The sequence below is a fragment of the Cupressus sempervirens genome, chromosome 4 (genome assembly GCF_028749045.1).
Source record: "Cupressus sempervirens isolate cs-2001-9-10 chromosome 4, ASM2874904v1, whole genome shotgun sequence".
Lineage (NCBI taxonomy): Eukaryota > Viridiplantae > Streptophyta > Pinopsida > Cupressales > Cupressaceae > Cupressus > Cupressus sempervirens.
In genome coordinates, this window is record NC_143121.1 from 906,576,465 (window position 1) to 906,720,643 (window position 144,179).

Here is a 144,179-nt window from a genome sequence, read left to right on the forward strand (position 1 = left end):
CCCACTTTTTCTAAAGGGTTAAGGATTGCATTGAAGTCTCCTCCTATTAGGAAATGTTCAGAAGGCTTTGATTCCAAAACAGAAACTATCTCATTCCAAGTTTATTTTTTACATGAGGTGGGAATTGGACCATGTATATCAATAATTATAAAATGTATATTGTTCTTATAACTTTTGATTGAACCTTCCATCTAGTTTTTGTTGGATATAAGTGGGGAATAATTGATTTGCCTAGGATCATTTGATTCCACTAGGTCCATTTTCCAAATTCCTAATTTTAATTTAAAAAAATTCCTTCTTCCTTATTTAGTTTAGTTTCTTGTATTATTATTATTTCAAAGTTGAATAAAGTTAGATTTACTTTTAATTTTTTATTTTTTTTATTGGGAAAATTTAACCCCCTAATATTCCAAGTTGTAATCTTCAGTACTTTCCCTTTAAAGAAAAATCTATTTAATCTTTCATCTATAAAATTAAAGTCTAGACATTTGTTATTCCATATATATAAACCATTAGATAAAGGAATATATTGTAGGTTGTTTTTATTAAACCATTCATTAAAATCTGTGAGTAATTGATTTATTTTTGAAGTCCACCCACTTTTTCTAAAAGGTTAAGGATTGCATTGAAGTCTCCTCCTATTAGGAAATGTTCATAAGGCTTTGATTCCAAAAAAGAAATTATCTCATTCCAAGTTTATTTTTTTACATGAGGTGGGAATTGGACTGTGTATATTAATAATTATAAAATGTATATTATTCTAATAACTTTTGATTGAACCTTCCATCTAGTTTTTGTTGGATATAAGTGGGGAATAATTGATTTGCCTAGGATCATTTGATTCCACTAGGTCCATTTTCCAAATTCCTAATTTTAATTTAAAAAAGTTTTCTTCTTCCTTATTTAGTTTAGTTTCTTGTATTATTATTATTTCAAAGTCAAATAAAGTTAGATTTACTTTTAAAATTATTATTTTTTATTGGGAAAATTTAGCCCCCTAATATTCCAAGTTGTAATCTTCAGTAAATTATTGAGTTATTTTTCCCCTTTCCCTTTTGTAGAAGGGTACTAGTCTTTTTCTAGTTCTTTGTTAGACTTGTAGTTGCTCTACGTTCAACTAAGGATTTTCTACCTCTTTTCTTTTTAATTCTACCATAGTTAGGATTTTCTAAACTAATTATATTAGCTTTGATTCCTAGGCTATCTATGTTTTTATTCTACATTTTGGATACTATTTTAAAGGAGATATTCTACTTCTTTATTTGAATAATCTTCTTCTAACTCTTTCAAGATTTTGAAATTGATTTCTTTATCTTTGTTGTTGTTCTTTTTTTATTTTCCATTTAAGGTTTTACTAATTCTGATTCTAGAATGTCAAATTCTTCCCAATAAGTTTATGAATTTGTCTGATCTAGTGAATTTGAAGGAATTTTAGATTCTCTAAAGAAGTTTTCTACCTCTATAGGAAGTTTAAAAATTTGAGCTTGGTTGTCTTCATAATTTGTATATTTGATGTTATTAGGATCTTCTTGATTATCAATTATAGATTCTATGATAATTTTTGGTTTATTATTATTATTATATACTAACTTATTAATCTCTAAATTATTTCTTTGACTTTGGAGTAATATGTTTCATCTATTAGAATTTGTTCATTTTCTAATTCTAAATTTTTTTCTATAAACCATTTTTTTCTTTTTGAACTTAAATATTATTTTCATCTCCGATTTCTTAATCATCTTCTTTTTCTAGTATATTTATTTGTTGCATTTTTTTTCTAGAGACTTAATCTTAATTTCCTCCATAGAAGATTGATTTTTGTTAAGAGGTGTTTGCCAAAATTTAGTTAATTTTATTTTTTTTGTTAGTTATATTTAGGTTTTTGTTAAGTTTGAGTTTTTCTTGGCTAGTTGTTAATTCAAGATCTTTATTTTGGATAAAATTGTAGGTAAGATTATGGGTCTTGTCTATTTTAGGAGAATCTAAGGCTCTATCTTTAGGAAAAAAAAAAATTTTACTATGTCTTTTTTTCTTTTTATGTTTATTTTTCTTTGATAGTTTATCTTTTAACAAAGTTCTTATGGAAGTCTTATTAACCAAATTTTTGTTTACTTCTAGGTTTGGAGAATTGATATTATTCTCTTTTTCATTTATATTAGTTAATAAATTATTTAAAATTTTCAAAAATATGAGGATTACTCTTTTCTATATTGATTGTATTTGTGTCAGGATTATGTTCTTTTTCCTATATAATAAGTTGATCTCATATATCATTATGAATTGACATTATATCTTCCAAAAGTTTGCATAATTTTAGATTGTCCGTGATATCATTTAAAAAGGGGGTTTGATTCCTACAATGATTACAAAGTTTTAAATCCTCAATTTTATCTTTGTATATGGAAGTATCTAAGAAATGTATTTGTTTATCATTATTATTTAATTGTTGAACCTTCTTACTTGTTTCTATAATAGGGGATTTAAAAACTAAATTTGAATTAGGGAAATTTTCTAATTCTACTATTTATCCTTCTTCTATTTTAGAATTTCGAATTAGATGGAAGCATTCTAACTTTTGAGGTTGACTTGATTGAACATATTTGTTTGAATTGATATAAATATTTATATTGGTTTTTTGTTGAGAAATCCTAGGGAATAATTTAGTAGATTGATTTCTAATTGTGTAGAAATTATACACATTATTTATGGAATCTAAATCATAGAACCAAAAAAATTGTACTACCTTTTTATAGATGAAAGCTCTAATAAGTAAATTGATCTATTTGTAATAATTTTAGCTATTTTAATGGTTGGGTTGAAGATCTTAGATTAATTAAAATCCTAATATCACTACAGTATGTATGATTAGAATCTATGCCTAAAAATTCTCCTAAAGAATTTACATTTTTTTAAAGATTTGAGTTTGGATTAGTTCTATAGGGAAGTTTCTAAAACTGATCCAAATAGGGTTTAATAATTTTTTTATAATAGTATGGAACCCAATTAAAGAAGATAACACTATAACCATTCAGGAAATGTAATGGTTCTTGTAATAATTCTTTTTTTATTTGTTCATTATTACATAGAATAAAAAGTATAGAGTTAGAGAGAGATCTCATACTTACCTAGCCTCTACCTCCTCCTTCTATCCATTCCTTCAAAGTTGATTTTGACAAAGATGGGTTGTTCCAAGTAAAAAATAACCCATAATTTTTACATTGGCTCCATAGATTCTCTGAATATTGGTTGCTTATGATTACTGTATTTATCTCTTCTACTGAAAAGTATTCTTGCTTAATTGTTGATGATTGTCTAAATTGTTCATTATCATTCTTTCAATTGGTCTTTGCATTTCTTTTTGCTTTCCTTTGGTTGAATACTCTTCACCCTTTCTAATATTGTTTAGATTGCGGATTTTGATTTCTAACTTATTTGTTTTTTCATCTTTTGTTTTCTCTTTTGATAAGGTGTCCTTTGTTTGGGTTCTTTTATTTGTAAATGCGAGGTCTGATTTCTCTTTCAATTTTGTACCTTCTTTTTTCCTTATTATAGTTGTCTTCCTTTTTTCCCCTAATCTCTTTACGAAAAGATTGCTTGAATTATTTTTCAGATGATCCAAATTAGATGAATTTTTCCTTGATGATGTTGGATTAATTTCTTGTTTTTGCCTTAGGCAGTTGAATGAGTCCCAACATTCAGGCAAATAGGTTTCCATATGTAAATGATTCCAAAGTTGTCCATATTTTATTTCTAAAAATAAATTTTGTTGTATCTTTGTTTTTATTTTACTTGAGTCCCTTTCAGTTCGTCCTTCTAGTTTTCGTGTGATGAATCCTTCGAGAAGTGATTTGTTTGATTAATGTCTAAATCTTTGCCTGGATTTTTTGGCAGAGAGAAGTGTTCGGTAAATTCTTTCTAAATCCTTCTATTTGCTATTTTTTCTTCTTGATTTTGTACAACCAATAAACTAAATTTGTTCAAAGTCAAAATTAGAAGGGTTTTGGAAATTTACATATTTTGTGTGCTTAATTTTTTTCCCTACTTTTCTATTTCATGGAGTTGAAATGATTTGTTTGATAAAATACAAAGCAGAATGGCATTGATATTTGATATTCTATTTTATGCACTTATAGTTTGACATAATTTATACATTTAAACTTTGAATGTTATATTTGATGATCTAGACTTTATATGTCTGACATGTTGTTCAATGTTATACATAAAAGATTTGATGATTAGAAGATTTGCATATATTCAAGGTTATATATACCTACATAAATATATACATTTTTAATGATCTACTTTATATTTTTGATGTTGTATACATACATGATTTGATGATTAGATATAAATAAGGGGGAAATGTGAATCAAGAGTATGAAACCCTTAGTTCATCACATAACCTCACTTACGTAACTCAAAGAGGGAGTCAAGAAAAATGATCATCTCAATCCCAATTTTAAAGGACCAGATCTAGAAAGATTGGTGCTAACCAAAAGTGAAAAGAACACTAAGGAAAGCTAGATCTAGTAGAGGGAGAATAGGGGAGAAGATGCACAAGTCCTTGAGATCCTCTACAAGATAGTGAAAGCTAGGGCTAAATATGTAAATAAAATGAGTAGATATGTTGAAATGATAAGGAAGGTAGAGAAAAAATCTTTTAGATCTGATTTTATGCTTGTTGTACTACTAAAAATGGCTATATAACTTCAAATCTAGGCTTAAAATATAAAAATCGATGAAACCTAGAAATTGTTCAACAATTTGACAGTTCTAACTTCCATCGACACGGGTGACTTTCATTGACACTAAATTTAGGGGTAATTTTTGTCATCCTTGTAAAGTTGTGTGTGGTATTGATTCTAATTTCCTAATTTTGAAGAAATTTGAAAAGGGTATCTGAATCCACAACTTGCAATAAAAAATGGTTTTTTTGTTGATGAGGGTTTGCCTTGGTCAATCCCTCATTTAGGAATTAACCTTGAATTGAAATAATTAAAATGTAGAAATGTAAAAGAATATGTAAGAATTCACCTTACAATAGTAGGTTCTCTCAAATCACATATATATGTAACATATAACTTCTCCTAGGGACTTTTGGATAGGGGTAGGAGCCATAGTTTACCTCTTAGATACTTAGAAACATCCTTAAGTAATGGCTTACTAAATATGTCATCAATTTTCTCTTTAAACTTCACATATTCAAGCCTCACTTGTTTATCTTGTACTTGCTCCATCAAATAATGATACTTGATTGATATGAGCTTTGTGTTTCCATACATCACCACATTTTTTGAAATATTTATTGCACTGTTGTTATCACAATAAATATTAATAGGCTTGGTTATCTCTTCTTTGACCTTCCAATTGTTTCTTAATCCATACAGTATTTGAACAATTGATTGTGGCAACAACATATTTAGCCTTAAAAGTAGATTGTGGAATACAACTTTGCTTCTTGCCTACCCATGTAATCAATCTTTCTCCTAAAAAGAAAACTTCACCACTTGTGGTTTTTTTGTCATCAACATTACTAACCCAATAAACATTTGTGTAGACTTTAATATTAAAGTCACCATCTTTTTTATACTATAGGCCATAATCTTTAGTTCCTTTGAGATATGAATATCCTTTTCACAATAGTCATGTGTTTCTCCTTTGGATTCAACAAAAAATGTGCAACAATTTCAACAACAAGTGCAATATCTAGTCTACTATGCACACCATACTATAACTTACAATCATAGATCTATATTGTGCCTCATTTACCTCTCCAATAATTTCTTCTTTAGATAATTTCACTCCAGTCACCATAAGTGTACCGACTAGCTTAAACTCATCCATCCCAAATGTTTTCAGATTTCTTTCACATACTTAGATCGAGTCACATATATACCTTTCCTTGTTTGATTGAATTCTAACCCAATGAAAATTGTGATCTTTCCAAACATTGACATTTCAAATTCTATACTCATTTGATCAGCAAATGTCTTACACAACATGTCATTTCCTCCAACTATTATATCATCTACAAATATTTCAGCAATCAATACCTTATCTTCATATTCATTTTTTAGATACAGATTACTATTCTCACTTGTTCCTACAAATCCAATCTTCATCAAATAAGAGTGTAACCTTTCATACCATGCTCTCGATGCTTGTTTTGATCCATACAATGTCTTGTTCAACTTGCAACCCATGTTCCTATTCTCAAGTTTAATGAATCCTTTAGGTTTTTCAATATATACCTCCTCTTCAAGTATTCTATTTAGAAATGTAGATTTGATATCCATTTGAAAGACTTTGAACTTCTTTTTTATCTCATTTTGGTTTTGACAAGGTAGTGACAAAACACTTGGTCATTATTTACCCAAGTGATCAGAGTGAGTCAAGTAATCAGTGTGAACCAAGTGATCAAAGCATGCTAAGCATAAGTTTCCAAACAATACTTGTTGAGCAATATGACTAGTTAGTGTCGAGCACCAATATGTGCCCAACAGATAGTATGTGCCAAGTCACTCCATGTGTCAAGAAGTCTATACATGTCAAGTGATTCAAGTGTCAAGTATCAGTTTGTGTCGAGTTCTACAGAAGCTAAGTTACAACATTCAGAGCATAGTGAAGGTTGAGCATTAGAGCCTTTGTATGCCAAGTGAACAATTTTTGGCATAGTTGTTTTTTATGACACAAACTCCTATGTAAACCATTTTTGGCTGACATACTCATGAATTTATGATTATAAAAGATAAGTATGGAGTCATATTTTGAATCCCTATGTAATTCATGCAACCAATCAGATTAAGGGAGGTTTTAGGTGGCAATAAGGATCAACAATAGCCATTGATTTTGACCTAGCCCATCTCCACCAATGTTTATTTAAGGAAGGAAAAACCTAAAGAGTTTATGTATGCATGAGGAGACAAATGCTAAGTGTAGAGAGAGCATTCACGGTGGCTATGAAGGCTATGACACAGTTATGCAAAGCAAAACCAGTCTAAGAGAATTAGAGACAAGCAATGAGAGGTTTAGAAAGGATAGATCTAATTAGAAGGATCAAGAAATAAACAAAAAAGAGAAGATATGACATTAAGCAATAGAGTGCTAACTGAAGGATCAAGTATTGAATCTTCTAATAGAGTAGTGAAGGATCAAGTACTGAAGGATCATCCTAATAGGTGAAATAAAGTAAATCTTCTAATAGAGTAGTCCTAATAGGATGTTGTAAATCTCTTAACTGAGTGCTTACTTAATTATGAGTTTGAAATCCTTTAGCAAGGTTAGACCTAACAGTATTTGTAAGCTTTTAATAGGGCAAACCCCTCATAAGGTAGATCGTAGTTTATTATTAAACACTTTGTAACTATAGTTGGTCACACTTTACAACTGCAGTAGTAAATATTTGTAGTTTTCATCCCTACCTAGTTTTACCTTCTCATTGGAGGGTTTATGGGTAACCAAATTTATTGTATTGTGTGTTATTTACTTTATGCTAAGTATGTGATGCATGCTAAGTTATTTTAGTTTACATATTAAGTTATAAGATGGGAAAGAATATTGAGAACCAAAAGATTGAAATACAACTTTCCCTTCATCAACTCAAGAAGGCAAGAGATGAATTGCAACATTCATTGAATAGAAGGAAAGAGATAGCTACTCAACAAGATGACACTCAATATCAAGAAGTAGACATTATTGGATAATTTGAGGGAAAAAACTTAGAAGAGTTGGATGCAAGAATTATAGACCTAATGGAAAAGAATGGTGACTTAAGTGAAGAAGTTAGGAATCTCAAAAGGGAACAAGAAGCACAAACAATATTATTGTGTGAAACAACTAAACTAAAAAAAAAAGATGAAGAATATAAAGCCATGATTGAAGAAGACAAAAGACTTCTAGCTAACAGACTTGAAGAGAAGACATTAGATGCATAAAAGCTTGCAACAATTAGATACAATGAATCAATTGATGATTGCAAATCAAGAACTGAATAGGAAAGACATTGAGATTGCAACCTTGGAAACATAGAATACCCTACTACAGAATGAATTGAAGACTAAGAGAGAAAAGATTAACAAGACTAGTGAAGCCATCAATTATTTTGAGATGACACTATTGGCTTAGGCTATTCCATAATTGAAAAAGGAGAATCATCTAATAGTGGTGAATAAAGGAACAAAAAAGGAAAGAACATTAAGCCCACTTGTCATCACTATGGAAAATAGGGTCAAACAACAAATATTTACAAGAGCAACAATGGAAATCAGAACCCTATGTAGAAATTCAAGGGACAGTGTCACAAGTGTAAGAAGTAATGACATTAGGCACATAAATGTAGGACCAAGACCACCAAAACATAGAGATTTGAAGGCTATTATTACAATTGTTAGAAGTATGGACACAAGGCATATGAATGTAGATCAAAATCCAAGTGGATATTAAACAAACAGACAAAGGTAAACCACAATGGGAATTCTTATGGTTGGGATTATAACACAAGGTACATTTGTCGCTGTTGCCAAGAGTATGGTCACATTCCTAAAAATTGCATCAGGACACACTTCAGAGTTAACTAGAATAGATGGTTGATTGGGATTATATGCTTTAGTTGTCTCAAGACTGGTCATGTTAGCAGAAACTATCCAACTTGATCACCTGCACCGAGAAATGAATTTTGCAAAGGCAAAGGAAAGGTTGATGCTAAAAGGTTAAAATAAAAATGGAAAAGACATGGAAAAAGAAGGAAGATTGCAGCACATCAAATGTAGATGAGGTCAGTTCATCCAATGGATCAAGTGATCACATCACCCCCAACTAGGCAATCAAAGGTATGTGTGGAACTGACATTTGAAATGTAATATTATGCATCAATTCCAAATATCCAAGATCTAAAATTATTATATATGCATGAATTATGATGCAATAAAGTGATTAGAACCTAGAGAAAATCTATTGTATTTGTTCTTTTCTATGTTGTTGGTGAGCATGGAAAGTATTATAGTTGCTGTAGAGCATGAAAGAAATTGTAGTAGTTTCCAAGTTAAGGAGTATGGTAGTGAGTGCTGAGATTGTTGTGTTGGGCGAGCATGTTCAAAGTCCTATGATAGCCAAGCTTACAGTTGTGTAAGCAGTGAGCAATAAATGCTAAACTTGAAGGGTTATATAGTTGATTTTTGACTCATTTGCACTTACTAGAGTTTGAAGAGCACAAAGAGCATGAAGATGAATTGGAAAAGGAGATTCAAGTGTTTGCAAATCAGATTCAACTACTACTTGACATTGTTCATCAAATTTGAGAGGTATTTAACTTGTGTCGAGTTACACTATTTTGTTTTTCGCAAACTCTAGGAGATCAAAATGGTAGCTAGCTCTTCTGCAACAATTAAGAAAGAGGGTAAGGAAGTTTTCAATGTTCAATTAATTAGTAATGACATAAGACAACCCCCATTCAACATTATTCTTGAAATCACATATAAGGGAGATTGGTCTATTGTGTTATCTATGATACCACCAAAGGTTTTAATGGTTCATGATGTAAGATGTTGTTATACTTGTAAGGTTGGAGATGTAGGTGACATGGAGATTAGAGGCATTTATAGTAAGTTATGTGATAATAGAGTTTTAAGGGAAGAGAATAAAGTCATCGAGAAGAAAGGGTTAACTCATGCCCTAGATTTTTCACAAGTCTTTAAAATATAATGGATCAAAATTGTGTTGACCCATATACATGACAATCAAATCTGGTTAGACAATATACCAATCAGAATTACAAAAAGGACTATGAATAGAGTATCAGGGTACACTACCCAAGATAGATCAAAGAGCATGCAGAGTGATGCAAAGGACGTTATTGAGAAGAACATAGGTGCTATGTGAAACAAGAGAGGGATGTCAATAGACACAATATAAAATCCCTTAGTTACATTTGTAGTCAGAGTGATATCTCACCAGTTCTTTTAGTCAAGTTGAATGAATAGTGTTTCTTGTATGGTAGTGAATTTAGGTTATAAATCATAAAAAAGAGACTATTCCTATGACCTTTTTGAGTGCAACTAAAACAACTATCATAAAAATTGGAAGCCATCAAGAAGGCCAAAAGTACATCATGTAAGTTTGGTTCTTTGATTGTCTGTATATTTTTCTATGTGCAAAACACATTTCCTACTCTTGTTAAAGTGGTGTGGAAGACAAATAGACCTATCACCCAATAGATAACAGAGTTCATTTAGCAACTTGGAGATAATTTTGATTATGTTGTGACAAGTTATTTTGAGGATTTCAAGAAATCCATGAAGTAGAGAATGACGATTCCTGTATCATTAGTGGAACAACATCACAATGATATGTGTTTCCTAGTGGATGTAGATTACATATATGTGCAAGTAACAACACCCAGGGTCATATGTTTAAAACCCTTGCCATATGAAATTAATGTGGATGAAGCTTCAACAACTATCACAACTTTATTAGCAAAAAAAAGAGACAAGGATGTAACATCCTTTGGAAACTATGATGGGGCTAATTCTAGGATAACAATAAACTTGTAGACTACTTTAGTGATCAAGAAAAAGAAATAACTAGTGAAGAAGCTCAAAGAGAGATTTGGTTAAGGTGAAGAAGAAGAAGAAAATGATGATCAAGAAGAAGAACAAGGCCAAGCACCACTGAAACTAACACAAGACCTAGGAGAAGATAAATGTGATGATGTTGAAGGTGTCAAGGAAGAAGAAGTCAAGGAAGCACCTAAGGAAACTATTAGTTTGGGATTTTTTAGAGTCATCATTTCTTTTGATATATATTTTCCTAATTCACTCCTTCTTAAATTGTTTATTTTTTAACCATCAATTCTGTCTCTTGTCGGCCTTCTAAATTGAGATGCAATATACAAATTTTAGTAGCTCATTTATAGACCTTATCTTAAGCATAGTGTTATTATCAAGCCAAGAGGTTCAAAATTTCTTTAAGTAATATTGAACCACTTCGTACCACTCTCGAATGGTACAAAGGAGTCACGAACCTCTTTGTACCCCTTGCATCTAGTTCAATAGTTTGATGGTTCGTTTAGTTCAACTTGTTTGTGATTCTTGCACAACACTTTTTGGTGGGTGCCAGCTAGATGCGATGCAAAGTTCAAGGAGAAGTTTTGCTATAGTTGGATGCCATTCTAGAATTGACACAATCATGTGCAATCTAATCATTTATGGAAAGGTAAAAAATGACTAATATTTTGAGATAGGGTTATCATTAATAATCATGCTAAGATATTGATTTATGGATTAAAAGTAAAGATTTGGTGCGTATGAAAGAAAATATCATTTGGGTTCCTTGTTTGGTAATTAATGTTAGACACCGTAATAGTCCCATCTCCCCTTTTTCACAAAATGTAAGGATTTATTATGCTCGTTACATAATTAATATCGTGTCCTTGTCTTGAAGTTTATATGAAGTAAATCATTCCCTACAAGAAAATGCATATGTTTCATCAGGTAGTTTATATGCTAATTGTGGGTGTCAAGAAAAAGAGTCATCTTTTGTAGTTGCCATAGTTGTTGTTCACCAGGTAACTTTCACACTTCACATTCCTGCATTTCATCTTTTAATAGACAAGGTAGTGAATGCTTTTTTTATTTCAAAAAAGTGAGATTTTGAGTCATGAGGTCCACTCTACATATGTTTGGGAATGCTCATAGTCTATATAGTAAGTCACCCATCATATTAGATACAAATCTCCTAGGGGTTAATTTAGAGGGAATAAAAGAGATGTTGTGTGAAATTCTTTCAGAACCCTTTTCCACTAAAGTTTAGGATTGTAATTTTCTTTTGGCCTCTACTTTCCCACCTACATATCCTTGTCTAGAATTGATCCAATAATGTATCCAAATGTATGATGTACCCAACAATAATATTTTGAAAAAGGATGGAAGTGTGTTGTTGAGTATTACCAGAGAATCTATGTCCAATTTGTTTCGTCTTGAAGAACAAGAGTTTTCCAACTTGACCCCTACATTTTTCTTGGTGAAATTTTCAGCAACTCCAGATGTCTATAGGAATGCCATTGTGAGAAGTTGGACTGTGTCATTTTACAAGGGTGGTTCTAGGTTACCAAAAACTCTTAAGAAGGATCATATTTCCCCATGAGTTCATGACATAATAGTTTTGCTACATAGAATATGTGGTTCTCTGGATGTGAGTCTTTTTGAATATTGGATGTATTTCTATATTCAGATAGTGTTGGAAGGGTTGTAGTTTTTGGACTAGGCTGAGTTAATTGCCAGCTCTTTGAGAAATTAGCTCAAGTGGACTTTGAACTTAAAGAAAGATTTTTATATGTCCTCATATCTGATGTACATGTTAGCTGGTACCCAAGATTTGCAACATTTACCTCATGAACTCTAGACTAAAGGTATCACTATGTACAATTATTTCCCTATGTTACATAAAGATAAATCCATGGAAAATTTCAAGAAAGTCCATGATATTTTCTCTAGGAAGCTATGTTTTCAAATGAAGGGTCCTCCTCATTATAGATTCTCACATGAATCTCAGAAACTTGTTCAATCCCATGGGAGCATATACATCTAGTATCCTAAGTTTACTTATTTAAGGATAGGAGGCTTTGATGATGAACCTATGTGACTCCTCAGATATGCTTTTGATTGTTTTATCTTAGCAGAAGTATCTTGACAACTAGTTTCTGTCATAAAAAAGTTTTTCGCTGAAGAAGCATCAGACATTAGCTTCTCACTTAAATTAGGAAAATTAACCTATAGAAGTATGGAAGATGCCATATGCATAAGTTTAGACTTAGTTAATTTAAGTTTTGGCTTCTATCATACCAGGTGTGATTTTTATAGTAAGGGGATATCTCCTAGCTTGTTTGAAACCAATGTAAAGTTTGTGCTTGTACATAATATTGAGAAATTTTTGGGAAGATTGTACAGATCAACTAGAAGTTCAGGAAAGAGAGTCCTCCAGATTTACCATTTCTTAGGTTAAGCTGTATCAGCTGAATATGGATGAGGACACCTTAGGTGTTGAAGAAGATAAGATAGATCTCATTGACACTCAAGTAGTTGAGTCCCTAGTTTCGAAACAAGTTGTCATAAACTAGCATTTTGAAGAGGAAGATAACATCCTTTAAAGGACAAAAGTTATCTTTGAAAGAAAAAATTCTTGGTAAAAAATGAGAAAGAGAAAGCATGTTCCGAAATTTTCTAATGCTACCCTTAAATTTGTAGGTAGAAGGAGTTCTCAAAGAGCTCACAATGTAAAGGGTATTGATAATTCCTCAGTATGAAAAATCCATTCCAAGAGAAAAGTCAAAATGTCAACACTAGTAGGATCTAATGAAGCTATTCAAGTTGACAGTGAACCTGATAAAGAATAGGTTGGTGAACTTATTGACAATCACCAATGAGTTCAAATGATAGTGGGAACATCTCCTTAGAGGATTAAAGTTATGAATACCCAAACTAAGAGTAAAAAACCTCAAAAAGCCACCACTTCCACTCCAAATTGGTTAGTTTCTTTAGTGAATAAAAAGTGAAGCTCGATACTTGTTTTTTTTCTGATAGATGATATTATGAGCAAGTACAGTGCCAAGACTCCAAAACCTAAGAGAACTAAGAGCACATCTAGGATAGTGTTTGAGAACGTGACAAGTAAAAGCATTGCGAAAGTAGCTACATATAATCATAAGGAAGGTACTGATGAACTTGATCTAAGTAACTTTGAAGTTACCCGCCCGGACCTGGGAGTGATTAATCATGAAACTAAAGAGCATTGGGTGGAAGCATAAACTAAAAAAATTGTTTTGCAATCTCAAAATGATGGAATTGAGAATAAAAAGTTGAAGTCAGAGATAGGTGCGATGGCAGAGTATATAAGTTCACTAAAAGGAAAAATTTCACTATGATGGCTGCCCTAGAGAGCATGAACAAAGAGTTTCAGACAAACAGTTCAGCTCATTCTACCCCATTCAAGGAAGGAGGCCCTAATATTGAGACATTGATTAAGTAGTATGAAGGATACTTGAACCTGATTAAGAATAGTGTAGATCTTACTACTTGTGATCTCACCAAGGTAGCCAAAGTTGAAGCAATGATAGAAATGTCTAATCAACAACTTCCTAAATACCTTGACATTGTCACTAAGATGAAATAGGATAAAGGCACATGGAAGAACCGGCTCCAAAGCATAAAGAGTTTGAATACAGCTGCAATGTTTGAGTTCATGAGTGCATTTAGGGGATGGAAACTGGCATAAGGACCAATCAACATAGAGGATTACAAGGATGAAGGGGAGTCACTCAAGAAACAAGAGGATAATTAGCTTAAAAATTTTATTTCTTAATGATTTTGAGATAAACTATTAGTAGTTAGTTTTTGGGTCTATGCACTTGTAGATTGGTGATTCAACTACTTTCTTAAACTATCCAATAATTAAGTTTTAATGGAGATTCTTTGACATAGCTCTACTTATGCATGAAACTCAATTGTAGTAAGGGTTGTCAATTTTTTATTGATATCAAAACTGAAGACTTTAGTTTGGTTTCTTTGTCTTTTGAACTTTCTGCAAGAATTTTAAATCGTTACTAACATACATAAATGGAATGATTTTTGGATGAATGAAGGTTTCATAAACTATTTGAATAATTTTTTCTTTGAGTTATTCATGGTTGGTTTATTTTTGAATCAATTTTGAATTGTGGAGCTTTTCTCTATTACTAGATACAAATATTTTTAGTTTATTTGTTATTGTTCCTCTTGAATGCACGTGTTGATGGAAAAATTGTGTATTTTCATTACTGTATGTGTGGTTCATAGAATTTCATTCATTTTTATTTGATCTTTCCCTGTATCTAAAAATATTCGAGATGCCTTATTGCTTTTTAGTTAAAAGTAATTCATATTTGAGAGTGTTTCTGCTGAATATCTAATAAGGGAGTTGCCCCTTGACTGTGTATTAGGGGTACTACCCCCAAACCTCTGTAGAGATAATATGGCAAATGTGCCAAATAAACCTTCGATTCTAATTACGCTCCACATCACAACAATATCCCAACATCAACAAAATTAGGAATATCCTCAGCAACAACCTCCAATTGCTCTGCAGGTTCTATATTAGACTCCACAAATTGATCAACAAAACAAACCTCTTCCACCTCAACCTTGTTATGCCATCTCCTCTCTCAAACAAGTCTCTTAATCGACTAGGCAACTCTCTTCCAGATTGGTAGACTCCAACTCCACAAATATCTACAAAACTTAACCATCCCTTCCTTAAATTAATCATCCAAACTAGCTTCAAACCAAGCATACGTCTCTAAAAAGCTCTTCTTCACCACATCATGGAGATTCACAATCACCTTAGGGTCTAATCCTCTTACAGCCATCTTCCAAGATCTTCACAAACTCTCTATAAAAAATCACTAATAGATCAATCTTCCTGAACAAGATCAACCTTCCATCTTTGCAACCATAGATCCATTTGCATGTCCTCCCAAGGTCTTAGTGCAAACTACCTTAACTTTGGTAATCTGTCTACACATTCGAGAACAACCTTCACTCTGATACCACTTGGTGTAATGCAATGTAGGAAAATCCCTAAAGGAGATGTCCTAGCTGCCCCCAACAAATAACCATACAATAGAAGAATAAGTAATGAAATGGATAATTAGATCCAAAATAATGCCAATTCTCATAATATAATCATAAAATTTACATCTAGCATGCCCAGCTATAAGGCCTTCCAAGTTATGGCTAAATACATAAGAAATTACAATAGTAATTCTCCAAGATCCCTCAAGATCCAATCCCAACTCTAGTTATTCCAAATCCACACTTTGGTAGAAACCTCTAATAAAGATCTCGACTTGTGTTCACAAGCCCACTAAGCAATCTCCTTGTTTTCCAAGCCACAGCTACTAGCTCTTCAAAATTTGCTCCTCCTCCACATCCTCTTCTCCAAGATGGGTGATGAATAATGACAAGATAGGGCCCTCTACTTATACCAAACCAAGCCACAATTCGACCACTAGCAAGTTACATTAAATAAACTATCTAGCCACAAGTTACATTTAATAATGCCACATATTAAATGCTTTTCCCTATTTTCTCCATTTTAAAATTTATTTTAATAGTTTTCTTCTAATTTTTGTCACTTTCTCTCTCCACAATCATTTTTTAAAATTTTAAAAATAAAAAATATTTTTTTCCTCCTTTTTATTTTTATTTTTGAAAAAAAAACAAAAACAAAATTATTTCCCCCTTTATTTTCTAATGCAAGATGCTCTTGCATCAGACATTATCTCCAACTCTAGATAGATGTAGCTTCTTTCTTTCATTCCATGATGAGAAGTTCTATGTGTTTAGTCTTGGTACCTCTTATATATCTTTTATTTTTAGCTCAAGTTCACTGTGCTCTTAAACCAATTGTTAGATATCCGGGGGGGGGGGGTGAATTAGTTACCCACAGTCCCTTTGAAATATTTTAGTACCAAAAAAACTACACAAACATTATTAGTAATCACTCATTCTATACATTCATCATCACATTTAACTCACTCACTCACTTTACTCAAAACTTGTCACTCATTGTTCTGTTATAACTGACTGATAGTAATATCACTTAGTTACTACCAATCATAAACTTAGTTGTTAGAAATTTGTAGTAAAAAGAAAACAACATGACAAAAAACTTGCAAGATACAACATTCACACAATTGACACCAATATTTTAATGTGGAAACCTTGGGAAGGGAAAAACCACCTGGGACTGGTAACCCAAAAATCTAATGAGTGCTAAGTGTTCTATTTGTTCTCATGAGAAATGAATTCATGTTGAATAAATAATTGTCAAATATGGGTTAATGAGTTTGAATCAAAAGCTACACAGTTAAATCTTGATAGCAATATCACAATTTGACTTTCTATGGAAATTATATCCTACTTATCAACCCAAAAATCTCATTCTTTTGAAGTGAGCTCTATTAGGATCCAACCTTGTTAATGTAACCTTGTTAGAGGATTTGAGCAAAAGATCATCAAGACCTTACCACTTTGTGATCTTGTCTAAATAGTGGCATGCTATAAAGAAATTACAAACACCACTAATCGATGTTACCATATAGGATTTCAAGACTTGTTAGATCCACTTGGCCTATGATATTTTCTACTACAATTATTAGAAATTAACAATATAAAAATGATCTCTTTAGCTATAGTACTACCTTTCTTGTTCATATCTCCTTTCTAGTTTCTATCTTCTAATCTTTTTTTTGTTGTGTTCTCTTAAATGGATGTTTCACTCTTTCCCTCAACTCTTCTTGGTTCACCCGATTCAACTATCTTCTCTCACCTTCTTCAATAGTTCACATTGACAACAATATGATCAACAATATCATCTTCCAACCAACAACCAAAAATTGTCTTGAACATTTCCTAAATAGTCATTTCAGTGCTTCTAGATTCTTCCATTTATTTTTTCTTAGTTACCATCATCAATTTTAGATTCAATGTAGTTAACCACATAGAAAATAGATATTTTCATAAAACTTTGTGTGCTTCCTTTGTTAGAAACTTGAAATCATCATATTTGCCACTACGCCAAAAGATTGACCTGTTAACACGTGATACAACTACACACCTTATAGAAAATAGGAGGAGGTTAATCCATGTCACCAATCTCAAAGGGAAACATTGATGGTTAGTTTAAAAATCCCCCCTTAACATTACCTGAAAAGATCTAAAGTTGTGAACAAGCTTTGATACTAATTGTTAGAAACTTAAAAGTCATTGTATTTGCCACTATGCCTAAAGATCAACTTGTTAATGCCTAAGATAACCAAATAACTTATAGAAAATAGGAGGTTAATATACATAAGGGATCTCAAAGGGAAAAATTGACTCTTAGTCTAAGACCCTTATCTTTCTTTAATCTCAATCATCAGATCCTTATAAATTTTCCCAGTCATTGATTTTGTTATAAACTTTGACTCATTCTTTGGAATATCTTGAACATTCCATTTTTCCATCAAAAGTAGGCCTTAGATTCCATTTATTTCAACTTGCTCTTCTATTTGTTACTTAGTGAACACACCTTTTCACTTGAGTAATATAGTACTTGGTTAATACTAAAGTCACTCAGGCAATACTGAATTTCCCTCTTAATTTTCCATTTGTATGATGAACACTATAGTCACTTAGAAAATACAGTCTTCCTTCTTTAACCTTGTAACTTAGTTAAGCTTGCATAGCTCAATACATTACAATATTACATGATTGTAAACTAATCAAACCAACATTACATTATCATTTTACAACTCCTTCAAGTTCTCATGGAATACCATACTTATCAACTCTCTCTTTAACATACTTTCTTAAAATCATCTTCAATAATCAAACCCTCTTCATCAAACATAAAGATATAGTGCTTTACTAAGTCATCATAATTTCTACCCAACCAAGATTTTGACATCATTAACAACATAAAAACTAATGTGACTCTATTACATACATTCATAGCTTTTCAAATTACATTATCAGTTGGGGATAATATCTCTCTCTCTCTCTCTCTCTCACACACACACACACACACACACACACACACACACACACACACACACACACACACACACACACATTACCATTTTTGTCTATTTCAAGACTGAATTATCCTCTTTCTCTATCTACCTCATCTCTCTCCTCCTCCACCACCCATTTATTTACCTCATCTCTACCCCTTTCCCTCATCCCTTTCTTTCATCTCCCTCCATCTCTCACCATTTATCACCCCTTATTTCCATCTATCTCTATCGCATGTCTATTACCCTCTCCCCCTTTTTTCACTCTTACATTTATCTCCCCTTAACCCTCTTTCATTATCTTCCCTCCCTCTTCTCACTATGGCATGCCCTAATATAACTTTTATCTATACCTCATGACTCTCCCCCTCTCCCCCTTCTCTCACTCTCACTCTTACATTTATCTTTCCATAAATAGGATCTTTCATTCTCTCCCATCCCTCTTCTCCTCATATTGTCCCCTAATTAACCTCTATAACTTTCTTATTTCTCTAACCCTCCCCCTATTGTCTCCTTATGTCTCACACATATCTCTCTTTCTCTGTGATCTGAAGGGTCCTAAAACACATTAATGTGTCCTAGGACCCTTTTAAAGAACATTAAAACCCCTATATATGTAGAGATAGTGGTTTTAAAGGATCATAAGGGGTCCTAAGACCCCTTAGATACCTTACTACACTTATTAGGTGTCCTAAAGTGGCGTAAGGGGACATAAGGGATCCTAGGATACATTAATGTGTCGTAGTATATGGTAAGGGGTTGTAACGGATCCTACAGCCCTTTAGGACCCCTTGCCATAGATCCTAAGGGTCCTAGAGGGACCTAAAGCACCATTAGGAAAACTAGGACACATTAATGTATCATAGGACCCCTTGTCATACACTATCATATTATGAGGGATTGTAAGTGGTCTTAGGATGCATTTTTTGATATCATTTTGGTTTTGACAAAGAAATGACAAAATACTTAAGTCATATTCTAGCAAAATTATAGTGCGAGCTGAGTGCAAAGAGTAACTCGAGCATAAATTGTCAGATAATGCATGTTGTGCAATATACTTAGTGTCGAGCACTAGTATGTGCTGAGCAGATGGTATGTGTCGAGTCATTAAAGTATCGAGAAATTCTATACATGCCGAGTGATTCAAAAGCCAAGTTACAGCATTGAAGATTTAGTGATGGCCAAGCATCAGAGACTTCAGGTTCCAAGAAAATAGTTTTTGGCATAGTTGTTTGTAATGGAAAAAACTTCTATCTTAACCATTTTTGGGCTGACCTAACGATTATTTTACAATTCTAGAAGATAAGTATCGATGTATATTGTGAATCCCTATGCATGACATGCAACCAATTAGAAAATGGATGTTTTAAGTGACAATATGGATCAACCACAGTCCTTGATTCTAACCTAACCCTAGTCCACCTATGTTTACTTAAGGAGGAAAACCCTAAAAGAGTTTGTGTATGTTGTGTGCGCAAAGGAGAAGCATGTGAGATGAATGCTAAGTGAAAAGAGAACATTCATGGTGAGTAAGGAGGTTAAGACAGAGATATGAATTGTAGAATTAGTAAGAGAGAACAAGATAGAGAAGAGAAAGGATAGAGGAGACATATTTGATCAGAAGAATCAAAGATTTATTAGGAAAGAGAATATGTGACTTTTAGCAATGAAGTGCTAACCAAAGGATCATAGTGTTGAATCATTCTAATAGGTGATATAGAGTAGATGTCCTAACAGAGTAGCCTTAACAAGTTTTGAGTTCTAACATGCTCTTGTAAATCTCTTAACTATGTGCTTAATTAATTGTGAGTTAAAATTCTCTAACTAGGTGAGACCTAACAACCTTTGTAGCCTTTGAAAAGGTAGATCCCTCACATGATAGATCATAGTTTATGATGAAACAATTGTAACCTTAATTGGGTACACTTTACAACTACAGTAATGAAGATTTGCTGATGTCATCTCCACCCCAGTTTGACCTTCTCCTTGGAGGGTTTCTTGGTAACCAATATCTTGTGTCAAATGCTATTTTCTTTATGTTATGTATGAAATGAATGGATAGTTATTTCAGTTTACATATTAGATTATGAGATGGATGTGTGGTGAATATATTATGGTTAAAGTTTTGAAGTGTTGATTCACCCACACCCCCCCCAAATTTCACTTTTCAATTAAGTAATTCCAACAATTGGTATCAAGGAAAGCTTGATAGCTTGAGAGGAAAGATCTTGAAGATGAAATTCTACTTATTAGAAAATAACATTGACAATCAAAAGATTGAAATACAGCTTGTCCTACATGAGTTGAATGAAGCAAGAGATGTACTACAACAATCATTGAAGAAAAGTAAAGAATTAGCCATGCAAAAGAATGACACACAATACAAAGATATTGACACTACTAGATTATTTGCAAAAGGATACTTGAAATGTCCCTTTACTGATTTTATATGATATTTCACGCCTCTAATCAGATTTTTAAGATCAAACAACTAATATCACAAAGATCCACCAAATTTCTCAAGAAACCCCAAATCGGGTATGCCAGAAATAGTGCCAAAAGCTTCACAGCTTCACCTATTATTAATAAATATGAAAGTGGACATTTTTACAGAAATTTGAGCAGCATAATAGCCTATAAAATGACATTTCCAGATCTGTATAACATGCACACAATAGCTCCCAAACGGAGGACAAAAACAATGCTCATCGGGCTCTCGAAAATAGCACAAAATAGCCCGGAATCACCACAAAAACTTTATAATCTATCACAGAAGTATAATTATATCCAAATACATATATTCAGATCTATTTTAACATTTAAAAGTCTGATATATAGCAGCAAACCAAACTGATATGAAATATTCAACCGGAAACACCAAACTCTTACAAAAAATACACCCGAAAACTCACAAATATGCATTGTTCAGCACAAAGGCAAACTCTGCATGAGCATGCACATGGAATGGCTTCAAAATCCCATCCTTAGCCTTCCTAGAAACCTAAAAACTCCTGTTCTTGGGTCTCCCTAGAAACCTGCAAACTCCTGTTCTTGGGTCTCCTTCTCCACAGGTTTGGCAGCCTCTGAAGAATAACAAAGAAATGAGCAAAAATCAAGTTCTGGAATCCCCCCCAAAATGCCTCCAAACCCCATTAAAGGAGGGCATAATCCTAACTCATGTCAAAGAGGGGTTAATAGAACATATTTTAATAATAATCTTCATTTATTAGTCCATTAGCTTCCAAAGATTATCCCCTTTTTCCAAAACTTCACCTTTTTGGGCCTGCCTGCCTTAGCAAAGATTATTATTTTTAATTATTTGAAAAGGGGACATGACAAAACTCTAAAGAGTTTGATGCAATAATTACAAATTTGATTGATAAGAATGGAGCCTTGAATGAAGAAGTCATGAATCTCGAAAGAGAGCAAGAAATGCAATCAATATTGCTATGTGAGATGATTGAAAGGAAAAAGAATGCTAATGATGAAAAACTCGTGATTGAAGAAGACAAAAGGTTATTGTCTATCAGACTTGAAGAGAAGACATCAGATATACAAAAGCTTGCCAACATGCAATTGGATACAATGAATTAATTAATCATTGCTAATCATGAATTGAATGGAAAGGATATTGAGATCACAACCTTGAAGTCACAAAGTGATCTACTAGAGAATGAATTGAGAGCTGAAAGAGAAAAGATCAACAAGCCTAGTGAAGCCATAAAATATTTTGAGAAATTGATGGAATTGCCAAGACCTATCAATGATACTATTGGATTGGGTTATACTATTACTGAAGAACGAGAATCATCTAGAGATGGTGAACAAAGGAGAAATAAAGGTAAGAACAACAAACCCACTTGTCATAATTGTGGAAATCTAGGTCATAAGTTAATGTCTACAAGAGTAAAACTGTCAACCAAAGCCCTAAGTAGAAATATAAAGGAATGTAGTGCTTGCCCCTAGTTTACATTTTCGAGCTATATTTATGATATGATTGCCAAACTCTTTTAGGCCAATTTATGTTTGATGAGTAGTATTATTATTTTAGAGAGTATCAGATGATGTTTACACTCAGTTTATTATATGATGAGATTACTTGGTACTCTATATTTCATGCATGTATGATGATTATTCAATGGTTTCAGTTATCGATGATGATTAGTTAGATGGCTTAATATTCCATGTGCTTCTTACGGATACTTACCCCATACTGCATGTGTATGGTGTGCGTGCTATTTTATTTATGTATGGTGTTTCTGATATGGTTAAGGAAGGGAGTCGTAGTCACCTGCTAGTCGGGATCTACACGATGCACCACTTCCTGCCATTGTCTGTTTAGCTTAGAATATTGTGTTTGTACATGCGTGGATTTTATGCAGGTTGCAGGTACCGGGTATCGGCTTCCCTGAATTGTCAGGATGAGCATACCCTATCGCACTGTCTCAATGGTAAGAGAGGGGAGATAAACTCTTAAGTCCAAATCCTAAACCCTTTAGCCAATTGTCCTAATTGATAATTAGGACAAGTATCTGAGTTAAGTACCCTCCGAATGCATCAAATGATGTAATTTCGTGATTATAACCCTTTTGTTTGATTTGGTATGTATTTTTCTCTAATGGATTTTCGTATATTGCTTTATGAGTCCTTGGTGTATTTTTTTTATTAATTAAGTCTAATTAAAAAGATTAATTAATGATTTAATTTAATAAAGAATTATTATGATATCTTTATATTTAATTAATTAATTAATTTAATAAAAGAATTAAAGTTGGAGATTAAAGTTCAAAGATATATTTAGAATAGGATAATATTAATTTAATTTAATAATAATATATTTGGAGTTCATTTTTAAATAAATGCTAAATATTATTGTTATTTAAATTAATTAAATATGTTATCAATTAAGTTCTAAAATAAATTAAAAAGTTGAAAGATATTAATTTATTTAGAATTCTAGATCGCATGATCTAAACATGAGTTAAATATAAGAATTAAATTAAAAGATTAAATTATAAAAATTAATAATGTTATTTTAATTTCTTAAAAGTGCACATAAGATTTAAAGTAATAAATTAATTAAGAATAGAAGTCAAGTGAAATTTTAAATAAAGTTATTTAATCATTCAACTTAATGTGCATGAAAGTTGAATGCAAAAGAATAAGAAAAGATAATAAAAGTTAAATTGGAGTTAACTGAGTTGTGCAAAGAGTCTTCTCGAGTAAATGCACAATTAGTGCCCCGAATTGAGGAGAAATTGCTTATCACAACTTTGGGGGTTCATTTTTGGGATAGAGGAATTTGGACGGGAATTTTTGGGGGACAATTTTTGGAAGCAAATTTCAGAAGGCTGATACGAAGAAAGTCTTCGAGGGGAAGGTTATTGAGAGGAGCAAATTCGCATACAGTTCCTGGAGATTTCATAATAGCATCAGGATCAGGTAGGGTCTTGTGTTTTGACTATCCATTAAATATGCAATTATCCCTTCCTGTCTTCTTCGTGTCTGGGGTTTGTAGATCTAAATTCGCTGTGATGAAAGTTTTAACTGTTCAATATTGTGAATTTTATTAATTGCTCTTCAATAATTTCTGTATCCATGGAGACTGGATGAATTTTTTAGAACCCTTGTTTTCTCGATTTAGAAATTAACATTTAATTTAGTAGGGGTTTTGATTTTTTTTGAAATTGAAAAGTTTTAGATAAAAAATAAATAAATAAATAAATATATATTATATATTTATCCTTTGGGAGAAATTGTTTTATTGAAAATTAAACAAAATTAATTTTTAAAAATAAAACTTGATTTATTTTATTTATATTAAAATTAAATAAAATAAAACTAAAAAAAAATATATATATATATATATAAAATATATATATATTTATATTATAGTGGGGGGGAGGGAATCACCCCGTACCCGCCCCCCACTGTCGGAGGCTGACAGTACCTGCGTCGCAGGTACTACGACGACAGGTACAGAGTACCTGCCACCACAGGCCCTGCGACCGCAGGCCTGCGGCCAAAGCCGACGGGCTATAAACGTGTGTGATAAGAAAATAAAAGATAAAACTTTGTTTTCGTTTTTATTTTATTTTATTTTTTTATAATTTTTTTTTTAAATTATTGAAAACAAATTTTATTTATTTAAAATTTTTAAATAATAAAATTATAATATATTCAATTTTATAATAGATTAAACTTTTTTAATATTTAATAAATAAATATTAAATGCATAGATATAGTTGTAAATTTTAATTTATTAATAATTTTGCTTAAATATTAATAAATTAACAATTATTAGTTAGATTAAAATTAGTAATTAGATCAAATGAATATTGATTAATTTAATTAAAATTATTTTAATTAAGTTAATTAATAATGAATTTTATTTGACTAAATTATAAAATTGGATATTGATTTAATGAAAGTTATTATAGAAATGGGTTATTCGTAAAAGGGTAGTTGTGAAAACTTTGTTACTTGAATTCGACATTAAACTAAAACATAAACCTTACCTTAACTCAAATAATATACTTTCAGATCCAATCTCTGAGACTTTGATGTTGTCTTTATACTTTGAATGTTTTGGGATTGGTTTAGCGTTGACCAGTTCAGGTTGTTACCAGAGGCTCGGGGTTGTGAATGTGATGTCTTGATGATTTGGTCTCGATCTTTCTTAACCTGACCATGGTAATGTGAGGAAGTGCTCTATGACATGTTTGTGTTACTGTTTGTTGTTGCTTTCCAGTTTCCTTGTGTGAAGCTGAGGTGTATGTATTTGAGAATACCTAACTTAACCATTTTTGAGTCTCGATCAGTTATATTTGATAACCATTTCTGAGTCTCGATCAGTTATACTTGTATTACTTTCTGGTTGCTCATTAGAGAACCATTGGATTTTGTGACTTATCATTGATGCCTTCAGTTGCTGATAGAGGACTGTCGTGATTACATGATTACTATTTGATGTTATCCGTTGCTCATGAAGAACTGATGTAATTTTGTGGATTATCTTTTTTATGATGTTTTTTCAGTTGCTCATATAGGACTGAGATGGTTTTATTATGATTCTTTGATTTACGAGTTCATGAGCTAGGGTAGGTTATCTATGTGTAGAGTCGGGGAGTGGCTTGCAATGGGGGTCGGAGCCCTAAGAGGCTGCCTTGAGAAACCCATTGTAAGTCGTTGTTAATAAGTGAAAACATTTACACTAAATGAGAGAAAATGAACCTAATAAGATAATTGTATGTTCTCTCCCATGCCATGAGTGCTAGTATAGACTAGGATGGGGTAGAGAGAATGCTTGGTTACGACCTTGTATTCCATAGTATGCCTCGTCAGTACGAGAGGATACTAGTGGCCGCAGGATCAGTAGGGACCCGAGATTCCTAAGGGATTGCTCGGGTAACTTCTACGTGACTTTTGCGATGACACTTTCCCGCTTGCATATTAGGTTTCCTATGTGTCTTGTGGTACCTCTGGGATTTAGATGTCGATCTTTTTAGGAACCCTTGAGTTAGCATACTTATAGGATTTCCTGGACTTAGAGAGTAATTTTGATTATAGGTTTTTGTTATCCTATTTGGGACTTGAGACTATCTCCTCAGCGCAGTGGGAGTGGACCATTTAGGTTCCACGCGGTCGGGTGGTAGTGCTTTTACTCTTACCATTGAGATCCGTTCCGTGGTCACCGTGGCTGGAGTTTTCGTGATTGGCATTTACCTTCACTATGTTCTTGGATTATTATGATGGATGGTTAGATTTTATGATAGATGTTTTATCATTATGGATGTCTGGATGTATCATGTATGGTGAATAGTTTAATATATTTTTACTATACTTTGTATCATGGATTTAAGGATGTCGTATCTTGATCTTTACATATGTATATTCTTTTAAGCCTTTCATACCCTGTGACTTGTACAGTGGATGATTGAGCATTCTGAATTAATTTGCCGAGAGGCATTCAGAACAAATGTATATTATGGGCATGGGACTTTTTGATTATTCTTTCATATGTATGTGATAGTTGTTAGACTTAGATTTAATTAAATTTAAACGTGACTCAACGTCTTGGGATCTTTAAGAAATGTAACTTGCAATGTATGTTTGTCGATGATTACATGTTATTGCTTCCGCTACTATGTGTTTGATGTGTATGTCATACTTTCTTACTTTAAAAAAAAAAATGTTTAGCAAACTTAGAGAAACTTTAGGTTAATTCTTTTGGATCCCTTGGCGGGGCGTTACAAGGAAATTGCTACAACTACAACAAGAAAGAACATCGGGGACATAAATGCAAGATGAAGACCATGAACACTCAAATATTTGAAGGACATTGCTATAATTGTTAGAACTATGGACAAAAAGTATACGAATGTAGAGCCAAGCCTAAATGGTCATCAAACAAACAAGCCATGGTAAACCACAAGGGAAATTCTTATAATTAGGATTACAACACAAGGTACAATTGTCACTATTGTCAAGAGTATGGACATGTTCCTGAGAATTTCATTAGAACACATTTCAAAAGAAATTATAGTAGATGGTTGAGTAAGACTACATGTTTTAGTTGTTTGAAGACTGGTGATGTTCGCAAAAATTGTCCAACAAGGTCACCAACATGAAGTAGTAAGGGTAAAGAGAAGATTGATGTTGGAAAGGTAAAGGTTCAGATGAACAAGACATGGAAGAAGAGATAAGATTGCAACACATCAAGTCAAAATGAGGTCACTTTATCCAATAGATTAGGTGATCATATCACCCCCAACTAGGCAATCAAAAGGTATGTGTGGGACTGTTATTCAAAGTTATATTATGCATTAGTTCCAAGAATATAAGATCTAAAAAGATAATATATGCATGAATTAAGATGCAATGGAGTGATTATAACTTGGAGAAAACATTTAGTTTTATTATTTTCTATGTTGTTGTCGAGCATGAATAGAATTTCAATTTTTGCTGAGCAATGGATTTGTATTAGTATTGGCCAAGCTCACTATGTTAGCCAAGCATAGTGGAAATCATGTGTAAGTTGAGTGAGTAAGAAATCCTATGATAGCCGAGCTTACAACTGTGTAAGCATTAAGCATTTATTGTCAAATTCCAAGGGTTATATAGTCATTTTTGACTCATTGCATTCACCAGTGATTGAAGATTGCACAAAGAGCATGAAGGAAAATTTCAATAGGAGGTTCTAGCATTTATAAATTGGATTTGACTTCTACTTGACATAATTCATCAAATTGAAAGGTATTTAACTAGTGCTGAGTTATGTTGTTTGAATTTTTGCAAACCCTAAGTAGTCAGGATGGCAACTAGCTCTTCTACAAATGTTAGGAAGGAAAGGAAGTTTTTAATTTACAATTAATTAGTAATGATGTGAGGCAACCACCTTTCTAAGCAATACTTGAAATAACATACAAAGGAGACTCGTCTGGTGCCTTATTGATGGTACCACCAAAAGTTCTTATGATTCAAGATGTTAGATGTTGTTATACATGTAAAGTTGGAAGTATAGGAGATATGTAGATAAGAAAATTATATAGTAAAATTTTTGAGAATGGAGTCTTGAGGGAGGAGAACAAAATTGTAGAGAAAAAAGGGTTAACCCATGCCCTCAATTTTCCTAATATATTCAAGATTGAATGGATACACATTGTGCTTAGTCAGATACATGATGATTTCATTTGGTTAAATAATCAACCAATTAAGATCACAAAAAGGATCATTAACCAAGTATTAGGTAACCCTACCCTAGATAGACCTAAGGGCATGCGTAGTGATGCAAAGGAGGTGATTGAGAAAAATACAAGAGTTGTGTGGAATAAGAGAGGGATGCCTATTGATTATATTTTAGACCCCCAAATTTTCTTTGCAATGAGAGTGATTTCTCACAAGTTCTTTTAGTTTAGCTGACTAAACAATGTATCTTGTAAGTAAGTTGGCTTGGGATATACGATAGTGAAGAGATATCACACCTATGACCTTACTGAGTTACAACTTCAATAGCTATCCCAAAACTTGGAGGCCATTAGAAAAACAAAGAGTACATCATGCAAGTTTGGTTCTCTACCAGTATGCATATTTTTTTATGCGTAAAACAATTTTTCTACATTTGATAAAGTGGTGTGGAAGTTAAATAGGCTAATCACACTTCAGATTACAGAGCTTGTAGAGCAACTTGGAGACAACTTTGAGTTAGTAATGACTACCTATTTTGATTATTTTAAGAAATCCATGAAATAAAGGTTAAGAATACCTGTGTCACTAGTGGAAAAACACTACAATGATGTTTGTTTCCTAGTGGATACAGATTACACATATGTGTAGGCAACCATACCTAGGGTCAGATGGCTGAAGCCATTTCCATATGAGATTAATGTAGATAAGACATCTATAGCTATTACAGCTTTATTGGCATAAGACATTGATAAAAGTGTCACATCATTTGGTAAGTACGAGAAAGCCAAGTCTAGGTTCACTGTAAACTTGCAAACAACTTCAGTGATAAGAAAGAAGAATAAGCTTGTGAAGAAGCTAAATGAGAGATTTGGTGAAGGGGGAGAAGATGAAGATGATGAAGAGGAAGAACCAGATCAAGCCCCATTGGCACTAACTATAGGCCAAGGAGAAGATCAAGAAGAAGATGTAGAAGAAGTTGAGGAAACACCCCAACTAGCTAAGAAGAAGAGGAAGGTAAAGGAGACAAAAGTGAAGAAACCTAAGAAGCTTGTGAAAATTTCACAATAGAAGCCAACAATACCTACTACTAGGTCTAGCATAGGGGCAACCCCCAAACAAATAAAAGAAGTTGAAAAGTCCAAGGGCAAAAGAACTATTGCCACAATAGAGTCGAGCCAGCCTACCAAGAAGATTTAGAAGAGGTTAAGGAGGAAGTATACTCCATTAGCCAAGTCAGATGAGGAGAGAAAAAAGTTAGATGACCTCAGCTAGTTCAAGGTGGTAAGCCACAATCCCTCCTTTGACTTAGACAATTTATGTGACAATATAAAGTTAAATGCAAATTTATTTGGCTTCACACATATTGAATTTGATTAGTTAGGGAAATTTGATCAGAATAAGGTTGAGGAAGCCATATATGAGATGAGGACTACATTCAAATCAACTCCTCTTGAGATTGTCAACTCACTACCCAAGAGTCTATATGACTGAGTTGAGAAGAAATGACAGTTCAACTTAAAAAAAAATTAGGGAAACAACACTAGCCCAAGTGATTCCATAATTAAATAAGCAAATGATTAATGAGGCTATGGAATTGCATAAAAGTAATTTTACTCCAAAATATAGGGGATTCCATATTTTGAAGAAAAACATAGAAGATGTGGTAACCAAGAGTACATCAATTTGGAAAATTATTTATGGGTTATCCACTCAGGAAATTACTGAGAAAGGTGAACAAGAGGTAGCAGAGACTAAAAAAGAGGTACTAATTAAGGATGGTAATATGGGAGGCACTGAGGAGACAACAATAAAAGAGGCCATAGCTAATGAAGAGTGGCAAGATTATCAGAATGTACAAGATGTACAAGTGCTGAGTGCTAGTCCTCCAAATAAAGACCAAGTGAGTCAACATGACTCAGTATAAATAAAGGATGTTCTTGATAATTCATCTCAAAACATTAATCTTTTGAATGAAGAAGACTTTGAAGAAGATAATGACCGACTACACCATAATAGGAAAACTATGCAGTAATCTTGTGTTGGTGAGAGTAGATGAGATTGAAAAGGAAAAACTGGCATATGTAGGGGAGCAACCAAAAGACACATCTAATGTGCCCCATCAATCCACAGAGGCAAAAGAGAAAGAAAATCAAAGTGAAAACACTGAAAAAATAAGTCTTACAACTGAAACACAAGTTGTAATGCCTATAGTGGTGTTTCAGATGAAAGAGGTAGTCAACCAAGATGTCAACACATTTTTGCCAAACATTCCAAGAATGCCAACCATATTAACTATTGAAAAAGATGGAACTGAAGTTCACATAGGTCAAGAAGCTAGTCCTACACCTATTTCACAAGTTCAAGGTGAAACACAAGAACAAGAGGTGAATAAAGAAAATAAGACTAAAGAGTTGAAGGTGACTACTGCACCAGAGGAACAAATAGCCATACAGACTTTGCATACCCTATGATTTTTTGTTACTCCTTGTGATATTCCCACTTTGAGATAATACTAATATAATTCATTATATTTTATGAAATAAATATCATCATGTACTACTATACATACATGCATCTAATAAATAAATAATAATATTAAAGATTAATATTTAATAAATAAAGACTAACCATAACATTAATAATAATATTAATTATAGTTATAATATTATTATATTTTCATATGCAATAAAAATAGTATTCAAATATAAATTATATTTGTCTTTGTAATAAATAGTCACAAATTTGAAGAGTCGTAGCTTTTGGAAGGTCTCTTCTTCCATATAAAATAAGAATTATGAGATGGATTGGAGGATATGGGGAAAAAATAGAAAAAAAAAAAGATTCTAGACTCAATGGAGAAAGGGGTCATCACAATTGGTATCATAGCTAGTTTTCCTGCCAGTCTGTGAGAGTGTGTATGAGCAATAAAAAATGCAGTTCATTTGTGTGAAGTAGAGGATAGGTTGTAGTTTGGAAGGATAACTAGTACATTGAATAATTAATTGGTTTATAGTAATCCATTTTGAAGCTAATATTTTAACCGATTGAAATTTGGAAGCTATTACAAGTTTTATAATTTTTATATGTGAAAAGGCAATACTAGAGAATTTGTTATTGCTGATAAAGAGTGTGTCAAGCATATAACATTGGCATAAATTAAAGGAATACTTCCTAAGGAACCAATAGCCTAAAGTCACCTATTTTTAGTGTGAGTTTGACTCATCTAAAGATTGGTATATGAAATTATTTTGGAAACCAAAGAAAGGAGTTTAGAAGTTTATGAAAAATATTTGTATCGAGATAGTGTTTGTGGCTACTATATTGAAAGAAAAATTATGGAAGTGGAAGCTTTTATTCTAATAAGTAAGTCCAACTTAGATGCTTAGGTTGAGCAACAGACTTAATAGTCATGGAAAATTTTGAGAAATTGTTAAACAAAGACAACAACACAAAAATATCACTTAAGCAAAAAGCACTACATTTCAGAGACAAAGATATAGTATAGCCATTATTGGAGTCAAAATTAGATCATTGCATATAACATATTAACTAGATATATAAGTGCAATATATTATATCCATTGTATATTTCTACAATAATAATAACACTAGTTTTAGCATTCCAATTCCAAAGTGGCAACTGCGACACAATAGGGTGAATTGGAGGAAACAATGAGGAGTGGCTTCAATACGGAAGCATTCTGAGAAGCGATGGCTTTAGTAAATTCATTCACATTATCTGAAAGCCTTCTATGAGCTTCCTCCATGGACATTAGGTTTTTTGAGATTGATACAAGTCAATTTGGTCTTCACCTAACATGCTCAATAGGAATAGACAAATTTTAAACTTTACTATGCTGCTTGCGTGTGCATTTATTTGATAGCCTGATAAGGTTATTTCTTGGCATGGAAACAATAATAGCGATCATAAATTAATCTTCCATTATAACATATTGATTATTTAATATCTATATTGAAGAAATACTAAATAAACATGGATACACTTTGTTAATTATCGTGATTAGTGGAAGAGACAAAACAGAGGAGCATCATGATGTCATATATAGAAGATTATAATTATGTTTGTGGTGTTGGAAATCTGATTGAAAAGCTCATTATTGAAGACCAAAGAGGGAGATTGTTGCAAAGGAGGAAGAATGTTGTTAAAAGAATATTTTCAATTATTGTTTTGTCATTGATGTCAAACCTACTATTTGTAGGGATGATATTTGCTTATAAGATTCAAGTACTATCACTTAGTTGATTGATGAAGAGGATTTGATCAACAAGATGTAACAAGAGAACCTAAGGGAAAGGTTGAGTTATGATGTTGTAATGAAGTGCAAGGATTAGTTAAGACAATGGTTAAATGATGTATTGATGACATACTTAAGGATACAGAGGTTGGTCACACTTAGAAACATTGGAGGGAGAAGTTATAATAGGGTAGAATGCAAAGCTTAAACTAAGATCATTAGTGGGTGCTGAGCAAGTTAGTTGAAGCTGAGAAAATTCTTAGTTGGAGCCAAGTAAACGGAAATTCTAGTGTGTGCTGAGTGAAGATCAGGTGTCGAGCATCAGAAAATTCTTAGTTGGTGCTGAGTGATCTTAAGGTGCCGAGCATCAGGGAAAACATAGTTGATGCCGAGTAATACAGTATGTGTCGAGCACCAATATTTCAATAGTGTTGAGCTGCTACATTATTTCAAATAATGAAGATTTGCCAAATCTGAGCCAACATAGTGGTTACATTGAATTTTGTGAACGAGTTGGAAGATAAGGATGATGAGTTGGTGGCATAGAATCCTTTATAAACCATTTTTGAGTGAATTCTAAAGGATTATTCAAGAAGTTTCTAGAGGAAACAAAATATGAATTAGATGCAATGAATCCTACCTAATCCATGCGAATTGAAATTAAAGAATGGAAGAATCGAGTGGGAAAAGGTACTCCAAGACTTCTATTTAAGAAGTCATAGACCAAGAAGCAAGAGAGCTGTTGAAGAGCCAAATTTGTGAAGTAGTTTGAAGAGTGTCAAGGGGGGAGACATCTAGGAGAAGGAAGAGCACAGAGACTCTACTTTTATGAGTGGTCATGAAGAGATGATTGCACTAGTACATTGAGCATGGAGACTCAAGGAGACTAATCTTGAAAGGAGGGCAAATTGCCAGAGTTGTAGAGATTGAAGGCCAGGCAAGAGTATGAGCTGAGAAGTGATCTGAGATTTGCAAGATAAGTTGTATGTTGTAGTCAGGTCAAGATTTTATAATACTCTCTAGCAATTGTATTAGATATGGAAATCCTACAGACTTAGGTTGGTTTAATAGCCATTTGTAAATTCTTTAACAAGGTGGCATTCCAAGTGAATGTTTTAAAGTCCTTTAACTAGGCCCACTTCTAATAGGGTGGTTAAATCCTCTAACAAGGACACATTTGATAGTGTGTTGAAAGCCTTTAACAGGGCAGGCCTTTCACAGGGCATCACTTCAGAAGAGTGAGAATTGAGTAGCATTTTACTGGTGGTTTTTCCCAAATTAGGTTTCCATGTAAATCACTGCATTATGTGTTGATTTCTTATGTGTTATGCTTGCATGTTGATTTACAACAGCTTGCTGATTAGAAAAGGTAAATGAACGAATGATTGAATGGGCTCACTACACTTAGTGAAAAGTTTGAATAGGACATTTGGACCTTGAATAACTGATTCACCCCCCACCCCCTCTCTTAGTTATTCTAAAGTAATTCCAACAATTGGTATCCCAAGCTCAACAAAGACAACTTTGCTGCATGGTGGAGTCTAATGAAATTGCACCTTGGATCAATAGGTGACTATGCACAAATCTCAATTGGAACAAAACATGTAAATCCAATAGGACCTCTTAATACAGATGATTTGAACAAAAAGAAGGAGCATAATCAAGCAATGTTGGAGATTACCTCTGCACTTAACTATGTAGAATATGATGACATCAAAGATTATGCCACTGCATTCAAAATATGGAAAATGTTATCAAAAATCTATGGAGGAGATCAGAATGTCCAGGGAGCAAAAAGAGAAATCCTAAGAGGAAAGTTTGATGACATGAAGATGGAGGAATGAAAGAAGTGGTAAGTGCAATAAGAATTCTAGGTGGTCAATTGGAAGAAGAAACTACAATCAACAAATACTTAAGAACTCTGCTCCCTATCTATGCAATTAGAGTTTCAACCATCCAAGAGCTGAGGTGTGTATAAGGAAACACACTAACCTTTGAAGGAATAGTGGGAAGACTCACTGTGTTTGAGCTATCCAATTTTGACAACTACAGACTTGAGAACCTTGGATTTTCTTTCAAGGCCAAGATGACAATAAAAGACACTAAGGAGGACACATCAAGCAAAAAGAGAAGAAAAGGAAAACATGCATCTAGTGATAGTAGTGCAAATGAGGAAGATGTGGAATAGTTAGAAGCACTACTAGCTAGGAGATTCCATAGAGGCAAAGGTTAATTCAAGGGTAAACTCCCTATCATATGTTTCAATTGCAATGAAGTTGGTCATATTGCTACAAGATGTCCACAGAAGAAGAACTACAAAGAAGGAAACAAGTATAGGAACAAGAGAGAAGATGACAACAAAGATTACAAGGAAAAAGGCAAGAGATGCTACATTGTTGAAGAAGATTCTGATGAAAATGAAGATGAAGTAGTCTATGTAGCCATGAAGGATGAATCAAATAAAGATGAAGATGAAGCAACAACATTGGTTACCTGTGTGAACAAGAATGACAAGTGGATCATAGATAGTGGATGCTCACATCACATGATAGGAGATAAAAGTAAGTTCATTACCTTTACTCAATATGATAGAAATAGTGTTAGATTTGGTAATGATGCTCCATGTCAAATCAAAGGAAAAGGCTCTATCAAACTTACAAAGAAAATTCATGTGATAATGCATATTATGTTGAAGGATTGAACTACAACTTGTTGAGTGTATCATAGTTAGGAAATGTAGGTTGCAAAGTTGAATTTGGAAACAAAACTGCTAAGATCTATAACACTGATGGAAAGCTGATAGGAAAAGGTGAACAAACTAGGAGTAATCTATTTTACCTAGATATGGAAGATGCAACATGTCTTGTTGTTAGAATTGATGATGTGTGGTTGTGGCATAAAAGGCTATGTCATGTTAATTTTGATAATCTAATTAGTATCAACAAGAAAAAGAAGGTCAGAGGGTTGCCCAAGTTGAAGAAACCTGAAAACACAATATGCAAACAATTTCAACTACGGAAGATGACTAAGTCAATAGAGTTTGAAATATTCTGCAATAACAAAGGTATAAAAAGGAAAACATCAGCACCAAGTGGTGCAGGAGCACCCCATCAAACCAAGGAGTCTTAAGGTCTTCTCCTATCAAGACAAATGGTTTTAAGGTCTTCTATGCCTTTTTTAAACTTAATTTTAGCATTTTTGCTTATTTCTTGCAATTTGACCCCATTGTGTGAACCCTTGACAACTTTGGTATTTCTATAAACCAGTTGATTCATGAGGTAACAGGGGTCTAGTAGTCTCCTAGGGTCTTATTAGAAGTCATGGGAGGTGTTAGAAACTTTATAAGTCTTAATAAAGTTATAAAATGCATATCAGTTGCATAACTAGAAGCAATAATGCAACTTTTATGCAATAATAAGGTTTTTGTTTGTAATAGTTCCCTCCAATGGTCACAACCTTTGAAAATTGGTTGAACCAATTGGAGGAAAGCCTTCATAAGTCCTTACAGGTAGGTGGAAGGTAGACATTGTAACATTTGGCTTTAAAATCAATAAAAACCATCTTTTTCTTGCAAAAAAACCACTATTTTCTATGTACTGTATGGATTAGGGAGGCTAGAAAATTAGATTTTATTGTAGCCTATTGAATCACCTTTCAAATGAGCCAAGTCTAAGCTCTTGAAATGCATGGAGGCAAAATTTATAAGGTTTTTAGTGAAATTTGTCTTCAAACCCTCATTACCTAGGGTTTTGAACAAAAATGTTGATTTCTCCCATTTCCATCGTTGGAAAATTCTATTTTTTGGTGGAATGGGGGTTTGTCTAATGTACTATAAGAATCTAGAGGTTTCAAGGTAGGAGCTAATGGTATCCAGATGTAGCAATTAAGTTTGGGTTGGCATCTCCATGTGACAACCCAGTTTTGGACTGTAATAACAACAATTCCATGCAACAGGGGTTGAGTCAGGGTATGAAACTTTGGAAATTGTCTCTCCTTATCTTATTTCAAATATTCCATGTATTATTTTGGTTTACCTCATTTAATTTGTGGTACTTCCTTTGTTAGAGTGAAATATTTGGGGTTTTTAGGCCTATATGACAGTCTAGTTTGAAGGGCTTGTATTTGGTTCCAGTACTTGTCCTTGTGGGATCATATCAAACTTAATAAAGTGAACTTGGAATTCCAAATTTTTTCTTAGGTCCTTTGGAAGTTATTATACATGTTGCCCAATTTGTGTTTGGAAGGGCTAGTAGCATAAATGTTGTAACATGTAGACATAATTATGTAATTGGTATTGGACTGTGGTTTTGCTATGTTCCTTAGGTGCTGGTGGTGTAATGAACCCATTTGACATGCTAGTAGCCCCCATTTGAGAAACTTCACCATCCTTGGGTATTGAGTTAAGTTTGAAGTGGCATTAATTATGCTAAATGCTGCATTATTTGGACTGAACCTTGAAACCCATGTTCAAGTTGTTGTTTGGCCTTATTTTTTTGTGTTTTGCTGATACATGTAACCCCTTAACATGCTAAAGGTCTTGATTTGTGAAGATCCACCATTTCTTGGGTTTTGAGTCAAGTTTTTAAGTATGAAGTTGCATGGATAAATGATAATCCATTAGTGTTGTTATTGTATCAAGGTGTAGAGGTTTAGGTGTAAGGTCTATCCTCTTGGAGTAATATCAACATTGTGCTTGGGATTACCATACCTTTGCATCACCAAGAACTCCACTGTAGAATGGTATTGCTGAAAGGAGGAATAGATCAGTGATTGATTGTGCTAGAACCTTGATGATGGAGAAAAATGTTGCACTAAAGTACTGGAGAGAAGCTGTAAGTACTGCAGTCTACATACTAAATAGAGTTCAAGTCAAGAAAAGTACACATGCAACACCTTTTGAATTGTGGTATGGTCACACACCTAATGTTAAACATTTTAAAGTATTTGGTTGTAAATGTTATATTCTAAAAGATACTAGAAATGGAAAGTTTGATGCAAAAAGTGATGAAGACATATTTCTTGGATACTCCACTAGAAGTAAGGCATATAAGTGTTTGAACACTAACACTAACAAGATTGTGGAGAGTGCAAGTGTGAATTTTGATGAGCATGTAGAAGTTCAGAATGATGAGTCAAAGCAAATAGAGGATCATATATCCTTTGTATACTTCTATGAAGGAATGACTACTGAAGACAATGTTGCAAATCAAGTTGGGAATCAACAAAAAACTTTAGTATCTACTGAGTCTCAACTTGTGAATGTTGAGCTACATTCAGAAGCTGAGCTATAGAATGTAGCAAATGCACATTCTAATTTTGAAAATAGTATACATGAAAGGAATGATGAAGTGCTTGATGAAGAAGAATGAAATGACTTTGAAGCTAAAGGATCAAACATGGAAAGAAGGACTGAACCAAGATTAGCCAAGTATGTGAGAAGACATCACCCTACAGATTAAATTGTTGGTGACAAAGATGCCAGACCAATGACAAGGAATAGACTAAGGAGTGAATCATGTCTATTAAGCAAGGTTGAACGTAGAACAATGAAAGATGTACCTCATGATGATGACTGGTATAAATCCATGGAAGAAGAAATATATTAGATTGAGAAGAACAAAACTTGGTCTCTAGTTCCTAAATCAGCTAATAAGAATGTGATTGGTACCAAATGGGTGTTTAGAAAAAAACTCGATGAGAACGGTGAGATAGTAAGAAACAAAGCTAGACTAGTTTGCAAAGGCTATGCACAAGAAGAAGGATTGGATTATGGAGAGACATTTGCCCTTGTTTTAGGAATGGAAGTAGTAAGAACATTACTTGCATATGCTGAATACAAAGGTTTCAAAGTCTACCAAATGGATGTGAAGTCTGCTATTCTGAATGGTATACTGGAAGAGGAAGTTTACATAGAACAACTAGAGGGATTTGTTGATGAGAAGAACAAGGATATGTTTTGCAAACTACATAAGGGACTTTATGGATTGAAGCAAGCACCGAGAGCATGGTATGAGAGGTTGCACAAATATATTGTGAAGATAGGATTTGAGAGAATAGATGACAACAACAACTTGTACATCAAAGCTAAAAAAGTTAAAAACATTTTGATATTAGAAATCTTTGTTGATGATATAATATTTGAGATGTTTTATGCAAAGATTTTACTGATCAAATGAAGCATGAAATTGAGATGTCAATGTTTGGACAAATCAAATTCTTTGTTGGATTACAAGTACATTAGTTGAAACATGGAATATTTGTGACCCAATCCAAATACATCAAGGAAGTACTTAAAAAATTTGGGTTAGAAGACTCAAAACTAGTCAGCACACCAATGGCAATAGGTCGTAAGCTATCCAAGAATGATGAGTCTGCTAAAGTAAATCAAACATTGTATAGCTCAATGATTGGAAAGCTGCAATTTGTTGTACATAGTAGACTAAACATTGCATTAGCTATTGGAATAGTAGCAAGATTTTCTACAAATCCAAGAGAAAATCACTTAATGGCAATGAAGAGAATATTGAGATACCTGAAAGGAACTGACGACTTTCGTTTGTACTACAAAAGGAGTGAGAAATTTGAATGAAGAGCCTAAACTCATGCAGATTGGGGAGGTAACGTTGATGATAGAAAAAGGACCACAAGAGGAACACTTTTTTTGGGAAAGAGGTTGATAACATGGACCAACAAAAAGCAAAGTTTTAGCTCACAATCCACTGCTGAAGCTGAATATGTGGCAGCTGCTATAAATTGCACCAATATTGTATGGATCAAATATTTTTTACAAGGTATGAAGGAAGAAGTAACTAAGCTTGTGATACTTTATTGTGATAATACAAGTGCTATCAATATATCAAAGAATCCAGTAATGCATGCTAAAACTAAGCATATTGCAATCAAGTATCACTATGTAAGAGAGTTGGTGAAAGACAAATAAGTGAAGATGGAATATGTTAGCTCAAAGGAATAGATTGCTGATATCTTCAAAAAAGCACTACCTAAAGATTTTTTTGAGTATCTTAGAGGTAAGTTAGGGGTGATACCCCTAGCTAAGGCTACCTAAAGCAAAAACAAGACAACCCTACATCAAATGAGCTGAATGAAGAAGACTTTACACATTGATGCAAAGGATGCTTACTTTGGGATTCATGCCTAAAGTAGTAGAAGTGCTGAAATTCCAAATCAGTCACAAGCAAGGTGACAGAGAAAGAAATTAAATGAACCTGTAAAAGATACACTTGCATATTAAGATGCTCATATGTCTTTGGCATTATTGTCAAAGAGGGAGAAATAAAAAAAATTTGATCAACAACAAAAAGGATCAACAGGAGAAGTTGTGAGATATTGATCAAATGAAGATAGAGGGAGACGTTGATCAAAACAACAAAAGATGAGCAATACAGAGGGAGAAAGACAAAGAATATAGATACAACAGCAAAGAGGGAGAAGTAGAAATGAAGCAATCAGAATAGTAGAAGGAAATGTGAAGTTACAGTTTACTTTTTGGCATTTGACTTACTGTTCTAACCTAATAAGCTTATGGTTGAATAGTTTAGTCTGATGGTTGATCAGTTTTGGTTTGCCATCAATGCCAAAGAGGGAGATTGTTGGAAATCTGAGGGAGATTGTTGCAAAGGAGGAAGAATATTGTTGAAAGAATTTTTTTAATCATTGTTTGACATTGATCGAACCTGCTATTTGTAGGGATGATATTTTCTTATAAGATCCAAGTACTATCACTTAGTTGATTGATCAACGAGATGTAACAAGAGAACCTAAGGGAAAGGTTGAGTTATGATGTTGTAATGAAGTGCAAGGATTAGTTAAGACAATGGTTAAATGATGTATTGATGACATACTTAAGGATATAGAGGTTGGTCACACTTAGACAATAGAGGAAGAAGTTGTAATAGGGTAGAATGCAAAGCTTAAACTAAGATCATTAGTGGGTGCCGAGCAAGTTAATTGAAGCCAAGCAAATTCTTAGTTGGAGCCAATTAATAGGAAATTCTAGTGTGTGTCGAGTGAAGATTAGGTGCTGAGCATCAGAAAATTCTTAGTTGGTGTCGAGTGATCTTCAGGTTTCAAGCATCAAGAAAAACATAGTTGATGCCGAGTAACATAGTATGTACTGAGCACCAGTATTTCAATAGTGTCGAGTTGTTGCATTATCTCAAATGATGAAGATTTGCCAAATCTGAGCCGACATAGTGGTTACATTGAATTTTGTGAATGAGTTGGAAGATAATGATGATGAGTTGGTGGCACAGAATCCTATGTAAACCATTTTTTAGCGAATTCTACAAGATTATTCAAGAAGTTTCTAGAGGAAACAAAATATGGGTTAGATACAATGAATCCTACCTAATCCATGCAAATTAAAATTAAAGAATGGAAGAATCAAGTGAGAAAAGGTACTCCAAGACTTCTATTTAAGAAGTCATAGACCAAGAAGCAAGAGAGCTGCTGATATTGTTGCTGCTGAAGAGCCAAATCTGCGAAGTAGTTTGAAGAGTCTCAAGGGGGGAGACATCTAGGAGAAGGAAGAGCATAGAGGCTTTGCTTCTACAAGTGGTCATGAAGAGATGATTGCATTGGTACATTAAGCATGGAGACTCAAGGAGACTAAGCTTGAAAGGAGGGTAAGCTATTAGAGTTGCAGAGATTAAAGTCCAGGCAAGAGTATGAGCTAAGAAGTGATCTGAGATCTGCAAGATAAGTTGTATTTTGTAGTCAGGTCAAGATTTTCTAATACTCTCTAGCAATTGTGTTAGATATGGAAGTCCTATGGATTTAGGTTGGTTTAATAGCCATTTGTAAATCCTTTAATAGGGTGGCATTCCAAGTGAATGTTGTAAAGTCCTCTAACCATGCCCACTTCTAACAGGGTGGTTAAATTCTCTAACAAGGTCACATTTGACAATGTGTTGAAAGCCTTTAACAAGGCATCACTTCAAAAGATTGATAATTGAGTAGCATGTTACTGGTGATTTTTTCCAAATTGGGTTTCCATGTAAATCACTATGTTATGTGTTGATTTCTTATGTGTTATGCTTGCATGTTGATTTACAATAGCTTCCTAATTAGAAAAGTTAAATGAATGAATGGTTGAATGGGCTCACTACACTTAGTGAAAAGTTTGAATAGGACATGTGGACCTTGAATAACTAATTCACCCCCCCTCTCAGTTATTCTAAAGCAATTCTAACATGTGGGCCATCTGATATGTACAGTGTGAAGAAGTAATATAATAACAAAAACATCACATGTTATTGCATCAAGAATGTATTTAGTTTGTAGACTGGTTCATTGCAAGATGTTAAGAGCCTTTTATCACTTATTCATGTATGGATCTACTATTTGATTTTCTACAGATCTAGCATATCAGGAGCCATTATGAAGTAGCTAGGAAAATTATAATCTAAAGGAGAAAATATATTGGGATATTAACAACGAATAGTAGCTCTAATCAACATCTTACCAAACAGACATTCCATTATCATCTAGCCAACCTAAGTTCGTTCACAAATTGAGTCTAAAGTGTTGATTTGGTACAACCAAATAACATTGGAAATACTATTACATAATGAAAAATGAATATAAAACATGCATTGAAGAGCCAAGGTCATGTTGGACTACTAACTTGACATGCATATCATCATGCAAAATTGTAGATCAATCACACAGGACCAAGTCAAACATATAATAGATTCAATAATAAAGATTTTTTCTATTGGTGACGTCTTGAGTTATTATAGATGGTGTGATACAAACCAAAACAAAGATAGGTTATTTTTTCTGAGATCTAATTCTATTAAATGTTTTATTTTGTTATAAAATTATATTTTAAATATTTTTCTCTCAATTTAAGATGGAATTATTATACTCAAGCTTAAAAATCTAAGTAGATTATAAGCAAAAACATTATAGTGACATCATCCTCTAATTTATTTATTTTTGGATTTTAAGATGACCTTTATGAGATTCCTTATTTAATGTATTTAGGTTTTCATTGTAAGGTCAAATTATTCTTTTAGGATAAATTAAAGGGAGATCTTAAGTGGATATGATACTAAAAATTGGCATGGAAAGTTATAAGTTGCAAACTCGAGGAACAATTTTTTTTGTGGAATTATAAAGAAAGGTCTCAGAAGGGGACATTATTAAAAATCTTTGTGCTTAAGTTCATGATGGACAGGGAGTGTGCATAGGGGGGGGGAGTAAATTAGTTGCATTGGGGCATAGGAATCCCAATATGAATTTTAAGATCTAAGGGAGCCCCAAGTTGAGCATGTCTAACCTCAAGAAGTAATAAATCTACCATCTACATCAAAATTAAACATGTTCCTAGTGGGTAGGAAGTGTGCACAGGGGGAGAAGTAAATTGGTCGGGTAGGGGCAAGAGAATCCCAATATGGATCAAGATATGAGGGAGCCCCAAGCTAAGCATGTCCAAACTTGAGCAGCAATAAATCTACCATCCACAATGAACTAAAACATCTACCTAGTGGGTAGGGAGCATGCACAAGGAGAAGAGTAAATCAGTCGCATTGGGGCAAAAGGATCCCAATATGGATAAATATTTGAGGGAGTTCCAAGTTGAGCCTGTCCAAATTTGATTAGTGGTAAATCTACCATCCACTAGGGAATTAGACACCCTATTATAGTATTAGCTTTAAAGGAAATTTTCTAAAAGACACATCTTTGAGAACTTTTGATTTTGAGACACAAGAAAGAAGCACGACATTCATGATCAAAGTGGTAAAACATTTCCTTACCTTTTCTTATTTTTTAAGCAAGATTCTAACATGTATACTATGTGTCTACATCATTTCTTCGTGCATTAATATGTTTTCTTTGTGTCTTTTTCTTGTCTTCATGCATTCATGTGTCTACATTTTCTTTGCATTGTGTCTTCATGTATTTATGTGTCTACCTTGTGTCTTCATTCATATTTTCTTGTACATGCTATTATATACTAACATATCTACTTTGCAAGTGCATAACACATATGCAAGAAAGAGAATGAATCTAGACTATGAATTAATCAAGATCAAATCAATTGCTTGAGCACAAGAAAATTTGAGAAGGGAGGAGTGTGATATCCCCACTTTGAGATAAGATTTAATGATAAATAATTATATAAACAATAAATAATAGTAATATAATTCATTATATATTATGAAATAAATATCATCATGTACTACTATACATACATGCATCTTAATTAGGTCTTAGTACATTAAGTATTAACCATATAAATTATTATTAATAAATAAATAATAATAATATTAAAGATTAATATTTAATAAATAAAAACTAACCATAACATTAATAATAATATTAATTATGGTTATAATATTATTATATTTTCATATGCAATAATAAGTGGCATTCATATATAAATTATATTCATGTTTTTAATAAATAGTCAAGACTTTGAAGAGTCATGGCTTTTGGAAGGTCTCTTCTTCCATATAAAATAAGAATTATGATATGGATTTGGGGATATGGGGAAAAAAATAGAACAAAATATATGATTCTAGACTCAATAGAGAAAGGGGTCATCACACTCCTCCCACTAGTCAAGCTCTTCAGAGGCCAAGTACAGATGCTACACCATTGCAAGTATCAAGGCCAAGTACAAAAACATTAAGGAGCCAAGATGATATATCTTATGGATATGTGAGCTTAGATGAGGTGATATAACTATCAAAGTTTGACCTTACCACAATCACCATAGATCAAATGAGCATTCTATAGGAAGCTCTACAAAGAAAGAAGTAGCAAGAGTTGTTAAGAAGGGAGCATAAGAAGAAGCAAATGCTACATGACATGAAAGACATATTTCTTGATGTGTTCAACCTTCTAGAGTCTAATGAAGAAAAATCCATCATTGAGCAACTTTTGAACATTTTTTACAAGATTAGAGATGAAAATCTAGATTCAAATGAAAAACTTTTAGAATAGTTTGAGAGAAAATCTCATTCTAAGGTACCTAAAAAGATATCTAGTGCTATTGCACATATCTAGTAATTCCAATAGAATTAACGTGTACTATAACCCCTTGAGATCCTTTATGAACCCTTAGGATCCCTTACCATAGATTAGTGCATGGTATGTGTTCCTAAGGGGTTAAAAGAGGTCCTAAAACATATTAATATGTCCTAGGACCCCTTACCATACTTTAGCGTACTATAATATGTCCCAAGGGATTGTAGGCGATCTTAAGGAGTCCTAGAACAACTATTTTAAGACCCCTTAGAAACCCTTACCATACATTAGCATATGGAAGGGGTCCTTAGGGTTCTTAAGGCATCTTAGGATATCTTAAGGGTTATGCATCTAAGACCCCTTGTGACCCCTTACCATATACTAATGTATGATAAGGGGTTCTAAGTGTTTACAAGGGGTCTTAAGGGGTCTTGGAGCACATTAACATGTAGAAAGACCCCTAAAAACCCCTTACCATATACTAATGCATGATAAGGGGCCATAATGGGTCCTACGACACATTGATGTGTCCCAAGACCTCTTAGCACCCCTTACAGTATACTAATATATGGTAATGGGTTGTAGGAAACTTTAATATATTCTATGACCTCTTAAGACCCCTTAAGACCCCTTATGACCACTTACCATACTCTTATGTATTGTAAGGGTTCATAAGGGGTCATAATTAGTGTATGGTAAGGGGTCCTAAGTGGCCAAAATGTGTTTTAAGGGGTTCTAAGATACATTAATGTGTTCTTGGACCCCTCAAGGCCCCTCACAACCATTTAGGACCCCTTACCATACACTAATCTATGTTAAAAGTGTTGTAAGGGGTCTTAATGGATTTTAAGAGATACTAATGTTCTCTATGACCCCTTAAGATCCCTTATGACCACTTAGGACCACTTTTTGAATGCATAAGTATATTCTAAGGGGTCATAAAGGGTCTTAGGACACATAGGACCCCTTATTAACCCTTGTGACACTTTAGAACCCCTTACCTTACATCTTATGGGTTGTAAGGGTCCTTGAGGGGTATTAAGACACATTAATGTGTCCAAGGACCCCTAAAGGCCCCTTACAACACCTTACAATCTATCACCATATATTAGTGTATGATAAGTATTCTTAATTAGTATTATGAGGCCTCAGGGCATATTAGTGTGTCCTATGATGCCTTAAGACCTCTTGGGACCCTTTATATACATTAGTTTACAACTAATCACCATATATTGGTGTATGGTAAGTATTCTTAATTAGTCCTAAGGGGTCCTAGGACAAATTAACATGTCCTAAGAAACCTTAAACCCCTTATGACCTCTCTCTTTCTCTATCTCTCTCATCCTTTATACACCATCATATTAATCCATTATATGCCCAAATTATCCTCTTTCTCTTCTTCATTTATTCCATTTTACTCTATCCCCCTTCTCTATTCTCTATCCCACATATCTCTCCTTGCAATTACTCTCTTTTAATCTCTATCATCCATTCCCCCCATTTTCCCTCTTTCCCTACCTAATCTTTAGAAAATGGGATGTGTGGGTGTGAGAAGGGGGTGGGGGGGTGGGGGGGGGGGGGAGGGAGTGGGAGGAAGAGAGGAGAAAGAGGGACCCCTTGGCACCATTACATATCCTTACCTATTAATATATCCTAGGACTCATGAGAATTTATTAAGACCCCTTAGCACCCTAAATTTACCCTTGGACTCTTTATGACCCCTTAGGACCCTTTACCATACATTAATGTATCCTAGGACTCCAAGAATACATCAATGGATAAAGCGGGGCAAGAGGGATAATATTATACATTAATGTTAGTTGATGGGTTTAAAGGGATCCTAAGTAACCATAAGGGGTCCTAGGATACATAAATATATCTTAGGAATTATTTGGATCACTTATGATTCCTTACGACCTTTATTATCCATTAATGTATCCTATGAGTCAATACGATACATTATTATATACTTAGGGGTTCTATTAGGAAATAAGGGGTCTTGAGGGGTCCTACAAGATAATAAGAGATCCTAAGGGGTCATATTTGTTAGCCCACTTTCAACACCCAAGTTATAAACTTTAAAAAGTGGGCCCCATAGAGAAAATTTCCCAAACACTCTCATGACTTATAAAGATTTTCACTAATGATGGCTTTGTGAACTTATGCTTGGGATGTAATTAGATAGAGGTATTGAACTTGAACCTCAAAACAATTGTTCAAAGTACAGACTTGGTTTTAGAAGTTCAAGGTCCAAATTTTGAAGATCCAAATTGTAGATTAACAACCCAAAGCTCTAATCAAATTCAGAAGTTCAGAGCTTGAATTTCAAAATGACAGGCCTATCAAAATAGAGCTGCAACCTCAATTTATAATATGAACTTGAACCTTGAAGCACATAGTTCAAGTTTATTAGTTTGGAAGTATAGGTCCAGGTTAGAGATTCAAGAGTTCATAAATTCAAAGACTAAGCTAATCAAATAATTTAGCATTGTTCTTCAAAGTTTCCGTTCAACAAATTATCATATTGAACTTGAACCTCAAAGTTCAAAGTGTTGTTGCAGATTTAGGTTTGAAGTTGTAGACAAACCAATGGTTCAATTTTCATGGACTGGCCATTTCAAATGGTTCAACTAGCTCAAGTGTTCAAATAGTTTAGAACTACCATGGTTCAAAAGTTTAGATTCACTGGTTCAAGTTCACAGGTTTAAAATATGCAAGTTCAAATTGTTTAGTTTTAACAACAACAACTTGTAACAAGAAATTTTATGACGGGAAAAATGGGTCTCCATGTGAGGGGAATAACATTTTTCTCCACCGTTGGATCTTCCAATTTTTTTAGTATATTGTCAAGCAGAAAGTTTACTTGAATCTCACTAGAGCAATCATAAAAATATGATTGTAGTAACAGGTTATGATCTTTGAGTATAGGCCTATAAAATTTGACAATGAGCTACAACTCAAAAAGTCATGCCTTAAATTTTATTATCCTTTCTCATTGATATTTTATTGTAATGTTGTATTCTCAAAGGATCTATATCAAATGCCTAAAAGAAACATTATAATAGAAAGGAAAATATAAAAGGGAATAAGAAAGGTGAAATATTAATTATTAATCTTTTCAAGGTTTAGTTATGAAACTGAATACTGAACCGTAAAATTATTTATTGTCAAAGAAAGAGAAAAGAACCATTCTTCTTTCGCCAGTCTTAAAGCCACATAAGGGAAATAAATTTCTGAATTTTATTGTAATAGGGAAACATAGAAGGATCATTTTTATTTTTTGTAAGCTGATTGTAATTGTAGGGACAATGTAATCTTATGGTCATTTTCTTATGTTTTGGAAATAAAAAGGACTCGATATATATATATATATATATATATATATATATATATATATATATATATGCCAGATCCTAAGGTTTAAATATTTATTTTCCTGATTGAACAAGACCTTATGTTCTTTTCTCTCCTATTTCAAATATAAAAATGAGATGTTTGATCCTTTCTATTTCCTTTGTAATGTAAAAGGATCAATAAGTGGTCTTATGGTCACCCGTTAGTCTTTCCTTGATTATCCAGTTTTAAACTTGATAATCACATTCATTTTGTGTTGATGGGTGAGTGTTAGTATGCTTTCACGTCTTTTAGTTAAAGACATAGCAAGTTCTTCCAATCATTGAAAATCTAAAGAAGGAAGTTGAGCCTTCATATTAAAGCTCAAAGAGCACTTGCACACACAATTACAAGTGACTCAACTGTTAGTTCAGCTTGTCTTCTTGTTTTGGGCATTTAAGGATCATTCGTGAAGTTGTTTTAAAGAAGACAATTTACCAACAATATGATACACTAATTTATCTTAGGGTCCTCCATGATCCCTTAGGACCCCTTACGACTCCTAACCACACAATAATGTATGTTGAGGGGTTGCAAGTGGTCCTAAGTTACATTAATGTGCTCCTAGGACCCCTTAAGATATTTTATGACCCATTACAACCCCATTAACCACTAATGCACCCTAGATATATCTATGATACATTAATGAGTGGGAAGGGGGTCCTAAGAGGTCATATGATATATGAATGTATCCTAAGATACCTAAGGATCCCTTCTAACTCCTTACAATACAATAATGTATGTGTAGGAGTTGTAAAGGGTCATTAGGGCTCCTAGTTTACATTAATGTTTTCTAAAAACTTAGCAACCATTAGGTATCCTAGGGAAAGAGTGAGATCAGGACATAGGGAGATGGGGAGGAAGGAGGATTAGGATAAGGAGAGAGAGTGAGTGAGGAGGGAGACGAGATGGTGAAATAAAGAGACATGAAGAATTTTGGGGAAGAGGGAGAGAGTACAATTTGGCAAAGTGGAGAGAGAGATGAGGAAAAAGGGGATATGGAGAGTGGCTGAGGAGGAAGAGGGAAAGTAATAGGTGAGTGAGTGTGTGTAAGAGAGAGAGAGGAATGGAAAAGGGGAGAGACAGAGAGAGAGAGAGGAAGAGGAGGAGGAGGAGGATAAAGGAGATAGAGAGAGAAAGGGAGGAGGGAGGGAAGAAGGAATAAGTGAAACAGATAGAGATAGGGATAGTTATGGGAAAGAGGAAGAAAGTAATATTGGGGGAAATAAAGAGGGGAGGGGGTAGGAGATAGGGACAATGAGTGAGGAGAGAGGGAAAAGTGATAGGTGAAATAGATAAAGGGAGAGTTATGGAGAAGAGGGAGATAATGAGATTAGGGGAAAGGAAGAGGGGGGTAGAGAGGAGGAGGAAGTGGATAGGGAAAGAGAGTGAGGAGGGAGGGGATATGGATGTGTGTGTGTGTGTGTGTGTGTGTGTGTTTGAGAGGGAGAGAGAGAGAGAGAGAGAGAGAGAGAGAGAGAGAGAGAGAGAGAGAGAGAGAGAGAGTTTTGGGGAAGAGGGGAAGAATGGAAAGATGAAGAGTGTAAGATCAAGGGAAATAGAGAGGGGGAGAGAGAGAGAGAGAGTACGCGGAGGAAAGAGATAAAAAGAGTGATTGAGGAGGGAGTGGGAAATCAATAGATAAAATAGAGAGATAGATAGAGTTGTGGGGAAGAGGGTGACAATATAAAAAGGGAGAGAGTGAGATTAGGAGAAGGGGTAAGGGAGGAGGAGGGGGGGGGGGGGGGGGGGGGGAGGGATATGGAGAGAGAAGGAGGAGGGAGGGGGAAAGCAATGGGTGAATTAGAATGAAACAGACAGAGAATGAAATAGAGAAGAATAGGGAGAAATAAGAAATAGAAAAATAGAGTGGGGAAGGTAGAGAGGAGAAATGGAAAGGGACAAAGATAAAAAATATAGAAGAGAGGTAGGGGTTGGATGGAAATAGAGGTAGGGGATGGATGGAGAGAAGGGTAGGGAAGAGGAATAAGATAGAAATGGGGAGAGGGTGAGGGAGGAAAAAATAGATATGTGAAAAGGGGAAAAATATTAAAGGTTTAGGGTTTAGAGAAAAAGAAATAGGTAGAGAGGTAGGAAGATCAGGGATAGAGAAAGTGAGTGAGAGAGGGGGAGAGAGGATGTGAAGAGGGGGAGAGAATAGGGGGGAGAAGATAAAACCTATAAATATTATCCATCAACCCTAAATCAATTCTCCTCTCTCATCCCCTGTAAAGGGATCAAGGTTACAATTAATAATCCATTGGGAATCATGTTGAAGACAATGTTCTGATTTCTAAAATTTGGCTTAAGATTTCCTAAAAACCCTCAAAATAAAAAATCTTTAACTCCTTTGGAGCTAAACGAACTTCGAAACATCCTGAAAGCATATACATAAAATGTAACTTAAAAATATAAAAATAATAATTCTTAAACGTTACATATATGTATGGTCCTCATGTTGAAATTGGGTTCTTAGGGCATGTTATATTTTTATTGGTGCATTTAGAGGGTCTTATTGCATTTTGTAGTGCCACATGGGGCCTACGCCCTATAGGACATGCAATTTTTTTTCATAGGTGTCATGTTTCACACACACCAAATATGCCTTGTGTGCCCAAACTAAGGTTTGACACACCAAACCACATGGCTTGTGCTCTATTGTTTTTTTGGGGACCAAAGTATTTTTTGGCATCTTCTTGTCCTCCATCTTTGCACACTTGCTTGTTAACAAAAAGATGATAGATGTAGTAAGTTTCACCAAGAAAATGATGGAGAAAATGACCTATTATTACAACACTCTACAAGAGGAATTAGAATTTAAGAAGCTAAATAATGGAAACATGAGGAAAGTATGCAAGTTGGGCACTGGCTACGGTGCAACATATTTGCACCAGTCGGGCCCCTCCATCCTGGCACTTCATCCTCGGCACAAGTACAAATGTTAGGGAAGTCAGCAGGCGCAGTCTATTCATTCCGACTGTCGTATTCTATCTGTGTCATATATTACCAGACATTGGCCTCAGCCCCCCTTAGCCATCCCCTCCACCATCCAGCTTGCCCAACGTGCAATATTTCCCGCCAACGTTTTAAGCATATAATAATTATGGCAATTAACAACCTATCAAATAACATAAGAATACGCTAAGCTTCACATTGGAAATTTTTATAGTGTAAGGGATAAAATTTATACAATAGTATGCTCGTATTTTTAAAAATTCAAATATTAATGTAGTTAAGAAAAATAAATTTAAATCTATTGTTTAATAGGAAAACTATAACGACATACATTTAAATTATTTTTATTTTTATTTTATAGATAATATTAAATTTCAATTATTCATGATTTATAGTTTAGATCTATTGTATACTATTTAATATAGTATTTAGATTAATTCAAATTAAATATTTAGTGCATATAAAGTTTAAATTTTATTTATTATTAGATTTTTCTTAAAAGGCTAACTTGCAATAGTTTTTATTATTATTATCATCATAAATATAATACATGTCCTAGCTCGAAAGAGTCATAAAAGAATCTTCATAAAGCTCAAGGTCATAAAAGTTTCAAAGTTCCTTTTCAAAACCTTCACAAGTCACCTTCTATTTGTTTAAAATATTGTGCAAAAATAAAAAAAAACCTAAATAATTATGATATGATAGATTAGAACAAACCACCAACATTTAAATTAGATCCCAATATTGGAAAATGGATTATTTAATTTTACAAATAGCTAACTAAGTTTCTATAACTTTTGATATTCCAATTACAATGAATATATAATTATGTATATTTATACCTTTTACATAAAATAATAATTAGAAAATTAATATATTATATGTTGAATTTTTTTATTCATTGTTGAAGATTATGTCAAAATTATTAAATTGTAATATATGTTGAAGATTGTATTAAATTTTTGAAAGTGTAATATCAAAATATAATTATTAATGTAATTATGACTATCTATATCATTATCAAATTTATAAATTAATTGAAAGAAAAGAATTCAAATTAAAATACCAAGCAAAGAAAGCATTCATGACAGATGATGCTAGCACCGAGATTGAAGCAATAAGGTTTTCTCCAACCTTAGTTTATAGTTAGAAGAATGCAATTTTTTAATGTTTAGTTTATATAGATATATGTTTTCCAATTTTTAGCATAAACAAGTTTCAATTTAAGATTTTTTTTTTTAGAATACTACATATGAACTTTGATAGTTAATTGTCTTGTAGATTATCCTTTAAGTGTCGAGTGTTGCTATGCATTTGGCATGTGCGTAGGGCATGGCTGAAAAATGTGTACAAGTAAGTTAATATTTTATTAGAATATGTGAAAAATCATATACATAACATCATAACTCTATATTGTTGTATATAATCTAAATTTGTTAAAAATAAAGATGTTGGAACAAGAATATTTGATAGACAAGGTGAGATAATGTATGCAATGCATAAAAATGAAGATGCCATTACTGATTTGATAATGAAGTTCATAGAGGAATTCAAAGAAGAGAAGAAATTCATTAATTACTTTCAAAATTATTGGTGCCATGATGAGAGTCACATTGGTACGACCATCAAGATTATCTTTTATATTTTATTATGAATTTATATAATTTAAATTAATTATTATATATGCTAAGATGTCATGTTTGTTTTTCTAGCAATGTGGGCAAAAAGCTTTCGAAGCTTCCCTCATGCGAATCAAGAAACTAATGCTTTGATAGAGTCATATAACTCCCACATCAAGAGTCAACATCTAAGTGATCATTGTAGGAAATGCATAAGAAGAATGGATTGGCTCATCTATACACTTCTTCATAGGGTAGAGCCATTCTATAAAAATAAAAGATATTTGCAACAATCTGGATTTTTAACCAACTTCAAAAAGGAAAGATATTACATAACTGCATTAGAAAGATCTAAATTAATACCAGATACTAATTGCTATCAAGATGATCAGCTACCAAACACATATAAAGTTAGAAGTTAAACTATTCTAGCAAAATGGTATTTCCTAAGGAATTTTGGACCAAATTTGCATGTGTGTGATTGTGAATGGGCAAAAAGAGGAAACACGTGCAAGCATGTGTTGAAGATGTTATATATTCTAAAGAGAAACACACACAATAAAGTTGTTGGTAAGTATCATTTAAAATTTAGCATTAATTTATTTAGATTTTATTTTAAAAAATCTATGTTAGCTATATAAGTCTCATTTAAAATTACAGAAGCTTCTACTCCATTGGTTATTGATGATGAGGAAGTCATAAGAAGATCGAGTCATGACATTAATGTCATTGGTAATGATCAATATGATCTTTATAGATAAATATTAAATGATTTTATGATTCTCAACATTAATTACATAATATTTCAATTGTAGATGATTCTATACTTTCTGGAAATCAAGATGTGCTTGAGGTTAATGTTGGTGAAGGTGACAAAACTGGTAAATCTCAAAACTATCATTTTTAATGAAATTTCAATATTATCAGTAATTTTGACTTTGTCATTAAATTTGTATTGCAGATAGTTGGAATTTATCTACTACTATCAATGATAAGTTTCAAAAATCTATTGATTATTTAAATTCATTGCTCAAAAATTTACCAACTACTGATTATGACAAAGACATCTTTAGTCAATCTGTTGACAAATTTAGAGAAATTCATGCATCTCTTGCTTCATCTTCCAAATTTAAACCAATCCCTGGCTCAGATAACATATCCATGAGATGAATAGCACCATCAAGTAAAATGAAAAAAAGTCGTTCCATTCACAAAAAGCATAAATCCCTCTCTAGAAACTTAAATAGTAGAGTTGAGGAGAATGAAAATTTCCAGTTCCCCTCTATAGGATGCAAAAAGAAAAAGAAAATGAAGAAGGTCACACATCACTCAAATATAGCTATTCAAGAAGAAAGAGATATTATCAGGCAACAAGCTGTGTGTATTTTTAAGAAAAAGTATTTTTGTAATTACATAGCAATAATTCTTATTTTCATTTCATGTATTAATCATATGTCATTGTAGGTTTGGGTGATCGAGAAAGTATTCCACGACATCAATTACCTTTCTCCATTAATCTAAACCATACAACAATTGGTGAAGTGAAGTTGCCAAATGGTAAGCTTTTAGCTATTAAGTGTCCTTGTTACTTTTATAATAAAATACTTGGTTCGTAGTTCTAACCACTTTTGCATGTACAAGATACAATTATTAGAGATCAATCGTCAATGATCAATAATATCCCTGTCCATACCTTTGAACAAGTTATTGTAGGTAGATAGTAATTTTAATAATGTTTAGATTATTTACATAAATTAATTTAATACTTGAACATTTTATATAAGTTAAAATGTTAAATATAAGTTTTTTATGTAGATTTGGATGATCAACAAGATGCTCAACAACTTAAGTTGCCCTTATCTATTGATCTTAACCAAACATTAACAACAATGGATGTGATAAATACTAGACAAGGTAATGACATTATATAAATCAATGAATTATGAATCTTTAGTTTGTAAATTTATTTTGCCAAAGTTTACATACTAAATGTTCATATTATTGTAGGATTAGATAATGAACAAAAAAATCAAGAATACATGCAACTAGATTCCATTGAATCTAATTAGGTATCAGCAAAAATGATGCAATAGAAGCTAGATATGGTAATGAAGTTATGAAATAAACATAATTATGAGTATTAAATTGACAAGTATATTTTAAATTTATTGATGATATATATTAAATGTTAATGCTTTTTTTGAATTAGATGATCAAAAAAAAATTCAAAAAAGCATGCAAGCATATTTTATTGATCGTAATCAAACAATAGCAAGAACGAACACAATCCAAAGTAGAGATGGTAAGGAAATACGAAATGAACTTCAATTAATTGTGTCTTTAGTTTGAAAATGAATTTTATTATTAACACAATATATTTGCAGGTGTTGATGATGTTTATATGGAGGATGGTGATCAACACTTTTTTGTAAATTTATCGAAGTGATAAAATTGGTTCCAATTAGAAGAGAGGTTAATATTAGTCAAGACTAAGAGCTTCACTATGAAGGATTTTCAAAACATATTGTATTATTTTATCATGCAATATTACATCCTTGATTTTATGCTTTTACAAAAGATTTGATTTTGTCTCGTAGTGAAAGCATTATGATGCTTTGAGTTATATTTTGGTAAAATAGTTGTTCATCATCTTCATATATTTATGTTGTCTTGAACTTTCCATGTGTTATTTGATTAAAGTTAGCATGTAACGCTTGATCCAACTTTAGTATTGCAATAACACAAATGTTGAAATAACATATATGTGTATGGTTATGAATAACATGATCAAATTAAGTAATTTTTTTGTAACATTTTATATGGTTAAGAATCACGCAATTTTTCTCATTTTTACTTAGAAGAAAATAAGATGACAAGATATAGAATATATAAAATGAAATGATTAAGTAGGTTAACTATTTAAGAAATTATATTCAACATGGTTGTCTTATGAATTATTTTGTACAAAAAATTGATACTTGATAAGTGGGAGATCATTTCCATGGAGGAAACTCCGTAATTAAGCGCACTCAGGCTGGAGTAGTACTAGGATGGGTGACCTCTTAGAAAGTCTTGGTGCTTTAGGTCAGTGAGCATCACCTAGATCCAATGAGTGCTAAGTGTTACATTTATACTCATGAGAGATGGATTCATGTTGAATCACTACTCATGAAACATGGGTCAATGAGTTTGACTCAAAATCACACACTTAAATCTTGAGAGGAATATCACAAATTGATACTTGCTTAGTTTGTTGTCATTAAATAAGTTTAATAAATAAATGTGGAACTATTAATGTTACATGACAATGGAGACAACACATAAACATCTATGTTAAAAAATAAACAAGTTTGAAAACATATGTATTTTTATGTTGTATTTATAAAAGAAATAAAATATTTTTAAATTTTATTTATTTATTTATTATAATTATTAATTTTAAACTATTTCATTTCAATTTTTAAAATTATTTTCTTTTTCAAAATCAGTTAGAAATCTTAAATATGTTAAATATTTCACGCAAAAATATTTTTTTATTTTTTAATGTACTAAATTATTAATTGAATTTCATAATATAATTAATATAATAATCAATTCATTTAATCTTATCTCTCAAACAACTAATTTTTCTTTTAAAAAAATTATTACTTCTATAAAATAAACAATATTTATTTTATTTCTATATTACTATGTATTTAAAACAAAAAAATTAACAATATAATTAATATAATAAAAATATATAAATTCTATTTACTTATCTAAAATAACTAATATTTATTATATTATTATATACAGAATTCTTTAAAATTGTAGAACAATGTATATATAATTTAAATAAAGGCAAGGGGATGGTAGAGGGCGAATTATCTACAGTTGGGCAAATATCTTAAATTTCAACTGTCTACAGTAGGAGACAAAAATTTGTCAAGATAGTATAAGTGTAGGAAAATTGATACTTATATTTTAAACATTAATTTTGAAAGCGAGAATTTTGACTTTTGTAATATAGTATTTATTTGTTGACAATATCGAGTTTGAAACTAGTTACAATAAATTCTATATATCTTTAGTTTGTAGTAATAAAATGAAGGAATTGGTTTTTATCAAGTTAGTTATTCCTTAGTCCTTGATTGATTTCAAAATGAGTGATTTGATTATACAATAAATTGAAAAAGACAAACTTTAGCATATAGTTGGGAAGGAGTTGACATTGTCAAAATGTACTTCTTAATTATTTATTTAGTCCAAGTTAAAGGGTATTTTTTTTGACATAATAAAAACAACCTCTTATTTCTAAGATATGAGATTGTGAGGATTAAATTGATGAAATAGATAAATATTTATCCTTAATGGGTATATATTCCATCCATTTAGTGCTTGAAATACCTTTTCTGGAAACATAATATCATTAATAAATAAATATTTGTCCACTTGCTAATTCAAAGTCTACATTAAAGAGAGTAAGTACATCAAAAATATTTATGAGAAATCTTATGGTCAATTTATTGAAATGAGGATTTATGATTCGCTAAACAAAGGGAGACTAATTAAATATATAGGTACCTCTTAATATTAGAAACTAAGTTGAAGGACATTAAATATGGCAAGTTAAGGAAATTTCATCCTTAACACGGAGGCATAACAATTTGATGGATTAGATACCTCTCTAAGTCATTCATTAAGTGAAGGGAATTGCAATTGACAAAAATAGGCAACCCTGGTCCTCTAAAAAAACTAGAAAAGCGAGCCAATTAGGTAAGTCAAGTGAGACCAAGCTAGACATAAACATTTCATTATTGACATTAAATTGATCAAACATAGAACTCGTCAACTAAACCAAAGAAGATATCTCAATTGGTATAATAAGAATGCACAAAACCTTAAGACTATATTGAAGAAGATTAAATCTAATTTCTATAGTTAAAACAAAAATAACTAAATAATATATAATCATTATAACTTTAGTCCTTAATTATAAATTTAAAAATTAAATAATTTTATTGCAAGCATGAATGAAAGATTTTGATAAGATCCACACTAGTGCATACATTGCCTCCTAGCAAAACACCCTACACATGTAAAAAAAAAAAAACTACAAATCTAAAGAAAAATGTGATATTAAGATTAACTTGTAAATAAATTAGATGATTACAAATGACGACCACTTTTTTTTGAGGAATCAAGTGAATCACAATCTAAAATTAAGAAAGTAAAATTAATTAACTCAAAAAATAAAGATTAGTTCAATTAAATGAAACTATTATTAGTCTAATCTAATTTTAAAAATTAACATCTAAATTTAATTTATATAAATAAAGGAATGAAATGACTTGATTGATAAACAATAGATCACATTCTAATTACTCCAACAACACACTTCCTAAACAAAAACCTTATACAATTTACAATTCCTAAATTTAATAATAATAAAAATCCTTCAAACTTTTTATACTGATTAAAAGATTTTTGATACTAGATCCAAAGAAACCAAGCTCCATACAAAACTTAGCATTGTATAAGAATTATCTTCTAGGAATCAAAGCAACCCATAATCCTTAGGCACAAGGTAAAGCAAAGCAAACAAACAACTTTTGACCAGAAGACAAAACACCACGCAAAAGAACTATATATACAACTATGAACGTGAACATTTATGTTATTTGATAGGTTGTTAATTGCCATAATTATTACATGCTTAAAATGTTGGCAGGAAATATTGCGCGTTGGGCAAGCTGGATGGCGGAGGGGATGGTTGAGGGGGGCGAAGGGCAACATCTGATAACATACAGTGCAGTTAGAATACGACAGTCGGAATGAACAGACTACGTTTGCTGACTGCCCTGACATTTGTACTTGCACCGAGGATGGAGTGCCAGGCTGGAGGGGCCTGGCCGGTGCAAATATGTTGCACTGTAGCCGGTGCCTACAAGTTGCTACTCAACTAGGAACGAGGGGACTTCTTCTGATGCAATTATGTATCCTCCCCAAAGGGATTCCTCTTTATGCAGTCTCAAGGAGCTCAATGAAAATTGAAGGGAGAATAATCTTATGTATCACAAGTTGTATGCATGGGTCATATTAAAATATTTGAAGTTCGTTCTACCTAATTGTCCTTTTCTCGAAAATTATGAAAGTGTGGAACACATTTTTTGTGATTGTTTTTCAACTAAGAAGAAATGGACTATATTTTTAAAACCATTTCTTACTCTATTTGATCATTTGCTCTATTTGGAAAAATAAATGTTTATTTATTTATTCTAGTCACATTACTAATCAATAAATGCTATAATTTAATTTTGACTTTATGTTATAACTTATTTCTTTGCAGTCTTAACTAAAGAAGATCACCTACAAGAATATTTTAAAGAGCTTGAACATAAGCTTATTCATACTATAATTTTAAAACCATTTCTTACTATATTTGATCATTTGTTCTATTTGAAAAAATAAATGTTTATTTATTTATTGTAATCACATTTTTTTATTGGTAAGAGGCTAAAGCCAACATTAATTATTATTATTTATTCAGTGCAAGTAGTTTCAAACCCAAGACCTTTTCGATAAGAGGCTCACAATTTATAGTTGCATTGTAATAAGCTATAATTTTATTTTGATTTATTGTTATAATTTATTTCTTTGCACTCTTAACTATAGAAGATCACCTACACAAATATTTTAAAAGAGCTTAAACATAAGTCTATTAGTCCCTACCTTTAGCAGGAGACTATAGTTTTCATATTACTATCACACAATTAGTTCATTCATTGGAAATTGTGTAAACAATTTTTACCTATGATCTTATGCAAATTTTTCATTAAAGTATATTTTTATTTTTTTATTGGCCTAGCTTATTTTTTGGTGCAGGGGCGCCTATCAAGTCAACTAAGAACACCTTAGAACAAGATGGAACCAGAGGATCAAAGGCATCTTTGAGTGTTAATTGGAACATTTTAAGACCAATAATGGCATATTGTAATGGACAAGGTACTTTGAAAGTTAAGAGTTATAAAGGTCTTGGTAAGGCCCTAGGGGCAACATGATGTAAAAATGGCACATGAGCCATAAAGGGTAGAATAGGAAGTAGTTTTATGTTTTGTTGCATTCAATAAGGTCATTGGATCATTCTTAAGTTAGTGGCATAGGTTAGGATGTTAGAATATGAATAGAAAGGAAAGTTTTTAATTTGAATTTAAATTCAAATGGTCACTTGGTATTTTAGAGGGAAAGTAGTAATTAGGTGTTTGTTTGTTTAAATAAACATTTCCAACCAACTTGCTCAGTTGGACAAGTGTAAATGCACTTATATAAGTTGTAACAACCATATGAAAGGCATGAATCATTGTTTGGTACAGAGAAAACAAAAAAATCTGTACGGATAGGCAATGTTTGAATGAAAATTTGAAGTTTTCTTGCAATTTTGAAGTTTTTTGAATGTGACAATCCTTCATTTATGTTGGTAAGGTATATTTGAGGAGTTTTGAATCAATTCTAGTGCATTGAATAACAAATCTCAGACTTTATTACTGCTATCACATTGAAATACACAATTTTGCATTGTTTTCCATGGAGAAATGAGGGTTCCATCCTATTTGTGTACAACTGATCCATGGGATGGAACCTATAGTGCTAACGTGTCTAACTAACCCTTAACATGCAAGAGGAATGAAGATCTGTAGATTAAAGTCAAGAATATGCAAGTGCTAACATGTCTAACTAACCCTTAACATGCAAAAGGAATGAAGATCTGTAGGTTAAAGTCAAGAATATGCAAGTTTGAGTGGTGAAAGTATTGATTTGGGTACCCAAATGAGTGCTAACTGTTACATAGCCGTACATCTGGCTGAATGAGGTATATATTTTATTTGATATTCTTTGTAGACATGATGAATGCAGCGTGAATCCTAAAGTTGGAGTTTTGGAAGTGAGTGATTGACCTAGATTGGTGATACCCTAGGATTGGAGGGTTTTAAGGCATGAAATTGGGGGTTTTGTATCAAAAGACCTTATAGAGTGAAATTGGTGGGTGATTTATCTAATTGGGCATGAAATATGATGATTTCATGAATTTGGTAGAGTTTGGAGATGTATTTTGCATAGTTGCTTTGTAAAACCTCATGTTTTACCCCTTAAAAACTAAGACAGTCAAGATTGTGGGCACATTTTCCAAAGAAGTCAGTATTTATTTTTTAGTATGTTATAGAAATAAAAAAAGGGTATTTGGAAAGTTATTTTTTTTGTGAATTCATTTGGAGAAGTTTTGAGGAAAGTTGAGAAAACAACCACTAGAGGGCTAATTGGGGCTAAAAGGCCTAATTGGCAGTTTTGTTGAATTTACTTGTTGGGAGTTGCTTGAAAAGTGAAAAGTGATTGAAACCTGTTTGATTAACCTTGTTTATATATTTTTCATCCATCTTGAATATTTGGAGGCAAGAGTTAGTGTTTTGTGGGTATTTGGCTTTGGAGTGCCTTAGAAACTAGTGGGAAACCTTGTGAAATTGAATAAGCTTTTGTGTGAAACCACCACTTTTGCTAACCACTTCTGCTAACCACTCTGCATCATTTTTCTTGGTAGTCTTTTTATTTTCCAACTAGAGAAAATAGTAGTAAATGAGATCACTCAAACCACATGTCATTTGTATACTTTTTTACCTATCTTACCACATGCCATTTTGCTTGTTGGTTTACCTACCTTACTTGTAGTGTGACATTTTTACATTTATTTATGGTTAGCTTCATAGAAATTATTTTTCTTGATTATTTTTCTCTTGTCATTATATTCAAGTCACTTTGAAATATGGTTCTCTATATTTGTGGGCGAACACGCTATATCCGAGCCTTTGATCTTGATTTTTACAAGAGTGTATGACCAATTTCTATAAACTATGTATAAAATCTAAATAATAATGAGGTGTTGAGAAAGTGTAGGAGAAAAATCAAGGAAATAGAGGAGGAGGTTGAGAACTTTACTAAAGAGGTTGTTGTGATGTGGTGCCTAATCAGACTCGAAGATTTATTTGGTGCAATTTTCTCCCCATATTATTTCTATGGGGTTTGGGGGTAGTGCCTTTAAGTTAGGGTCAAGGGGTAGCACCCCAAGTGCCAAAATTAAACTTATATTGTAAAAGGCATCAACTGCTATGTTTTCTATTAGACGACTTATTCTAGCCCTAATATTGTAAGTGGGAAAAGCTTGTATAAAAAGGGCTTAGGGTTAGGGATTTAATAATGTAATGGTAATCTTGTAGCTTCTTATAGTGATATTGAGCTGTAAGGGATTATATATTGTAATCATTGGATAATAATAATATTAGACTTGTTGGTTGATGTAGCCCAGGGATTGGATGAACCACCTTAAATCCTGGTGTCTTGTGTTTTCTTTTGTGTGATCTATTATTTTCTAATATTGGTTATATTTGCATGTAACTATTATTTCTATATGAGGTTAATCGTAATAGAGTTAAAGGGGTGGAATAAATTGAAGGATTAACATCAACTATAGGGAGTGAAGGAGGCTTTGGTTGTGCATTAAAATTATGAGGAAAATTTTGGGAAAATATGAGAAGGCTCTACACTATTTGGAGTTTTAGTTGGGAAATTCTATGGAGGATAAAGATTATTTTAATTACTGTGTAGACAAGAGGCATGTTTTTGTGTTGGGAAATGGCTGGAGTTGGGAGCATTTGTATAATATCCTTGTCAAGGGGTGAGTCATCTCGAGTTGTCCTTACCTATTTATTCAAGAGGAAGGATGATTATCAGTCATGTTCATCTGCAATAGGTTTTTGATATTTGTCTTCCATCCTAGCATAGTTGAACTACTATCACCTACATGGTTTTTTTTTATTGGTAAATGACCTAAGTCTTGATTATATTAATTTAAAATAAATAACATACATCAGAGTACCTTAGTTCAAATGGGCACTGGTAAGAAAGAACAGAGAAGAAAACCTCCAGTCTAGCCTGAGACCATAGTCCTTTATTATTACAACATAAAAGGGGCATACTCCAGTTGAATTACTGCAAATTTGAGATTGTTACAATCTAGTGTATCGTAGTCCATTGAATGCGAGTAATCTGTTGACTCTTATACCAAATAGAAACTTGTCGCCAGAGGAACATACCAGCCAATGCTTTATATACCTATCCATTGCTTAAAGTTAAACTCACCAATGCCTTACTAACCTAACAATCAGAGTGGTTAGTAAAAGCATATAAATTAATTTCTTGGTCAGATATAAAAACAAGATAACCTGGCAGGGGTAAAAAAAGTGAACCTATTCTATTAGACTTATTAGTTACTTCAACTTGCCATAATTTAAACAAAGCCAACCACCTCATTAAGTATGAAATAACTTACCATTCTCCATTTAATGAGTCCATAAAGATCATCATCAAATTATTAATAGGAAATGCCTTTCAAAAAATAATTACCCTTGATTGACTAATCCAATGCTTAAAAGCTATTAATGAATTCAATACTTGCTTAAATAACCTTACATAGTATACCAAGAAGCCCCTAAATTATCCTACTATTACACTTATATTCCATTTTTGTCCAAAGACACAATATAAACCCCAACTTTACTCTGAAGAGCACACTATATTGATCTCTGCTTACAAAGCTGCCAGATGGACATAACTTAAATCTCAAGCTATAGAAAAAGAATTAATGTTCAGGAAAGCCAAACAGAGCAAGCTAGGATAGAATTAATCCGAATATGAAGACTTAAGCTATATACTTAAATTGATTACCTAGATTAATAATCTAAGCTCAAGAAGATAAGTCTGCATATAGTACATCATAACAAACCATCTAGTTTAGGATTTTTAATGTCAGAGTACTCTTCTAAGTGCAGAAATTTAACCTTGTTGTAGTTAACAGTGGTTGTTTACAATTTTAGAAACAAATAATTAGTCTACTCATCTAAGAATCAAAATGCTACTTCTTAATTTATCATTGCAACTCCAATTAATCAAAAATAAATACTATGCTCATAAAGAAACAAAATCCTAATGGAGACCATGATAAACATTTCTAAAAGAATGTAAAAATCATATGTCATGGTAGACAAGCCAGAAATATAACCAAATTTCCATTAATATTGACTTATATATAATGAGTACAATTAATTACATATATGCAAAGGTGTCTTCAGATCAAACAATAACTAATCTAATCATCCCCTGGATACATTACCGTATAGGAATATAGAACATATACAACTAAAACAAAATCCCTATTAAGGGCTAGCAGATAGCTAACTGGAACTATTGATGCTTATGAATTAATGGTACTAATGAACTATTGACATTATACTTATGAAAACAACAAGAACCAACCGAAACTCTTGGCCAAGGAAGGAGATGACTAACCATGACCCAGCCAAAATCTTAGAACAGGGCAGACAGAGATGTTCAACAAAAATTGGAGAAGCCTAACATTAAACTCGACGCACCTTACTTCTTCCAAAAACCCATAATGACTTTTGCAATGTCATTTAGGTTCTCTGACTAAAAATGGGGAGGGAATTCAAAGGAGAACCTTTCCCTACTAGACTTCTCGATATTGGGTGTGCAAAAGTCCAATGCGTCTAGATTACCAAATCCTACCCCCGGATGGATATAAGTATTAAACAGGCCAAGGTAGTTGTTGAACCATTCATGTCCATTGTCCACTATAATCCCTCTCCACCTAAGGAGGAATTGAAAACAAGATTCCATTTTTGGCCAAACCTTATTAAAGGCTACTAGGTCCCTTATTACCAATGCAGGTCGCCTAGGTACAATTGCCAAGTTGAAGCTCCCTGGTGGATGATCCATGTACATTTTAGGGAGAGGTACTCTAAACTTCTCATCCAAGCTCATGATAGCTTCTACCAAGCCTTCACACAAAATGTGATAAAAATGTTCAAACAAAGTCTCACCATGTCCCATTTGCTAATCCTAGCTCTAGCCATACACCAAATAAAGGTACCTATGATGTCATTGTCCGTCCTCCAGGTGAAATCATATTTGAAGAAGCCCTCACCTATAGCCATGCTAACTATGATATGAGTCATCCCGTCGACTGGCCTAAGCACCTGGTTCCACCTTACTGGCTTTATGTTGCTACAAAAGGCCATTTTGCAGACCTCCAAGGTATGAAAAATGTAGATGAACGTATCCATATCTAGAAGCTTATGTGTAGAATGACAAAGATAGGGAAAGTCTCCAACAAAAAGGAACATATAAACTTTGTGAAGGATCTAGAAACACCTAGACTTTGCCTACAATCTCAGAAGCTTGATGTAACCTAGAAGCTATCATGATGTAGACAAACGCTAGCTAAGAAACAAGCATAAATAATTAAAAGGAATGATGAAAAGACCTAAATATACTCCAGGTGATGGGGTTGGCTTATTTGAATAGCTTACCATAATATCTTGCACTTCGATATAGATATCAAATTTATATTAAATGTAGATGTATCTAAGAAGAAACAAGCCCTAAACATCTACTTGCTGGCATAATTGTTATATAACCATGGGAACTTATAATATATGATGTATTATGAGCTACTCATTCCCCTTTATTACAACTAACCTTAGATAGGAACTACACAAACTCACTACCTTGAATTAAAACTACAACATATTTAGGAGGACCACCCCATATAAGGAAGAAACTTAAAGCTTAAAATAAAAACTATGACTAGAAATATTCATAACACATCTTTGTATACCAAGGAGTTTTCGCCATCAGCTCCCTTATTTGCCAAATGGTCTGCCTTCTGGTTACCTTCCCAAAAGATGTGATAGATCCGAATTTCTACAAACTGATCTAGAAGCCTAAGGACTTCTTCTAACTTAAAGTTAAGGACCTATTTGGGAATTACTCTTTTTCTTATCACGTTTAAGACAGTTTGAGAGTCACCTTCAATAATGATATTTGATAATCCAAAATTTTGACATAGTTGTAGACCTTCTTCCAGTGCTTGGAAATAGGATTAATAAACTTGGCTCTTTTAGAAATCCATTTACCTGTGTCATCATTAATGATGCAACCAATACCTGTTGTCCCTTGGTTGCCTCTAGCTGCCCCATCAAAATTAAGCTTTTCCTAGCCCTTTGGAGGGGGAGTCCATTTACACCTTTTCCTTGCCTCCTTGCTCTTCTTAAAATAGACAAGTGGTGGATTAATCAAGTTTGGCCATTTCTTTTTAATATGACCATCCAAATTAGAAAAAGAACCTTCTTCTTTCTTGGACTTCCTGAGATGGGAATTAGTTGTTTTGACTATGCTAGCTTCTATCTTTTTGACTATCTCTTTTGGCTTCAACTCTTTATCACAAAAAATTCTTCTATTCCTTTCTTTCCAAACTTCCCATACAAGGATGGAGGGGAAAATGTTCCAAAATTTACTATAGATGCCATTACATAGGTTGCTGGGCTAGCCTTTGAGAAGATCAGTTAAAGATTTAGGCAATGGGGAAGACTAGCCTAACATATGTCTGAGCCAGTCCCAAAAAAATTGAGAGTAAGGACAATTGTATAAGAGATGATTAGTATCTTCATTGTTTTGCTTGCATATCACACACCTTGAAGGACCTTCAAAATCTAATTTATAGAATCTATCTGCCATAAGAATCCTATTTTGAAATGACAGCCATAAAAAAAATCCTGCCTTTGGCAGACAAGTGGGGTCCCAACAAGTTTAAGCAGAATTTCCATTTCATCCCATCATTGTGAATTTATTAGAGCTTTGTATCCATTTTTCAAACTATACTTGCCATCATTCGATGCTGCCCAAATGATCTTGTCATTCCTCTTGAGATGCTTAACTTTCCTATCTTAATGTGATTTTTTTGTATACCTTTATTGCAGCTAGATCCACTTCTATGTCCTTCAAAGGTTTCCATATCCATCTAGAGATTCCTTCTGTAGTGATATTTCTTTTATAATTACTGACCTTACTACCCCAAAGATTGACTAATTTTTCTTTGAGGTCTTTGGGGATTTTACTACTATCTATCAGGGGGTGCCCATCCCAAGAGTCTTCCTAAAATATGGCTTCATCACTGTTACCAACATCCCAAGTTAGGTATTTGCTGACAAGGTGGTGACACTTAACCATAAATTTCCAACTCTTTGACCCTTTAGGAAGGGTCTTCATTCTGAAAATTGATAAAGGGTCATCTGCATTAAGGTACTTATTATACATAATCTTGGCCCATTTATCCTCTCTTTCCACAAAAAGGTGCAATATAAATTTAGCCCCTAATGCTTCATTTTGCCAGTGTAACTTCTTAATTCCTAATCCTCTAATATCCTTAGGTTTGAATATATTTTCCCATTTTATGAGAGTCAATTTTTTGGATTCCTCACAATCATTCAAAAGGAAATTTTAAGTTTTTCCTCAAACTTATGATGGAGATGCTTAGGTCATGGGAGGCAAGATAGCAGGTAAGTCAAGATAGTCGATAAAACTAAACTTATATTGATGCTCTTTCTAGCTTTTGAGAACCATTTATCTTTCCAGCTACCAATCCTAGCCTCCAATTTCTCTAACTCGATGCCAAGGTACTTGCATGGGAATAAACCTTTTTTATAATCCATAATATGACAGATTTGTTTTTCCAACTTTGGTTCTGTATTAATAAAATAAATCTCAGATTTCAAATCATTTACTTTCTAACCAAATGCATTCATGTATTGCTCTATAATAGATTTTAAAACTAGCACCTCTTTAACTATGCTTTTTCCTAACAGAATAGCATCATCTTCATATTATTGGTGAGTAATGTTAGGTATATTCCTTGTGATAGTAATACCTTTAATCTCTTGATTATTGTAAGCCTTAGTGAGGGATCTCCCAAAGGCTTCAACCATAATTATATAAAGAGATGGAGATAGAGGATCTCCTTGTCTAATGCCTCTAGAGGTTTCACAAAATCCCTTGGGGGTTTCATTAATAAGAATTAATTTTTTTATTGAAGAGATGCACTTTAAAATAAGGTTGATCCATTGGTGATAGAAACCAAAAGCTTCTAGAGTTTTGCAAAGGAACCACCAATCAACCATATCATAGGCTTTTTGGATGTCTAACTTCATGAACATACACACCTCTTTGTTCTTATATGTTGAGTGAATAGTTTCTTGTATAATAAGAATGCCATCAAGTATGGATCTACCAGGTATGAAGCTTGTTTGTTCTTCAGATATAATATTTGGAAGGATAATTTTTAATCTTTTTGCTAAAATCTTGTATAAGATTTTATAAATAGTATTACACAATGCAATGGGTTTAAAGTCTCCTAGACTTTTAGGCTCCACCTTTTTAGGGATCAGGTTGAGAAAGGAGTAATTGATTTCAAATAACAATGATCCACCATTTCTTGATATTTCTATGGCTTTCCATAGATCTAGGCTTATAATGTCCCAACATTTCTGGTAAAAAAAGGCTTGAAATCCATCAGGGCCTGGTGATTTATCAGGGTTCATATTAAATACCACCAATCTGAATTCTTCCAAAGTAATAGGTTTATTTAATACTTTATTATCTTCAGCTATGACTACTTTGGGGATCACTTCAAGAAAATTGGTTTGAGCTTCTCTGTTTGACCCCTCAAAATTATTTAATATTTTCTAGAAATGATCCACAAAAATCTCTGAAATTTCTTTCAGATTTTTAGTTGGAAAACCCAGATGGTTTGTAATTCAGATATTTTACTCTTAGCTCTGTTATAAAGGGTAGAGTTGTAGAAGAATTTCATGTTCCAATCTCCCTCATCTAGCCACCTCTCTCTTGAATTTTACCTCCAAAAAATTTCTTCTTTGGACAATATATCCTCTTGTTTAGCAAGTAATTCTTTTTCTAAAAGATAGCTATCATTATTGATACCTTTCGTTTTTATTACTTCTAGATTTAATTCCTTTAATCTTTCTTCAATATCCATTTTTTCTTTAAAAATGTTATTGAAGTGTTCTTTGTTCCATCTGAGAATATTTTCTTTGAGCATCTTCATTTTTGAAACAAAGATAAGCATCCTAGGTCCATCAAAATTACCTTGAGACCACCATTCTTTAATATTTTATAGAAAACTTGGATCTAAAAACCACATTTTTTCACATTTAAATGGGTTCCTTACAAGTTTATATGGCTTAGAAAATTCAACTCTAACTGAGAAGTGATCAGAACTAGCAATCAACAAAATAGGTGATTGAACATTCAAGTTATTTACATCCAGATCTCCTTTAATGAAAAACCTATCTAATTTTTCATCTATATAAGAAAAATCCTTCCTTTTGTTGTTCCATGTGAAATTCCCATTATTAAGTGGGATATTAATTAGATTATGAAAATTAAACCATTTTAAAAATTCTTTAAACACCTGAGAGATCTATTGCATTCCCCCTATTTTTTCATTCAAGTTTAGATTAGTATTAATGTCTCCACCTAATAAGATCAGGCTATTCTTATTATCATTCATAAATATGCTGATTTCTTCCCAAATTAATTTTTTGTCTAAATTATTTGTTGGGCCGTAAACATTTACTAGAATAAACTTGAGATTAGATTTTAGACTTTTGATTGTACGACTAATCCAAATATTGTTTATATTTAAGATATCAAAGGCTACTTTCCTAGGGTTCCAAATGAAGCCTAAACCCTCGGATGCACCTAAAGATTCTTGCAGAGTGATACTCTAGTTACTTAAGTTCTTACCTAATTTAATTCCTTCTATTTTATTTAGTTTCATTTCCTGTAATAAAATGATTTCAAATTCAAAAAGTTTTAGGTTTGGTTTTAGTAGTATTTTTCTACTAAGGGCATTTAAACCCCTAGTGTTCCACATTGTAATATTCATGTTTTCTTGGGAAGGCACTTTCCCTTCCCATTGTTAAATATCTGATCAATGTTTTGTTGTTCTCTATCCTGACCATCCACTTCTCTAAGTTCTTTGAGAGATTTTCTTCCTCTTTTTGCTTTTGCTTTTCCCCACTTAGGAGAGTTTAATCCCTCCTGATTCATCTAGATACCTAGCTGATAAATGTTTTTTTGCACATCTAGGAAAACATCCAATTTTCTTTCAACTTTCCCTTTATTGTCTTCACTTTCCAATTCTTAGAAAATTTGCTTCAATATATCTGGCTTGTTATTTGAAATATTATCTTCTGAACACAATAATTTCTTGATGTCATTCCCCTCAGGGGCCTCACTTTGCTCTGTGCATAGTGTATTTGTCCTTATCTGTGAATATTTCCTATCTTTATCATCACTTTCTATATTTATCAAATCCCTTCGTAAATCTTCACATGTTTAATTCTCTCCTCCTAATTTTGAAATCCTTTGAATAAGGTTCTCTTTCTGAACAACCGTACTCCTGTCTATATTTTCAAAACTAAAAACTTGTACTAATTCTTCAGTTAAAGAATCTAGATTTTCTTCTTCAAGCTTGGTTAGACTCCTACTCTCTAGATCTTCATCCCAAATTAGATCTGTATGCAAAAATTCATGGAACTCTTGTGTCAACAGTCTCTCTGTTCTATTTAATACATTACTCTTATCCTTTTGATTGTTGATCCAAAGAGAAGGAGGGCCAGTTTTTGATGCTAGTGTCTGCCAAAATTTTGATAACCTGATGATTGCCTCTTTGCTAGGGGTGCCCCTTCTTTCGCTATTATCTTTTGACTGATGCTATTGGGATTTGACATCCTCTTCTAGAATAATGTCCTCCTTTTTTCCTGCCATCTCCCTTTCGAATAAGAGGAAATTTTCTAATTCTTCTATGCTGATATCCCTGCTGCTAATTGGTTTCTTGTTATGTTGTTTTCTTGTATTCTTCGACAACTTTATTTCTGTAGTCTGGATACTTGTTTTCTTGGACTCAATGTTTTCTTTGTTATTAGGTGTTACATGTGACTGTGTATTGATCTTTTCATGGTCATTGTTAGTATTATCCATTTCCACATCTTTGGGATTCTTCTTTCCACCTGAAAGTTGCAAATTAGGATCCATATGAATTTTTTTTCCAACTCCTATATCTGATATCTTAATACTGCTTTTGTTGCTATTTGGTGCAATATCTTTATTTTCTGCCTTCCTTTGATTATCTAATGGTTTATCTGCTTGATTGGTTTTTGAAGCTTCCCTTTGGACCATCTTTGTATTTGAAATGAGAGAATATCTAGCCCTTGATGGATACACCTTCCTGCTCTTATCTTTTCTGGATGCCCCCTCCACTTGGATAAGCTTAGTTTGAGTCAATGGGTCTACATGAGGAGACTTTTTGGAAGTAATCATTTGAAGTTCCTTTTGATTCCTATGTTTCATCATAGGGAAAGTACTCTTGAGGTCCGAAGTAAGTTGGAGAGATTTGAATGTGATTTTCCTATCATCATCTAATCTTATTATTTCTAAAATTTTTCCATCATAATTATGAAATTCTATATCATAGATGGCTCTGTTAGTGATCACTTTCTTTTACATGGAATCCAAATTGTTAATCTTGCTTTTGATAAGTAGTTTAACATTATTACACAGATGAAAGGAAAAATCCATACCAATCAACTCGCCCATAGATGAGCCTAATTTACTAATAATCTCTATTTGTAAAAGTTTAGGAGGGAGAGATTGTATGATAAACCATGATGGAATCACAAAATCAAGCAGCCCTTCCTTGCAGTCTGGTAACCATTCTAAAAATTTAACAACATATCCTTTGAAAAAACACATAGAGGCAAAGAGAAAGTCCTTTTTTTCACATATTCATCATTGTAGTGTATATAAAGTAATCTATTTGAATAGTGAGAAATCCTTACCTGGTCCTCACAAAAATCCTATCACCAATTGGTGAGGTTAAGCAACACACACTTGGGGCCATTCCAAAAAGTGAATATACCAACCTTTTGGCAATCTAACCATCTACCTTCACTTTCCTGATTACTTATGATGATGATATTATCCTCAAAGAATGGAGGAGTTGAGCCCAAGGTAGATCTAGAGGACTAATATGCATAATTGTCATCCAAGACCCTCTGGTGAGGGGGAACATAAGACCTATGTGGGATGCCTAAAGACTGGGTGCCCAAAATATCTAACTTACTAAACTGAGTTTGAAATTAAAGGGGTGTAACAAGAGGTGAATCTGACAGAAACCCTTTCTGCTTATAGAATAACTCATTCTAATTAATTTGAGCATATTTAATAAGGTTGAAAACCCTAATCTAATTATCTAAGCTTGTCATAGAGAAAATAGTGGGGTGAGATCTAAGAAACCCTTACGGCCTTGAGGGGCAGTGGGAGTAAACAAACTTGTATTGATCATTCTGAATCAAGCCTTTTTCCTCCTTGTGGGGGTATTCTTGAGTAATCTTTTCTTAGTTTTGGAGTGGAGACTTCAAGGAATTCTTTGGCTACTAGCTATTCTAGTTACTGATCATATGCTTTGACATGGATTGTAATTGCCTCTTGCCTTCTCTTGTTTATTTTCCTATTGCAAAGCATTAGATCGATGGGATTGAGATTTCTAATAGTGGGGTTCTAGGTCTATAATCCCTTCTAAAATGTAGAATGTATTTGAGGTATTGACCACATAGTTAAAGCCTTCATGACCATTTTGATGCCAAGAATGTTGTGCTAAATCTAGATAATTATGTTTAACTTTAGGGTTTTTATCCTTCCATGGCTGAGATCTGATATATTTTGTGGGAAGTCTGCTTCTTTGGTTAATCATAAAACCTCCTTTTTTTGAGTCTTTTGAAAAATTCACGATATGCGTAGAGCAGAGCTTTCTTAAGCTTAAAATTATTGAATTAGCTACATTTTTTATCACCTACATGTTTATTATATCTCCTCTTTTTTGTTCTTTTCGACTTTTAATGTTGTTGAATTCTTCTTCTTTTAATATACATGAATTCTCTTTATCTTTGTTGTTCTTTTCAGCTTCTAATGTTGTTGAATTCTTCATCTTTATTTATACATAAAATCTATTTCTATTTATGTAGATTCCATAGCCCAGGGGTTTCTTTTCTATTGAAACTAAGCTTGATGTGGTATATCATTCAATTTCAACACCTATCATGTCATTATTGATTTCCAGTGTTTGTAGTTAAACATCTAAGGAGCATAATGTTAACCCCTCATCATGTTAATAGTAATTTGATATTTCCATAGCTAAAACTAAACATCTTGAGAAGTTTCTTATACAATTATGTTTGGTTTTTTACTTTATCGTATCTCTTAAGATTTTGTACTTTGTTGAAATCTGATTGAAAATGAGACTGTTAAGAAGGAGATAGTTGAAGAAGATTATGTGTTTCAATCATTGTTTTGCCACTGATGTCAAACTTTCTATTTGTTGGTAAGACAACTACTTATAAGATTCAAGTACCATCACTTTGTTGATTGATCAAGATGATTTGATCAATAAGAGGTAATAATAGCACCTAGAGAAAAGGTTGAGTTATGATTATGTACTGAAGTATAAGGATTAGTTAAGATAATGATGACATGATGTATTGATGAACTACTTAAGGTTACAAAATGGTTGGCTACACTCAGAAATTTTAGAAGAATAAGTTAAACAAAGTTTGTCTGCTAACCTTGACCAAGTGGATAATAAGTGCCAAGAAAGTTTAGTGCAAGCTGAGCAGAAAGTCAGTTGGAGCTGAGTAAAAGAAAATTCTAGTGGATGTCAAGAAAAATAGTTGATTCCAAGTAAAGTTTGGTTGATGCTAAACACCAATAAAATTTAGTTAATGCTAAGTGATTTTACAATTGATGCCAAACAACGTAGTATGTGTCGAGCATCAGAAATTGATAATGCTAAGCGACTGCATTATGATAAAGATTGAAGATTCATCGAATCTAAGCTGACAAGTTTATTTTCTTGAAACTTGTGAACCAAGAGGAAGATAAGGTTGTTGAGCTGGTGGCACAAAATTTGATGTAAACAATTTTAGGTGAATTCAAATGGGTTCTAGGAGAAGTTTCTAGAAAAGACAAGATATGGGGTAGATACATTGTATCCTACCTAATCCATCCAAAACCCTAATTTGGATGATGGATAATGAGCAAGAAAATATTCTAATTTCTTATTTATATGAATGTCTAGTCATGAAGCAAATGATGTTGGTGTCATGTGCGAGAACATTAGGAGGAGAAGGAATTATGGGTTTTGCTTCATCAAGTGACCCTAGAGAAGAGTCTGCAATGGCATGTTAAGCAAGAAGGCTTAAGGAGATGAGTGCTTGAAGGGTGAACAAGCTGTCAGAGCTACAAAATATGAAAACAAGCAGAATTGAGGATTGGATAAAGATCTATAATCTGCAAGAGAAGTTGTAAGTTGTATCAGATCAAAGCTCTACTGTTACTCTCTAACAATAGAAAATCATTTAACTGGATTGTATTCCAAGTGAATGGCCTGAAGTTCTCTAATAAGGCTCACTTCTAATAGGGTGATTGAAATCCCTTAACTGAGTCACATTTAATAGTGAGAATTGTAACCTTTAACAAGGTTGGCCTTTCATAGGGCATCACTTCAAAAGAGTGAAAAAGGAGTAGCATGTTACTGGTGGTTTTTCCCAAATTGGGTTTCCATGTAAATCATTGTGTCAAGTGTACTGATGAATATGTTATGTTTCATGCTTTACACTTCTGCAAATTGATTTGACAACAACATACAAGTTTTAGTAAATACAAAATGGCTGCATGCATGCATATGAACGTTTTATGGATTCACTAAGCTGAGAAAAGTTTTATTTGTACATTTGGACCTTGGATAACTGATTCACCCTACCATTTATTCTAAAGTAATTCCAACAATTGGTATCAGAGCCCTATTGCTTAAGAGGACTAGTTTTAACATACTAGAAGCACAAAGATCAACATGTCTAAAAGAGAGGTACCCAAGCTCAATAGAGATAACATCCCTGCATGGAAAAGTTTGATGAAGCTACACCTTGGAGGACTTGAAGATCATACACAATCTACCATTACAGTGGAACATGTTGATCTAGTTGGAGCCCTAATTGCTAAAGATATGAAGAAGAAGAAGGAACACAACTAGGTGATGTTGGAGATTGCCTCTGCCTTAAGCTATGCCAAATTTGATGATATCAAAGGCTATGACACTACAAAGAAAATGTGGGATACCCTACACACCATCTACGAAGGATAAAAAAATGTTCAAAGAGCCAAATCTAAGAGCCTTAGAGGTAAGTTTGATGATATGAGAATGGAAGAATGTGAAAATATTGCTCAATATGTTGCTAGGATAAAAGAAGTTGTTAGTGCAATAAGAGGAGCTACTAGCCATATAGATGATGATATTGTGTTAAGTAAAGTCTTGAGAACATTACTACCTATTTATGCTATTAGAGTTTCTGCAATTCAAGAGTTGAGATGTATTCTAGGAAATGATCTAACCCTTAAAGGTCTAGTAGGTAGACTCAATACTTTTGAGCTATCTAACTTTGATAATTACAAACTTGAGAGTCTTAAATCTGCATTCAAAGCCAATTTTTTATTGAATGAATTTGATGAGGTAAAGCAGAAGAAGAAGAAAATAAAGATAAAGTATGTATCCAGTGATAGTGATACAGATGAGGAAGATGTTGAACAATTGGAAGCACTACTGGAAAAAAGATTTCATAGAGGTAAAAGCAAGTTCAAAGGTAAGCTACCCATCATTTGTTTCAATTGCAATAAAGTTGGTCAAATTGCTACAAGATGTAGATAGAAGAAGAAATATAGAGAAGGAAACAAGTATAAAAATAGAAGAGAAGATGACAATAAAGACTACAAAGACAAAGGCAAGAAGTCATGCTACATTGTTGAAGAAGAAAGCAAGGATTATTTTGATGAACATGATGATGAAGTGGTATATGTTGCAATGAAGGCCGAATCTAATGAAGATGAGACAACTACACTTGTGACTTGTGTGAACAAAAATGATAGATGGATCATTGATAGTGGATATTTCCATCACATGACTAGAGACAGAAGTAAGTTCATTACCTTAACTTGTTATAATGGAAATAGTGTAAGATTTGGTAATGATGCAAAATGTTTGATAAAAAGAAAAAGTTCTATCAAACTCACATACAAGATTTCATGTGACAATGCTTACTATGTTGAAGGACTAAGTTATAACTTCTTAAGTGTGTTACAATTGAATAATTTGGGATGCAAGGTTGAATTTGGAAACAAAATTGCCAAGATATATGACACAAATGGAAAACTGATTGGAAAAGGTGATCAAACTAGAAGTAATCTATTTTATCTGGATATAGAGGATGCTACTTGTTTTGTTGTAAAATTTGATGATGCATGGCTTTGGCACAAGAGATTATGTCATGCTAATTTTGATAACTTGGTTAGTATTAGTAACATGAAGAAAGTTAGAGGATTTCCTAAGTTGAAGAAACCTAATAATATAGTGCACAAACAATGTCAGCTAGGCAAAATGTCAAAGTCAAGCTTTAAGAGTAAGTCTTATACCTCTAAAGAAATACTAGAGATTTTTCATACTGAATTATGTGGACCCATTGAAGTACAAAGCTATAGAGGAGATAAGTACATAATGCTATTTGTTGATGATTACTCTAGGATGATGTCAGTTATGTTTTTGAAACAAAAAATTGATGCTTTTCAAATGTTTAAGTGATATTTGGCAAGAGTTGAGAAAGAGACATGTAAGAGTCTAAAATGCTTGAGATTAGATGGAGGAGAATTCACTTCAAATGAGTTTGAGATGTTTTGTAATGACAAAGGAATCAAAAGAAAGAAATCTACTCCTAGGACCCCTCCACAAAATGGAATTGTTGAAAGGAGAAATAGGTCTATAATGGACTATACTAGAACACTTATGATGGAGAAGAATGTTGCTCTGAAATACTAGAGAGAAGCTATAAGTATGGTTGTATATACTTTGAACCGTGTGCAAATCAAGAAAGGTACTCATTCAACACCTTTTGAACTATGGTATGGATATCCACCCAATGTAAAATACTTTAAGGTATTTGGAAGTAAGTGTTAAAGCTTGATGCAAAAAGTGAAGAAGGTATATTCCTTGGATACTCCACAAGAAGCAAAACTTATAAGTGTTTAAATACTAACACTAACAAAATTGTGGAAAGTGAAAATGTGAATATTGATGAATTTACAAAGGTACATAAGACTGAACCTATGAAAGAACCAAAAGGATGCAAATCATTTTTATACTTTTATGAAGGAATGTCTGCTGAAGAAAATGCTACAAATCAAGTTGGAAATCAACAAGAAGTTTCAGTGACTACTGAGTCACATCCTGTGAATGTCAAGTTGCATTTAGGAACCGAGCTACATTTAGATGCCAAGTTACAAAATGAAGAAGATGCACATTCTAATTTTGAGATTAGTACACATGAAAGAGATGCTGAGATACCTAACAGAGATGTACAAAATGACTTTGAAGCTAAAAGATAAAGTGTAAAAACAAGAGTTGAGCCAAGATTGTCTAAATATGTCAAAAGACATCATCTTGTTGATCAAATCATTGGAAACAAAGATGCTAGGCCAATGAAAAGAAATAGATTGAGAAGTGAATCATGTTTGTTAAGCATGAAGGAGCCCAAATTAGTAAAATATGCATTAGAAGATGAAAACTGGTACAAAGCCATGGAAGAAGAGATTGAACAGATAGAGAAAAATGAAACATGGAGTCTAGTTCCTAGACTAGAAGATAAGAATGTGATTGGCACAAAGTGGGTATTTAGAAACAAGTTAGATGAGAATAGTGAAGTCACAAGAAACAAAGAAAGATTAATTTGCAAGGGATATGCACAAGAAGAAGGAATTGACTATGGGGAGACATTTTCTCATGTTGTAAGAATGGAAGGAGTAAGAACTCTACTTGCTTATGCTACATACAAAAGTTTCAAAGTTTATCAGATGGATGTTAAATATGCATTTCTAAATGACATACTAGAAGAGCAAGTCTACATAAAACAACCAAAAGGATTTGTTGATGATAAAAATAAGAACTTGGTATGTAGACTACACAAAGCCCTATATGGATTGAAGCAAGCACCAAGAGCATGGTATGAGAGACTTCATACTTATCTTGTGAAAATTGGATTTGAAAAGACTAATGATAAAAACAATCTGTACATAAAGACAGAAAAAAGAAAAGGTATTTTTTTATCTAACATATTTGTTGATGATATCATATTTGGAGAACAAGATGCTTTATGTAAGGACTTTACAAATCAGATGAAGCAAGAATTTGAAATGTCTATGTTTGGAGAAATCAAAATTTTTATGGGACTGCAAGTATATCAGATGAAGTATGGTATATACATCACTCAGTCAAAGTATGTCAAAGAGATATTGAAGACATTTGGATTAGAGGATTCCAAACTAGTAAGTACACCTATGGTGATAGGACACAAGTTGTTAAAGAATGATGATTCAGCTGAGGGGAATCAAACATTGTATAGGTCTATGATTGGAAAATTGCAATAAGTAGTACATAACATACTTGATATTGCATTATCTGTAGGGATAGGTGCAAGATTCTCTGCTAATTCTAGGGAGAATCACTTAATGTCCATGAAGAGGATAATGAGATATCTGAAAGGAACATAAGAGTTTGGTCTATACTACAAGAGGAATGAAAAGTTTGAATTTAGAGCCTACATTGATGCTGATTGGGCTGGAAACATTGATGACAGAAAGAGTACCAGTGGTGGAGCATTTTTCTTAGGAAAGACACTAGTTACATGGACAAGCAAGAAACAAAGTTATACTTCAAAATCTATTGATGAAGCAGAATATGTTGCTGCTAATATAAACTGCACAAACATTGTATGGATCAAATAGCTACTCAAAGGAATGAAGAAAGAAATCATAGAACTAGTGATACTTTATTGTGATAATACAAGTGCTATGTATCAAAGAATCCAGTGATGCACAAAAAGACAAAGCATGTTGCAATCAAGTATCATTATGTAAGAGAATTAGTTCAGTGAAGATGGAATATGTTAACTCAAAGGAGAAAATTGTTGATATCTTCACAAAACCATTACCTAAGGATGTTCAAGAGTATCTAAGAGGTAAACTAGGGGTGACACCCCTATCAAAGGCTATTTAAGAAATAGTAGAAGTGCCCTACATCAAACAAGCCAATGTTCATATAATACAAATGGATGCAGTGGATTTGATGTAGGAGCATCTTGCATGGGAAATTAAAAAAAAAAACAAAAAACAAAAATGGAGGAGAGAGAAAGTGACAAAAATTAAAGGAAAAAATAAAAAATAAAAAAGGGAAAAAGGAGAAAAAGAAGATGAATTTCTATTTTTGAGGTGCAAAGGTGGTGTAAATAGAAAAATAAATTAAAATGGTTGTCATTCCATTTATCGATGTGTGTAGGTGGAATTCTAGAAGGTTGTGGATATTTTATTATATCATGCATTTAATATTTGTTGGGTGCTTAGTTGTATTTGGGTGAGAATTAAATATTTGTTGAAGGTAGTTGTATTTACCTTTTATCCCACATTGGTTGTGTTTGTAACATCTTGGGTGGAGAGTGCCTATTTAAGCAAGGCATATGAGCATTTCTAATCAAGTTGGAAGGTGTGAAGGCTTCAAGGTGTGAAAGCTTCAAGGTGTGATCTCTTCTTAGTAGAAGCTTAGAGAGAAGGAGGAAGTGAGGAGTGAGTTTTCCTAAGTCTGTGGACAGAGCACCAAATGTGAGGTAGTTTACAACAGGATTATGGTGGAGTTGGGAGTTAGTGAGAAGAGCTAGTGGTTGCAGTTTAGAAACAAGGAGGTTGCTTGGTGGCTTGCGAGCACAAGTTGAGATCTTGGAGGTTTCTACTAGAGTGTGGATTTGGACTAGCTAGTGTATGGGTTGGATCTTGAGGGATCTTGCAGAACTGTTATTGTAATTGCATGAATAAAGAGTTGTGATTTGATATCAGATCTTGCATTGTTGCTTCTTGTTTTTGTGTTTCAGCTGTGTGGTTATATTGCTAGGGGCTACGACATCTCCTTTGGGGATTCTTCTACCTTGCACTGCATCAAGTGGTATCAGAGTGAGAGTTCCTAAGCGCGTAGATAGATCATTGAAGCTGAGGTAGTTTGCACCAGGACTTGGGTTGGAGAAGTAGATATGAGTTAGTCTTGATTTGGTGGTGAATTTTCTTTCTGAGTCCTAGATCATTTGGTTGTGAGGTGGTGGATCATGGTTTTGGCTTGCAATTTCAGAGAGCTTGCAGATGGATCAATGGATGTGAAGATGGAAGACTGATCTTATTGAGGCATGATTGTAGAGAGCTTGTGGATTACAGGTTCGTGGTCTTGGACTTATGATTTGGTTCTTAATTTTTCATGCAAGGTGGCAGGTTGTGATCTGACTTGCAAACAATTTGAGGTTGTCATAAGGAGCATGGGAAGGATTTGTTGCAAAGGGTTTACGAAGATCTTGTGAGATGGCTCTGAGAAGATTGGACCTTGATATGATTGTGAATCTTCATGATGTGGTGGAGAGGAGGTTTTCTGAGATGACTACTTAGTTTGAAGCTAGCTTGGTTGATCGAGATAGGGATGAGGTGAGAAAGGAATTTTGTGTACATTTGTGGAGTTGAAGTCTACTAATCTAGAAGAGAGTTCTTTGGCTGGTTAAGAGACTTGTTCATGAGAGAAGATGGCATAGCAAGGTTAAGGTGGAAGAAGTTGGTTTTGTTGATCAGATTGTGAAGCCTAATATAGAACCTATAGAGTAGTTGGAGGTTGTTGCTAAAAATTTTCCTAACCTTGTTGATGTTGGGATGGAGATTGGCTTTCATGATTAATTGGTTGAGTCTAACATGGAGATTGTGGAGCACTTAGTTGTGGATGATCTAGTTGCTATTGGTGATGGTTTGTATGTTGCAGAGCATCTTGTTGTGAGCAATGAGACTATTGGTGTTGTGATTTTCGCATATGTTGTTGAGAAATTAGATATTGTTGTTGATATGGAGTTTTTTGTTGTTTGTATGGATTCACTAGTTGCTAATGCGGATGAGGGTTTGTTGATGAAGCATTATGTTCAATTTGTTCCTAGGAGTGAGCATGCTAATTGGATCGTTGAGATTCTGGTGTTTGATAGTGTGATGTAGATGTGGATGATGTGTAAATTGGTTTTCTTATCTCTATTGAGGTCTAAACCTTTGGTGAAGATGAAGATGGTTGTAGATCTTTCTTTTTGGCATCAAAGTGTGGGACACACTTCTCTATCTACCAGGGGAGTTTGATGCAAGAGCATCTTGCATGGGAATTTTTTTATAAAAAAAGAAGCCAAAAAAACAAAAATGAAGGAGAGAGAAAGTGACAAAAATTAGAGGAAAAAAATTTAAAAAGGAAAAAAGGAAAAAGGAGAAAATAAAAGAGGAATTTCTATTTTCAAGGTGCAAAGGTGGCATAAATAGAAAAAATAAATGAAAATGGTTGTCATTCTATTTACCAAGGTGTGTAGGTGGAATTCTAGAAGGTTGTGGATATTTTATTAAATCATGTATTTAATATTTGTTGGGTGCTTAGTTGTATTTGGGTGAGAATTAAACATTTTTTGAAGGTAGTTGTATTTACCTTTTATCCCACATTGGTTGTGTTTGTAACATCTTGGGTGGAAAGTGCCTATTTAAGCAAGGCATATGAGCATTTCTAATCAAGCTGGAAGGTGTGAAGGCTTCAAGGTGTAAAAGCTTCAAGGTGTGATCTCTTCTTAGTAGAAGCTTGGAGAGAAGAGGGAAGTAAGGAGTGAAGTTTCCTAATTCTGTGGATAGAGCATCGAATGTGAGGCAGTTTACAATAGGATTGTGGTGGAGTTGCGAGTTTGTGAGAAGAGCTACTGGCTGTGATTTAGAAACAAGGAGGTTTCTTGGTGGTTTGCAAGCACAAGTTGAGATCTTGGAGGTTTCTACTAGAGTGTGGATCTGGACTAGCTAGTGTATGGGTTGGATCTTGAGGGATCTTGCAAAACTGTTATTGTAATTGCATGAATAAAGAGTTGTGATTTGATATCAGATCTTGCATTGTTGCTTCTTGTTTTTTTGTTTTTGCTACGTGGTTATATTGTTGGGGGCTAGGACATCTCCTTTGGGGATTCTCCTTCCTTGCACTACATCAGGATCTTACTTTAGGAACTGCCTAAAGTAACCATAGAGATGAAAATTCAAATTAGTCACAAGCAAAGTGACAAAGGGAGAAACTATAAATTCTTGTATCTGTATTCTTTAAGATGACAATTTTTTGGTGTATGTCTTTGGAATTTTTGTTAAAGAGGGAGAAAGTACATCAAATTGATCATTATCAAAGGAAGGGTTTTACTGATCAAGTGTAAGAGATAAGAGGGAGAAAGTCCTAAATTGATCTGTTGATCAGATAGCAAACTTTGATCAAAGAATTGAGTCAGAACAAAGAGGGAGACACTGATTAGAAAATTGATTAGAGAACTAGAAAAGAGGGAGACATTCATTAGAACATTGATCAGAGAACCATAAAAGAGGGAGACATTGATCAAAACATTGATCAGAGAACCAGAAAGATCCTCATCAGAGGGACATACTCTGCTGATCAATCTAGTATAAAAGAAAGAGGGAAAAATCTTAATCTACCTAGTAAGAGGGAAATACAAGAAGGAACTCAGAGGGAGTTTTAAGAAAGAGTTTTGTAACCTTATCAGAAGATGGAAGTTGTTGATAGAGGAAGGAATACAAGTTTTTTTTTTGGTATTGTCTTATTGTTTTTACCTAGTTAGTTTGGTTGAACAAGATGTTCATCATTTGATTGACTTGGATGATCAATTTGGTTTTCCATCAATGCCAAAGAGGGAGATCATTGAAATTTGACTAAAAAAGAGATTGTGACGAAGGAGGTTGTTGAAGAAGATTATGTGTTTCAATCATTGTTTTCCCACTGATGTCAAACCTCTTATTTGCTGGTAAGACAACTGCTTATAAGATTCAAGTACTATCACTTAGTTGATTGATGAAAAGGATTTGATCAATAAGAAGTAATAATAGCACCTAGAGAAAAGGTTGAGTTATGATTATGTAATAAAGTACAAGGATCGGTTAAGATAGTGATGACATGATGTATTGATGATCTACTTAAGGTTTCAAAATGGCTAGCTATACTTAGAAAGTTTAGAAGAATAAGTTAAAAAAAGTTTGTTTACCAACCTTGACCAAGTGGACAGTAGGTGTTGAGCAAATTCAATGCAAGCCAAGCAAAAATTTAGTTGGAGTTGAGTAAAAGCAAATTCTAGTGGATGATGAGCAAAATAGTTGATGTTGAGTAAATTTTAGTTGATGCCGAGTGTCAAGCCAATATAACACCTTTTTAGCTGAAGGATTGGACATCCTTTACTACCAAAGTACTATCCTAGTCTTCATTAAATATCAATCCGAGAGGGTGAACTTGAGATGATGTCTACAAAGTATATGCTCTAGCCTCTACTAAAAGTCACTACTACCTTGAATAAAATAACCATTAAGGAAATCTATTTTATCAAAAGGAAAGACAACTATCTTATGACTAGAAGAAAACTCAGATAACTACTTAACCATACATCTATGCACCTACTACTGAAGGAACAGTAACTAGTTCTATTTCTAATGGCTCTAGGAATAGTAGTTCTAAACTTAACTTAGAAAATTGAGTCTAACTCCTAATTGCTAAAGTAAACTCCACCTTCTATGTGGGCCCCCATAGAAGAGTGAAGAAAAGATTAACCCAGTCTGAACTGTAGAAAAGTAGTGAACTCATGTATTCATTCAATAGACAACATTACACTTGCTTAAAACAAAAAAATATAACTAATAAAACTCATCTAACTCTGTTCGTTCATTCACTACTTGACCTTTTAGCTATAGACAAGGTCTTATTTAAAAGACAGGAAAATAAAAAATTCCCACAATTACAAATTCCTCATAAAGGATAGTTCGTTACAGCTTAGGATTCATGCAAACATGAAACATGATAAGAAACATCGGATATCCCCTTAAGTTCCCATAAATACAGAGTGTAGTGGATGCTAGATCTACTCTGCTGCATGACTTAAATGATTCCAAAAATTTAGGTACCATATAATAGTTTGTCATTGAGAATGCATATTGACTAATTTGATCACCATATTGACTTGCTTTCTCATATAGCCACCCTTATTATTCTATTGGAACAGGTCCCCTTTCTATGCCATTGAACAAGTCCCTTATTATCCTATTGAATAATTTTTGGCTATAATGGTGCCACAATGCACCTCCTTTAACACTTGCGATTTGACAATGCTAGACCTTCGCTTGAGATGTTTTAACTGATTCCAACTTGGCTTGGATACCTGCGGTCATCATTAAATGCACACAAGGCTTTCTAAAAACATTTATTTATATTTATTAATTTATAAAGAAAAAGCATTAGTATTCAATTAATAGTCTTTGCATTCTCTTTGGCTGCAGGAAGATCTACCCATGCCAAACAGTCATGAAGAAAGATTTTTATCAACAGAATGAACCTTTTAAGACATAATTCTGATTATCACTTTTATGCCATATGTTCATAACTTATACATCAAAAAGTACAAAATATTAAAGGATGACAAAGTTCAGCATGTTATAAAAAAATGTTCATAAAAAGGATAAAAAAGAAATCTATTTCTTCATCTCATCATTCCCCCCCCCCCCCCCCCCCAACCAAACTGATGCTGGTCCCTTCAACATTTATAAATTTTTGATTCTTATCTGTAATCTAAGATCATTGGTGATCTTTTCACCTGATTCATTAGCCCTGTAGTTAAAGTATCCATAATTCTACTCTAACCTTTCCCATTTCTAATATTTAATGGCCATATTATAATCACTAAAATAATTGTGCTTTCCAAGCATATGATGCAGGAGTATTGGTGGTTGGAAATGAAGAGGACCCTAATAATTCTTTCAACTTTTGCCTACCATCATATACCTGGGCATCCTGCTAATAGCCATCTCCAAATTTTGTGGAGAGTACAATTCCCTTGTTTTCAAATCTTGTGACAATCAAACCCATCTTTGAGTAGAAGCCCTTATGGTGTTAGAAGCAATTTTGGAACAATGTGGTTCCCAACCTAGAAATGCTTGTTCTCAAATAGGGTAAATCTTAGTAGCACCAATTGCATTATTAGTAATAGAGAGCCAATCAAAGAACATCTTGCAAGTATTTTGTGCCTCAGGACAAATGTATGGTGGTTCCAACATTTCTTTTTCTCTATAAGGGGCAACTTGATCCTTTCGACTGATCTCATTTTGCATCTATGACATGATCACTCTGAACTATACATCCCCCACATACAATAGCGAATTCCAATCCCTATTATTTGGAACAAAAAGGTTATAGACATATATCTCATAGAGGAGATTTTGCAGAGCCATTGGGACTGATTTGAATGCTACATAAAAATCATGGGGAGTGTGCAAAGAAGGATTTAGCCCCAGAACAATTTGGGACAATTGAAAATTAATCACTTGTTTCTTTAAGAACAGTTTGTAAACTAGGGATAGTGATTTGTATTTGATAAGTTCTAGAATGAGCTTTGTCACCTTTGTGACACATTGTTGTAGGACCATGATTTCACTATCTTTTTCTTCAATTTGTTGTGCCTGTTCTTTTATAGTTCTAAGAAATTGTTTCCTTTCTAGGTCCCAGTTTGATTTTTCCCATTGGAACTATTGGTACAAACTAAGACTAACTATTAATGGAGTGGAAATGTCCACTGGTGTGTGGTGATGAGCAATTGGGCTGTCATCTTCATAGTGGTGATGAGCAATAGGGCTGTCATCTCCAGAGGGATGATGAGCAACAGGGCAATAATCTTTTTCTGAAGGCACATTTTTTGAAGGCATAATGGCTGCAGTATATGGCACCATAGCCTTATTGGTTTGAAATGTCTCAAAAATTTCTTGAACTGTTTCTTGTACAAATTATGGGTACTCTTCTAGTGGCAAATCTTTGGCCTCTTGTGCTTGTTGTTCAAAACTAGACATCATTTTCTCCAAAGAGTCTGTGTCACTATCAATATTAACAAAGCTAATATTAGGGCTATTTGGCCTTGGAGAAGCTTTCTCAAGAACATTTTCATATTTAGGGGTATGGATTGCATGCTCTAGAGATTGTGCAAGTGTATGCATTGGAGATTCTAAATCAACAACTGTGGGGGCAGAGATTGTTTGTTTATCCTTATTATCAACAAATTTTCCTCTACTAAGGTCAAGTATAGTTTCCTACGGCACTGGAGGTGCTTCCTTTGAATCTTTCCTTGTGGTATCTATTTGTGATATTTTTCCTCTTAAAGGTTGAAGCCCTTGGAGGTGGAGTTCACTTTTTCATACTCTTGGGTGTAGACACAGAAGCTGAAGCTTCTTGAACTGTTTTATATACTACCTTTCTAACTCCTACATCAATTTTCTCTCTCATCCCCATTCCTTGCCCTCTAGGTCCACCCCTTTAGGGTCCCACTATTTTGAGTTTTACAAAATCATCCCATGCCCCTAGATGTTTCCTAGTTAATTCCCTTTCAATTATGGCTCTTATTAAGCAGTGGTGCGACACTAACTAGGTCTTACCTTGTTGCACATAGGAAGATTTCCTTTTAACAATATTGTAAAGGAAACTAGGAAGATTTACAAGATAGTTATCATGCCGTAGACTAATTTTTTTTTTGAAATGAACAACATGTAAATAGGTATACCACCCTTTACAGGTAAAATACCTTATGATAAACTTAGTAGGTTGAATGAATTGAAGGGGAAGAGATAATCGTAATGTACCTTACTTCTTGTTGTCTTCTAGCAGAGGGTCTCCATGCACTGTAAATTGTGCCTTTGTGGCTCGTGCATCCATGTCTTTTGTCCATTGTTCCCCATCTATAGGTAGACCAGTAACCTTTGCCATCACTTGTTCTATAAATTCTATCTTGATACCCTTGACATTTGCATACCCATCCTATTGCACATTATGAAATTGCAACACAATTTCTTCGTCAAATTTCTTGAGGTTGGGGCAATAAGCTAACCAACCCTGCCATTGAAACAAATTGCATGTTGTTGGGTTTGCCAACAAGACTCTGTGATCCGCTGGTTCGTTTCGCTGAGGTTATCCACCCATGTTATCCTTTTGAAGAATTCTATAGTTGATAAGTTTATTGTAGGTAATTGAAAATTTTGAGTAGAAATAGCTATAGGGGTTTCAATTTAAACAATGGTGTATTGGGAAAAAAACAATTTTCAGCACTTCAAAACATCATATCCTTCAGTACTACATGACATCATTTTAATCAACAAAACATAATGAAGATAAAGATTATGATCAAAACATATGCCATATTAATGAGAGGTTATGTACTTTGTGTTAAATCATAATTTAATGGCCATTTTTTACTTATTTCTTGCACATCATGGAAGTAAAAAGGGTCGCCAAGTCATCACTGAGGTGACCTTTCCCCCATACATCATACATGCCAAATTAAGATCAACTTATGATTTTGATTTTCCCTCCCCCCAACTAATCAGAGGTTGTGTCCCACCAGATCTTAGTGATTGCAAATTCTAAAAATTGAAATAACATAATTTCCTAAATAAATAATAAATTAAATAATGCAGAGGGGTCAAGTGTAACTAAATCGATATGTGATAGGAAGGGTACTCCAAGTAGTATCATACTAGAGAAATTAATGAAGTGGAGTGGTAATGAAAAGACAAGAAGATGAGATGAGGTGAAGCGGAAAAGGAAACTAATTTCACATAAAATGCAAATTTTTTTATTATGAATGCCTTCAAATAAATTCAAGAGGTTGTAGGTGTTTGAGTGGTAGACTTAGACAGAGTGGCTGCAGGAAGTAATGTTTCTACTATGTTGAACTGTTGAAGAAATTCTTTCGAGTTTGCTAGTTTGTGATATAGCTTCAAGCAATGCCCATTAACTAGGAGTTTGAACTTGATCGAATCAACTGTTGACAATTGAACTAATCCATTGTTAAAAATTGCTATGATTTCATATGGAACAAGCCATTTGGTTGGAAATTTCCCTTGGTGATACTGATATTTGGAGTCATATAGGAGTGCCCAATCACCAATAGAGAATTCTCTATCTTTGATAAATTTGTCATGCCACTACTTCCATTGACTTTGAATTAGTTCTATGTTGTGAAGGGTTGACTTCCACAGTTCATCCAACTCATTGAGGTACAAAACTCAATTTTGTTGCACTGCAGGAAGAGTAATATCAAGTTTCAAAGTTGTCTATAGAGTCCTATGCTCAAATTCAATGGGCATGACAGCTGTCATCCCATATAGAAGTTCAAAAGGTGTAAACCCTATAGTATATTTCCATGCTATTCTGTATGCCCATAAGGCTTCAAGAAGTTGAGCCACCCAATCTTTCCTATGCAAGGACACTGTTTTAGTGAGTATGTTTTCTAGCTCTCTATTTGTCACTTCAACTTGTCCATTGGCCTGTGGATGATACAGGGAGGATTTGCCATGCCAAATTTTGTATTCTTCCATTAGAGTAGCTATCAAATCAGATGTAAGCTGAGGGCCTTGATCTGATTGTAATTCTCTTAGAATGCCAAACCTTGTAAAGATACATTCATACAGGAACTTTGCAACATTATTATCAAGAGGGTGCTTCATTGGTTTTGCTTCTATCCATTTGGTGACTTAATTAGTGCATACCTGAATGTAACTCTTCTCTTTTGAAGGTGGCTCAATAGGGATAGTAAAATCTATCCCCCATTTATCAAATGGTGCTACCACTATCTGTGGCTGCAGGGGCATTTCATTTGTTTTTGTTGGTCAACCCATTCGCTACATTTGTCACATCTTTTGGTATATTGATCTACATCCTTGTGAAGTGTGGGCCAATAGTATCATGTATTTAAAATCTTCAATGTAATTCTCTTGGAAGCAAAGTGGCCACCATAGGGCTCATCATGACAAGCACAAAGAACATCATAAGTCTCATCCTCTCTAAGACATCTTCATGTCACTTGATCTGGTCTAGTATAAAACATGAACCTAGAGATCCATGAAAAGTTGAAACTCTTCTCTGCCAACAACCGCCTTTCCTTTGCAGAGAAATGTGAAGGTGTCTTACCAGTTGTTAGGTAGTTGGCAATGTCAACATACCAAGGATTTTGTGCTGACAAAAGAAATAGATGCTTATTGGGAAAGTTGTCTTCTATGGCTACAAGATCATCAGGCGTTTGAAGACGAGATAAGAAATCAGCTACAATGTTCGCCTTACTTGGTTTGTCAATAATGGTAATGTCAAATTCTTGCATTAATAGTAACCACCGAGCCAAATGTTCAGAGATTGTCAGTTTATTCATTAGATATTTGATAGCAGAGTGATTTGTATGTACAAATACCTGGTAGCCTGTAACATACTATCTGAATTTATTTAGATCATAAATTACAGGGAGCAATTTTTTCTCAATTATAGTATAATTATACTTGGCTCCTTGAAGATTTTTATTGATATAGTAAATTGCATGTTTCAATTGAATCCATCTTTTAGCCAAGCACTACTCTAATGGCGTGATCTGAGGCATCAGTATGTATGTGAAAAGGTAGCTCCCAATTTGGTCCTCAGAGAATTGGTGTTATTGAGAGGACTTAAGTTGCAAGAAGGATTTTATACAATCAGAATTCCATACAAAGTCTACATCTTTTTGAAGAAAATTATACAGAGGAGCTGCAATTTGATTGAAGTCCTTGATAAAAGACCGATAATATCTTGCATGTCCTTGAAAAATCCTGACATTTTTCAATGTAGCTCGTACATATAATGTGTGTATAACCTCTATCTTTGCTAGATCCACTTCAATTCCTTTGGGGGAAATAAAGTATCTCAACACCACACCTTCTTGCATCATCATGAAAAACTTTTCACTACTTAAGGACAGGTTGTAGTCTTTACATCTTTGCAAAAACTTTTCAAGGTTTTCTTGAGCTTCTTCAAAGGTCTACCCATATGTGCTGAAGTCGTCCATATATATCTCTAAACAATCTGCAGATATGTCAAAAAAATACTAAGAAAAACTCTTTGGAAAGTTGCAGGTGCATTGCACAAACCAAATGGTAGGACTAAATAAGCAAATGTTCTCTGTGGACACGTGAATGTGGTCTTATCCTGATCCTTTGGTGCTATCTATATTTGATTGTAGTCACTGAACCCATCCAAGAAGGAAAAATACTTCTTTCTTGCAAGATTATTGAGAACTTGATGTACAAATGGCAGCGAAAAATGGTCCTTCTTGGTAGCTGAGTTGAGTTCTCTATAATCTATACAAACTCACCATTTTCCTCCTTTTTTTGGAATGATAACCAATGGTGAAACCCATTGAACATCTAAAATAGGATAGATAAAGCCAACATTGAGCAACTTTTGGAGTTCATTTTTGATAATTATATCGTAATGCTAGGTTTATCCTACGCTGATGTTGTCTTATAGGTTTGCAATTAGGACTTATATAGATCCTATGAGTACAGAGTGCTAGGTCCAAACCTTTCATATATATATAATCCCAAGAAAAAGCATCTTGGTGCTTTTGTAATAGCTGCAAGATATCGTGATGTTGTGCTTGAGATAAGGATTTGCTTGATTTTAGTTCTCTCCTTGGGGCAATTGTTGTTTTAACTACTTTTTCAGCCATCAAAATCTGAGCAATTGGTGGTGAGTCTATTTTATGTGGTAGGAGTAAGTGTAGAAGCTGTGCAGACTCAAAATAGTGAAGTTCACATGGTAATGGTAGAATACTTTCTAAAACACAATCCTTTTTGGAAAATATCTCAAGTTGCATTCTGTACTCCTTCAATATGATAGAAGAAATGACATCCTCCTCCTCTTTATTGCTTAGAAATGAGTCCCTTGAGATCATCATCAATTGTTTAATAGAATCTATGTCCATATCAGAATCACCTAAATTTGGCCAGACAACTTGATCATCTTGCAGCAAAGGCTGAGTAGGAGAATAGAAGGTTAAGTTTTTAGTGTTCATACCATCTGAAATGGTCATTTTCCCTAATCGACATGCAATATAAGCATTTTTTGTGGCTAACCATGGTTGCCCTAGAATGATAGGATACCCTCAAGTACTTATTTTTAGAGAAAGTACCACAAAATCAACTGGGTAAGCCTATGAATGTAGTGTAATAATGACATCTTCTAACATAACATCAAGAATGATGATCGAACTATTTGCTAATTGCAAAATTATTGGTGTTTCTCTGAGACCAATGATATTTAACTTGGACATGACTTCCTTGGTCATTACATTAATGGATGCTCCTAAGTCGATTAGGACATTCTACACTTGTATTCCTTGAATGGCAAGTGTTACTGCTGGACTTCCAAGATCTTCATACTTGGGTATCTTAAGGTTATCAAGCATAAGATCAGAAAGCTAGCCAAGGACATGGATAGTCTTTGGGTTCTTCTCTTTGATACCTATATTTTTAGCATAGGCTTCTTTGATAGCTTTTGTATACACAGATACTTTTTTTATTGCATCTAGCAATGAAATTTTTACTCTCATTTGTTTGAGCTATTCAAGAAAATCCAGTGCAACTTGATTTTCAACCGATGGAACTTGCTCTATTAATCTACCAAGAAATGGTGGTTTCTTTACCATAGGAGAGACAATGGTTATAGGCTCTTCAACTAACTCAACATAGGTATCATCAACTTCTATTATAATGGGCTACTGAGGTGATGGAATAGCTTTGCTATTGGGTTGAAGGCTTTGCATTATTGGGATTAGGCATAGGCTGCATAGGCAACTGTGGCTATTTTGGAGGCGTTGTATTAGCTGCAAGAGGCATTAAGGCTTATTGTTGAGGAGGCTACATCAAGGCTTGTTGATGCTACTACTTCTGCTAGTTTTTGGGTTGCTACCAACGCTGATTAGGTTGTTGCCAACCTTGCTGGGGTTGTTGCCAACCCTAGTTAGACTTTTTCAAACCTTGGCTAGGCTGCTTCCAACCTTGCTAAGGTTGCTGCCAACCTTGTTGAGGTTGCTGCCAACCTTGTTGAGGTTGCTGCCAACCTTGGTTAGGTTTTTGCCGATTATTATAACCACCATGTTTCTGCTATTACCATTGACTATTACCACTAGAATTATTAAGTGGATCTTGGGGAATACTTGATCTTGGATCCTAAGGCCTTCATTGAGAAACACAGAGGACTTTTCAGTCTTCATTAATTGCCTTGAATTCAATAGGCACATACTGTGACTCTAGACTAGTAATAGGCTTGCATTGACAGTTATGTTTCTTTTCTTTGTAGTGAGGGCAATATTTTGCTAACTGTTGGTCTTAGATTGGTTTTGACAATTGAGTGTCAACACACTTAACCAATTTACATATAGAAGCTGAGTACACTATATATGTCAAGCCATAGTATGTGTCAAATTAGAATTCCAATATGAGTTGAGTGATCTTCAAGTGCTGAGTGAAGATCAAGTGTCGAGGATGATACAGGTGCCAAGTGACTTCAGGTGCCAAGTGAACCATATGAGCCGAGTGATATGATGACAAGCAAGTTAGAATGTAGTTGATGCCAAGCAAGCCAGAATGCAATAGGTGCCGAGCAAACTAGAATTATATATGTTCTGAGCACCAGTAATACAACATGTGTCAAGTAACACAAAATTAGCATATGAGTTTGTGCTTTCACAAACTCAGATGTAAACCATTTTTTGGGTCGACATAGAAGGATCTTGAAGGATATTAAAGATAAGAATGAATGTATTTCTTATGCAATTAACATGTAGCCAATAAGAAAAATGGAGAAGGCATGCAACCAATAAGAAAAGTGCAAGGAATGAGCAGGAAATAAAGATTCAATATGGATTGTAGATCCATACCTAACCCTAAGTCTTCAAAATCTTTAAAAGGATGCAACCCCATTGTATGCGTGGATGAGAGAAGTGTATGGGTAAACTATAGCGAAATACAGAGGGAAGTGAGAAAAGACTTAGAGGAATAGAGTAAAATTGTAGCATTCAGTTGATCAAGAAAAAAGTATCAGGACATCAAACAGATATTAGATCTTAGAGGATCAAGATCAGAATGAGTAGATCAAGTGCCTGAATTTAGCAATCAAGGATTGTAAGCTACCAAGTTTATTAGTCTAATACTCTCTAGCAATTGTATTAGAAGGAAAATCCTATGTTGATAGGTTAGCTTAATAGCTAGGTTGTAGATCCTTTGAAGAGGTGATAAAATCCTTTAACAAGGTGGCACTTCATGTAAAGTTTTTGTAAATCCATTAAATAGGTCACTATTGATACAATGTAAAACCTTTAACAGGGCAGACCATCAGAAGTGGTCAAACATTATTGCTATAGTGATTTTGTGGGTATCATCCCCACCCCATTTTTACCTTCTCATTTTGGAGGGTTTCTGGGTTACCAAATTTGGTGTTATGCATTGTGATGCATGTGTTTACTTTATGGTTGTTTGATATGTTTACATGCATGAAGTTCATTTTCAGTTAAAAGGTTTTTAAGGTTAAAATTGTGATACTTTTGATTCACCCCCCCCAAAAGTATTCTTCCCATTTGATTATTCCAACAATTGGTATCAGAACAAGGTTCTCACAAGGAGAAGCCTAACAACTTAGAGAAAAGATCTGAAGATGGAAGTCTTCAAACTTGGGAAGATTATAGAGAATCAATTGATTGATGTAAACCTCGCCCTACACAACTTGGAGGAAGCCAAAGAAGAATTGAGAAAATCCTTAAAAAGAAGGAAGGACATAGTCATAGCTGAAAATGACACACACTACAAGGAGATTGATACCAAAAAAGTGTTTTCCAATGGAGATTCCAAAGAATTTGATGCAACAAGAGCATAATTGATGGAGAAGAACAGAGCTCAAGTAGAAGAAATCAAAATACTCAAGCTTGAACAAGAATCAAAAGCCATAATGCTTTGTGAAGTGACTAAACAAAAGAAAAGAGGTATTGAAGATAAAGCCATGATAGAAGATGACAAGAGAAATCTTAAAAATAGAATGGAGGAGAAGACAATTGAGTTTGAAAGAATCTCAAACATGCAACTAGACACCTTAAGTCAATTGATGAATGCACATCATGAGTTGAATATGAAGGACATTGAGATCTCTCCACTGAAGATATAGAATGAACAATTGCAGACTGATTTGAAAGGAGAGAAGGAAGTTGCAAAAAGTTTCAACAAACCCAATAAGACTATCAAGTACTTTGAGTACCTATTGAAATCACCAAAGGCTAGTAATGATACTTTAGGACTTGGTTACACTAGCACTAAACAAGGAGAGTCTTCCAAGACTACAGAAGAAAGGGGTAACAAAGGTAAGAACACTAAACCCACTTGTCATTTCTGTGGTAAAAAGGGACACAGTGCTAATGTATGTAGAAGTAAGAAGACCAATTAGCATGATAAGGCTAAGAATGCAAGGTATTGTCATAAGTGCAAGAAGCAAGGACATCAAGCACATGAATGCAGGACTAAGACTATCAGGACACCAAAATTTGAAGGTCACTGCTATAATTGCAAGAAGTATGGACATAGAGAATTTGAGTGTAGATCAAAGCCTATGTGGACATCAAATTAGATAACAAGAGAAGGTAACCATGGTCATTACCACAATTGGGACTATAACAATAGGTATAATTGTCATTAATGTCAGGAATATGGACACATTCTTGAAAACTGCATAAGGACACATTTTAGAGGGAACTATAGCAGATGGTTAAATCAAACCATATGTTTTAGTTGCTTGAAGATTAGTCATATTAGAGAAATTGCCCAAAAAAGCCAAAGGCGACCAAGTCAAAAGTCAACAAAGGAAAAGAGAAGGTAGATGTTGAACACATCAGAGGACAAATGAACAGGACTTCGAAGAAAAAAAAAAAGAGTGTAGCTCATCAAATGAAGGGATCACTTCACCTAATAGGTCAAGTGGTCACAACTCATCCAACTAAGCAAAAGGTGTATGGGACTGATAGACAAAGCTATATCAAACATTAGTCTCAAGACAAACAAGCATTGCAAAGAAAAAAGCACCATGAATCAAGATGCAAACTCAAAACTTGAAGTTTCTACAAATGTTGTTGAGTTGTCCTTAGATGTCAAATAAATGTAAGTGCATGCTGAGTAGTTAGTTGCGACTGAGCTGATAGTTGATGTAGATTTGGGGAATTACAATGGAAGCCAAGCATAGAATAAATCTAGTTGAAGTTGAGTGATGGAAAACCAATGGAAGCCGAGTTATGTTAAAATCTTCTAGAGCAGAGTTTATAGCTGTATACACACTAAGCATTTAATGCTAGGTTCAGAAAGAGTATAAGGTCAAATTTTTTATCATTTCTCATCATTTGAATGCAAAGCAAGAATGAGTAGAGCGCAAAAGTGATTGAAGAGTAGCGTTGAAGCCTTTTGCATGGATTTCAACAAGATTCAACACAAATTTCATTGATCTAAGGTATTCTTCAAGTGTTGAGTTGCGCAGTCATAAAATTTTATATCTTTTGAAACCCTAGATTTACAAAATGGCATCCAATTCCAAAAACCCTAAGGAAAAGGAAGGTCATGAGGTCCAATTGGTTAGCAATGAGGTTAAACAACCTAATTTTAGGCCAATTCCAGAGGTAGCTTATAAAAATGACCCTTTCAGTGCACTCCCCATTATTCCACCCAAAGTCGTAATGGTGTAGGATGTGAGGAAGAGTTACAATTCTAAGATAGATGCAATAGGTGACTTGGAAATTTTTGAAGCATATGATAAATTGTGTGAAAATTGAGTGCTTAAGGATGAATTTCAAATAGTTGAGAAAAAGGGTTTAACCCATACCCTAGTTTTTCCTACAGTTTTCAAAACTGAGTGGATAAGAATTGTTCTCAACATAATACATAATGGCTATTTGTGGTTAGAAGGAGGACCCATGAAGATAACGAAGAGAATAGTGCATAGGGTTATAGGTTTTCCAACCCTAGATCGGAAAAGGACCCTGCACAGTGATTCCAAAGAAGCCATTGAAAAGAACATTGGAGCAAAATGGAACAAGAGGGGCATGACCATTGATACAATCATAGATCCCCTTCTAGATTTTGTAGTGAGAATCATTTCTCACAAGTTTTATCAATCTAGAAAATTGAATAGTGTACCATGTATCGCTATGGATGTGGCATATAAACTTGTCAAGAAAGATCATACATATGATCTAGTAGAATTGATGTTGCAGAAAATCATAGAGAATTTGGGAGCAATCAGAAGATCTAAAGGTGCTCAATGTAAGTTTGGATCAGTCCCTATTTGCATATTTTTCTATGTTTTGGAAGAGTTTCCTTCTTTTGGCAAAGTTAACTAGAAATCAGATAACTCAGCCATTACTCAAATTAATGAGTATATTGAGCAAATGGGAGATAACTTTGACTCTCTTATGACAAGCTATTTTGAGGATTTTAAGAAATCTAGAAGAAAATACTAAGGATGCCAGTTTCCCTAGTGGAACAACACATCAATGATGTCTCCTTCTTAGTTGAAATTGATTACACTTATATCCAAGCAACAGTTCCAAGGGTTAGATGGCTAAGGCCATTGGATTTTGAGATAAACATTGATGAAGCATTAGCAACAATCACAACATGGCTTGCAGAAGAGATTGAGGCACCCCACTTTGGAACATATGATGTTGTGCATTCCAAGGTAGATATGGAATTGAAAATTGCTTCCACCTTAAAGAAGAAAGATAAACTAGTAAGGAAACTAAAGAAGAAATTTGGAGAAGGAATTGAAGGGGCAGTAGGTACAGAGGATGTAGATGAGGAAGAAGATGATGATGAAGAAGATGAATAGGAGCAAGGCCCATTGTAAATAACTCAAGGCTTAGGTGAGGATGAAGAAAAAGAAGAAGGTGTAGAGGAAGCATAAACTGAGGAAGCACCAGCTCAAGCTGAGCCCAAAAAGAGAAAAGCCAAAGCTCAGCCTCCAGCCTAGCCTAAAGCAAAGAAGGCTATAGAAACAACTCAAGCCAAGCCAGCACCAGTGACAAGGGCTACCACAAGAGCCTCTAAAAATGAGGAAATATGTAGCACAACCAAAAACTGATGATGAAGAAAGGATAGAATCAAAGGACATCAGCCAATTTAGAGTGGTAAGCCATGTTCCTAAGTCTAACATTGATAAAATATGTGATAATGTTAGGAAGAATGCAGATTTTTCTGGTTTGAAAAATTTTTATTTTAAGATTTTTAAGTAGAGAGGATCAAAATAAAGTATAGGAATCAGTATATGCCATGATGGTAGAATTCAAGAACACTCCTCTTGAATTGGACAATACAATGCCTAAAGACTTATATGAAATTGTTGAGAATAAGTGGCATTATTGTTTAAAGATGAAAAAGTAAATAAGAGAATCCACATTGGCATAAATGATGCCAGAATTGAGCAAAGGCCAAATAACTAAGGCAAACAAGAAACATGGAAGTAAGTTTGTACCAAACTATAGAGCCTTTAGCATTTTACAAAATAATGTTGAAGATGTTGTCTAGAAATCAATAAGAATGTGGAAATTGATATATGGCTTGACTACTGTCAAGGATGGAGAGGAAGATCCCTTTGAGGGACAAAACACTGAAAAGGACAAAGATGCTAAAGAAAATAAGGTTGAGGCCAGTGAGAAGGAGAAGAAAGAGAAACAGAAGGAAGAAAAGGAAATAGAAAAAGGAGAAGAAGAAAAGAAAGAAGAAGAAAAAGGAGAAGAAGAGAAAAAAGAGGAAGAGGAGAAAGAAAAAGGTGAAGAGGAGGAGACAGAGAAACAAGATAGAATGGCAACAACTGATGAGCAACAAGAAGAATAGAGTGTGGAAGACACACAATTGTCACCTTCTAGTCCTCCACACATAACACCTATAGTTATAGTTACTGTAAAGGATGTTCTTGACACTTTTTCTCAGAACATTAATCCTTTAACTACAGAGGATCTTAAGAAGATCCTTCACTTATCAATACTACAAGCACAATTATGCACAAATCTAGTATTGGTGAGTGTTGATGAGTTGCAAAAAGCTATAGCAGCAATAACGAGGGAGAAGGAAGCTACTCAAGAACAATCAACACAACCTCCCATAGATCAACCTAAAGAGCAAGAGGTAGTAGAAAAAATTGCTCAGGTTGACTCTACAACAAGGATGCCAACTACTATTGAGGAGCCCACAAAAGAACCAACAGGAGAACATGTTCCTGCAACACAGACTCTAGGTGCACCTCCTCAAATCGTCATAATTGACCAAGGTAGCAGACATGAGGATAAAGAAGCTAAGAAAACCCCTAAGGAGCACGAGGCAATACAAATGTTGATAAAATTGCCTACCTCAAGGACTCCTCAACAGAAGCTGAGCAATATCTGTACCTGGCTCGAGCTCAACAAAAGTGACAAGGGTGCTTTAGTATGGAGACCTTGAGTTAGATGAGGAAAGAGTCATACCCAGTTATGAATCAAAGACAATAAGCATTGAGCAAATCATTGAGATGCAAAAGCCTTGAATAGGAGAAAAAGGCAAGAAATACTCAGGAAGGAGTATAAACAAAAGCAAGCATTATATGAGATCAAGGACATCTTTTTGGATGCCTTTAGCTTGCAGTCACTTGATGAGACCAAGCCAATAATGGAACAATTGTCAGAAATTGTAGAATAGGTGACAAATGAAGACCAAGAAACCAATGTAAAACATATGGAATGGTCTTAGAATAAATTTCAAGGGAAAGTCAATGAGAAAATAGCCGGTGAAATAGCACTATCCCAAGTTGCATTGGCTAAAAAGATTGAAAAAGTAAAAACTATACTTGAGAATATATTCTTATTGTACAAAAAGTTGTATAATTTTTCCTATTTCACACAAGAGACAAGCCAAAGAATATTGAACCTGGAGCAAAATCTAAAGATTTCTAGCATGCAACTACTGAAAGACCCAGCTCAGAGTGAGAAGCATTTTGCTCAAACACTTCACACTCAGAAAGAACTAGCTGTGTTGATAGTTGAAGAGGTCAACATTAAGGCCAGATTGATGCAAATATAGTCTTCCATAACCCCACACTTGGAAGTACTCCATAAAGAAAAAGCCTATGCTGAGAATGTGCTAAAGAAAGATCCTAATCTTTCTACTATGGAAGGACTTGTACATCTTGCTACAGAGACTGTCATCCAACACAAGTCATTGGAAATTGCTTTAGCAAATTGGGATGTAGCTCTTAAGATGATTATGGAAGTAAATAGTACATTCTTGGCAAAACATGGTCTTAAACCCTAGCATCCTTTGACATAAGTGTCAAAAAGGGGGAGATATAATAAAGGGGGATATATGAAATAAAGGGTAGATTAATAACTAAGGCATTTTTTTATTCTTTTGGAGAATAAAAGGGGGAAATATTGTACATATCCCATGGTAGTAAAAAGAGGGAGACATGTAAAAGGGGGAGATAATGAATAAAACTTTGCCAGTACAAAACAAGTGAAAAAAGAATAGATAGAACAAGTCAACAAGTAAGCACATGAAATAGAATTAGGGCAAAGGAAAAAAGTATTAGATACATTAGCATGAGACAAATTTAGCACAAGAATTTTGGTTACAGGAATAGGTATGGCACATCAGCTCAGGGGGAGTTATAAGAATTTTGAGGTATATTGTTCCTTACAAAATTTTGAAAAAGTTTTTGAAATTTTGTATATATACCAAACAGGTTGAATAATGTACTCATAAGACCAAGTACAATGCTTAGTTAAGTGTTTTTGACATCCATGTCAAAGGGGGAGATTGTTGGTCTCAGATTTTTTTTGACAATTGAGTGTCAACACACTTAACCAATTTTCATATAGAAGCTAAGTACACTATATATGCCTAGCCATAGTATGTACTGAGTCAGAATTCCAATATGAGCTGAGTGATCTTTAGGTGCCGAGTGAACCATATGAGCCGAGTGATATGTAGGTGCTGAGTCATAGTTGATGCCAAGCAAGCCAAAATGTAGTTGATGCCGAGCAAGTCAGAATGCAATAGGTGTCGAGAAAACTAGAATCATATATGTGTCGAGCACTAGTAACCAGTATGTGTTGAGTAACATAGAATCAACATATGAGTTTGTGCCTTCACAAACTCAAATGTAAACCATTTTTTGGGCCAACATAAAAGGATCTTGAAGGATATTAAAGACAAGAACAAATATTTTATATGTCCTATGTAATCATCATGCAACCAATAAGAAAAATGGAGAAGGCATGCAACCAATAAGAAAAGTGCAGGGAATGAGTGGGAAATAAAGATTCAATATGGATCATAGATCCATACGTAACACTAAGTCTTCAAAATCTTTAAAAGGAGGATGAAACCCATTGTATGTGTGGATGAGAGCAATGTATGGGTAAACTATAGTGAAATATAGAAGGAAGTGAGAAAAAGACTTAGAGAAACAAAGCAACATGGCAACATTTAGTTGATCAAGAACAAAGTATCAAGACATGAAATAAATATCAGATCTCAGAGGATCAAGACCATAATGAGCAGATCAAGTGCATGAATTCAACAATCAAGGATTGTAAGCTTTCAGGTTTATTAGTCTAATACTCTCTAGCAATTATATTATAAGGAAAATCCTATATTGATAGGTTAGCTTAATAGCTAGGTTGTAGATCCTTTGAAGAGGTGATAAAATCCTTTAACAGGGTGGCACTTCATGTAAAGTGTTCATAAATCCTTTAAACAAGTCACTATTGATACAATGTAAAGCCTTTAACAGGGTAGGCCTTTAACAAGGCAGACCATCAGAAATGGTCAAACATTATTGTTGCAGTGATTTTGTGGGTATCATCCCCACCCCAGTTTTACCTTCTCATTTTGGAGGGTTTCTAGGTTACCAAATTCAATGTTATGTGTTGTGATGTATGTGTTTACTTTATGGTTGTTTAATATGTTTGCATGCATGAAGTTTTTTTTACTTAAAAAGTTTTTAAGGTTAAAAGTGTGATACTTCTGATTCACTCCTCCCCCCTCTCAGAATTATTCTTCCCATTTGATTATTCCAACACTAACATAATGTCAGCATCCTCCTTCTTCCTTTGTGCCTGCATGGTGTCCAGTTATGTAGTGACATCATTAATGATGTCTTGCTTAAAATCTGATAAGAGGTTTGACAACTTTGTCTTGGATACTCTGACACCAGGAGATTTTTGGAGTAAGTCCCTCAAGCCTCATCCCTTTTTTATTGTTTCTCTAGAATAGTTCAAGAAAATGTTCTAGATTTTAGCCCACATCTTCTATGTAATGTCACCTCCAACCATTAAGTCTAAGGCTTCCATACTCCTTTCATGCACTCCTTTTAAAAAGAGATGCTTTTGGGACTCCTCGTTTAGTTGATGTTGCGTATTACACTAAAAGTTGAACATGAATCATGTAACATGGTCCTCCAAAGTTTCATCCTCCTTCTGTGACATTTTGAAAATGCCATCCCCTTTTAAGTCATGGCCCTTGCAATATTTCTTATATTTAGTAAGGAACAAGTTACTCATAGTTGGCCAATCTACCACAACATTGGCACCTAGACTCATAAACCATCTCAAGGAAACTTCTTTTAGAGTTGATAGAAATAACTTTAGTTTATGAGCATTTGTGGTGTAATCATAAATTTGGAAAAGAATGTCAAACTCAAAGAGAAAGGTTTCTAGGTCTTTAGTAATAAGGCCATAGAACTTTGGAAGAGCAGCTGAGGGTATATTTTTCAGATTTTGATTACCCTGTTGAGTGGGAATTGGAAAAGGAAAGGTAGGCTTAGTAGGTGCCATTTGTGGATTTCCTAGTGGGGGTAGTTGGTAAATGACTAAAGCTAATGGATTATCTTGATATTCTGGCTCAGCAAAAAGTTCATTTAAATGAAAAGATTCTTCAGATGTTGTTAGTGATTGTACTTGATCAGGTGCTTCGGCAAACACATTCTTAAACAATTCTTCTTCTTCTTATCTTTATTTTGCTTCAAGAGTAGGATGAAAGGGATCTTCCTGATTGAAGTTGGGAAGAAATATTCCAAGGTGGTCTCTTCTCTTATGCATGCAAAATACTAAATAATGAAATTAACTAGGTAATTCTATAGTGAACACTAGACTAACACCATCCCTGGCAATGGCACCAAAAATGCCAAGCCAATATAACACCTTTTCAGCTGAAGGATTGCACATCCTTTACTACCAAAGTACTATGATGGTCTTCATTAAATATCAATCTGGGACCGTGAACTTGAGATGATGTTTGCAAAGTATATGCTCTAGCCTCTACTAAAAGTCATTACTAACTTGAATAAAATAACCATTAAGGAAATCTATTTTTATCAAAAGAAAAGACAACTATCTTATGACTGGAAGGAAACTCAGATAAGCACTTAACCATACATGTATGCACATACTGCTGCAGGAATAGTAACTAGTTCTGTTTCCAATGGCTACAAGAACAACAGTTCTAAACTTAACTTAGAAAACTGAGTATAACTCCTAATTGCTAAAGTAAACTCTACCTTTTGCATGGGCCCCCATGGAAGAGTGAAGAAAATATTAACTCAATCTAAAGTGTAGAAACTTAGTGAACTCATGTATTTATTCAATAGACAACATTACACTTGCTTAAAACAATAGAATATAACTGATAATTCTCATCTAACTCTGTTTGTTCATTCACTACTTGACCTTTTAGCTACAGAAAAGCTCTTATTTAAAAGACAGGAAAATAACAGATTCCTACAATTACAAATTTCTCATAAAGGATAGTTTGTTACAGCTTAGGATTCATAAATACATGAAACATGATAAGAAACGTCGGATATCTCCTTAAGTTCCCATAAATACAGAGTGTAGTGGATGCTAGATCTACTCTACTACATGACTTAAATGGTTCTAGGAATTCAGGTACCATGTAACAGTTTCTCATTGAGAATGCATGTTGACTAATCTGATTTCCATGTTGACTTTATTTCTCGTACAATCACCCTTATTATTTTGTTGGAACAAGTCTCCTTTCTATGCCACTGAACAGGTCCCTTATTATTCTGTTGAATAGTTTCTGGCTGTAATGGTGCCACAATGCACCTCCTTTAACACTTGTGATTCCATAACGCTAGACCTTTGCTTGAGCTATTTTAACCGATTCTGACTTGGCTTGGATACCTGTGGTCATCATTCAATGCACTCAAGGCTTCCTACAAATATTTATTTATATTTATTAATTTACAAAGAAAATGCATTAGTATTCAATGAACAGTCTTTGCAATCTCTTCGGTTGCATAAAGATCCACCCATCCCAAACATTCATGAAGAAAGATTTTTATCAACAGAATGAACCTTTTAAGACATAATTTCGATTATCACTTTTATGCTATATGTTCATAACTTATAAATCAAAAAGTACAAAATATTATACTTAAAGGATGACCAAGTTCAACATGTTATAAATAAATGTTCATAAAAAGGATAAAAAAGACATCCATTTCTTCATGTCATCACTGAGCACCAGTAAAATTTAGTTGATGCCGAGCAATGTAGTATGTGCCAAGTATCAGAAGATTGATAATGTCAAGCTACAATGTAGTATGTGTCGAGCATCAGAAGATTGATAATGTCGAGTTGTTGCATTATGATAAAGATCGAAGATTCATCAAATCTAAGCTGACAAGTTTGTTTTCTTGAAACTTGTGAACCAGGAGGAAGATAAGGTTGATGAGTTAGGGGCATAGAATTTGATGTAAACTATTTTAGGCAAATTCAAATGGGTTCTAGGAGAATTTTCTAGAAAAGACAAGATATGGGGTAGATACATTGTATCCTACCTAATCCATCCAAAACCCTAATTTGGATGATGGATAATGAGCGGGAAAATATTCTAATTTCCTATTTATAGGAATGTCTGGTCATGAAGTAAATGAGGTTGGTGTCATGTGTGAGAACCTAAGGAGGAGAGGGAATAAAGGGTTTTTCTTCATCAAGTGACCCAAGAGAAGAGTTTGCAATGGCATGCTAAGCAAGAATGCTTAGGGAGATGAATGCTTGAAGGGTGAACAAGTTGTTAAAGCTTCAAAGTAAGAAAGTGAAGCATAATTGAAGACTAAATAGAGATCTGTAATCTGCAAGAGAAGTTGTAAGTTGTATCAGATGAAAGCTCTACCATTACCCTCTAACAATTGTATCAGTCTAGGGTAAATCATTTGGAGCAAGGTTGACCTAACAGTCATTAGAAAATCTTTTAACCGGGTGGCATTCCAAGTGAATGGCCTAAAGTCCTCTAATAAGGCTTACTTCTAACAAGGTGATTGAAATCCCTTAACTAGGTCACTTTTAACAATGTGTATTGTAACCTTTAACAGGGTTGGCCTTTCAAAGGACATCACTTCAGAAGAGTGAAAAAGGAGTAGCATGTTACTGGTGGTTTTTTCCAAATTGGGTTTCCACGTAAATCATTGTGTCAAGTGTGTTGATGAATGTGTTGTGTTTCATGCTTTACACTTCTACAAAGTGATTTGACAGTAACATACAAGTTTTAGTAAATACACAATGGATGCATGCATGAATATGAATGTTTTATGGGTTCACTAAGGTGGATAACTGATTCATACCCCCCTCCTCAGTTATTCTAAAGTAATTCCAATAGTACTTTAGTATTATTATTTTTTTATAGGCCCGACATGGAGAGTTGAATTCATGCACAATAGGAAAAGTCCAAGTTGTTTTCTTAGGTTGTTGTAGCACCTTGGAGAAATAGAAAGTTTAAATTGCCTAGAGAGTATAATCACTTATATAATGATGCTGGTCCAACATCTCCATACTGCAGGAGAATACCCCATACAAATCAATTTAGGTGACTGTTATTTTTATTACATTGGGTAAATAGTATATATAATAACTGGTTTCCATGACTTTCAAAACTATTGAAATGAAATAGCCTGGTAATTCTAATTAATATAGTAGATTCTTCCCATGTCGAGCATTGTTTCAAAATTAGACAATGAATTTAGTGTTCTATTTTGTTTCTTTACTATTTTACTCGTTTTAGTAGCCAACATTATCATGGAGGTGAGGCTTCTATACATTTTACACCAATTTGTGAAATATTGATGCATTTAATGCATTTTAACTAGTTCATCAATTTGTATACAATTGCAGTAAAATTAGAGGCCGACCTACTTTAAGAGCATACTAAAATGACCATTGATATGATCTAAATCCTCTTTAAGTTTTATGGCTTATTTCCTTAGTAAAACAATGTTGATTTCTAGACAGAGCTGCCATAGTAGACAAATAAATGGAGAAACATCCTATTCGAGTATAAAAATGATGAAAAATAAATAAGTGCCCATGAATTAATTTGAATGTAACACATATTAATAGGTAGAAAGTAGTACATAGATTTTGAGTAAAATAGAAATTAAGTAGGTAAATGGGAAATGACAGTGCCACAAGGATCAACTTCTATGTCTTCATCTAATTCTTGAATTTACTATGACAAAAATCTTGCATTTGTTACCACTGAAGTTTCCAAATGGAAAAATCTCAATTTCTCCTTAAAAAGTACATGAAATAATAATTTAATCATAGTGCTTATTCTCTTAATTAATCTGCAATCTTCACTTTTCATGCTTAATGTGCACTATGGATGGTTTGAGTGTATTGTTCTTGCCATTTCTTGGCCTTGCTTTTTCGCATCCTTCATGCAATTCACATGTTGATCATGTCAAAAGAATGAAGGTTTTGTATGAATCATTTTCTGTGTAATAGAAAATATCATGTAGCTAATGAAACCCTCACATGTGCCAAAATTCAACCAAAAATTTGTCTATGTATTACTCTGGAAGAAGGGAGAAATAATAGAACATAAATGCTAGTGAGTTGGATCATTATTCACTCCAAGCATTGTCTATACACTATGTTTAAAGTTGCACATATTATTATAATAGTACCATCTATTTTGGCCTCCACTCTACATAGTTGTAAATCAAACATCTTTAAACTCTCTTTTAATAACATTGGAGCCACCTGGGAATTCATTTCACTTATGTTATTGTAGCTTCATGGACTAGGATACATGAACTCTATTACTCCTTGAAAAATCCCGATCAAGAGTTTTAGTTCAACTTGCTAAAGTTTTTTATTTAGTCTATTGACATTCTATCAAACACTTGGCATGATAGTTGGTGTGATAGTGTTTACAACTTGGTTTGAGATGTTTATAATTTAACATCAACTCATGTTCACAAAATCATGGTATTCATAAATTTATTCATTCCAAATAATTTGATGGCATAATATAACCACATGGAATAATAAATGTTGCTTCTACAAATGCATACTTTAGATTTTTTATAGACCTCGATTAATAGCAAACAACCTCTAAAACTATTGATTTCCATTTAGGCACATTACAATGGCTCATAGATGGGTATGCCAACTTTTATGGTCAGTATGACCATAACCAAAATGGTTGATTCCTTAATATGATGTGGAGTTGATGAAGCCTAATATTTATTGATTTTAGGATTTGTATTCACCTACTATCACCTCAAATGACATGTGACATCTAAGACAAAGTGTGCAACAAACTGAAATTTATCTACCCTAACCAAATAAAAATGAAATTTATGATGATGAGCTATGAAAACAAAAAGGTTCGAAACTAGTTAATCCCAAGTAAATTTTTAGATTTCTTAGTTTAATGTGTTTGTTCTCCCTCGTTTCCCAAACATGAGCAATGTTGTTATAATTATATTTTTCCAAGAAATCTTACAACTTTCTTATTTCAATTTGATCATTTTTCTAAACACGAGCAATGCTTGTATGATTGTATCTTCTTGATCTCAATTGAATGTGATGAATTTCCACAATTTTTCTTAATAGGAGTCCCAAGTATAACAATTTATGAGTATGTGTGGAATTGAAAGAGCCTTAATTAATCTTCTCCGGGAAGAAAACTTATCAGTTAACTGCCCTATTTAGAAGACAAGTGAAACTAACACAAATAAAACTAACATATATTTTTTAATGATTCTTTTTCTGAGCCATTATTCTGCGATGACAATTTAAGAAAACAACCTCTACAAAATATGTTTTTGAATTGCAACAAAAATAATCTCTTAAACTTCTTTTGTTAACAATTTCTTTTACACCTAATTTTAACATCCAAAGAATAGGAAATGTCAAAGAAATTTGTTCTAACCCAAAATAAAGGAAAATTTTCAACCTAACAAATCCAGAACTTGCACTTAACTATCCTAATGGAAGCAATAGACCGATGATAGTTAAGAATTTTTTTTGGACTATAAAATACTTTAAAATGTCTATGCATGAGAATTTATGCACTAGACTCTTCAAATTACTTCCACCTCATAACATACAAACACACACGGAGACTTGAAACAAAAGATGTATAGCCCTAATAAGAATGACCATTGTCAAGCCTTCAATATTTTAGGTTATGTTTCTATTGAAAAAAAAGAATGTTAGAGAAAATAGTCAACATTATTGACACCAAGATTATGATCTATATAGATCATGAAATGTTCGCTTGCCTTTTCAACCAAACTATTATGTTCATTTCATAGAAAAATGATCAAGAAATTTAAAGCCCTTATGACAAATCTTTAGGCAAAGCATCTTGAATTCCATGTGTAAGAGGGTTACAGTTCGTTAAGGATGTTGCAATCTTCTAAGAATAATCTTACAACCCTAGCCTTGAATGGATGATTAGGTTCGGTTTCAGTGACTAGAATCTTATACAAAGGTGCACAATGGCATAAATATTGCGATCATTTTTAGAATCTTAGTTGATGATCAACCTACAATCCATGGTAAAATGCATTGTTTTTTCCTTAAACATTAGACAAGGACTCTAGCTCTATAGAACTCTTGTTCATAATACTTATTATAGATACTCTTCCAAAAAAAACTCTTCATATTTAAAATATAATCTAATCTAGAGCCAATTGATATAATTTATTGCATTGGCTAGGTTCAAACCTCAATAAAAAAACATTTTTTTCTACAATGCAAATACTTTCTACCTATATTTTCCTATTGAGGAAAGTGCACTTCTTAACACATATTGATCGCTAGAATTTCACGAACCCTTGGCGTAGCCATAGAGGGACGCGAAGGTTTGACCAAAAGTAAACAGAAAAATGAAAGTTGCAGCAAGCAAAGAAACGATGGCACGCCTGGGCCTTGTAAAACGGTTAATGGAAAACTCCACTAATTTTGCCCTCCATTTGCTCCTGTAGCAGTCAATTATCTCATTCTTCAAACCCATGAGCGGCTCAAGGGAAGAAATGGACATGCATTTGCACAGATTCTCCCACAGCTGGGCCACTTTAGCATCATTTCCGACATATATACAAAACACCCCTGCTATCCTCAGCGTAGTCGCGTCCCGCTCCGAGTAAATCAGACTATCCATCAATCCGACATAGCAAGAGATCACCTGCAATTCCAAGGGCAGAAATGCTTCCATAGCCATGAGGTTTCTCAGAACAGTTTCAGTGTTTTCATATATATTTAAAACTGGAAGGTACAGAACAGAGGTTTCCTTGTCAAATCTGAGGGCCATGCCTCCATCTCCAGTGTAGGGGCGGATGCGTATTCCTGCTTTGCTTAACATTGACACGGAAGGGAGAACTCGATTGCACAGATTATTCCGTGTTTGTACAATAGGCAGAGATGAAGCCCCTGCTCCGGAAAAGAAACAGAGGGTTAAACCGTGCAAGAAACCTATAAAATGCTCATGACAGAGGAACGGGGAATGGAGCTCAAATCGTGAGACGTTCAAGTATTTAAACGGGAAAAACGAAGAAGCGGCATTTAAGAGAAAATCGAACAGCTTGGACTTTGATTCCTCTGCAGATCTGCCCTCCATTTGCAAAATCTTGTCCAGGACGAACAGGGGAATTTGATTTTCCAGCTTCACGATGTCCCCCAAAACTGCGAATCCCACCGATTTAATTCGACTTTCATCGAAAAGGGGTTCGAAATTTCCGTCGGAGGAATCGAATTGATCTTTGCCTGAAAGAGTCCTGAGCAGCTCCAGCAGAAAGGAACCGTCCAAAAGCATCATCCACGCTAGGGTTTCAGAGTCGCAATTGATGATTCTCTGGTACATATCTCTGATTTGGCCGTCCATTGACTTAATCCGTGCAACCACGGAATAAATGTCTGATTTTCCCTGAAGGCGCTTGGTGATTCTTTGAACAGCACGCTGCTTGTGGCTGACCGTGTCGGAGAAATCTGCGGTGCGATGGAAGCAGGGCCCGATTGACACCCCCTGAGGAAGATACGCATCGGGCTTCAGGTCGATCAGGATTTTGGGGACGGTAAAGATACTGACTGTTGAGGGGCGGGCAATCGATTTCTGGGCTTCGATGCCCTCTTTTATGTGAATCAGCCATTCGCCCTCATCTCCATCGAACTCCATTTCTTTCACCTCTGCTCCATCCATGGCGCCTCAAAAACAACTGTTTTAGCTATGCAAAATCACAACTCCAAGCTTAGTTGACCTATCTCGCTCCTACAAAATTTAATGGAAAAATTCTCCATCCTTAAGCCAACTCAAATGCTTAAAATTTTTCCCCATGCTTCACACAGGTAAGCCTGCAGAAGCGCGGGTCAGCAGTGCAATCGCTCTATCCGCCATGCTGAAAACATAAATAATACATTTTCTCCCAACTCTCCGCCGTAGTACAGAATATGGACTCTGGACTTTCCAGACGTGCCAATGACTGCTTGAAGCATGGACGTTGCTACGAAGCATCGCCACCAACAAATCAGTCAACCAATCGTAAAATATTAGGCATTATTTGAGGTCTAATGTATTTTAATGGATAAATTCTTAGTCAAATGGTTAGGCACAAAGAAGTATTTATTGAAGTGTATTCATATGGTTGTCTCTAAATAGTACATTATATTATCTGATGTTAAATTGGAATCTCTTTTGGTTAATGTTGTCTTATATTTTATTATGATTTTGGATTTTAATAGGATCTTATTTTATTTTAAAAGTAGAATAAATAAAAATATAAAGTTAGTAAACGAGTTGATAAAAAATAACAAATCAAGTGTAGCTTGATTAACATATATGCAACTTCACATTTAAATAGTTATGGGTGTGTATAAAAGAGTAATTTAGGACAACCTTTCTATCTCTTGCGTACAATAGTTCAAAATTAACCATCTAAATTTGTATCCTTAAAATAAGATAGGAGAGAAATATCCTAAGAAAAAAACCTTTAAAGAGATTGTATTATCAAAAGGACTACATTGCAAAGATGAATTAACTCTGTCAAGAGTTTGAGATTCAAAATTTGAAGGTAAATAAACTTTTGAGCATTAATATGATTAACTAACAAAACATGAAGACACACACAGAGTTTTTAGTATGGATGGGGGAGCCTCCAAATCTTCAAAATAATTAGTCAAAGAAACACAGTAAAATATTTGGGAACAACATTCTCCCACTGACTTGAAGAAGACATCTTACAAGAGCCATAAGGACAAGTTGAAGGCAAGTCGCCAAAAGAAAAACAACACCTACAATAAAAAGAATGCATTCATTATTTGCAATCTAAGACCAAAACTAGTAATCAACCTATAGAACAACTTCATTAGGCAAAGTTTTAATTAATAAATTTTCATCAAGATACAAGGAAATAAGTGTGTGTCAGGACTCGTCATAAGACTTCTTTGTTTGCACCTACATGGCGATTAGGTGCAACTTTGTTATTTTGACTAGGTCAACTGTTTTAAACTTGCTAGATTAATTCATGGATTAGATTCATCATGTCATTTGATATGTTAACTATTTGGGAAATTAATGTTATTAAAGGATTTTTAAATTATTTTAAACGAATGGTTAAGTCGTTTTACGATCATTTTGATGATATTATGTGGACTTGATTTATGTTCATATTTTGATGTATGCATATACATTATAGTTATGCTATTCACATATGATGTTTTATTATCAATTGACGGATATTGACTCCTTTATGTTTGTGAGTGTTTGAGTGTTCACAGGGGTCGAAGGTGGGGGTGTGGTTGAGGTAGAGAGAGTTAGCCTCTTGGAAGGGCACAAACGGATGGGTTTAAGCAGTTAAACACACACCACCTAGTTTTTTTTAAAATATAAGCTTAATTTTGACTCTATGCAAATGAATGTGCATTTATTTAGAAACGGTTAAATAAATATAACAATTTTTAATTAGTAAGATAACCATATTTTAAATGAATTTCACAAATGTAGAATTACAAATGATAGAAGAAATAGTTGCATTTTCTCTATTAACTATTATAATTTATATTCCTTCCTTACTTATTTAAGATTAAAAAGAAAATTCCTAGCCTTATATCTACATGTGTTTACCTAAATAGCTAATGATTTCTATTTTGTTTTCTATCTTTGCTAATATATATGCCCATCATTCCATGCTTCTACATTCTTTTATAACTAAAATGAATTTACCCTAATGTTTATTCTTTATTAGTTCTTTCGTAACAAAAAATGCTTATGATATGTCATTTTGGAGAGCATACTTGGGAATCACGAGAGTTCATTATGAAGTGTAAATGAATTTTGCTATTTGAGGTATATTTGTTCTCTCTCAGCAACAGATTAGGCGGCATTTAAAACATTATGGGTAAAAGGTTGAGGAGAATAAATCAGGGGTTGGGAAGAAGGAAGGGCACATTATTTTCAAGTAGGAAGAGGAGGATTTGGGGCTGGTAATTCATTTATAGAAGTCGTGATTGGGTGTTGGAGAGGGAAGCAGCGGATTGGAAGGAGAATGTAGGAAGCAAGCTCGAGGAGGACGTTGTAGCTACGATTTACACAGTTCTCCTTCATAATACGATTTTAATTTTTTTCAGACTTGGTGTATTGTTCTTAAATTGTTTATCCATTTCGTGGTAGTAGAAAAGTGTTGTAGTGTGCAGATTTTAGTTGAGATTTGTTGGTTAATTAAAATGTTTGCCTCAAATTGATTCTAGACGTGAGCCTCAAATTTCCCAGGTGAATGGCACAATTGTTTGCTTCAATCTTCTAAAAATCTACTTGTTTTCATTTTGTAACTTGTGGGCAACCCTCATACTTGATGTTTTTGGCACATTGGAGGCGTAATTTCTTGTAAGGCCTTAGCCTACACTTGTGTTCGTAGTTTTATTTTCTTTCCAACTTCTCTCCTTATCTCAGCTGAGTATTACAACAGGGAAATAAATTGTTGAACAACCAATTGTCGGCTCAAACTCCTAGGGTCATTGAGAGTCAAAAAATTTTACACTTGTTTTATTTTATTATTAAGTTGTGTGAGTTTAAATAGATAAATTCTAGACCATCACCACAAAGTAGGCAACAAAAGTTGGGTTGTACATTAGTCCCCAAGTCGTGAGTTGAGTTTAAAAAATATGGCCGCATGACTTTGATAATGAATTGTATATACATATTGCAGATGCAACCAAACTCTAAACACATAAAACAATGAAATGGTAGTAGTTCGTTCTTGGTCTTTCTTAAACTTCTGGAAATGCAATGAGTCCATGGTAATTATCGTGATTCAGGGACTTAACTTAACTGGCAAAACTAACCACCTTACTCTGTTTTAAAGGAAAGGTCAGTATAAAGTGATAGAGGCTATAACATACTTGCCCAGTTTAAGATGTAAGAAAATGTAATTATATAACATAGTACTCTTTTATTTTTTTGTTCCTTCCTGTGGCAGTATTAGTACATTATGATCTTGTTTGTATATGAATTTAGATATCATTCACTTTCCAGCAGATTACTTCTGACGAGAATCAATGAAATCCTCTTGTGATAAACCTACAGCCTGCTACTAAGCCTTAGGATCAAGTTAAATCGGTATTTTCTTGGGTTGCTGCCTAAATTCAAGTGCCAATTGGAGAGTTTGATAAACTATTGAATGTTGTAGTTTTATTTTTTTACTTGTGCTGATTGAGTAGGAAGAAAGTGTTCAATTCAATAAATTTAGTTAACTTCTTAGTTTAGATTTCAATCTTGTGAAGAAATGTTGTGGAGGAAATGGTGATAAGGCTGTTATATTTTACAAATTCTAAGTGATGTTGGATACCTGTAGATTACTAAGAACTTTTTTGTGAATCTTGTTAAGTCTTAAGTACGGTTGTTTTATTTCCTTGTGGGATGGGTGTATATGGCATTGAGAGGGTGGGGATGGATGCATAATATTTTACTTCTCTCAACCTGTCGAGTGTTGCGTGTTAGGATTCATTATGGTTTGACTCTCCATGCATCATGTTGGCAAATTTAGTGCTTAGCCAAGCCATCTTTAATTATTTCAGTTGAAACTATGTTATCTTTGACATTGTGTATGGGTAGATATGCATACTTTATTTGAAGCATAGAATAGATATGTTGATTTGTACATATGGGTAGGTATGTTCTCTTTACTTTCTGCATATTTGTTGATGTGTGGAATGTTATTTAATTTCCCTACCATATGTCTATGATTAGGCTATATAGCACATGGACGTATATACTATGTTTCACAGCAGCATCGGATCCATCTGATTCATCTTGTTCTGGGAAGTTAACTTTCTTGTGCCAAGGTCGGGGAGTTCTTCGTGTCAGGAAGAACCATGTGGGAGTAATTACTCTGTGGTTGGTGTGATAAAAGCGCCTAGGCCACACCCCAATTTCAGATAGTAGATGGACGTCATTCGTTGGTTAAGGAAAGAGAACACTTTGAAGTAGGATAACAAACACTTGGAACACTTGGAACACTTGGAAGCTACAAATGCTTATTGGTTGATCACTCATTCTTTCCTTATGATGTATATGCATTTTTGGAATGTACCTGCGTATGATATTCAGTTATGTCGACATTTCATTCAATGGATGCAATGAAGACTTATAAGGCATATCTTTTGAGCATTACTTTTTTTTCGAACAACATTGTAATTGGAGTTTGTATCAAACTATGTAATCTATTTCAGTTGACTTAATGGAATGTCTTATCTTTCAACTCTTTTGGTGATGTGTATCTTTGACTTTTTACAGTTTTCATATATTCGATGATTTGGAATATTGTTGTTTTAGTTGGTCCTTATAGTGCGGAAAAACTTCTTGGAAATAATTGTTATGCCTTAATGAAATATCTAAGAGCATTGTTAATGACCTCATAGGAAGAAGTACACCCTAACTACAAAGGGAGATAAGGTAATCTCACCCAAGCAAGCATGATGTCAATAGAAACCTTTGAAGGGTTGGAGGAAGAAAATCAAGAGTACATTAAAAGAAGATGCATATCCCAAACCCAAACACCACCATCAAATGCAACATGTCTATTCTTAGAATAAACCATTAAAAGCCTCTAGAAATGGGGTAAATCTCAATGTTACCCTCAACCAAGGAGGTCTAATGATGAAATCCTTGTAAACATGGGAGAGAAGGCAAAAAATGCCAAGACTTGCAAATTAAACCCTTAGTCTTGAAATAATTCTTACAAGATCAACATCTTACCACTGAGACACCATGAGGAAACTATTAATGTATGGAAGCGATAGTAATCATTTGAGCATGCATTCCATAAAGAAAAATATTTGATGGAAATATAATAATTATTTATATCATCTATAAAAGAGACAACAAGGAATGCCTAATAACAACAACTACAAAAGCATAATTCCCATGAGGAAATGGTTGGTTTGCATGAGATATAGAAGAAAAAGAGGCATAATGGTAGCCCAATGCAGTATCAAGATAAAAACACCATCCTCCATAATAATAGACCCTTCCACAAATATATGTACTCTCATTCACAACCCCTCCAATCACAATACCAAATTAAACAATCCCTCTAAGGTTGAGAGTATACAACATGCACTAAAGAGTCCACTACATGTTGAGGAGAATAAAATCCAATAGAAGAACCATTCAAGTAGCAAGGAGTAGCATAAATGAATAGTTACAAAGAAAGTATTGCCCCATCACATAACTAAGAATCGGTAAGAAAATTCCCATTAGAAAGACACATATCAAAAATAAGATTTAGACATGAGGAAAAAATCATTTAAAATAGGAGAGCGAGTGGGGGAGTAGGATAACATCATTGTTGTTTTCATAACCTTTTGTTAGGAATATATAAGTTTCATAGGGAAGGAGGGGTTGATAGTTGGATAGAGTCCTAAAGTGGGGGTAGGAGTGGATGGTGGTGTTCCCCATAGTAGAGAATGTTAGATACCAATTAATGTTTTTTTTACCCCCCCCTCTCTCTCTCTCTCTCTCAGACACACACACACAAACACACAAATAAAATAAAATATATACTAATAGTTTGTCATCTTAGATCATATTAAATAATTTTGATGCTTACCATTTTGAATTGATGATGCTTAGAGATGCATGTAACATTCAATGCTACACCCATATAGAGGACTTAAATGACTTCATACTTTTAAGAATATACATATTCACCAACCAAACAAACCAAATAGTGTTGTAGAAAAGGAGATGTCATGTCAACATATAACAAGAAACTTCATCCCATTACACAATCATATAAGCATATGAGATCCATCAAATGCACCAGTTATCATGATATAAGATCCCATTTAACAACAAAAGCCAATGCCATATGTCTCATCTATTAAATTTAACCACCCACATATTGATAAAGATAAAGAAGCTACAAGGACACCAATGAAGACCTCAAAATAAGAGGGTGCAAATTATATAATTGACAATATACAAGAATTCAAAGAAACTAATCAACTCAACATTTTTTAATGAGAAATTTAAGTAAAATCTTATCCATATAATTGATACAAAATTTTAAAATTTTGAGCAATCCTCACTTTCATTCTAAATTTATTTTTAATTTTTTCTCCAGATGCTTTCTTTCATTCAACTCAACGATGGATCATAGAGTGCGATCTGAAAAGTTGATACAAAAACACTAACACAATCAAATCCAAAAACAAGATTGTAATAGAATCCTCACTTTACAGTACTTCTTAATTTCAATCTTGTAGTGATAATGATGAAGGGTACTCCCCTTACTGATCAAACGAACACAACACAACAAAGGGATAAACTGAAAATTTGAAGAACAAAAAAATATTTTTATTACCTTTATAAAATGATTGTTAGAGTAAAGGATTAATTTTAATTTAATTTTATTAAATTACCTTTACTTCCTTCTTAAGATTTATCTTTATGTACATTCATTCTCATTTAATAAAAAAATATTTATTATTAAATGACATTTACCTCTTAGGGTTTCTCTTTTAGGTTTTATGATCTACTTCTATAAGGATTGATCAATTGTATATTTCAATTCATTTTTTCAATCTGATAATATACTCTTGCATATTTTTAGAGCCAAACCCTCGCCTTCTCTTGTCTTTTCATTCTGTGTGACAAGTTCTTGCATGTAGGTGTTCTATTGGAATGTGGATTTGTTCTCATCAAATCCTTCATAGTATCAGAGCCAGATCTAATGTAGTTTGTTCTTATTTGGAGGAAAACAAGAATGAGTGTTTAATATAACAAATCTAGCATTTTCAGGTATTTTTAAGGAAATAGGGGAGCCTCTAAATTTTGGGGCACTTTGAGTTCAAGTAGACCTCATGGTTGGATTCAGAGTATGTCAAAACTCCTATTTCCATATAAAACACTTCGATTTTTGCCATAGTTGATAGGGGAGGCAAAAAAAATTTGCATACCACAGTTGTACAACCCTTGGTACGTAAATTGAGGTAGAGAAATTTAAAAAATTGTTAAAAAGATAAAATATTTGTTTTGCATTTTTTAAATTAAAAAAGCACTCCCCTCTTTGTAAATGCCACTCTGCTAAGCGGCCACTAATCCGCCACCCAACAGCCACCACCACTTAACCTTCACCCAACAACAATTATCACCCAACTTATGCCCATGTGCCACCATCGTGCTGCCAATAGTGCTCCAACCAATTGGTCATTCATGTGAAGGTTGAGGGCTTATTTTTGTGGGCTTAAGGCCGATATTTCTTTTTTCTCAGCATAATAGGGCACCTATCAGTTTTTTGGCTCTATTAGGAGCATACTATATCAAAATTGGGTGATCAAGATATCATTGAAAAGATGATTCCAAAATAGACAAGTTGGTGTACGTTTTACTATGAATTTTTCTAGTATGGTACCTGTTCTATAGTCATATCCAGATGATTGTTCTTGCACTCTGGGGGGCCCAGATTGCTCAATTTTACTCTATTTTTCGATCTGAAAGAAGCGCTAGAAAGCTCTCTTGAGATCTTTCCAAATTCTCTATTATTTTTATCATAATTTTTCAAAGGTATGTATGATTATCATTTGAAGCCTTTTTTCTCTTCTCATTGTATAAGCTTTCTTTCTAGCTGTCGGGGTTCAATTTTTGGCATTGTGGGGGGTGTTTTTTATGCTTGTTTTTCATTTACATCAAAAAACTAGTGCTATATCAAAACAAACACCTTCTAAAAAAATGGCCAATACCTCTTATGGTCGAACTCTTTGGACCTTACATGACTATCATACATGGAAAACCCTAATGACATGGCTTCTCCATTCAAAAGAATTTGGTATTGTTTAGATGACGTGAAACAATTTTTACAATGGGATTTTGAGGTCATACAACACATGAACAAGATGGATGAGGCCATAAGACTGACTTATTTGTAGGTATCTAACAATTTGCAGTTTCATCTTGATGGGTGCACTACTCCTTGAGATATGTGGACCAAGATAGAGGGCTTATTTGGTACAATCAATGAATTCAGGGCACTTAAGATTGAGGCAAAGCTTACATTACTTGTACCTAATGCTTTTTCCTCCATTGAGAAATTTATGATGAAGTTTAAATAACATAGATCTTTTTACACTACTGTGGTAAAATAAAGATCGATAAGGAGTGCATTTATATGATTTTGTCAAAGCTTTGAGGAAATTTTAAATTTTCTCTTCTACCTTCTATTCCACTATGGATGCTTTGGGTTCCAAATTTACCATGCCCACATTTGAGATATTATGTGAATGGTTAACTATAGAGAAGGCCAAGGTTACATAGTTGGACTCTTTAACGAGATCAAAGAACCAGACATTGGTTGCTTAGACATCTACAGGGAAGCCAAAGTAGAAACTGTAGCCCAAAATAGATTCAACTGACAATGAGAGTTCCTCCAACCCATCTCCTAGATCAGATTCTCAGAAATCCACTCTAAAGGGTAAGAACTTCTAAGTATGGGGAGTCTTCCTCCAAGACTAAGAAGTTTACAGGTGATCCTTGCATTTTTTATGGCAAGGAAGGACATCTAGTTTCCAGGTGTTGGAAATGCCTTAAGACCTTAAAGGAGACCATGTAACAACACAATATTGCTTCTACAAAGCCACCACCTCCTCCATTAGGGAAAGTACATTATCTTTCTACATGATCTTTGTCTTATTCTTCTACTTGGATCATTGATTCAGGTGTTTCCCACCATATGACACACTCAGTTGATTTCGTTACCTCACTTGTTTAGAGTGTTACTACACATATAGTAGTTGGTGACTCCACACAACTTTCAGTTTCAGGTTCTAGCACTATCTCTTTGGAGGGTGGTTCCCTACAAGATGTTATATTGGTTCTAACCATTTTGGCGAACCTCTTGTATGTCTATTTTATCATTGTCTCTGGTAAGATAGTTGAGTTCTCACCATATGATGTGGTTATTCGAGACTTCCACGATCCTGTTTTCGTTGTTGCTTTTAGGAGTGTTGATTTACACTCTCACTTACATCAGTTTGATGGCTTCAAGAGCTTAATTCTACATGTATTTCTCTTGTTTCTCATGTAGACAAAATGAGAAAACTTTAGCATGAGCATTTGGCCATGTCAACTACATATATCTACAACAAATGAGTACATAGGAGCTTGTGACTGAGATACCTTAGATCTCTTGTACTAATGGTGTTTGTAAAGGTTGTGCACTTGGAAAACATCACAAATACCCTTTTTGGGTAGGTAGATCCACATGTGCTAAGACACCTTTGGAGTTGATACATAGTGATCTTATGTCATTCCCCACTCTGTATTTTTTTGGTACCCGAATATGCAGTTACCTTCATAGATGGCTTCTCTAGATGAACATGGGTGCACTTCTTAAAATACAAGTCTAATGGCTTTGATTCATTATGAATCTTTAAGACATTTGTGGAGAAGTAGTCTAGTCTTTCTATTAGTTGTATACGCACTAAAAATGGCAGGGAAAATGTGAATCAATCTTTCAAAGGATTTTACATTGAGCATGGTCTACAACATCAGTCCATAGTTCCCCACACCCCTCAGCAGAATGAGGTTGCTAAGAGAAAGAACATAAATTTATGAGAGATGGCCAATCATATGATATAGTTTTGAGATATGAGTCCTTCCTTTTGGGTTGAGGCTATCAATTGTGCCAACTATATTCAGAATCAAATCTCTCGCAATGCATTGTGACATTTGACTCTTGAGGAGGCTTGGACTCATGTCAAGCTCAATATTTCTACATTCTATATTTTTGGTAGTGAGGCTTGGGCATTTATTGTAGATGGACAATGAAAAGCCATGGAGAGGAAGAGTTGACCACTCATATTTTTTGGCTACTGTGAGGATGTGAAGGCATACAGGTTATATGATCCTAATTCTAGAGAGGTCTTGTTTCAGAGAGATGTCTAGTTTCATGAGTGTTATCCTTCAATGGAGCCTCCATCACCAACTATTTATTCCTCCTGATCTTCTCTATCAGATACTTTATCCTTTGAGGAAGATTTTGATCATGATCCACCTTCCCCTCCTCACCTTAATATTTGTGAGTACCCATGTGGGATCACGATACTGTTGATGCAGCCAGACCTATGGTAGGAGATCCTTTAAATTATCATCGTACTTGTGCTCAAACATCTTGTACTCAACTTTTGAATCATGCCTTTTCAGATGATCCATAATTTTTTTCACAAAAAACACGACACTTAGATTCAGATAGGGCTATGAATGAGGAGTACTCTTCTTTGATGAAGAACCACACTTGGGATCTTTGTTCTCTTGTGAAAGGAATAAAGTTGGTTTGGTGCAGGTGGGCTTACCATTTCGAGTTTTTTGTAGATTGTTCTATTGATAGGTAAAAGGCTTGTCTTGTTATGAAGGGATTTTTAAAAGTGGAGGGTACTGATTACTCTGAGATCTTTGCTCCTATCACTAGGATGAATTCTATTCACCTTGTACTCCCTCTTATAGCTTCTCAGGATGGGCAATATTTTAGATGGATGTGAAGAGTTCCTTTTTGCATAGAGACCTTCATGAGGATATCTATATGGAGAAGCATCAAGGTTTTGTGTAGGACTCTTCTATGGTGTGTAGACCTCAGAGGTCATTATATGGTCTCAAACAAGCCCCTCAGGCTTGGTATGAGAAGATTGATTCCTTCTTGCTTGCATCACACTTCAAACACTATCATTCTAATCCTACAATGTACATCCAATGTCATGAGGTTGATCTATTGATACTTGTGCTATATGTTGATGATCTCATTATTACAGGTAGCTCACCCTATATGATTTAGAATGTTTAGTGAGCTTTGAGAGAGCAATTTGAGATGAAAGACCTTGGACTTTTGCACTATTTTTTGGGCTTAAAAGTTGTTTAGCCTTCGGATGGGATAGCCATACTCCAACAAAAGCATGCTCTTGATATGCTTTGGAGATTCACCATACTTGATTGCAAGCCTTCACCCTCACCTTTCCTGTCAGGTGTTGTTTTATCTACCACTTTCTCTACTCCTATACTGAATTCCACTTTAAATAGATAGCTTGTGAGTAATTTGTTGTACCTTTTTGGGACTCAAAAATACAAGTGAAAACTTGAGTACCTTTTTAAGAATGATGTTAGAAATACCCCTATAAAATGTTTTTGGTGCCTATGTGCATGAATGTTATTTTGAGTCATAAGATGTGTTCCAAGTTCTCATTGTCTTTCATTTAACATTTTTTTACACCTTAGAGTTATTAGTTTGAAGTTTTGAGTCATTTCATGAAGTGTCATTTTGAGCATTTTTGAAATATGCATTTTCCTTCCAAGTGTCAAACAGAGTTCAGAGGGCTAGTTTGCAATTGAATATCATGCACCTGGTTAAGTGTCATGACCCACCACTTTAGGAGTGCTTAGTATGAATATCAGAGAACCTATGTTCTAGATTTTAAGTCATTTCAATATGTTATGATAAGGTTTTCAATCTGCCAAAATTGGTTCTTTATTGTTGTTATGCCAATGCACATTGTTTAGAAATCCGAGAAGGTGTGTTTAATAGTGGATATTATATGACTCATTAAGTATTTTGAAGAAATAGGCATACCAATACATTATAGTCATAGATGACACCCTATGTCTACAATTTCAAGGTCTGATGAATCCATTTGATAAGTTTTGCAAATTGATTCCATTTGCAAAACTCAAATTACCCAGTTGTCTTTAATGATAGTTTACCAATAGCCCACTTTGACTAATCACAAGTTTCACATAGTTGACCAAAATTTGATATTTCATTCACCATTGTATTCTAGGGGTACATGTTATATTTCAAATTTGAGCTTATGAGCAATCAATTTGACTAGTTTTCAAAGGTGATTCCAAATGCAACTTATAAGTTTTCACTAGTAACCAAATGTTCATATTGATCAGGAGGCCTATTTGAGATGTTATAATTTTAAGGCCGTGATAGATGAAGTCAAATGGATTTCACCATTGTATTCCATACTGAAAATATTTCAAGTGTGCTAGTTTGCAAGCTTTTATAAATCTGTTTGTAGAGTTTCCTAGGTCCATTTTGTTTGCAAAATTCATTGTTTCACCAAGTTGTCTAGTTCTGTAATTCTCAGAGGTCAACTTTGCAAGCTTACCAAATGTGCTCAATTATTTTTCAAAATCCCAAATTTCACATTCATATTCTCTATATGAAAGTCTTCTAATGTCCTAGGTTTTGCTTCGCCAAGTGGTTGTTTGACTAGCATTCAAAGTCAAAACTAAATATATTTTTTATGTTTCTAACGTGTTCACTTGCAAGATAGTTTGGAAAATGAAATTATGACAGCTTATAACATGGGACCCTTATGTCACCATGAGATGAATTTTTTTAGAGTGAGAGCTTGTTGACCAGAGATCAGGTTGCGAAGTGTTAGGGCCTGGTTGTTTCTTTTGATAAGTTTTTAAGGTTAGGTTTAAGGGTCTCTCAGTACATAATTGATACTTGTCAGAAAGTTTGAAAATGAGTTTTGAATAATGAACTAGTGATCAAATTTGAACTTAAATTAGTGCAACATAGATGGTCAACTTTTTATTTAGGGGTTCAGTTGTTGGAGTTCTAATTTTTTTTTAGACGGACCCACACTGGAGTCCGATAGACTTCCCATATTGATAAGGTATTATGGGGATTCAAAATGTCCAAAAGAGGTTATAGTGATTCTGATCATTATGCAATATGCACATATCATCAATCAGAAATCAAATGGTTGGTGTGTTGGATTAATATATGGTAAACAATGAAACATGGAGATCTAACATATTAGTGAATCCTTGAGGCTTGCACTTATCATGTTCCACTTTAGTGATGGATTTTTCTTGCGAAGATATTGGTTAAATATTTTGGCAAAAGATGAGAATGTGTTATGTGCTTGTCATCATGTGGAAGGACACAAAAACAACAAAACAAATGAATTGTTTTACTTGATTTCCACTATCAGTGAAATTTGTGCAACGTTAACTTGAGGGTTCGATTCCCTATAGAGCCATATGGGTGCTGCATTTTTTATGGAAATAAGTGGAGATCATTATTGACAAAGGCCAAACAGGAAATAACATGCATGTATAGAAGCATAGCATGAATGAAGAAGCCTCCATTATAAAATTTATCTGCCTAACCTGCCAAACGCCCACTTTCTTAAAAATGGTTATGTAGTATGAGGAGCAATCATATCAACTTCATATGTGATACGAGGTGTTACTGATTAACAATGAAGATGAAGTAACAGTCAAAGAATATACATTGTGATCAAATGGGGTATAACCAAAGCGTCAGCGTTTTTTGCCCACAAAGGCTTATGTTATGCACAGAGGCTATGTTGGTCATCCACAATGGTATTATGGAGTGACATGCATCAAAACTGAATCCCTCCTGGTCTGCCCGTGCGAACACATAGAAAATAAGTGTATTGCTCCAACTGAGCCACGTTGCTCGTCTAGACTGTCGGAAGTGCAACTACATGGATTGTGGAGGTGTTGGTGGACTCATTCTGTTGGTGTCATTGGAAGGGTAAGAAATCGCTGCAGAAAGATTTGTTTCAAAAAAATGTTCATTTGAGGAGCTGTGATGAGGGTAAAGAACACCTATACACATTGTTTAGAGAAAGAAGCTCTCAGCTCTTCTTTTTGTTTATCGACAATGCCTTGAGAGGAAGCGATCTAGGAAAGCTTCTTCCAAAGGATCTTTCTTGCCTATCGAAAGGAAGCTGGATATTGATAACTACGAGAAAGCTAAATGAGACTGATATGATCGAAGAGGAAGCCATCAAGCGCTATGCATATAGTGTAAACTATCTTTCAGACGCAGCATTAAAACAACTTCTTTGCTTGGAGGCTGTTAGGTCGTGTTGACAAAGTTCTTGAGGAGAGATGGTATTGTGAGACTATGCGGTGGGGTGCCTTTGATTTTAGAGATGGTAGAATCAATGTTGCATAAACTTGGCAATGATGTCGGTGCTTGTGAAATCACCATTGAATTTTTGAAGGATACAGTTGTGAGAAGAGAGGAGATATGAGTGAAAAGTTTCCAAACAGAGACTGGATTGCTCTAATTGGTCTCCGCAATATTTGTGTAAAATATGGTAAGTATATGGATGATTGAAGAAGCAAAGATTAAAGATGGACGGGTGAATCCTATTACCTGTTAAATTTTGATTTCCCTCAGTCCTGAGTGTGCATGAGAAAAGAAAGGCGTAGCCATTTTCTATGATTGGAATTAGAATCAGAAACCGCTGTGATTTAAATTGTCAAGAGCCTCCATTAGCGAGGTTTTCCTTCTATCTTCTCGATAAAAACCAAGAAATATGAATGGACTGTTTCTGTTATGCACATCAAGCTTTTAATGAATGCAAACAAGGTTGAAATGCTAGCATTTTGTAATGAGGAGTGCTAGTCTAACACATAAGAAATGATCACGAAGAGGCAGAACATGGAGAGATTAGTGGCGCCGAGCAGTTTAGAGTTTCTTTTGGCATACTTGGGCATCGTTCTTGACAAGGAAGATGGAATCTTGTTGCTCCTAGCGAGGTAAGAAATCAACGGTTGAAGACTTTTTGTTCGGACAGGAGATACAAACAATTATCCCACATTGATGACACAAAGATTTCATTTGGTTTGTTTATAAACAAACACACACATTGCTTTAGTCTAAACCTCGTGTTTTATGACAAATGAGGAAGCCAATGTGGTAGGTGTGTGTGGGGTTTGTTGGGCGTTGAATGCCTAAGTAGTAATTTTGAACACTGGAATGCACAACAAGGAAGTGTTAAAGTGACGTCAACAGTGGAATGGTGGACTCAGTTAGATGACCAACCAACCAAAATAGGACATGTGGTACATTTACCAAGGGACCTAGCTAGAGCTAGTGGATAGGTGGCAACTACGTGCTTCATTGCGAAGGAAAGTGTCATACTTGAGGCGAAGCGTGATGATGCCACATGGCAGTAGGACCTGATGATGATGATTGGACAGTGATGCCACGTGGCCAAACGATGCTTCTTTGCAAGGGTGGTGTTAGAGTATGGAGAGAAAGCGTAGTACTGCCATGTGGCTTTGTGGGCCTGGAGGCCAAGTAGTCAGTTTGGCAACATGGCGCAGAGGATGCCACATGGCAATGGGAGCTGATGGTGATGATTGGATGGTAGTGCCACATGGCCAAATGATGCTTCTTAGCGAGGGTGGTGTTAGAGTATGGAGAGAAAGCGTAGTACTACCACATGGCTTTGTGGGCCTAAAATGCCAAGTAGTTAGTTTGACAACATGGTACTGAGGTGGTGATATGGTGGTGGCCACATTGAATTGTGAAGCAACATGGCATTCAAGTGGAGAGACATTGAATTAGAGTATGGAGAGAAAGCGTAGTACTACCATGTGGCTTTGTGGGCCTGGAGTGCCAAGTAGTCAGTTTGGCAATATGGCACTGAGGTGGCGATATGGTGGTGGCCACAATGAATTGTGAAGCGACATGTGGCATTCAAGTGGAGAGACATTGAATTAGAGTATGGAGAGAAAGCGTAGTACTACCACGTGGCTTTATGGGCCTGGAGTACCAAGTAGTCAATTTGGCAACATGGCGTTGAGGTGGCAACATGGTGGCAGCCACAGTGAATTGTGAAGCAACATGTGGCATTCGAGTGGAGAGACATTGAATTAGAGTATGGAGAGAAAGTGTAGTACTGCCACGTGGCTTTGTGCACTTGGAGTGCCAAATAGTCAATTTGGCAACATGGCACTAAGGTGGTGCCATGGTGGCGACCACAGTGACTTGTGAAGCGACATGTGACATTCGAGTGGAGAGACACTGAATTAGAGTATGGAGAGAAAGCGTAGTATTGTGTTACCCATATATTTTACTGCGAGAGTTAGTAAATTAGTTCTAGAGAAAGAGAGGAGCTAATTCCCAACTATTAAAAACTACCTCCCTCTACGTACTTTTTTCTCTCCACTTACTCTAACTTTCCTCTCTCTACGAACTCCAATTTACTCTCTTTCTATAAAAGTTAAGGTTAGAAAGTTAGAGTTTGAGAGTTAGAGTCAATGCCCGATCTCTCTCATTCTCTCTCCTTGAACCTTATCTTTTTTCCCTAATCTTAGCATGGAGATTTCAAGAACCCAAATTCCTATTTCTAAGAAAATGAAATGGACATGTATATGTGCAGGATCATGGTGTACCAAACTATGGCCTTAAGTGGCAGTGAAAAATCAACAAATCAGGGTTATGTCAACTTGACACATAATTTTAAAGTGGTTATGGACTTTATATCAAAAATTTGTAAGAAAATAATCTGTAGAAAATTGAATGTAGTTTTTAAACTACTAGGCCTTATCAGGAGGAAAAAATAATTGATTGGTCAAAAGTTTGGATTTTTATGCAGTACTATGAAATTTTCAAGGCCAAAATAAAAAGTAGGTGTATGCCTAACCACCTTAATCAAAATCAAATGATAATTTTTTAAAATATAATTATAGATATAAAAACTAGACTCATGCCCGGATGTGACGCATATTTTTTGGTAATTTTATTCCAAATAAATAATTAAATATGAATTTTCTACCAAAACTTTTTTAGAAAAAAAAACTCCTATGTCTGACCACCTTATATAATAAATTTTTTTACCAAATTTAATTTTTAAAATATTTTTCTTATACTAGGCTAAGCATAGAATGTGATGCAACTTTTAAATTAAAAAAATGTTATACCATTTGAAAGTTATAGCTATTTTTCAATTAGTATGTCAATCAGCACTTTACAATAATCTTCATTGAAAATTAACTAATAAATACTTATCAAACTCAGAATTTGACAGCAATTACATCGATGGAATCTCAAGAGTGATATTAAAAAACTCTTTTCGTTTCATTCAATTTCGATCAAAATAACATTGTCAGATGGCTACCCGAAGTCTGAGTGTCACTAAAATCCTCCTCAAACACGTTTTTTGGGTTGACCGGGTAGGCTTGGTAAATACCAGGCCTAATCGGATATCCAATATGGCCCAGTAAGTTCCTACCCATTTTTGGAGGGAAATTTCAAAAGGGATTTTTTTTTAATTTTAAATTTGGAGGGAGACAAATTTAAAGGGAAATAAACTTAAGAGAATAACTTTAGACAATTTTAGAAAAAAAATATTTCGTGAATGTGTGAACATTAATATTATAATTATTATTACATTATAGTAATATATATGATTATTATTATTAAAAATAATATAGTTCTAAATATAATATAGTGATATATATTATATATATTATTATTAAATATATATAGTAGTATTATATGGCAAAATTATTCTATATAATAATATATATTGTTATTATTATTATTATTAAATCTATAATCTAGCAACATATATGATTATTATTGTTATATAATCTAATAATATATTATTATTATATTAAAATATACAATATAATATAATTATTAAATATAATATTGTCCCTTCAACCCATACGAAGGATTCTAATATGTCACTAGGGGTCCTAGGATCCTTAGGGACATATGTTGTCATGTAATGGGTTGAAGGGGGTCATAGGGTGACCTATGACCCACTCCGACTCATAGGAAGCATTCTAATATGTCCCTAGGGGTCCTAGGACCCCTAGGGACATATGTCGTCATGTAATGGGTCGAGGGGGGTCATAGGACACCCAATGACCCCCTTCGACCCATATGAAGAATTCTAACATGCCACATACGTCATCATTTAATGGGTCGAAGTGCGTCATAGGTCAACCTATGACCCCCTTTGACCCATACGAAGGATTTAATATGTCCCTAGGGGTCCTAGGACCCCTAGAGACATATTAAATCCATACGGACCCCTAGGGACATATTAAATCCTTCGTATGGGTCAAACGGGGTCATAGGTCACCCCATAACCCCCTTCAACCCATATGAAGGATTCTAACATGTCTTTAGGGGTCCTAGGACCCCTAGGGACATATGTTGTCATGTAATGGGTCGAAGGGGGTCATAGGTCACCCCATGACCCCTTTCAACCCATATGAAGGATTCTAACATGTCCCTAGGGACATATATCGCCATTTAATGGGTCGAAGTGGGTTATAGGTCAACCTATGACCCCCTTCGACCCATACAAAGGATTCTAACCTATGTCATCATGTAATAGGTCAAGACCCATAGAAAGGATTCTAATATGTCGTCATATAATGGGTCGAAGGGGGTCATAGGTCAACCTATGACCCCCTTCGACCCATATGAAGCATTCTAATATGTCCCTAGGGGTCATAGGACCCCTAGGGACATATGTCATCATGTAATGGGTCAAAGGGGGTCATAGGCCACCCTATGACCCCCTTCGACCCATAAGAAGCATTCTAGTTGGTGGTGTTGGGGAGAATTCCTAATATTTATGATGTATTATGATGTAAAATGCGAACTATTTTTGTATATGGTTTTTGTAATAATGAAAAAGACAGGGTAAATTAGTTGCACATTCTAATTTGTATTTTGATAGGTTCTTTGTAAGGAATTATAAGAGGAAGATATTGAACAAGTTCTTGCAAATCATATTTGCATGTGATACAAGTTTATAAGGACAATTTTAAGAGCATTTATAACTATATGAAAGATAATTGCTTGCGGATATCTTATTACAGGTTTGGCTTTTTTCTTATTTGACATAGAGCTGACATTATGATTATTAAAACTATTTTTATCAAACTAATCAAATAAGAAAAATCTAGAAAGTACGGATGAACAATTAGAATACTTGATTTCTTAAAAAACAAATTGGGGAAGGTGTCAATAAGTTTGAATACTCATTCGCAATGAGGCATTGAAACAAAAAGTGATTTTATGATGCTAATATTGTGTAAAATCGACAAGAATCCCTTTGCATACAATCTCAAGCCTCCCCAAATGAACTAGTCATTACCAAGGTGGTTCAACATCACCCATTAGTGTTGAACCCTTAGGCCCACCCTTCTAACTGAGAGGAAAACTGGTTCTTAGTCCAATACCATTAATGAAATACAGGGTTGTTGATCATCCACATACCTACTACATCTAATAAAAAGAATGCATGACATGTTTCTAAATGCATATCCATAAAAATGCACAAAAATGAAATTCTATAATATTAAAGGATGCTAGTCCCTTTGCATACACCCTTTAGCATCTCTAGACGAGCAAGTGATTTTCGTGTGGATTCAATATCACCCAAACATGTTGAGCCCTTAGGCACATCCATTTGAATTAGTAGGAAAATGGATTGGTTATCCAACAATTCTCATGCTAAGAAAGCTTGTTAATCGATCACATACCAACCACATCTCATCAAAAATAAATAAATCAAGTAACACATACATGAGGTATGCACAGTCACTAACCATTCTATGCACTTTTTTATCACATCAATACATGGAACACTAGTGCAAAGCACCTAATCATTTTTCTTTTCTTGATGTAATAAGGTCTAGGGATAAATCTAATGATCTCCCTATGACCATCCACATTTGTAATGGACACAAGACCCCATGGTGCAACTATAAGCCTTGGCCATCAATTGGTCCAATAAAGTGGATTTTTGGTAAATTCCATATTTTTTAGGTAAGTCTAGATGTTTAGAACATTATTAGGGTCCTTAAGAGTTTGTAGAGTCCATTTGTAAACAAATTTGCAATAAAACTTGTCTTAGTGCAAAAATTGCAAAAATTGCAAAAAGTTGCTTAGCAACGTTTGCAATTTTCTTGACAACTTTTCAAAATCTAACTCCTAATCACTAGAACTATTTGAATCGTTAGTTCCATTAGCTTTGGGTGGGTGGGTGAACCCTAGTGACATCCTTGTTTCGGTCACAGAGACCATCCATCGTCTGCGGCCACCTTGTACCGAGGAGTCTCCAAGGTGCTCTAAGTGCATTTCGAGGTTGATCTTCTAAGGGTCATAACTCGGAGCTCATGAGGACTATCGATGAACTGCCTAATACTATAGGACAGTGATGCTGAGGCCTAAAATAATCTATCTCATTTTCAAGAGATCACATTCTGTTTGGATTCAGCACAACGATCTCGCTCAATTCCAAAACTCGCAGTGTACCTCAGTTCATAGGTGCACCATAGCGTAACTTTGAAACCGTTGATCTTGGCATCGAATCATTAGTGCCATTAGCTTCGAGTGAGTGGGTGAACCCTAGTCACATCCTTGTTTTGGCCACGGAGACCATCCATCATCTGTAGCCACCTCGTACCGAGGAGTCTCCAAGGTACTTTAAGTGCATTTCGAGGTCGATCTTCCAAGGGTCATAACTTGGAGCTTGTGAGGGCTATCGATGAAATTTTAAATGCTATAGGACGGTGATGATGAGGCCTAAAATAACCTATCTCATTTTTGAAAGATCGCATTTTTTTTGGATTTGGCACAACGATCTTGCTCGATGCCAAAACTTGCAGTGTGCCTTAGTTCATAGGTGCACCACAGTGTAACTTTGAAACCGTTGATCTTGGCATCGAATTGTTAGTGTCATTAGCTCCAAGTGGGCGGGTGAACCCTAGTGACACCCTTGTTCTGGCCACGGAGACCATCCATCATCCGCGGCCACCCCGTACCGAGGAGTCTCCAAGGTGCTCTAAGTGTGTTTCGAGGTTGATCTTCCAAGGGTCATAACTCAAAGCTTGTGAGGGCTATCGATGAATTATTGAATGCTACAGGATGAAAATGTTGAGGCTTAAAATAAACTATCTCATTTTTTAGAGATCACATTTCGTTTGGATTTGGCACAACGATCTCGCTCAATGCCAAAACTCGCAATGTGCCTTAGTTCATAGGTGCACCACAACGTAACTTTGAAATTGTTGATATTGGCATCAAATCGTCAGCATCATTAGCTCCGGGTGGGCGGGTGAACCCTAGTCACACCCTTGTTCTAGCCACGGAGACCATCCATCGGTCGCGGCCACCCTGTATTGAGGAGTCTCCAAGGTGCTCTAAGTGCGTTTCGAGGTTGATCTTTCAAGGGTCATAACTCAGAGCTCATTAGGGCTATCAATGAACCGTTGAATGCTACAGGACGGTGATGATGAGACCTAAAATAACCTATCTCATTTTTGAGAGATCACATTCTATTTGGATTTGGCACAGCAATCTCGCTCGATGCCAAAACTCACAGTGTGCCTCAGTTCATAGGTGCACCACAGTGTAACTCTGAAACTGCTGATCTTGGCATCGAATCATTAGTACCATTAGCTCCAGGTGGGCGGGTGAACCCTAGTGACATCCTTGTTCCAACCACGGAGACCATCCATCATCCACGGCCACCTTGTACTGAGGAGTCTCCAAGATGCTATAAGTACGTTTCAAGGTTGATCTTTCGAGGGTCATAACTTGGAGCTCGTGAGGGTTATTGATGAACTGTCAAATGCTATAGGACGATGATGTTGAGGCCTAAAATAACCTATCTCATTTTTGAGAGATCACATTTTGTTTGGATTCGGCACAGCGATCTCGCTCAATGCCAAAACTTGCAGTGTGCCTCAGTTCATAGGTGCACCACAGCGTAACTTTGAAACCACTAATCTTGGCATTGAATCGTCAGTGCCATTAGCTCTTGGTGGGTGGGTGAACCCTAGTCACACCCTTTGTTAGGAACCTGTGTGTTCCTTCTGTTTATTTTGTTAGAGTAGTGTTGTTGGACGCATATGCTTTGTAAGTCGTCCCGTGAGTATATTTTATTATCCCACATGCATAGGTAGTATTACTTTTCTAGATCGTACTCAGTATATAAGAATAGGTTGAGGCCCTTGATGGGCACGGACGAATTTATTGTATTGAGCTTGCTCAAAGGAGGTTACCCCCTCGAAGTGGCCTGCGATCAGTAGATTCATTCTGAGTTCTGCTATCACTTTGTATTCTGTTATTTCGAGCATTCTCACGATATTGCTATAAGGAGGTTCATCACATCTGGTATCAGAGCACTCTCTTGGGCTCGCTGGGTGGAAATTACATCAAATTTTTTTTCTGTCGTGGCCTTCAGGTTCCTCTCACTTCTAATATCTCTTGTTATTGCAATAACTCTTTTCAGTTGTTCTGTCTGTGAGTGAATTTTTCTAAGTCGACTGTTCAAAAAAAAAAAAAAAAAAAAAAAAAAAACAACCTTGCTTTATGGTTGTTACGCGTACAGGAGAAAAAATCATGGAAGAAGAAATGGCATCCCTCAAAACCAAACTTCAAGATCTGGATGACAAAATTTTGGGTCTTAACTTTCAGCAGTCAGCCATGAGCCGAAACCATTCAGGAGATACTGGGTCCTCTTCTGGCAATTTCCGTGGACCAAAGCTTGATTTTCCACGCTTAGATGGTTCTGATCCGACTGGATGGATCTATAGGGCAGAGCAGTATTTCAGCTTGCATAATACTTTGGATAACCACAAAGTCCCCCTTGCATCTTTTCATTTGGAACATGAAGCTCTTCAATGGTTCCGTTGGTACATCAAGGCTAATGTAGGCCCAACATGGAGAGAATTGTGCACCCTCATTTTGGAGCGCTTTGGCCCTAGTTCCTTTGATGATTTCACAGGAGCACTCACTAAACTGCGTCAAACAGGCACTGTAAGAGAATACCAGACAGAGTTTGAAAAATTAGCTAATCACACAGAGGGCTTGTCTGATGAATTCTTCCGTAGTTGTTTTGTCAGTGGTCTGAAGGATGCACTTCGTTCAGAAGTCAAAATGTTTCGACCTACTACAATGATGGAAGCCCTTGGGTTGGCTAAGTTAGCGAAAGACAAGATTAGTGCTCTACAACGCTCCAAATCTAATTTTGTTCCATTCAGAAATACAGGTTCTCACAACCCTCCAGTCATACCAGCTCCCAGAACTACTCCGATCAAGCACTTGTCTGAAACAGAGATGCGAGTCAGGCGAGACAAAGGGCTTTGTTATAATTGCGATGAGAAATGGTCTCGGGGCCATAGATGTGTTCAGCAAAAGCTCTATCTCTTGGATGTGGATTCTCCACCAGAACTGGAAGAATATGTAGATGCTCAGGAAACAGTGGATGATGAGGTTGAGCCTCACCAGCCTGAACCTCCTTCACCAGAAGCTCCACCAGAGATATCTGTCCATGCTTTGGCAGGAGTCACTACTCCACAAACCATGCGGGTCCAGGGTTTCTTCAAGAAGATCCCTCTTACTATACTCATTGATTCTGGTAGCACTCATAACTTCATTGATCCACGAATAGCCAAACAGGCTGATTGCTTTATCCATCCCTGCTCTAGCTTTGAAGTCATGATTGCCAATGGGGGCACTTTACCTTGTAAAGGGAAATGTCGCAATGTGCGTCTCTCTATTGGCGATTATAACATGCGCTCTGACATGTTTGCCTTACCCTTAGGTGGCTGTGATGTGGTTTTGGGTGCCCAATGGTTACGCACTCTTGGCCCCATTCTCTGGGATTTTGCTGAACTTTGGATGCAGTTTTCAGCCGAGGGGCACCAACACACTTTGAAAGGCTTACAACCAGGGTCTCTCAGCATCATCAGTTCACACCGTATGGAAAAACTTCTTAAGAAGAATTCACATGGTGTCATCGCTCAGCTCCATTCCATTCAGATGCAGCCATCAGCAGTCTCTAGCACTCCTGCCAATCTCCAACACATTTTGGACAAGTATTCTGGTGTATTTGCTGAACCTGTGGGATTACCTCCTTCTCGTCCAGAGGACCACCGTATTCAGCTCCTTCCTGGCAGTGTTCCGCCCAACATCAGGCCCTACCGCTACCCATTTCATCAGAAGACCGAAATCGAGATACTTGTCCGTGACTTACTGAAGCAAGGTATTATTCGCCCTAGTACCAGTTCCTTTTCTTCTCCAGTTTTGCTTGTTCGCAAAAAAGATGGGTCATGGCGACTCTGCATTGATTTCCGAGCACTTAATCATCTCACTATAAAGGACAAGTTTCCCATTCCAGTTGTTGATGAACTTCTTGATGAACTTCATGGGGCTCATTTTTTCTCCAAGTTAGATCTTCGTTCTGGGTATCATCAAATTCGGGTTAATGAGGAGGATATACCTAAAACTGCCTTCCGCACACATGATGGTCACTATGAATTTTTAGTCATGCCCTTTGGCCTCACGAATGCTCCTTCAACATTTCAGGCAGTGATGAATAACATATTTCGACCATACCTCCGAAAATTCATTCTGGTCTTCTTTGATGATATCCTCATATATAGCAAAACTTGGGCTGAGCATCTCCATCATCTGGAGCTTGTCTTGCAACTTCTCTCTGATCATCAACTCTGTGCAAAACTATCTAAATGTGTGTTTGGCCAGGAGGAAGTGGAGTATCTCGGGCATATTGTTGCACACCATGGAGTGCGGGTGGATCCTACAAAAATAGATGCCATGAAAACTTGGCCGCATCCTAAAACTCTCAAGAGCCTTCGGGGTTTTTTGGGGTTGACTGGCTACTACCGCAAGTTTGTCAAAGATTACGGGAAAATTGCAGCACCATTGACAGCTCTGTTAAAAAAGGATGCCTTCTCCTGGACCCCTGTTGCTGAGACTGCATTTGAACAACTGAAACAGGCTATGTGCAGTACACCTGTTCTCGCAATGCCAGATTTTTCCAAACCCTTCACTATTGAGAGTGATGCTTGCGGCAATGGATTGGGTGCTGTTCTCCTGCAAGATGACCATCCTATTGCGTTCACTAGCAAAGCCCTCTCTGGTAAGAATCTAGCCCTCTGTACTTATGAAAAAGAAATGATGGCTATTTTGCATGCTGTACAAAAGTGGCGGCCATACCTCTTAGGGAGTCATTTTTGCATCAGAACCGATCACCAAAGTCTGAAATACTTCCTGGAACAACGGGTATCCTCTCCTACACAACAGAAATGGGTCAGCAAACTCATGGGGTATGATTATGAGATCACCTACAAGAAGGGTAAGGAGAATATTGTGGCAGATGCTCTTTCTCGCACATTTGCTAATCAAGCTTCCCTTTCCGCTATTTCTATGCCCATTCCCAATTGGTTAGCGTCTGTTCAGCAGGGCTATGACAGTGACTCTTCTTTATCTCAAATCATTCACCAGCTAGCCAATAATCCTTCTGCTATACCACATTACTCTTGGGATGGTGCTTCTCTTCGATACAAGGGTCGGCTAGTGCTTCCTCAGAACCCAGCTCTACATCAGGCTATTTTTTATGAACTCCATGCTTCTCCTTCAGCAGGGCACTCAGGCTTCCTCAAAACTTATGAGCGAGCAAGGAGAAACTTCTTTTGGAAAGGGATGAAACAGACGATTCAACAGATGGTGGCTGAATGTGATACTTGCCAACGCCACAAGGGTGAAACGACCCTCCTTCCTGGCTTGCTCGAACCATTGCCCATCCCTACACGGATTTGGACTGATATTTCTATGGATTTCATTGAAGGGCTTCCTAAATCCGGTGGCAAGACAGTGATCTTGGTTGTGGTTGATCGTCTCTCGAAATATAGTCATTTTTGTGCCCTCAGCCACCCCTATACTGCCTCCTCTGTTGCACAAATCTTCATGGACCAGATATTTCGTCTTCATGGACTCCCTTCTTCCATTGTCTCTGATCGTGATGCAACTTTTACCAGTCATTTTTGGACTGAACTGTTTCAGAAAACTGGCACCAAACTGAAGATGAGTTCGGGCTATCACCCACAAACTGATGGTCAAACTGAAATTGTCAATAAATGCTTGGAAACTTATCTTCGTTGCTTCACTTCCGAACAGCAACATCAGTGGGCCAAGTGGCTCCCTTTAGCTGAATGGTGGTACAATACCTCTTACCACACTGCCTCTAAAATGACTCCATATGAAGCAGTCTATGGTCAGGCACCTCCAGTGCTCCTTCCCTACACTCCCAACAGCTCACCAGTCCAGGCAGTTGACATAGTTCTCCGCAGCAGGGATCAGATTCTTCGTACCTTACAGGATAATCTTCACATGGCCCGTAATCGGATGAAACAGCAAGCAGATCAACACCGTTCTGAGCGCTCATTTCAAGTTGGGGATATGGTTTTTCTTCGTCTACAGCCATACAAACAATCCTCCCTAAAGCTGAAAGGGCGTCATAAGCTGGCCCCAAAATTTTATGGGCCTTATAAGGTTCTGCAGCAGATTGGTTCAGTTGCTTATAAACTGGAACTTCCTCCTTCTTCCCGCATTCATCCAGTCTTTCATGTTTCTTGTCTAAAGAAAGTTCTGGGTACCACTGTCAGAGCACAAACTACTCTCCCTGAAATGGATACGGAAGGATCCATTATCCTGGAGCCGGTGGCAATCATTGACCAGCGCACTCACCAGCTTCGCTCTCGCTCCATCTCTGAGGTCTTGATTCAGTGGCATGGCATGCAACCAGAGGATGCTACCTAGGAACCCCTTCTTCAGATTCAACAACAATTTCCACACCTTAAGCTTTGAGGACAAAGCTTTTTTCTAAGGGAGAGGGGATGTTAGGAACCTGTGTGTTCCTTCTGTTTATTTTGTTAGAGTAGTGTTGTTGGACGCATATGCTTTGTAAGTTGTCCCGTGAGTATATTTTATTATCCCACATGCATAGGTAGTATTACTTTTCTAGATCGTACTCAGTATATAAGAATAGGTTGAGGCCCTTGATGGGCACGGACGAATTTATTGTATTGAGCTTGCTCAAAGGAGGTTACCCCCTCGAAGTGGCCTGCGATCAGTAGATTCATTCTGAGTTCTGCTATCACTTTGTATTCTGTTATTTCGAGCATTCTCACGATATTGCTATAAGGAGGTTCATCACACCCTTGTTCTAGCCACAAATACTATCCATCGTTCACGGCCACCCCGTACCAAGGAGTCTTCAAGGTGCTCTAAGTGCGTTTTGAGTTCAATCTTTTGAGGGTCATAACTCAGAGCTCGTGAGGGCTATTGATGAACTATCAAATTTTATAGGATGGTGATGCTGAGACCTAAAATAACCTATCTCATTTTTGAGACATCACATTCTGTTTGGATTCGGCACAATGATCTCGCTCAATGCCAAAACTCGCAGTGTGCCTCAGTTTGTAGGTGCACCACAGCATAACTTTGAAACCGCTGATCTTGGCATCGAATCGTCAGTGCCATTAGCTCTGGGTGGGTGGGTGAACCTTAGTGACACCCTTTTTTTGGCTATGAATACCATCCATCGTCCGCGGCTACCCCGTACCGAGGAGTCTCCATGGTGCTCTAAGTGCATTTTGAGGTCGATATTTCGAGGGTCATAACTTGGAGCTTGTGAGGGCTATCAATGAACCGTTGAATGCTACAGGATGGTGATGCTAAGGCCTAAAATAACTCAAAGCTCGTAAGGGCTATCGATGAACTGTCCAATCAAGTCTCTTAAGTTGAGATATTTTGAAGTTATGTTGAAATTGAAAAGTTGTAGTATGAGGATCATAACAAAGTGAAGTGCTAGTTATCAAAGATTATGAATCTATGAATGACTTGGTGGTTGGGAATAGAATCCATGGTTGAGGAGTGGAGTCCTTAACTGTGTTGAGATTATATTTGAAGCCAAGAGTTAGTTTCAAGGTTGAAGGTGGAGTTTAAAATTAGATTTGGGGTTATCTGAACCTTGTGTAGGAGGTTAACAAGTGTGTTTATGTTATGATAGCACTTCAAATTATAAATTGCATCCAAATTTGATAATAAAGTTTGTTAAAATGTTATTCAAAAATTATTGCATTTGAATCGAATATAACAAACATAATCAAAATTAATGATATTCCATAAACGTGAACAATACACATGATCCACGATAAATTGAACAATACTAGATACTAAATTAATATGTATATCATTGTGCACATAAATGACAAAAATATATATCAAAATACATGTATCCATAGAAAAAATTTTACACAAATATATATCAAAGATCATGTATCCATAGACAAAGTACTCAAATATATATATCAAAATACATAGATCCATATACAAAATGTGGCTGATCATGCCATCAGAATGTGTATAATATCAATGTTTCTGTATACAATGTGGCATATGCCATCTCAAAATGTCTCATGATGCATCCTATGACAACTATACTATCCTAGGGTGCTAGTGGATGATCAAAATGTGGCCTCTTCACTGCACTAGATGGATCAGATGCCTCCTACATAAAAAAAAAAAAAAAAAACCCAAAGTTAGACTACTAAATTTATATGATTCTGCGTATCTAACATTGAATTACTCAAATGCATAATGATCTTTTTTGTAATGAAGATTTATACTATCAAATTTTCATAATAAATACCTCTCTCATTGACCTCTTGTGCCAGTCAAGAGTCCTCTCATATACCCTCGACAATGTTGGTACCCCTCTAATTGTGGGCTGTATATGTTCAAATACTTTTGTCAGATGAATCTACAATTTAAACTATAATATTATAATTCATAGCATGCTAAATTTATAACATATTTAATCATGAATTCAAACTACAACTTACTATTGTAGGCTCCTCCTCAGGAGAGAGTGGCTATGTCATCAAATCTACATAACTCTCCCGTCGGACCTCATGTGCACTAGGAGTTTCCTATGAGATACAAAATAGTAGTTGTTAATATCACGAAAATTAGTTTTGAATTTATTTATGAAGACAAGGATAATAAAAAATAAATGATACTTATATATACAATGGGGCTCTTTGCGTGAATGGAAATCCCTGATGGTCTACGACGCGAAATCTATACAGGCTCATCGCTAGTAGCCACGCCCTATATACAGTAAAGAATGTAATTAAATGGGATTACCACAAACATTTTACAAGAATGCATCGATATTTAATCAAATAAAAAGCACTTAATTACCTTTCCTTTGTCAATGCGTACTGGCTCACCCCCCACACTTTGTCCCCTCGAGATAGGTGGTACCTGCAAGATAAAAGAAAGATTAGCAACCATATATACTACAATATAAAATAGAAAAAAAATGAGAATACAAAATGATGTACTGTAGATGTCTCAAGGACAAATGAAATGGCCGAGAGCATGGCATCATCAATCTGTCTGAGCTCCTCCTCGGTCATCAACTAAACATGAATGAAGATCACATACATATAAAAGTCAATATGGCTTAAAAATTAAAATTACTCTATTATAAAAATTAACTTTAAATCGCATATGTCATAAAAAAAAATATACATGTACTGACACCGAAGGAGTCCATGCCTCTACATTCCCCTCCTCTCTCGCATCAGGGTTTGTAGCCTATTTATGTGTGTCTGGTGTATCCTCGTCTAATACAAAATGATACTCAAGAAGATCACCTATGGGACCCAAGAAAATATTCTTGCACGTAATGCAAGTGTGAGGCACATAAACGTGTGATGAGCTAGCTGATGATAAACTGGCAGCACCATCATCAACACGAGTAGGCAGGACTGACCAAGCCTGAGATATCATTAGGCTACTCAGCCTATGAATGGCTCTGATGGTCTGAGAGCTAGCCTCTTTCATAATATTTGGATGTTTCACTCGAGGGGGGGAGTTATCAATGGGGGGGACAAAAGTGCTAGCTTTCTTCCGCTAGGAAGAGGGTCTATCCTGAGGAGCTCCTAGTCCTACACCCATGTTGGGCTTCATGCTCCAATAGTTCACTTTAAATTTCAACACAAATTCTGCATATAATTTTCTAAGGAAATAAAATGGTATGTCTAAATTGCCATGTGGAGGGATATCAAAGACCATCCACCAACGATCCCAAAAGTTTGTATGTATGGCGTCATTTGTGCACCATTTAATCGATAGTTTGGATTTTTTTGGGTTGACTGGTAAACCCGTTTTCGAGTTCAGAAAAAGGCTAGCCAAATCATCTTTGGTTATGTTGAGGGCTACAACCTCATCATAATCCAAACCATCATCAAACATCACGCCAATGAAGAGCGGCATTTTGTTGGTCCGTAAGGGTTTCAATGTTATCCACTATGGTGTTTAACGTGGATAACATATGAGCCAATGCAAGTACATTATTATATGTTCTATGCAAACCTCTCAACTCGGTGAGATTTTCATTGATCAAATCCTCGATTCGAGGAGGGTTTTAAGGGGGTAGAGGATCATTTAGTGGACAATTTTGTGGGGGTACTGGATCGTTTGGTGGGGGGTTACGAGGAATATTATTTCTTGCCTCAATGTCATCATTGTGATCAGCCATTCCTATTGAATTGCAAAACGTAATATATATTTAAAAAAACCTTAATTTTAACCATTTAAAAAAAAAAAACCCTAGATTCAACTAAAACAAACAAAATCATCCTAAAATCTATTGAATTTAGGTTTAAAATGAGTTGGAAAAAAATAACATGCCTTAATATCTGATATTCGATTGCTTTTGCAATACTGGCCCCAAATTAATGTAATAAGAGGGTCCACGGGTTTGTGTTTTTATTTTATGTTATGCGTAGGTATCGAATATCCAAAATGCCGCAATATTATATATTAATTATAACATATAATATCTTACATTTTTATTATAATATTATATTTTATATATAATATATTACATTATATTACATTATATATTTATTATTATTATATTTTATATATATTATATTACATTACTATATATTATAATATAAAATATCATCATATTATTATAATATAATATTATTATTATATTATATTATTATAATGTATTATATTATATTATTATAATTTATAAAATATTATACTTTTTATTATATATTATATTATAATATATTACTTTATTATTATTATATTATATTTTATATATATTATATTACATTATATTATATTATATTATATTATTATAAGATAATATAATTATAATATAATACATTATAATATTATTATTATAGTATAATATCATACAATTATAATATTATAATAATTATAATTATAATAATATTATGTTATATAATACTAAATAATATATTATACTATTATAATATAATAATATTATTATTATATTATAGTATAATAATTATAATTATTATATTGTTATAATATTATTACGCTAATTATCGGATATCCGATAAGGCTCAGCCTTACCTTCTAGGTTTGGTACCTGGATAGATGAAAAAAAGTTAGAGCGAATTTTGAAGTGCTTTTAGACATCTTCAAACTCTATTTTTTTCACATCGCCACTTTTTGGCGCACCATGATCCTACACATACCCACATGTCAATTGCAACGGTACATAAATTGTTTTGACAGAAAGTTGCTTGTGCATAATAGTTCACAAAGAGGATTTTGATTTTTGATGAAAGAAAGGGAATTACAAATTTTGACTTAGACCTTGATAAATTCAAACTTGATACTATTCAAACATCATGGCAGTCATCTCCTTTATTTTGATGGAAGTCTTTTCTATCAGTATCCAAGCCTGCAGGTTCTTCAACAAGAAACAAAACATACAATGTTTGACAGAATGCCCAAATCTTCCCTTTGGCCTCACCATGCATAGATGAAAGCTTCAAAGCCTTTAGTGAGGGAGTTTGAAGTCTTAGGTGGCACAAGCAATGGCTCGAGCCCTATCTGTAGCCCATGGTATTCATGTAGCAAACATGATAAGGCACAATAATTGTTTGATATAATGTTTCAATCTGCAACCTATGGTGTCTCACTTCTCAATCATTTCAAGCTGTTGTGTGAGAAGACCTATGGTTGGTGTTCATCTCAATACCCACGTATAAACAAGCATTCAATATAGAAGATTCTAAGTCTTGACACCTCGTTCTCACATGAGTGAAATCGCAGACTCGGCAAAATCTTAACAAGATGTAGTTTAAAGAAATAAATAATAAGTGTTTGACTGAATATTCCCAATGAAGATCATTGCTTATTTACTTCAAAGCACTCTAAGTTAGACAATGACCACTGTTCATCTCATAAAGAAATTAAATGGAATTAAAGAATTGGTAATTCATTCTTGCAATAGTTCCAGCTCCCCAAGTATTTTAAGCATGCTCTGACTATTGACATCACTTTGAGACCATCAACCCATTGGCGATGAATTACCAATCCAAATGTTTGAAAATGTCTTCAAATGTTGGTAGAGTAGAGATAATAAGGTAAATGAATTGTTTGGCATTATGCCTTCAAGCAAATGCAGTCGCAAATGCAACTGGCAAGTGTAAAGTGTTGGTGTATTTAGGATTCAATCAAAGTATAGACATGGCATGTGAAATGTTCTGATAGCAATTTTCAAGTGAAAGCAAGAGATAGAGCTCGAGCAGAAATACATGCAAAATGTTGAATCATAGGCACGCCATCAACCATATGTTGGACAGAATGCCTGAGAGTCGGTTGAAATAAAAGAAATTGAATAATGGATCTATAGTTTCATCATTAGAGAAGAAGGTATTCTTCGATTACTCGTTCCCAATGTATTGCTAAAGCAATGTAAAAGGCATACATCAACCTTCTCATTCAATGGTTTGGACATATGGTCTAAAGGCACGTGGCTTTCTAAAATGAGCAAAGGTCAATAGTTGGAGAGGCTTTGCTGAAGGAGGTGGATAGAGTGGATCAAAGAAAAACACCAACTAAAAGATAACCTTTCAATTCAATATGTAAAATACAATGACTTATCACAATGTGCTACAACACTTCATGCATAACTAAAATCTATTACAAGTCCTTAGAATGCTACAACATTCTATCCACTCATGATCCACAATGAGAAATATGAGAAACCCAAAATGGGCTTTGCTGATCACAAGCCCAATCCATGATATTTATGAGCAAATGCATATTTAATGCTATAGGAAAGATTTGATAATATAATTAATGTTGGAAGGCACTGAGGTTGGTGTGTTGGTCAATGCTTGGATGGCTGAGGATGGCTTTGGATAGCTACTTTGTCTGTTGAAGGACTGTTTGTCTGTGATGGATGGCTCGTAGGTGGAGAAATTACTCCGCCAACGCTCCCCCTTAATTTCTTCCGCAAATGCTAGTACATTTATATTGTTTTCCCTTGTCATAAATACTTTGGGTTTTACAGCTTACCCCTAACCAATATAAATTTTGAAGTGGTTTAAAGCTCACCACAAACTCCACAAACATCACACAAATGGTTTCAAGATCACCATAAACTTTACACTCAAATGGTTTACAAACCAAGTACTCATTGGTTCTAATGACCATGAATCATCATTGCATGGAAACTATCATCACGATGGGCCTTTCTCTTTTGTACACGCATCATACTGATTATTGAGTCCATATAAAAAGAAATCCATCTACTGATCTATACATGGGTACCTAGCCGCTGTAGTCACTAGTTCTATAGGAATCATTTTCACATACATGGTTCATCAATATGTCAAACCAAAAAACTTTAGGGTGTTGGGCACAACCGATAATGCACCCCTTACATTAATATAGGCCATTAACAATCATCACTAATTCAATTTTCATCACTTAGTTGGGGAATATCAATGCAACCAACTTCTATTAGATAACCACTATCAAGAACATCATATCCTTCATAATTTGACAAACAAATTCTCACTTCCAATCCCAATACTTTTATCCAATCAACACACACAGACTTTTGAATCATGACAACCAAATCACCAGCAATACAACCTACTTTCACTTACTACAACCACAACTAACTTCAATAACTATTCAATAACATCAAACACACATACTTCAAATACAGAGACATAATAAACATTTTCGTGATCAATATATTCCATGCCACGTGTATGCATTCTCTGGCACTCCCGCTTGCACAAAGATGCTCCACATGCTTCTAATCTATGAATGAAAGTGTCACACAATGCTAACTCAAACACACTTCAACTTTGACTACCTTCTTTTCATGACTTTTCTATTTCTTATAGTAGTCTCTTGATTTGTTCTTCTCTTTATTCTTGTAGAAGATAAATTCAAATGTTGTTTCCTATTGGGCTATGATGCCACAACACTCTTCACCAATTCTAAACTCATTGAGCTCTCTACAATCTCTAGGATCATATCCCATTAGCTTTGATACCACTTGAAGGAGGTGGATAGAGTGGATCAAAGAAAAACACCAACTAAAAGATAACCTTTCAATTCAATATGTAAAATACAATGACTTGTCACAATGTGCTGCAACACTTCATGCATAACTAAAATCTATTACAAGTCCTTAGAATGCTACAACATTCTATCCACTCATGATCCACAATGAGAAATATGAGAAACCCAAAATGGGCTCTGTTGATCACAAGCCCAATCCATGATATTTATAAGCAAATGCATATTTAATGCTATAGGAAATATTTGATAATATAATTAATGCAGGACGACGCTGAGGTTGGTGTGTTGGCTGGTGCTTGGACAGCTAAGGATGACTTTGGATAGCTACTTTGTCTGCTACTGAGGACTATTTGTCTGTGATGGATGGCCAGTCACTGGAGAAATTACTCTGCCAACATTTTCAAATGCCTCTATCCATACAGTTCGCAAGTGTATGTTGATACAATGCTTTGAAAAATTATCATCTGATGGAACAAAAGGATCAAGTCATTTGAATACTTGGTAGCTTAATGAGATGATAAAATGATATAGGAAATATTTTCTTAAATTCCACTATATTTTATTGCTCATGACAATGCAAACTTATCATTTGATCAAACACATTAAGGAATTGATGTCTTATTATAAACAAGATAATTGTGAACTATTTGACGAAACGCCCATGTTCAAACCTTAATGCACAAACAATGACAATGACGTGTTTGACACAATGCCTCTACTATGTGTAAAATGTGTGTAGTTTTCAAAGCCTTCAATCAAAGACACAAAGAATATGGATGGAGCCGAATGGTATTGATAAATTTT

At 34.5% G+C, this 144,179-nt stretch overlaps 1 protein-coding gene across 1 annotated transcript; it reads right to left on the reverse strand.

The window, feature by feature from the left end:
• Positions 1-107,467: 107,467 nt before the first annotated feature.
• LOC149564324 (putative UPF0481 protein At3g02645) lies at positions 107,468-109,405 on the reverse strand. The gene has a single exon (XM_089827385.1). It carries the CDS (start codon positions 109,019-109,021, stop codon positions 107,651-107,653), a length of 1,371 nt encoding a protein of 456 aa, XP_089683511.1. The 5' UTR covers positions 109,022-109,405; the 3' UTR covers positions 107,468-107,650.
• Between the last annotated feature and the right edge of the window lie 34,774 nt (positions 109,406-144,179).

What these genes read in the sequence shown, in the direction of transcription:
- LOC149564324 (XM_089827385.1), bottom strand. Translation starts at nt 109,021, where the DNA reads ATGGATGGAGCAGAGGTGAAAGAAATGGAGTTCGATGGAGATGAGGGC.